General features: G+C 45.5%; 10 protein-coding genes across 18 annotated transcripts; all 10 read right to left on the reverse strand.

Annotated features, from left to right (window-relative positions):
* Positions 1 to 11,817: 11,817 nt before the first annotated feature.
* On the reverse strand, positions 11,818 to 19,628 carry CCR7 (C-C motif chemokine receptor 7). The gene is made up of 3 exons (XM_041426542.1): positions 19,548 to 19,628; positions 14,188 to 14,237; positions 11,818 to 12,882 (listed from the first exon to the last, which is right to left on the reverse strand). Exons 1-3 carry the CDS (start codon positions 19,555 to 19,557, stop codon positions 11,818 to 11,820), a joined length of 1,125 nt encoding a protein of 374 aa, XP_041282476.1. The 5' UTR covers positions 19,558 to 19,628.
* Positions 19,629 to 26,889: 7,261 nt separating this feature from the next.
* On the reverse strand, positions 26,890 to 42,591 carry SMARCE1 (SWI/SNF related, matrix associated, actin dependent regulator of chromatin, subfamily e, member 1). Of its 4 annotated transcripts, XM_041426606.1 has the most exons (12): positions 42,478 to 42,587; positions 41,691 to 41,741; positions 41,130 to 41,173; positions 39,625 to 39,713; positions 38,105 to 38,209; positions 35,777 to 35,857; positions 34,544 to 34,675; positions 32,802 to 32,973; positions 30,997 to 31,169; positions 29,900 to 30,001; positions 29,169 to 29,379; positions 26,890 to 28,415 (listed from the first exon to the last, which is right to left on the reverse strand). In XM_041426606.1, exons 4-12 carry the CDS (start codon positions 39,625 to 39,627, stop codon positions 28,204 to 28,206), a joined length of 1,191 nt encoding a protein of 396 aa, XP_041282540.1. In that variant the 5' UTR covers positions 39,628 to 39,713; positions 41,130 to 41,173; positions 41,691 to 41,741; positions 42,478 to 42,587; the 3' UTR covers positions 26,890 to 28,203. The 4 variants fall into 4 exon arrangements, with proteins under 4 accessions (XP_041282540.1, XP_041282539.1, XP_041282538.1 ...); XM_041426605.1 differs by lacking the exon at positions 39,625 to 39,713 and having other exon boundaries at positions 26,890 to 28,412; positions 42,478 to 42,591; XM_041426604.1 differs by lacking the exon at positions 39,625 to 39,713 and having other exon boundaries at positions 42,478 to 42,586.
* A 4,398-nt stretch (positions 42,592 to 46,989) lies between these two features.
* On the reverse strand, positions 46,990 to 52,190 carry KRT222 (keratin 222). 2 transcript variants are annotated; one of them, XM_041426613.1, is made up of 6 exons: positions 52,095 to 52,190; positions 50,324 to 50,452; positions 49,395 to 49,615; positions 48,788 to 48,864; positions 48,507 to 48,612; positions 46,990 to 47,203 (listed from the first exon to the last, which is right to left on the reverse strand). In XM_041426613.1, exons 1-6 carry the CDS (start codon positions 52,188 to 52,190, stop codon positions 46,990 to 46,992), a joined length of 843 nt encoding a protein of 280 aa, XP_041282547.1. The 2 variants fall into 2 exon arrangements, with proteins under 2 accessions (XP_041282547.1, XP_041282546.1); XM_041426612.1 differs by having other exon boundaries at positions 48,507 to 48,638; positions 48,787 to 48,864.
* A 1,997-nt stretch (positions 52,191 to 54,187) lies between these two features.
* Positions 54,188 to 57,523, reverse strand: LOC121347733 (keratin, type I cytoskeletal 12-like). 3 transcript variants are annotated; one of them, XM_041426603.1, is made up of 9 exons: positions 57,375 to 57,427; positions 56,879 to 57,266; positions 56,452 to 56,534; positions 56,086 to 56,242; positions 55,643 to 55,804; positions 55,420 to 55,545; positions 54,847 to 55,058; positions 54,494 to 54,576; positions 54,188 to 54,285 (listed from the first exon to the last, which is right to left on the reverse strand). In XM_041426603.1, exons 2-9 carry the CDS (start codon positions 57,062 to 57,064, stop codon positions 54,188 to 54,190), a joined length of 1,107 nt encoding a protein of 368 aa, XP_041282537.1. In that variant the 5' UTR covers positions 57,065 to 57,266; positions 57,375 to 57,427. The 3 variants fall into 3 exon arrangements, with proteins under 3 accessions (XP_041282537.1, XP_041282536.1, XP_041282535.1); XM_041426602.1 differs by having other exon boundaries at positions 56,879 to 57,523; XM_041426601.1 differs by having other exon boundaries at positions 54,841 to 55,058; positions 56,879 to 57,523.
* Positions 57,524 to 59,391: 1,868 nt separating this feature from the next.
* Positions 59,392 to 63,711, reverse strand: KRT20 (keratin 20). Of its 3 annotated transcripts, XM_041426609.1 has the most exons (8): positions 63,289 to 63,711; positions 62,371 to 62,453; positions 62,015 to 62,171; positions 61,329 to 61,490; positions 61,122 to 61,247; positions 60,731 to 60,951; positions 60,126 to 60,166; positions 59,392 to 59,489 (listed from the first exon to the last, which is right to left on the reverse strand). In XM_041426609.1, exons 1-8 carry the CDS (start codon positions 63,709 to 63,711, stop codon positions 59,392 to 59,394), a joined length of 1,311 nt encoding a protein of 436 aa, XP_041282543.1. The 3 variants fall into 3 exon arrangements, with proteins under 3 accessions (XP_041282543.1, XP_041282542.1, XP_041282544.1); XM_041426608.1 differs by lacking the exon at positions 60,126 to 60,166 and having other exon boundaries at positions 59,392 to 59,565; positions 60,739 to 60,951; XM_041426610.1 differs by lacking the exon at positions 60,126 to 60,166 and having other exon boundaries at positions 59,392 to 59,509; positions 60,737 to 60,951.
* Positions 63,712 to 74,009: 10,298 nt separating this feature from the next.
* On the reverse strand, positions 74,010 to 92,254 carry LOC121347642 (keratin, type I cytoskeletal 14-like). The gene is made up of 14 exons (XM_041426444.1): positions 91,664 to 92,254; positions 91,110 to 91,192; positions 90,160 to 90,316; positions 89,712 to 89,873; positions 89,459 to 89,584; positions 89,125 to 89,345; positions 83,548 to 83,962; positions 80,064 to 80,146; positions 78,567 to 78,723; positions 76,958 to 77,119; positions 76,744 to 76,869; positions 75,776 to 75,996; positions 75,082 to 75,107; positions 74,010 to 74,460 (listed from the first exon to the last, which is right to left on the reverse strand). The coding sequence occupies exons 1-14, from the start codon at positions 92,252 to 92,254 to the stop codon at positions 74,357 to 74,359; spliced, it is 2,634 nt and encodes an 877-aa protein (XP_041282378.1). The 3' UTR covers positions 74,010 to 74,356.
* Positions 92,255 to 96,360: 4,106 nt separating this feature from the next.
* On the reverse strand, positions 96,361 to 101,703 carry LOC121347678 (keratin, type I cytoskeletal 19). The gene is made up of 8 exons (XM_041426504.1): positions 101,211 to 101,703; positions 99,745 to 99,827; positions 98,742 to 98,898; positions 98,337 to 98,498; positions 98,078 to 98,203; positions 97,741 to 97,961; positions 97,075 to 97,103; positions 96,361 to 96,587 (listed from the first exon to the last, which is right to left on the reverse strand). The coding sequence occupies exons 1-8, from the start codon at positions 101,649 to 101,651 to the stop codon at positions 96,568 to 96,570; spliced, it is 1,239 nt and encodes a 412-aa protein (XP_041282438.1). The 5' UTR covers positions 101,652 to 101,703; the 3' UTR covers positions 96,361 to 96,567.
* Positions 101,704 to 101,984: 281 nt separating this feature from the next.
* Positions 101,985 to 114,441, reverse strand: LOC121347550 (keratin, type I cytoskeletal 13-like). Its single transcript, XM_041426263.1, has 8 exons — positions 113,995 to 114,441; positions 113,107 to 113,189; positions 112,797 to 112,953; positions 112,438 to 112,599; positions 112,149 to 112,274; positions 111,837 to 112,056; positions 110,790 to 110,849; positions 101,985 to 101,995 (listed from the first exon to the last, which is right to left on the reverse strand). Exons 1-8 carry the CDS (start codon positions 114,439 to 114,441, stop codon positions 101,985 to 101,987), a joined length of 1,266 nt encoding a protein of 421 aa, XP_041282197.1.
* A 5,158-nt stretch (positions 114,442 to 119,599) lies between these two features.
* On the reverse strand, positions 119,600 to 123,050 carry LOC121347682 (keratin, type I cytoskeletal 14-like). Its single transcript, XM_041426509.1, has 8 exons — positions 122,604 to 123,050; positions 121,733 to 121,815; positions 121,383 to 121,539; positions 121,025 to 121,186; positions 120,736 to 120,861; positions 120,417 to 120,643; positions 120,165 to 120,253; positions 119,600 to 119,747 (listed from the first exon to the last, which is right to left on the reverse strand). The coding sequence occupies exons 1-8, from the start codon at positions 123,048 to 123,050 to the stop codon at positions 119,728 to 119,730; spliced, it is 1,311 nt and encodes a 436-aa protein (XP_041282443.1). The 3' UTR covers positions 119,600 to 119,727.
* A 3,139-nt stretch (positions 123,051 to 126,189) lies between these two features.
* On the reverse strand, positions 126,190 to 131,783 carry LOC121347681 (keratin, type I cytoskeletal 17-like). The gene is made up of 8 exons (XM_041426508.1): positions 131,106 to 131,783; positions 130,260 to 130,342; positions 129,678 to 129,834; positions 128,903 to 129,064; positions 128,425 to 128,550; positions 127,979 to 128,205; positions 126,900 to 127,246; positions 126,190 to 126,426 (listed from the first exon to the last, which is right to left on the reverse strand). Exons 1-8 carry the CDS (start codon positions 131,781 to 131,783, stop codon positions 126,401 to 126,403), a joined length of 1,806 nt encoding a protein of 601 aa, XP_041282442.1. The 3' UTR covers positions 126,190 to 126,400.
* Between the last annotated feature and the right edge of the window lie 5,471 nt (positions 131,784 to 137,254).

Raw genomic sequence — 137,254 nt, forward strand, 5'->3', positions numbered from 1 at the left:
TGAGTGATCCTCACCTATCTCACCATCCTTACCCACTTTATCCACAATAATAATAACAACAGCCCCTAAAAACCTGATAGCAGGGACAGCTCACAGCAAAGAACCGGCGCCCTGAAACCCCTCCAGGGGACAAAAAAAGAGGTGCCTCTTTACCACAACATTGCTTTGGGGGACCCATTGCTTCTTCTCTTTGCAGCCCTTGCCCTGCTATTGTCCGAGCCTGCAGGAAAAGGAAGGAGCAGAGCCTCCCGCGGTTCCTTCCTGCTCTGGCAGCCCCCGGGACCACCACCACGCCAACTTTCACAGGACCACACTCCCTGCCCGGCAAAGGAGAGGAAGCTGCTAATGGACGCTAATGGAGCTGCGAGGATCCTCCCGGGAGGCAGAAGGGCTCGCTGGCACTTCCACGGCTGCTCTGGCATCCCTCGGGGTTACAGCTTCCACAGATTAGGGCACAGGAGGATTTGCAGCTCCAGGCAAACCACGGAGGCAGGTGGGTTGGGAAATCTGAGGCCGGTGCCACTGCTGAGGAGGATTTTGGGGATTTCACCTCTGCCTCAGCAGCATCCCATTTCCGCCAGGTAATGCCGGCATTCTCCTCCGAGGAGCTCTGAGGTGAAGGAAATACTGCCGGGGCTGGATCCTGAGCACAGGGATGAGCCTGACCCAGTGCCAGGAGGGGCACACCAGCCTCTTTCATTTTTATTTTTGCCATTAGGAGCTTTCAGGACTTTTCTCACGACAAAAAAACACGCCGTGGGAAAACAGAACAAGCCAAAAAAGAATTGACAAGAACAAGACGGTTTTGCCCCTGGTTTTTGTTGCTTTCCTGAGTGTTTGTGGGTTAGCACTTGTGCTCCCTCTGCCTCTCCCGGGGGATCACCCGCGGTGTCAGGGCACGGGGAAGGGATCAGCTCCCAGACTCTCCCGCTGCAGTGCCCTTCCCCTGCTCCGCGGGTCATGCTCTATTTATCGGCTCATTTCCATACCCGAGTGCTGCAGTGCTGCTTCCTCCAGCCCTGCGAATTCCAGTGCCACGGGCTGTGCCAGCAAATCGGGACCAGGAACGAGCTCGTGACATTGGGAGCAGCTGCCCAGCTCTGCTCACAGCCCGAGCATCACCTTGGGCTCGCTTCTCTCCCTCTGTGCCACACACTGGGAGCTTGGCTCCCATCTCCAAAGGGCCCTGAGACCCTCAGGAGGTGCCAGAGTGATAAAAAATGTGATTCCCCTGCCTGGTTTCCAGCTGGGCTTTGCCACTGTGTTGTTCAAGGTTTGGAGGAATGGGAATTGTGCTGGGTGGCTCTGACAGGGACACCGGGATTCACCTGGTGGGAGGCTGTGCTGGAAGGAGAAGATGCCAGCTGCAGCCAGGAATGGTTTTTGTGGATTTCCTGGGCATCACCTGCTCCCTGTGGCAGTGATGAGAAGGGAAGTGGGAACAGCATCTGCTTGAGAGGCACGAGCACATCTGAGCACCAAACTGAGCTTTTAGGCCCTTAATGAAAACACTGAAGGGCACCAGCTGCTCCCCTTGGCCCTGACTGACACGGCACACAGCTTTGAGACAGATTCAGAAACTTTCCTGGGAGATGATGCAGGGCAGAAAAAACACACAAGGTTAATTGAGTCTCCATCCTGGTGGCATCTGCAGCTCCTGCATCCTGCTGCAGTTCCACTCCTGCAGTACTGCCCCACAGTGACACCCGTGTTCATAAAATCACAGCTGGAATCACACTCATGGAATAGTCTGGGAACCTCAACACCCATCCTGTCCATGGGCAGGGACTCCTTCCACCATCCCAGGGTGCTCCAAGCCCTGTCCAACCTGGCCTTGGGCACCTCCAGGGATGGGGCAGCCGCAGCAGCTCTGGGCACCTGTGCCAGGGATGGCTCTGCTGGTGGCTCGGAGGGGTCCGGTGGGCCCGGTTCTCCCGGTGGCTGTATTGGCTCAGGGGGGTCTCCGGTTCTCCCGGTGGGTCCGGTGGCTGTGGTGGCTAAGGGGGGTCTCCAGTGGGCCCGGTTCTCCCGGTGGGTCTGGTGGCTGTATTGGCTCAGGGGGGTCTCCGGTGGATCTGGGTCTCCCGGTGGATCCGGTGGCTCAGGGGGGGTCTCTGCTGGGTCGGGTTCTCCCGGTGGATGCGGTGGATGTGGTGTCTCGGGGGGTCTCCGCTGGGTCCGGTTTTCCCGGTGGATCCGGTGGCTCAGGGGGGTCTCCGGTGGATCTGGGTCTTCCGGTGGATCCGGTGGCTCAGGGGGGTCTCTGCTGGGTCCGGTTCTCCCGGTGGATGCGGTGGCTCGGGGGTCTCCAGCTCTCCCGGTGCATCCAGTGGCTGTGGTGGCTCGGGGGGTCTCCGCAGGGTCCGGTTCTCCCGGTGGATCTGGTGACTCGGGGGTCTCCGGCTCTCCCGGTGTATCCGGTGGATGTGGTGTCTTGGGGGGTCTCCGCAGGGTCCGGTTCTCCCGGTGGATCTGGTGACTCGGGGGTCTCCGGCTCTCCCGGTGGCTGTGGTGTCTCGGGGTGGGGGGGGTCCCCGGCTCTCCCGGTGCATCCGGCGGTCTCCGGTTCCCCCCAGCGGCGGCGAGAGCCGCGCGGGGCTCGGGGCCGCCAGGGGGCGCTGCAGGGGCGGGCGGGGGCGCGCGGGGGACGCGGGAGTGCGCGCGCACAGGTGAGGGGGGGACAGGGGGGGACAGGAGAGAGGGAAAGGGGCCAGGTGAGGACAGGAGAGCGCGGGGGGAACGGCTGGGGACAGGTAGGGACAGGCGAGGACACGAGGGGACAGCTGGGGACAGGTGAGAGAGGGAAGGACAGGTGGGGACGGGAGGGGCAGATGGGGACAGGTGAGCAGGGGGCGTGGCAGGAGGGGATAGGTGAGCACAGCAGGGAGGCAGGTGAGGGTTCCCGTGCTGTGCCGGGCAGGGGAGACACACGGACACATTTCAGGGGAAAAAAAAAAAAAAAAAGAAATGTTTTGTAAGGGGGTGTTGGAACTTTTCCTTGAAAACAGATTTGCTGTCACCGAGTGTTTATTTCCATAAGCTCTGAGGGGGTGGGCTCTGGCCCCCGCAGATAAAAGCCGGTGGCATAGGTGGGGCGAGCGGGGTTGTTTTTGTTCCTTTGTCTTGTGCAGAAGCCACAAAAAAGGGCTTTTTTTTTTTTCTTTTTCTTTTTTTTTTTTTTGCTATGCAAACAAGGGGGAAAAGGCAAAACGCGGGTGGATAAACGTGTGCGGAGCCAGGGAGGTTTCAGTTTGCAGGGAGTGGGTTTGAGGGGAAATGGGGGGTTCAGTTGTTCCTCACACATGCAGGAGGGGCACAGAGGGGCTGGGAGAGTGTCTGAGGGGTTTGGGCACCCCCTTTAAACTGAGCCTGAAATTGGCATGTTTCTGCACTAAAAACTGTTAATTTTCATGTGCATCTTTGCTGACAAAGACAGAACCAGGGAATATCCTGAGTTGGAAGGGACCCTCAAGGATCATCCACTCCAGATCTTGTCCCAGCACAGGACACCCCAGCAATCCCACCGTGCTGAGAGGGTTCTACAAACACTCCTGGAGCTGTGCAAACCTTGGGGCTGTGACCATGCCCTGGGGGGTCTGTTCAGTGCCTGAGCACCCTCTGGGATAAGAACCTTTCCCAAAATCCAACCTAAACCCCCCTGGCACAGTTCCAGCTGTTCCCTCTGGTCACCAGAGCAGAGATCAGAGCTGCCCACCAGAAGGATGCTGAAGAGCCCAGTGCCCTCAGCTTCCCTTCCCTTCCCTTCCCTTCCCTTCCCTTCCCTTCCCTTCCCCATCGGATACTCAAGGTCTTGTCTCAAATTTCTCCATAACCAGGTGGGATTTGAAGATTATTCCTTGAATTTCTGATTTCACAATGGGTGCTGTTATAACCAAATGGCTTCTATTCATGCTCCTCCCATATACAACTGTTATTATGAAATATGTGAAATATGCAGTCCTTTTACTTGGGAACCTTCCCTTCCCTTCCCTTCCCTTCCCTTCCCTTCCCCATCCTCACAGCCCCCTTGGATGCTCTCAAATAACTCGAGATCTTTATTTTTCACCCAGGAATGACTCCAGAACAGTTTGTGTGCACGGTGGGGTTTTAGGGTGGCAGAACCTCCCAGCAGAGGGACCATTTGCTGTCAGAGTTTCTGTCCCACCCTCTGCCAGCTGTAGCTTCACCTCGGTGCAAAATTCACACCTCTGCAACGTTCCTTGTCACCTGAACAACGGTGAGAAGCCTTCGAGCCACTGATGGCAGAGGTGACAGTGTTTTTTCTCAGTTCAGCTGCAAACTCAGAAGCTGAAGCCACCAGTTCTGTGTGGTGAGACACTGAAAAGCACAACGAGGCCTCGTGGGGAGGAGGGTGTCTGGGTAAAGCTTGCTGGAAAAAAGCATCTTCTGCTGCCTGACAAATCCCATTTTCCAGGCTGGGATTTTTCCAGAGCAGCTGCACTGGAGTTTCCCCACAGGGTCCCACGTGGTAGGAGGTGGCTGGAAAAGGCCATTTATGCTTTTCAGGGCTGTCTAGGAAATTTGGGTACAAAGCCAGCGGAAGGTGAGCAGTGGGAGATGTCATTTTTTGGGAGGATGTAGGAAACAGGACGGAGTTCAGCACTGAGAATGGATTATTGAAGTCCCATGGAAGAGGCATGGGCTGATCCAGAGGGAGAAGTCCAGAGAATCAAAGCCATTTAAAATCACTTCTAACAGATTTAAATGAAACCAAAGGAGAGCAACTCCACTTTTTAGCCTGATTGCTGGCAGGGATTCCATGTGATATCAGTGACACAATCTGAACCCACTCCTTTACTTCAGGGTAGGTTTTCCCGAGTTTTTCAGGAGTCCTGGCTCGGAGGGCAGGAGGTGTGTGTGGATCACTTCCCAGCCGTTCCCACATGGTGTCAGCAGCTCTCCAGGAGAGCTCCTGGTCCCTGTGGGGAGCTCAGGGGTTTGGAGCCCTCTCCAGGGACAGGGAACCCGTGACCCAAGGCAAGAGGAGAGTGGCTCTGGGGGAAGGACGTGGAGGAGACCACGTCTCTGCTGTCCCCTGTCCCAGCTTTCTGTCTCTGCTGGCTCCCAGGATGGCTGCAGCCACAGGGGGATGGTGACCATGGACTCATCCTGGATGTGCTGTGGGTCACTCACAGCCTGCCTGGGCTGTCCTGTCATTCCTGATGTTGTCACTCAGGCCCTGAGGAGGTCAGCAGCGCTTTGGGAGGTTCTTTCTGTGCTGGGCTTTTCCTATAATCTCTGTTTTTTTGTTTCAGATGTCAGGGAGAAGACAGAAGCGTTTCCATCCCATGGTGTGTTTCAGGCCGTGTGCCATGACCTCCCCCATGGCTGCAGGAGGAAATTCCCTGGGTGGGAAGGCTCTTTCTGCACTGGTGATTGTAGAGGGGGCTCCTTTCCCTGCTGGAGCTCATCCTTGCTGGGTGTGGGACTTGTGCCTGGAGTTCCCTGGGAGGAGCAGCTTTTGTGCACAGCTGATGTCTCACTAGAGCATCACCTCCATGCCCTGGCCTGGGCAGCTGGGACAGGACCTGAGACACTGTGGGGCTGCTCCTGATGCCTCAGGTTTTAGTTTTTATGTTTTTCAGGTTCTGTGCTGCTTTAGTGTGTGGGTTTGGGCTTCATATTATGGGATGGTGAGCTCTGTGCACAGAGTAGGGAGACAGAACAATTCCATCTCCAGCTGGGGACCAAGTGATCCAAATCTCAGGCCCAAGAGCCTGAGACAACGTGGGCTGGAGAGAGAAAAACAAGAAGGATGGGACTGCATGGAGCTGTAATTGGATAATTGACTCCACTATGCAAATGGAGCAGAATTATAAAAGTGAGAGACCCCGTGACCAGTGGGGCATTTTGTGACCATTTTGGGTCATTTTGGGTTCATTTTGTGACCAGTTTGCGTTCACCTGGGGTGCAGCCCTGGCTGGGCTCTTGTGCTGCCCAAGGTGGATCTGTTGAGGCCTCCCAATAAATCCCTGCTTCATTCTTTAGCTCTGTCCAGTCTCTGTTCCAGGTCAGCCTTCCCAAGGCACCACTCCCCATCCTGAGGTCCTTCCAACCCGAACCACTCCGTGATTCCATGATGACCTTCCCCGGCCCAGCAGCCACAGCCTGGGCAGTGCCTGGACCAGGCAGCCCAGAGGAGGAGGCAGGAGGCTCTGGCAGCTTTCCAGGGCTTGTTTGTGCTGTTGGGGAGACCTTTTCTGTCCGTTGTTCTGTGCTGCTCCAAAACAGCCTCCGGCTGCCGGGGCTGCGCAGGCGGTGCTGGCGCGGGAGGGGAGGGCGTGGGGGCCTGCCAGGAGCTGCTGGCAACACAGCTGGATGAGTCTTGTGCAGATCTGGTGCCTTTCCAGGTCTGCGAGCCTCCGGAGCCCGGTGGAAGCCACGTCTGTGGGGGCCCAGCTCTGATGTGCTCCCCTCTGCACGCAGTCCAGGGGTGACGTTTGAGCAGGAGCTTTGTCCCCAGCTGTGTCCCCCTGGCGAGGCAGAGCCAGGAGCTGCAAAAGTGTGAAACTCTTCAAAGGGACTCATGCAACACAGCCCAGGAGCTGAGCCTGGGTTAGTCATCCATCAAGGGCTTTGTTTTTTTCCTCTCCCACTCCCCGCCCTGGCACGGGGGTTGAAGCTCTTTCTGGCTGCTTGGTGTGGCCAAAACTTAGAAGAAACACGTTATCTCCCAGGGAATCAGTCAACTCTGCCCTGAAAACAGGAGTTTCTCTCTGTGCAGCCCCAAGAGCTGGGTTTTGCCCCAGTGGGGTTGGATTCTGCTGAAACCAGGGCTGCTGGGACACGTGTGTGTGCTCACTGAGCTCCACGTGGAGCTGGGACGTTCCCTGAGAGGAGACAAAGCCGTGGGTAAAACCTGCAGGGCCCAGGAACTGCAGCTGCTGGGAGAATTTCTGATTTTGGTACACAGCAGCACGCACAGGCTCCAAATCCTGGAAGGCCTTTTTGTCTATTTCTCTGGAAATTGCTTGGCCTTTTCCTCTCCTGCAGGATGATTCTGGACATCAGTGTTGTCCTTCAGTCACAGAAATTTCCCAGCAAAGCCCCTGATCACTTGACAATAATTTTTGTGCCAGCACTCAGCAGCACAGAAAGGAAAGTAGCTTGTTTTTTGGTGTTTTTTAAGACAATTGATTTTAAAACAAAGCAGCAGGAAGGGAAGTTTCAGTTCCTGCACATGAGGAGCTTCAGGGGCTCAGCAGTGACAAATGCCTGGGCTGGCTCTGCAGCTGCCCTGCACGTGGAGCCAGAAGGCTCCTTATCTGTTCAGACCTGAATAAGGTTTGTACAACAAGCTGGGGCAGTGGCAGGTGCTGATTGAACATCAGCACTTGAGTCTCTGCTGGTTTAGTATCAATACTCAGCTCTGCAGAACTGGGGTCTTAGTGAAAGTGAAAAAGATTACTTTCATTTTGGGCAGGTCAGTGGCTGCCACAGCTGGGCTTGAAAGCTGCAGATTTCTGCTAAGTCTGAATTTGTGTGAAATTGTGCTTATTTCAGCCAGAGGCTGTGAGGGCTCCCACGTGTGGGATGAGCACAGAGCCAGGGATATTCTGCCTGGTTTTAGGGCTTGGGGAAGGGGCAGGATGGGCTGGGCTCTGTGAGGAGGAGGGCTGGGGACACGACCCTCACTGGATTGTGCTGCTGTCATTGAGTGCAGCAGGATGCTGCTTATCTGGTTGTTTTTCCTTATATCTCTACTGCATGTTGTCTCCTTCTTGGTGCCAACAGTTTGCTCAGAGCTGATCCTGCCACCTTCTAATCCATAAAAAGTCCTGGTCAGACTCTTTGATTCACTTGCTTTGAGGTCATGAAGCTGCTTGGGGTGACACCAGCAAAGCGCAGGTGACATCTCAGCTGCCTCAGTTTCCCCAGATCCCTCTTACAGTGGCCCAGGGATGGATAAAACCCCACTGTGGGATGGATAAAATCCTCTCCACACCTCCCCACTGTGCCCCTGGGGGAGGTGGCCCCAGGCCAGGCAGCTCTGCCAACGAGGACAGTTGGCTGTACTCCCCTGAGATGTGACACCTCCACCCCCAGAACAGGAGTTTGGGGCTTATTTTCCCTACAAAAGAAGCCTTGAGGAGGAAGCCATGGCCTGCTCTCAGCTATTCTGACTGGTGCAGTGTGCCCCCACCCTTCCCCATCACCCACGGGCATTATTTTTAGGGTTTGTTTACCTCACTGGGCTCCAGCTCATTCTTTTTTAGGGTGACAAGGACTTCCCTCACGCAGCTGCCCAGGTGGCACGCGAGAAACCACAGCCCTGCCTGGAGAACTTTCCCCTTCTCTAATGAGGGCCAGGGTTTTTATTGGCTTTTTAAAGAAGATTTGGAGCTGTGGAAGGAAATAGGCACCTCTTGCTGGTGAAAGGTACTAAAATAGGTTAAATCCATCCAAGCAATACACTCTTCTTTTTTGGTAACACGTTCTGTGTGACTTGGCTGCAGTATTTGTGGCCCAAGTTGTGATTTTGTGTTGTTGCTTGGTGGGTTGAGTTTTACTGGTTTGAGTTAGGGCTTCAAGGTAGAGTCTGCTTTCTTAATCAAGAAAGTTCCTGAACATGAAGAGTTTGGCTCACAGTCACCTCAGAGGAGCAGGGGAATGGTTAGAATGCTGTGGACCTCTGCAGATCCCCAGTTGTTGCTCCAAAACCGCTCAACCTTGTGCACAAAGGAGCTCTTGGGCAGCTGAGCACCTCTGTGGTGAGACCCAGTGTTTATTTAAGGATCCCTGGGTTTGAGGTTCTGCATCTAAAGCTGTGTTGTGCTGCTGTTGAGATGCTTCTTGAGACTCCGGGCCAGATGTTGAAACTCACCTTGTCCTTTCTGTTTTGGGAGAAAACGTGAGACTTTCAGCACTCAGTGAAAACAGAAATGAGCCTTAGCCCTGGCACTCGGTGTCAGGCTTCTGTCTCCTCATGTTCTTTGAGCTTCTTCCTCTTTGATTCCATGGTTACAATTACAAGGCACTTTTTGTGAAGGATATGGGTCCCCCCTCGCTCCCCCCTGTGTGCTTTGAGGCACAAATTAACCGGGGAGGCCAGGCAGGAGCACTGTGGTCATTCCTTTACTTGCAATTCCTACTCTCACCCTGGATGCGGCTGGGGGTTATAGTGCCCAGAGCTGCTGCCTCTCCCCTGAGCAATTCCCACAGGAATGTGGTGGTTTATTACTGTATTTTAATTAAATGTGAACAATAAAATGCTACAGCTCAAAGAATTTTCACTTAAAGGTTGGTGAGTGGCCATTAGGTACATGCAGCTGTGGAGCAGCATCAAGACACATGGGTTAATAGTGAAAATAAAATCTCCTTAATGTGCTGCTGACTTGTTTCTTTTATAATCCATCTGCTGACTTGTTTCTTTTATAATCCATCAGCAGATGAAGTAAACCAACATTTTTCTGTTTCGTTTATTTTCCATGATCTCTTTCCTGCAGGGCAGCACTGGTATGAAGCTGAGCTGATCAAACAACTCCTTACAGGACAGGAGGATTGACAAGGACTGGACAAGGATGGAGAAAATGCAATGGAAAACCAGAACTATTTTGTTTAAATCGTTATAATTTATTTTTCTCAAGTAGCAAAATACAGTCAGTTTTCAGATATCAGTGGGGAACCTCAGGTTGGGATCTTAGGCCGACGTTAACATGACTCATCTAAATGAGATGCAAATTTGTTCTGTCTGTTAAATTTAACCAGGGAAAGCCAGGCACTCTGACATCACCCCTGCCTCACTGAGGCACAGCTGCACTGTCCCAGAGGGTGCCTCTGCATCTCATTTCTGATGTGTGTGATCCCATTTGGAATTCATCTGCTCTGTAAGGACCTGAAGACTTCTTCATTTGCAGGAGGGGAATGGCTTTTGTCTACAGGACACAAGTGCAGCTCCATGTGCTGGTGGAGTAGTTTCCTGGCTGGAATAAGGTGAATAAAGGTTCTGCATGAAAAGGCTCCATGGAAGCAGAGTGTTCTCAGGGTACATTCATGAACAGATTGAACTTTGTCTGTGTAAAGCAGCTTTACATATTGAATATACATTAACAATATATTGTTACTGATGAGGGGAACTGCAAATACCCTGTGCTGGGGGTGTCCCTGGCTCTGGCCAAGATCATGACAGCTGTGTCTTGCCCAAATAAGGATGAGAAAGAAACCAAGGGCAAATAGCTGTTCAGTGTCTGTTGTCACCCCCTGTTTCATGTGACAGAGAGGCAGCACTTCTGTACAGTTACCTGGGCACTGTAAATGAAAATTTGTTCAACAGTTGAGCACAGATAGGTAACAAAAAGAAGAATCCTCTCTTCCCAAATCCCAGCCCCTGACAAAAAACCCATATACCAGAGGTAAATGGTTTATAGAGAATTTATTTAGATTTGGTGGCAGCCAGGTAAATACCTGGCAGTGCTGTCTCAGACCCAGCCAGTGAATTCTGTCTTGGAAGTTTAACCCTCAACTCTCTAAAGAAATGCTCTCCAACCCACGAACCTGAGAGTTCTCTGTGTCACTCCTGATGGATCCATGTGTTGAAAAAAAGGATAAAGGTCTGTTTAGTGAGTGTTTTGCTGCTCGTGGCTCTGTGTGTTCAGGGGAACATGGACACATCTCCCCTGTCAGCTCTGGGAGAAGCTCCAGGCTGAGACCTCTCTCCACTGGCTCTGGGAAACCTGGGTGCTGTGGGATCTGAGCACAGGACAAGGACAGGAACAGGAGCACAGGACAAGGACAGGGACAGCTGCACAGGCCATGCAGCAGCTCCTCCCAGCTGGTGTTCAGCTGTCCCACGTCAGCGGTTCCCAGAGCGTTCATCTGTCATCAGGAATCTTCGCTCTTCCTGTAAAAGCACCCACTGGAATTACAGTCTGGGCTCCTCCAAGGTCTGATTTTCCATGACAATAGTCTGCTGTTCAGCTGCTGTGCCTGGCAGAGGTGGGACAGTGCTCAGATCAAACCTCAGTGAGCCGTGTCTTTGTTGGTGCCGACAGCACCGATGCAAAACACGCCCCAGTAGCTTATGAGTGAAATACAGATCTGACTTCAAAGGCAGCTGAAGTCCTGCTAGAAGGGCTGGGAAGAGAGGAGAAAACCCACATTCATATTTATCTCAAGGTCAGCAGGTGATAGCCCAGAAACAGGATACAGGCAGAAGTAGAATTTGTACTTTTCCTGACAGAGCTACAATGTTATAAAAAGTAATTGAAATTACGGCTAGAATTTGTATGGATTTTGCATTAGCTGTGGTCGTGTCTCACATTTCATGGGGGAAGGCAGAGCAGTTGTGTGCTCAGATACTCCACAGCTGGGGTTGTGTGTTGGATCCAGCCCGAGGCTGCGGGTGCGGGTTGGCCTCGGAGTGACTCAGTGCAAGGGCATTTCTGTGGGGTTGCAGAGCTGTTGTCTTGTTAAAAGCAACGTCCAAAGCAAGGGTGATGCTCCCGGACAGTTCTGCTGCAACAACGTCTGTTTTCTCTTGGTACTTGTCGTTTTTAGGGTAAATGTTCTGTTTTGAGCGTTTCTCATTTTGACAGGGAAAGACTAAGCTGAAGGTGAAATGACAGGAGGAATTGTAGATTCACCACCTCTCCCTTGCTTTGCTGTTAGTGACAGCTCTGTTGTAAAGTCTCTCCACCCATGGGATATTGGCCAGCAGCCCTTGCTGCTTGAAATAGGAGGAGGCTTCTGGATTTCCCCCTCGACTCCTCTGCAGTGTAGCAGTTCTTGCCAGGAGATCAGACTAGAGAAAATGTCCAAAACCATTTCAGCTCCACCGAGGCGTGCCTGGAGCTCGGCTCACGGGGAGAAGGTGGTGGTTGTCTCTGTCTCCATGGCGAAGGAGGTCCTCTTGTTGTCACGGCATGAGGTGAGCTGCCAGAGGCGCTCCTGGCTCAGGCAGCCCAGCTCCTTCAGCAGCTTGAAGAGGTCGGTGCGGAATTTGACGCCGATGAAGGCGTAGAGGAATGGGTTGAGGCAGCATCGGAAGCAGGCCAGGGTGTAGGTCACGTCATCTGCCACGTCCAGCTTCTTGCTCTCCTCACATGAGCTGGTCTGGTTGAAGACTGAGATGGTCTTGGCCAGCATGACTCCGTTGTAGGGCAGCTGGAAGACGACAAAGACGATGACCACGGCGATGATGACCTTGATGGCTTTGTTCTTCTCAAAGTTGCGGGCCTGGAGTAACGTTTTGATGATGATGAGGTAGCAGAAAGACATGACCAGCAGGGGAATTAAGAAGCCAAACACCATTTGGGACACTTTGATGCCTGTGTTGAAGGTCTGTAAGTCATTAGCAATGATGGAACACCGGGGATTGCTCTCTGAGTTGTTCACACCACTGTGAACCAGCTCAGGGATGGAGAGGATGAAGGCCAGGAGCCAGATGAGGCCGCAGGTCACCTTGCTGATGAATATCATGCGGGGACGCAGGCGATGGGCTGAGGCTGCCTGGACGATGGCGAAGTACCTGTCGATGCTGATGGACAGGAGGAGCAGCATCCCGCTGAAGAAACTCATTTTGCAGATGCAGTAGACAGCTTTGCAGGCCAAGCTCCCAAAAAGCCAGTGCGTGGCCGCGCTCGTGGCCCAGAAGGGAAGGGTCAGCAGGAAGAGGATGTCTGCCACAGCCAGGTTCAGCAAGTAGATGTCTGTCATGGTCTTCAGCCTCTTGAAGTAGATGTAGGTGAGCACGACCAGCCCGTTCCCCAGCAGCCCCATGAGGCAGATGATGCTGTACATGGCCGGGAGGAAGGCAGCACGGAAGTTTCGGACCTCCTCCTTCTCACACAGGGACTCGAACATGCTGTAGTCAATGGTGCTGTTGGAGTCGTAGTAATCAGTGACATTGTCCCCGGCACAGAACTAGAGCAGGAAAGAGAAGAAGAGGGTGTTGGGACAAGGACGGTGTTGCCTGTGTGGCTGTGCAAGGAAAGGAGCCTGGAGAGAAGTCCCAGGGAGTTCCCAAGTTCTGTCTCATGCCAACATCACAAACAGAGCTGACACAACCTCGTGGCTGAAAGTGTTTCCTATAAATATGTGAGGTTTGGGGCTTTTCTGGGGGGCTCCAAGTGGGAATTCCACCAGAAACGTTTTGTGCTCAGCCAAAGTAACATTTGCAAGCCCTCAGATGTGTGGCAGCTTTCCAGAGTGACCCACCTCCAGCTGTGTGTCCACAGCCAGCTGTCAGATAAAATGTGAGAAATAAAACATCCTTGAGCTAAATGAAAAACCAGCGAAGGTGCTGGTGAGACCGTGAGGAAGTGCAGTGAGTGAAGCAGGAAGCTGTTTCCGTGTCGGGCCGGCATCTCATTCAGGCCCCTGATTTCAGTTCTGATTATTCTTGTTTCATCTTCCTACACTGCCAAAACCCGCGGGGCAGACAGAGCCTGCGGTACCTGTGCCCTGCTTTTTGTCACTTATTAATCTCCAGAACCTTCTCCCCATCTCACAGACATGAAAGGTTTCCCCTGGATACCCCCACCCTTTATCAGAGAGCATCTCGGTGCTCTCCATCTCAGCAGGTTTGGCTTTCACCACATCCTGCTGGGTTGCCAGCAGTGAAAGGGAAAAGCAGGGGCTGCTTGGCTCTGTCCCAGGTGGCCCCACGGGCTGGGGGTGGCCACTGCAGCCGAGGGACCTCGGGCACCAGGACCAGCCCCTGGTTTGGGAGCAGGTCATGGCACAGCTCCGTGCTTGGGGTCCTCCTTGCTGGGCCAGGGCACTCTGAGCACCAGGCAGGGGAAGATGCTGAACTCTTCCTCCTCGGGTGCATCCCTCTCCAGCCCTGGGCTTGGTCAGAGCCCAGCACCTTGACCAGGAATTTGCAGGGAGCAGGAACTGGCTGCTCCCTGCCATCAAGGTGGTGTGCTCCTGTCTGTCCTGGGAATGCTCATTTTGGGACTAAGAGCCGACTCACACAGCCCAGGCCATCTGAAAATCACTCTGTTTTTCACCACTTTTCTCTGCTTGGTTTTGTTTCTCTTGTTTGTTTTTTCTGTAGCTGGGCTCTGCTCTCACCTCCCACCTCCCACAGCTGAATCCTGGGGTGAGCAGCTGAGTCCCAACACATTTCTGGGACTGTGGGTGGCTGCCCTGAGTTTTTGAGATCTCCCTTTAGCCACAACACAAAGCAGCTGGATTTCAACAACGTTGTCAAAAACATCTTACCTGAAAAACGAACGGCAGGCTGAAAACAAGGGTGACCTTTAGCTGCTTGCCTAGGGAAGAAGGAGATGTAGAGTTAGTGGCTGAGTGGGGGTTTCCACATGGTTTTTACTTTGAAAAAGTAGTGGGTAATGCTGTCCATGGCACTGTGAACCCTGCAGAAGCCTCACCACTGAGGAAACCAGAACCTGGGAAAGATGCCAGGGAGATAACCCAGGGTCATGAGCGTTACTGTCAGAGCACTGCTGGAGTCTCAGCAGTCCGGCCCCTCTGGCTTCACGGATCCATGGAACACCTTGGGTTGGGAGGGGGTCTCTAAAAGTCATTCAGTCCAACCCCTGCAGTGAGCAGGGATGTCTTTGCTGCCCAGGACCCCGTGCAGTGAAGGCTGAGAGCTGAGGACTCTAAACTCAGGCACTGTGCGCTCATTTTGATTTTATTTTGATTTATCCATTACTTTTCCCTGCAGGCAGCCAGCAGCTTTTTCTCTGGTGTCTGAGCAGGGAGGGTGCAGCTCAATCCGTGTGAAAATCCCCAGCTGTGAGGGCCATAAATCTGGCCCAGCTGTGCCCGTGTGGTGCCTGGGCTGTGGAGAGGCGAACTCAGCTCCCCGTGGGACAGACAGAACTGGAGCTGGCTGAAATTTATTGCTTGTGTCTAAATGTCAAGAGTTGGCTTCTGCTGCCTCGGGATGTGAAAATATAGGATGCTGACAGCTGGGAGGAAAAGCTGAATTTAGAGCCAGGTATGATGAGAGAGCAATCTCAGCAGAGCAGCTCTTCCTGCTGTGGTTAGCAGGGCAGGGGCCAGGGAAAGCTTTCTCCTCACTGGTTTTACAGCTCGTACCAGCATCTACCTCAGGCAGTTGCCACTGAAAGTTGTTCAGCTGGAAGGTGGCAGTGAGACAGCCCCGAGCTCCACTCTGGTGTGAGGAGGAGATGTGTCCCTCCCTGAGGGGTGCCTTGGCCAGGATGTCCCTGGGTGGTCCCTGCAGCCCCTCACTCCCTGTGGGTTTTCTGCTCTGGGGGTGCTCAGCAAGGGGATACTTTTGGTGTTCAGCTGCCTGCTCCTCCTAGAACTCTGTCTGGTTGTTCATGAATGTGCTTAGTGTCTGCTGGACTCAGCTCTGCTTGGTCTCAGTTTTGTGCCAGGCTCCTGCTCGTGTTGTGCTGCTCCAGGATGATGAACTTCCACTACAGCAACTGCACCAAGTCCCTGTGTTAAGTCACGTGCAACAGCTTCACTAATATCAGAGAGAGTCACCTGTGAGTGGGGATGTTTTTAGTACCTGAGGGTGATGTGTGGGTCAGAGAGATCCTCAGCCTGGGAAATTCATAGTGCTCATCCCCAGGCCTGTGTGAGTGCCTCCCCTGAGGTCTCCTAGAAGCTCTGTCTCACCTTCCCCCCTTATTTTCATCTTTGATCTCATGCAGCTGTGTGCTCAGTTGTGTTCTTCCTCCCTTTACCTTCTCCAAACCCTCCTGGGGGTGTCTGAGGGGTTCCCCTGGGACCCCTTAGTGCAGGTGACTCGGGAATGGAGGAGTGCAAGGCAGGGACTGAGGGTGAAGTGAAGCTTCTGGCTGTTCTGTTCAACCAGTGACTTTCCCTCTGATCAGTCCCAGACTGCAGGAAGAGGTTTGGTGTCTGCTGTGGTGTCACCTCTTCAAACTGCTGCCCCTCATTTTGTATAAGATACAGGAAATACACTAAAAGCCCCAAAGTCTGGGACCCACTAGGTGGCTTTAAGCAAGCTGTAACTCCCTTCCTGCCTGGGATACAGAGTCCCTAACTCTGCAAACACCACAGCAGCCTTCATCCTTCTGCTGCACCTTCTAAGTATCCTGGTTTCCCTGGGACTCCTGGAGCTGGTGCTCCTGGCTGCCTGGGGATGGGTGATGAGTACCTGTGCTGGAAACTCAGCCCCACCAGGAAAATACCCCCGTGGCTGCTGGATAAGAGGCAGAGAAGAACCACCCTCATTCCATGGAGGAAAAGCACCCATGTAAACCAGACTCCACCAGCCCTCTGTGGCTTGGATTGCAAGCTCCAGGTCCAGCCCTGATTTCACCTGACCAGCCCCAGCCCCAGCCCTGGTGAGGGCTCCTTTGCTCTGTTCTGTTTTCTTATCACCCTGTGACGGTCTAGAAAAACAGGACTGAGAACGTGACTCAACCAACTCCTGAAACAGTTCAGCCCATATCATTCCTTTGAAGATCATCAGAGGTTTCTTTTTTCTCCCCCTTCTCAGTTGCATTTTCAACTGTCTTAAATGTCAAATGACTTTTCAATATGAAGAAAGCCCGTGCTGTTTCTGCCCCTCTTCTGTGCCCCCACCTCAGATTACACATTTGCAAAAGCACAACCAGAGAGGCCCTGCTGCCTCCTGCTCCCTCTGTGCCAGTTTGAGCACGTTTGTGTCACTGGTTTCAGTCAGACTGGACAGGACTTGCATGTCCCCAACTTGCCTTGTGGTCAGGGGCAGTGGGCAGAAGCAATTATAATGACACGAGCCTTGCTCTGCTGTTTATCAGGCAGTTTAGGTACATTTCTTTACTTTTTCTTTCCTTTTTACACCTCCTGGCAGTTGGCTGCTGTGGGTATTTCCTTAAAGTTTTTAAAAGTTTTGTTCCTCAAAATATTGAGGGAAAAAAAAAAGAAACCAAAAAAAACCCTCTCAAAAGTCCCTGCAGCCAGTTGAACTAGAAACCTCATTTATAAAAGTACATCAAAACCCCACCACAGCAAATGAATCAGCCTGGCCCTACAGCCCCGTGGCAGCCCCGGTGTGTCTCAGCCTGGGAGGTGCTGGTTTGAGGCTATTCCTGTCCTGGAGGACCTGGAAACAGCTGGAAAGGGGAATTCCTCCATGAGAGTGGAGGAAGGAAGGGGTCTGTTCATGACAGAGCATGGGAACCCCTCAGTTTTACAATCTTCCTCCACAGAGTAAGCCCAAGGTGGGATTCATCCCTTGACAGATGTTGAGCTGTTCAGGATCCCTCAATAGCAAAGAGAAAGAAACTGATGGTTTTAAGCCCCAGTTTGGGTACCTGGGGTGGGCACAGCTCAGGCCCTGCTGTGGCAGAAGGGGGGTGACTTTGGACGGGCAGATCCCTCCCCGTTCGTCTGGATCTCCCTCAGCACCAGCTGCTAAATGTGAGCAAGGTAAGAGCAGCTGCAGGGGCAGAGAATCCCATCAGGTGCACCCAAAAAGGCCTCTGACAGTGCAAGAATTTGGTGTTAGGACATCTGCCTGGAAGAGGAGAGAGACACAGCCCTGAGGGTGATTAATCACATCACACAAATGGCCAGGGCAGCTCCTGAGGGTCTGGCTGCTGCTAAAGCAGAGGGATGCAGGAGAGCAAAGCAGGAACTGGGAATGCTCCAGGGATGAGATGCAGGAGAGCAAAGCAGGAGCTGGGAATGCTCTAGGGATGAGATGCAGGAGAGCAAAGCAGGAGCTGGGAATGCTCTAGGGATGAGATGCAGGAGAGCAAAGCAGGAGCTGGGAATGCTTTAGGGATTGAGATGCAAAAGAGCAAAGCAGGAGCTGGGAATGCTTTAGGGATGAGATGCAGGAGAGCAAAGCAGGAGCTGGGAATGCTTTAGGGATGAGATGCAGGAGAGCAAAGCAGGAGCTGGGAATGCTTTAGGGATGAGATGCAGGAGAGCAAAGCAGGAGCTGGGAATGCTTTAGGGAGCACTGGCAAAGCTGAGCAAACCTGCTCTGGCCAAACCCTCGTGGTGGATTAATGTTTTTTGGGCACCTGGGATTGCAAAGCCAAAGTTCTGGCCTCAGCACACGTGCAGGCAGTGATTAACGTGCTCTCTGTATGTTATACATGTACCAGCTCCCTGTGCCCCTTCTCCAGCAGCACAGGAGGCTTTTGGGGGAAGAACCAGATATTTCTGAGAAAAGTTAATCATACTTAAGTGATCTAATGACTATTGGCAGTTACCAGCCTGCTCTGCCCCCTTCCCCTCCTCATAACTGGCAGAGGAAAGACACTCTCATCTCAGGAGTGAGTGGAGCCAGTGAAACCCAGTCATGCTCTTATTTCGTGTGTTCACTGATCTATCACAGAAGAAAGTTAATAATTATCGACCTTCACTCCTTTCAGGAAACTGTGAATCAAAAGACGAGATAAGCAGAGAGAAGCAAATAAAAAATTTCCTGCAGAAGTGAGGCAGGTGTGTTTTAAAGAAAGCACCACGGTGGTGTGTCTTCCAGGAAAATGAAAGATTCCTCTGAAATAAAATAGTAGAACAAAAAAAAAAAAACCCAAAAAACCCCCAAAAAAAAAAAAAACAAAAAAAACCCAAAAAAAAAAAAACAAAAAAAACCCAAAAAAAAAAAAACAAAAAAAACCCAAAAAAAAAAAAACAAAAAAAACCCAAAAAAAAAAAAACAAAAAAAACCAAAAACAAAAAAAAAAAAAAACAAGGCAGGAACATTATCATAATCTGTCAGGTCCTCATTAACTCCTTCTTTTCCCTGTCCTGATTAACCTTTCCCAGGAGCTAAGTTCAGCTGCCCCCAGACACTGAACCCCGTGGAATAAGCAGCCCACAAAGCACCCAGAGGCCAAAAGTTTAAACAAGAGGAATGATGTGTGATGGGCAGGTCCACTTTGGTGTTTGTTTGGATGCAGGGATTCCAAAATCCAGGAATTTCCTAAGCCATTGATTGCCAGAGGCTCTGAGGAGAAAGAAAACTCCCTGAACTCATTCACTGCCCCTGCCTGGAGGGTCCTGCAGGACCTGCCCCCTCTTTTCCCTGCATCCCCATCTCTGGAGCTTCCTGCATCCCTGGAGCATCCTCAGAGCTTCCTTTATTCCCTAGAACTTCTTTCATCCATCTCTCTGACCATCTCCAGAGCCTCCTGCATCCCCAATTCATCCTGCTTCCTCCAGTGTTCCTGCAGATGTTTAAAATAGAAATGACTTGCAAAAGACTGGATGGACTACGTGGAGCATCTCAGCTCTTCTTCTCCCATTTCCTCAATTGATTCACTGAATTAAAATGTTGCTAGGGAGAGTGTTCTCTCTCTCTCTCTTTTTAAAATTAAGAACACAGAAGAAAAGGTGTGAATTATGCAAGATTCCATTTGCTTCAGAACAAAAAGGCCCCTTAAAATTGCCTCCCAACCTCTTTTTGGTGTTTGTTTCTGAAGTGATTTGAGGTTTTCGAGCTTCTAAAACAGAACTGTGTTTTTTTTTTTTTAATAGTAAAAATGAGGAAGATGAAAGTCTTTAATGTTGTTTGAATACCCTAATAGAAGTGCTCCACTCCTGTGTCACAGGACAGGGACTGGGCATCATTAATAAAGCTGAAGACACAGCCCAAGCTGAGCCCAGGTACTCACCCCCATCCATGGTGTTGTTCCAGCAGGATCCGGTCACAGAGGTAACGAGAGCATCACCCACTCCAGCTCTGCCTCCCCAGCTCCTGCCAGGGACCCTCCTCGGGGAACTCTGCTTTTATACTTCCTGCACCCCTGTGAGGAGCTCACAGGCACCCTGTCGTGACTGGCATTCAGTAGACCCTCCTCCTCCTCCTCCTCCTCCTTCTCATGTGTTCAGAGCTGTGCTGAGCTCTCGGGGTGCTCAGGTGCTGCCTCGGGGTGTTCTGCACACCCAGAGCTGTCACTGACACTTGGGGAAGTGAAGAGGGCTCTGATTTTGGACTGACACGTGAGGAATGGTCTGTGGTGAAGGAAACAGGGGAAGGAGGCTCTTTCTTACCTCCCCACTCCAGCAAATCCTGCTTCACCTGTGGAGCCCTCAGTGCCGGAGGAAACAGAGCATCCCATCCCATCCCATCCCATCCCATCCCATCCCATCCCATCCCATCCCATCCCCCAGATCTGTTTTGGGAAAGGTGTTCAGGAGGAAAATCTCAGTGCACAGGACTGCCCATGACCCACAGCCCATTGTCCTTCTCCCTCTCTACGCTGTCAGCAGCTCGGTGACTTCCCCCCTTTCTCTTTCTGGGTATTTTTGTCTTCTCCAAAAGGCTCTGCACTTTGTCAGTGTCATGCCTTCCCCCAAGGCAAAGCAGTGGCTTTTGTTTGGTGGATGTCAGGGCTCTGCTCTTGGAACAGACCTCTCAGATAGAGGGGTTGTTTCTCAGACAGAAATGTCTCCAGCTCGTCACAATCTCTCTTTTTTCCTGAGCCAGGCTCCTCTAGAAGTGATGCCTTTGGCATCTTATCCTCTCTGTCTTATGCTGTGTCAGTGCTGTTACTGCAGCCAGGTGGAAAAATAGGGCACCACAGGATGGAATCCCAGCTCAAATTAAATATACCTGAAGCTGGGGGTAGTTTTGAGGTTCCTGTGAGTTGTCTTAGGTCCTTTATGAAGACTCAGATCCAGTTTCAGACCCTCCCTCAATACGGTCCCAGCCTGACTCCAAATCCTTCCCGGTGCTGGTGTGGTTCTGAGCCCCTTCTGGGGTGCTCAGGGAACAGCTGGGGGTACTCAGGATCAGGATTTTGGGGTTTTTGGGGGCAAGGGAGCTGTGACAGTTTTCCTCTGCTCACACAGGTGACCCTCCCTCGCCTCGGCGCCCTCGAGAGCGCGGCACCGACTCCTCCGCACCTCGCCCGGCGCTTTATCTCAGCCAGCAGGTGCTGTTCACATCTCTGCAGCTATTTATTGCTCTGTTTGCCTTTGCTCATCAGGTATCCAGGCAGGTACTCTGCCTCGAGAGCTTTATCTCGTAACCACTTCCGCCAAGGAGGACCCGAGATGAAAGACTTCCCTTGGGTAGCGGCAGAATACGCGGAATTGAGGGGTGTAGCAGAGACTTCACACGAGGCCACAGCTCTGCCCGGCGAGCTGGGGATGTGCAGGGGGGCCCTCGGGGTGCTCTGTGCTCCCCCTGCTCCGGGGAGAGGCACCGGGCAGAGTTCTGGTGGATCCATCCCCATGTCTGAAGCCAAAGGTGAGAGAGGGGAGGCATGCAGGTGGTTTGCAGCTTGTTTTCTGCACGTGGTCCCAAGATTCAGCTTCAAAGTTTTGGTACGTGCCAAATTCTGTGGTGTTAGAGTCCGTTCAAGCAAACTGTTTTTCTTAAAAAGAATATTTAAAATGGGAATATTTAAAAGGGGAATATTTAAAATAAACAATTTGTCTGTGTATGACACCGAACTTCTTGTGCAGTCACGTTTTATACCCAGGGAGTTCTCAGAACATTTATTAAATCTTTGCTTAATTTGATTGTGTATATTTGCAGCTTATTGCCTGAGTGATTCCATCTGTTTGACACGTTGCCTGAACTTGGGTGCCCCATGAGCTGCTCTTCACAAAACTGTGATCCAAACTCAGACAGTGCCAGGCCTGAGCTGTGCCCATGGAAGCCGGTGCTACTAGAACCTGTTTGTTATTCCAAAGTTAATTAACTGCATAAAAATAATCAAATTACCAGATATTCCAGTCTCTGGGTGCCTTTGTTCCCTTCCAGCACCCAGGAGAGTGGAAGTCAGTGATTTAAACCTGCTGCCCTGGCTGCAGCAGGAGCTGGGTGGCAGCTTTCAACCATTAACTTTTCAAAGAAAATGCAGCTCCTGATAAATTCCACAGGAAGTTGCTCAGGGAGATTTTGGTTCAGTTCTCATTGGTTCCACTTGAACTGAAATATTGAGCTGAACTGAACTGAACTGAACTGTGTAATCCTGGATTGTCCTGATGTTAAATTGAAACTCACTCAGCAATGGAACATCACAAGGAAGTTAGCTCTGAGTTTGCCATCCCTGGCCTGTGTGTAAAACTGGAATTCCTGTGGGATGTCCAGGAATTCCACACAGTCTCACAGACATCCTGAAGTGGGAAAGATCCTAGAGCTCCAGGAGAGGGTTCCCAGGCACCACATCCAGGCTGGGGGACCTTGGAAATCAGAACTCAGGGCTTTGCCTAAGGAGATGGAATTCTGTCTGAGAAAAGCACAACGTGGGATGTTCTTACGTCCTGGATTCAAAACTTGTTCATATTTTCCACCGGTTTTGCTTTAGCTGATTTGAGATGGAAGCACCAGCTCTGTCCCCCTGTTCCCCCCTTTGGCTGCCATGAGCCATGGGAAGGTTTGTCCCCGTGGCTGGAGGAAGCCAGGGGTGCCCAGACAGAAGCGTTGGTGAGTTCAGGGTGGCCCTTTCCCAGCTGTTCTTCCCAGTCACATCCCAGCAGTGACATCAGGGAGGGACCCTGACGTCTGTCCTGCTGCTCCCTCTGCCTGGCAGTGCCAGCCTGAGGTGCCTGGGATCTCCCAGCTCTGGCCTTGCCCCTGCCCAGACCCCTCCTCTGACGTCTGGGGACATCCAGGGGGGTTTGTGGTGGAAGTCAGCAGGGTCACTCCAGGGGGGTGCTGACGTTATTGTTCCTCAGGCAAATGTAAAATAGCAGAAGTGAAATCATGAGTAAATTCCTGTCCTTAAGAGTGGCACCAAGCTGGGATTCCTCACCCAGCAGAGTTCTTTGAGCAGGTGTAGGGGGTGCCCTGAGAAATGTCTCATGATTGTGATCTCACCACCAGGTTATTAACAGATCCTTATCTCCCAGAGGGAGGAAGCAATCTGTGCAGTGCCAGGCTCTGATTGGGATGCACAGCTGCCCATGGTGTCAGCCACAGCAAAGAAAGACACACCCTGTGTCACCAGGAATTCACCTGCTTTGTGCCCACATCATGCCCTGGGTGATGGCCTGGCTCTCCAGTTCTTTTTTTGAGGAAAAAGAAAAGATTTACCAAATTGGCATCTGCCCTTCACTAAGCAGGTGGACATCAGCGAGAATTTCTTCATGGGCAGGGTGGTCAGGCTTTGAAGGGGCTGCCCAGGGAGGTGCTGGAGCTCCAATCCCTGGAAGGGTTCAGGGAACACTTGGATGTGGCATTCAGTGCTCTGGTCTGGTTGGTGAGGTGGGGATCAGTCACAGGTTGGACTTGGTGGCCTTGGAGTTCTTTTCCAACCTAAATGACTCCATGATTCTATTCCATGAAAGCAGCACCAACTGTGTCTAGAGATGGTTTGTGCAAAGTGCTGGGCAACTCCCAGAGGATATCAAACACTAGTGAGCAGTGAATCATTTAGAGACATAACAAGATATGGTTTAAGGAGATAAAGGGATATTGATTAAAGAGATAAAGCATTATGACCCTTAAAAATAATTGAGAGTTGAAGTGTCCCTGACCATCCAGCAAACATCACTCCTGTGAGCTGTGTTCCCTTGTTCAAAAGGTGGAAGGTTTAACACCAATCTGCTGCTGCCTTTGGATGAAAACTGGATGTAGAAACTGGAAATAATCCCATCTGTGTTTGCTCCAAGAAGAGCTCATCCATCCCTCTCTGTTACAGATCTGGCATTTCTCATCCCTGGGGTTAAAAAGATTGTAATAAACCCATGATAATATGATTTTTCACTTGGTTTCTGTTGTTGTTACTGTCACTCTTTCTGGTTTGGCTTTCCCCACCCTGAAACTGGTGCCAGAACTAAAATGGCTTTTTCTTGACTTTTTAACAGAGTCGGGTGATAAAAGCAGATTTCAACTGGTTGTTGACAGAAATTACTGACTTCTGGAGTCACAAGTGAAGCTTTACGTGATGATTTACAACAAAATAAGACACCAGCCCGATACGCGCAAAACCACTTCAAAAAACCCCTCGAAGACTGTGGAAAAAAAGTCAAAGTGAAAGAAGGGAACTGAGAGCACAAACAGCAAGACAGACCCGAAGCAGGATCTGGGCTTTCAGACTCAAGTGCCTGATCCCACTTGGTCATCAGGTCCTGCTGGCAGAGGTTTGCCAGTCGCTGTCAGTAGCACTCTGCATGCACACGGGATTTCAAACCCAGAGATCCAAGCCCTGGGTTCAAAGCTTTGGGCAGGTGCTGCAAATCCTCAGAGGCACGAAAAGTCTTGGCTGTAACAGTCCAGGATGAAACTGGAACTTGCTGGGTGGCTGCCTGGGAGAACACGTGGAATTCCAGCCGCTCTGAGTAGCTGGCATGATTAACCCCCACTGCTGCAGTGCAGCACCTGCAGTTCACATCCAGGAGCCTGGAGAGCTCAAAGCTGCAGGTGAGTGACCTGTGAGCATCTCACCCTGATTTGGCAAACTGGTACAAATGCCTCACACTGTGAGCTGGCACAACTGCATCTCACTCTGAGCTGGTGCAACCAGCAGCTCTCAGGGGGAGGGGAGTTGAACCCTCTTATTTTGTTGTAAATCATCATGTGAAGCTTCACTTGGCACTCCAGAAGTCAGTGATTTCTGTCAAGCCCTGAGCATGAGCTGCCACGCCTGCTGCTGCTGCTGGCACTGACAATCCTGCACAGGAAAAGCACTGCTCACATTTACAGCCAAGGCTAGGGCTGTGTGTCCTTCGGGCAGGTGGATGGGGACTCCTGGTGGCAGTGCCTGCTGCAGCTCACACACCTCTGCCGGCACACAATCTGCCCCAATTCCATCTCCAGTCAGCCATGAGGGGTGTTCATCCCCAGTATTCCAGCACTTGGGAGGGTTGTCAGCTAAAGGGATGAAGGGGGGTCACACAGGAGGCAAGGACACCACAGCACCATTTTGAGGTGGGGGAGTTTGGATTGGTGGCTGGCCAAATGTGCTTTGAGTAGCTCTTGATAAATTGAGGAAAAAAAATTTCCAAAATAACTTTTTAAAAGAACTGAACAGCAAAGCCTGCCTGGCTGGAGGTTCAGGGCAAAACCTGGGGCAGGACAAGGAAAAATAAACCATCACTGGCTCCTTGGGACAGGGCAGGCACAGAGGCTGCACTTGGAGCTGCTGGGAAATGGAAAAGCACATCGAGGCCAGAACAAGGGTCTGACCCTGTTCCCCGTGTGCTGCCCACCCACACCTCCCCTTCTCAGGACCCTCCTCACCCCCAGTTTATCAGCACACAGGTGGGCTTCCCCATCAGAGGCTCTGGACCTGCTCCCCCAAGCCTCCCAAGGTCAGGGGTCAGGGCTTCTGCTCCTGCCCTGAGTTGTGTTGCTCAGCACAAGGCTCTGAACAGGCTCTGATTTCCTGACACACACGAGCTGCCCCAGCCACCCCTTTGTGCCAAGGTTTGGATTTGCTTTGATATTTTATTCCTGTAAAGCTCCTTTAATCTGTTTTATTTCTTTCTGTCACCAGCATAATCCTTTTGTGAGCAGCGTCTGCAGCTCGTTTGGCTCCAGGCAGAGCAACTTGGCAAGACTTGTCCAGGTTATACACAGGTGATTTCTTAAATTTTTTTTAAAAACCCCCAACCTTGTTTGTTTCTCTGTCAGTCTTTTTTTCTTCTCTGAAAGTTCAGCTACTGCACAAACATGAGACTTCTTTCTTTCTGGGAAGCCAAGCTCAGTCCTGTGTGTAGGTGAGGGGTTTGGAAGGGATTTGGGTGCATGAAGCTCTCGGAGGCCTGGGCTCTGGGTTCACTTTACCTGGTGAATCATTTCTGAACAACCTCACAAGATGCCTGGTTCATATTTTAACATCTAAATCCCTTTCAAAACTTACCCTTTGGGCCTGCTTTTTGCTACGTACCCATTACTGAGTACCAGCTTTGTAGGTTAGAAGGTTTTTGGGGTGCTAAAATCTAACAATTACATAAATGCAAAAAAAAAAAAAACCCAAACCTAACAAACCCCCAAACCAACAAAAAACTTTGAGATCAGTTCTTTTTTTAACCCTGGCTTTTTAATAACTTTTACTGAGTGTGTTTTTGTGGTGAGATAAAAGCATATTTTTGACAACAACCCAACACAGACCAGAACCTTTGCCTGCAGAGCAAACCAGAAGCAGCACCATGGTGATGTCAGAGGTCACAATGCCTGAGTCAGACTCAAAACCCCCTGGTTTTTCTTGAAGAGGAAAACAAACTAAAGAAAACAACTCCCTCGCACGTTGCAAGGCTGGGATTTGCCTTTTTGCTTCAATCCCCCGGGGGTGTGAGGGGCTCACCAGCTCTCAGCACCCCATGGGGGATGGCTGCACCTCAGACCCCCAGCCTGCACCCACCACCTGCCAGACAGGGAACAGCAGGGCCAGCAGCAAAGCATGAGGGCTCTTCCTCACGGGAGGAAGGGTTCCTGGCCCTGCTGGGGACCTGCAGGGTCTGTCAAGAACATCCCACTGAGGATCTGTAGGACACAGGGCTCACCAGAAGCTCCAGGTTGCTCTGAGGAAGGGCTGCTGCAGGTTTCTCCTGAGGCCTGTCCCTCTCCTTGATGCTCCTGACCCTTTCAGGCACCTCTGCCAGGCACCGTGGGGCTGGTCAGTGCTCCAACGCTGCCCATGGGCATTCCTTCACGTTCTCATGTGCTTGGACAAGTTATTTCACTCGTGAAGACAACACCCACTCCTTCACGTACACACCCTGAGCTGCACACACCCGTCTTTGCCAATAATTAGTTATTTACATACACCTTGAGAATTTGGAGCAGATGAAAAGCATCCCCGGCCTACAGAACCCAGGGCTGCTGCAGATAAAAGCTGTTGCACAACAAGGGTTTGCAGCACCTCAGGTGTGGAACACCACCTGGGCCCCACAGGGCTGGGGGAGGGAGGGGGGCTCCAGTCCAGCCAGCAGCTGGTACTTTGTCAGAAATAAAAACCTGTGTGCTTATTTTCCTCTGCCTTGAGATGGAGAACAGCTGATGAAAGATCTGAACCAAACACTGGCACTACCTTAAAAGACAAGAACAGACCACTGTGAGTTTAAAAAAAACCAAACATGTTGGATTTTATTATTTTTAGACCATTAAAAAAAAAAGGATTTAAAAAACACCATCTGATAGACCCAATGCTCTGCAAATACACATCAGTTCATTGAAACATTATGTGTTCCCTCAGTTGTTAAGTCAAGAAGTGGCCCGTGGCTGTTGCCACAATTCAGTGTATTTATTTGTGGGGTTTTGCTTATATAGGGCAAATTATGGCCTTTTCAGTACATTTGTAGAGTCTCCAGAGGTTCTGAAAGCTCATTACAAGCAAAATTACTATTTTTTACCACTTGTGCCATATCAGTGACTGTCTGCTCAGAGAACATGTGCGTGTCTAAACGCTCTCCTGCTCTGTTCTGTGCCAGGTCTCTGGCTGAGACCACACCAGGGTCTCTTGGTAGCAAATAAAAGGAGTTAACTGGGAAAGAAAAGCAAAGGCTTGTTGAAAAGAATCCTGCACCACAGAAAAAAAAAAAAATCCCTCATGATGTGTCATTTCCTGCAAGACTACACTGAGCCCTTTGGAACTGGATCTCCTGACATGCCACACACAGACCATGAGCAAGTTTCCACCACAGCAGAGCAGCTACTCTAGAAAAACAAGTTACACCAAAAACCCCCAAAACCCCAGACTTTCAGCCTCACTCTGGAGCTGCTCCTGAGGACTGGGAGCTTTCTTTAAAAGCATGGACTGGGGAGGCTGCAGCAGAAATTGCCCTTGTTGACATGCAGTGCAGTAGTTGTGGGACACAGGGGACTTTGGAGTTGTTAGGTAAGGAGAGGCTCCAGGGGACACCCTGGGCAGGCATCAGATTTTGCTCCATAGTAAGAACAGGTGTGAATGCTTCAGCCACATTCCAGCCTCTCCAGAAAGCCAGTGCCACTGCCAGGAGCAGGTCCCTTGTGCAGTCAGGCCAGGACAGGTGAGACACCTGTGCCACAAGGAGCAGGAAGGGCCTCTGGGGAAAAGTGCCACTGTGTCCATGGCACCAGAAGAAAGGGAGAAGGCCTGATTTCTCATATAGAAACCAAAACCAATGGTGTCTTTCTAAGGAAGAAATACAAGTGATATAAGCACCTCTCCACACTGTGTTTAGACACATGAGGCTCCTTTTCTGCCTCCTGCAGGACACCCTGTACCTCTACAGGCCCCTTCACATTGCTACACTGATAACCTGGCGTGTCACTAAACCCCGGCATCCTTTGGAGACAAGTGACAGAGGCAGGGAAGGTACAACAGCCGCAGAGCACGCTCTGAAATCAAACAGTACTTCATTACAGAGACACAGGAGCTGAGTCAGTGATTATTACTCTTTCTTCTCGCCCTCCTCGGCGATGGGGTCTGCGGGCGGCTCCTCCACGGTCGCGCTGTTGCTCTCTGAGCCGGTGTTGCTGTCGCTGGTTCCCTCCTCAGCTGTGCTGTCCACTCCTTCCTGCCCACTCTCCTTGTCCTCTGGGGTGGAGGTTCCTTCTTCACCGTTCTGCTGGTTCTCTGTGCTCTCTTCTGGGTGAGGCTCTTCTGGAAAAATGTATTCTGAGTGTCATTTACATGCCAATATTTATTTAGATTGTATTTACATGCCAATATTGTATTTAGATTGCAATTAGGACTTAGGAAGAAAAAGAAGCTGTAATAAACCCGAGTATTCCATAGCAGTCACTTCTGTCACTTAGAACATGCAGGGACAGGCACAGCTCAGGGATCTCTCAGTGCTGAGGACATATATGGTCCTGCCACAGCATCCTGATGTCAGCCACAGCTGCCTGACCTCAGAATTCCAGCCATTAGAAAGCCATGCTCCTTGTTAAAGCAGAAGCACTGGAATTCAAACTCCTTGGCCCCTCTTTCCTTATGCTCCTGCTGTTGCAGCAGTGACTCACTGATGTTCTAGTCACTGGGACTCCTGAATCCAGCAGCATTTCTTACTGCCACTGTCCAGAGCACAAAGCAGCTAGAAAATTTGCCTGAGTGCTGCATAGGAAGCATTGCTGTTGCATCATCCTGGCTGGACACTGACACTGGGACAAGGAAACACCCCCAGTTGCTCCCAGTTAACCAAAGTCTAACTTCAGGTTTACTGTTTCTTCCTCTGGGTACATCACACACAAAGCATGACATGGGGCTCTGTGGGATCTTATCCTCTCCTCTTTTAAAAATGAGTAATTTAATGAGAAGCAAATGCCTGTGTTCACCAAGATGCAGTGAACTGTTCTCCTCAGAGACCCTTTAATGCTGATCCTTGGAGGATTCTGCAGATGTTCAGGCAGTTACCTGTCTCCATTGGAGTGCTCTCCTCTTCCTTCTTCTCCTCCCCTTTGCTGGCTGCCTGCTCCTCCTCAGCTGCCAGGCTGTTCTGACTGCGCTCAGCTTGCTCAGCTGCTTCCTTTTCCCTTTCCTCCTGTCTCTTGCGAGCCTGCTCCTCAGCTTGAGCAATTTCAGCTGCAATTTTTTCCATATCCACTTCCACCTTCAAACTGCATAACTAGCAATTAAAAACAAAACAAAGGAAAACTTTAGCTCTTTTACTACCTCAGTTACCCTGAGAAACAAATCATCAGTAAACCCCAATGACAAGTTCATTATTTCTACACACAGCACAGTCCTTCTGATCTTACAAAGTTTATCTAAGTAACTAGGGAGGGAAATACAGGCATATAAAGAAAAAAAAGGGGAGAGGGAATAAATAAACAACGTAAAACTTGTTATTTGAGTGCAGCCAAGGAGAGCAGTGTGCCCTCCACAGTGGCTTCAGGCCACCTTCCTCCAGCTGCTCTGAGTGAATTCACCCAGCCCAGCCTGGAGGCACTTCTAAACTGTACTGGCCCAATGTGCCCCTAAAGGTCACTGAAGGAGCAGGAAATCATCCTGTGCTTTTTACCACCCACGCCAGGGCAGTGCCCCAGCAGCTGGGCAATCACTCAGAAATGAACAGAGAACTAAAGCACTTGTACCACTGTGGAACCAGCAGCTTCCTCAGAGTAAGTGAGAAAAATGAGTTGTACCCTTTTAAGCTCGTTGTTGAAAGATTCTGTGCTTTCCAAAAACTTCCTCTTCTTTTCCTGGTGACGCTCCTCAATTTGCAGCAGCTCAGCTTCGAGCTTACGCTGGAAGTGAAACAAACAGCAAGAACCTCACTGTGCAGTCACCTAAAAACTGGGCAAAGGTACAGCTAAGCATACAAATTTTCATATGGGTTTATTTTTAAATATTGGTCTAATACGTAAACATCCTTCTGCCTGCCTCTGATACCCACTAGCTCAAAAATTCACACAGAAAAGTAGGAACAGTACATGGGTCTGTGCAGCAGTTCAAGTATATTGTAAATGAAACATTGTGTATCTGAGGTGAAGCTTCCAGCATCAAATCTGCACATTTTCTGTCCTATTCTGCACCCCCAGGTCTGTGTATACATATCCCACAGGCCTGTATACACACAGCTCACAGGTACAGACACACTCTCCACATCAATTATGGTCTCTAACACAGAAAGACCACAATTCACAGGAAAGAAGGACAACCATCCCCTCCACCCTCCAGATCTTCTGTAGTTAAAAAAACAACCCCAACAAATCTCTAACTAATTCTGGTGTTGCTTCACCCACACACACACTGACTGTGCTGAAAGGGTTCTTTTGGTAACATGAGTGTGTGGAAAACACAGGCATGTGGCCAAAGCTGGGTGAAACATGCAGGTGTGACATCACCATATATTTTGTATAAATTTAACTTTCAGTGAAAAATGTTAGAAGAGGGACAATTTGCTTCAAAAAAAGAATATTACAAACAAGATGAGTCGTCAGGTACCCAAAATCACAACACTGCCAGTACTTATTAACCAGCAGACTTTAAAAACTGCATACAGGGGGTTGTGTATAATAATGAAGAACTACGGAACTAACACTTAGGGCAAAACACAAAGAACAAAACAGCACAGAAGGTGAAGTCTCACATTCTGCAGCTCCCAGGGATTAGCTCCTGGAGCACACAGAACATTGACACCCAGCAAGAACAGTCATGTAGGTGATCAAATGATCCAAAGACTTTGGAGTCCAGCCCAACCCCACCGCGTTTTAGCTGCATCCTCATCCTTTCTTTTTACCTGATGAACCATTAAGGACTGAACCTGGCGTTTCAGGACTTGCATTCTGGCTGTGGTGACCACGGAGCGGACGTCGGGCACCACGCTCTCGCTCAGGATCTCGCTGATGAGCCGGTGGTTCCTCTGGAACCGAGCCGTGGCCGTGTGCTTCATGGAGAACCCATCGTCGTAATCTGGAACGGGAGTTCGAGGGGTGACTGCTCTGATCCCACAAAATGAGAGCTGAGTCTAATCACTCTGTACCCACATCACCACTCACAAAAACTACAATATCAGCCCTAACACCTGTAGCTGTCACAAAGTTCACAGTAACACACACAGAGCATCAGGGAATTACAAAAGGAGACAAAGTGTGGCCAGGGCAGCATTTACCTGGCACAGCTCTGACAGCTGATTGCACATGCATTTCCCACAGCTGAAATTGGGACTGACCTAGTTATTCACTCTGTTGCTTTCCACACTTCCACAGTAAGAGGGACTATTAATACACCAAATAAAAGACCCATTCCTGATTAATCATGTTTCCAGAACAAAATGCCAGCAGGATAGTGACTCCTCTATAAATAACCTTTGTAGCACAGATCAAAACCACTTATTTTTTTAAAACGCTGAGAACTGAAAGCATGAAGCAGTGAAACACATTTACTCACCACTGAAAATTCAGTCATGTATTAAGAGAATTTGATTATTTATTAGCAACTGCATTTCTCTAAAGAGAACACAGTTAAACAACAAGTATGAATTATCTCCCAGAACAGAGCCACGTAGAAAAGTCCAGAGGTCTAATGTGTTTTACATTAAGTATTTCTACTGGAGATAGGAATATGATGGAATAGGAATAGATGACTATCCCAACTATTCACAGAAATCTTAAGAAGCTGAAGATCACACCAGGAGATACTACCAAAGAAGAGAACTAGTTAAATGAAAGTTTATTTCCAAGTGTTATATTGTATCTCATTTAAACAAAACAAAAAAAGAGGTAATGGCTGGTTCTGCCTGAGTCTACTTTGCTCAGGGTAGCACAGAACAGAATCTTAACTCCCCAGGTTCCAGCTATTCCGGCACAAAACGTATTTACATAAATGTTGCAATTACCTCACACTGGGGAAAGTGCAGTTTGCTATGAGATTTATCTCAGGGGTGTGCTTTCACAAGGGGGAAGGAAAAAAAGGGTGTAACTGAGCACATTTTTCCCCCTCAGGTTTCAACAAGTATTTGGTGATGAATTTAAAAGCAGCCATGAGGTGTGTGAGGCTGACTTTTCCCACTGGGTGGGGTGCATTTCCTTGCAGTCAAATAAACTTTCAGAATTTTCTCATCAACTTGTCAGCAGCAAGGGCACCTCACTTGCCAAACAATCTCAAATGACAGTTGTTGAACACATTCAAAGTTCAGGTGCTCTTAATCACACCAGAACTCTGCCTGTCAGATTTATGTGCTTCTGGTAATAAAGCACAACATTCCACCCAAGCCAGATTAAATCAGGCATCTAAGCCTTTTCTAAAGCATGTGCCAAAGCCATTATGGAGCAGTAAGCAGACTGATTTGGTTTGAACTATTAAGCATTACTTCACACTTAATTAAGAAGGGCTGGAATAACTTTTGCCACAGGTGCCACCTTACTTTTGGGAACAAAGTCAGCTGTATGGAATGAAAAGCGGTACTGAAAACTGGCACTAAAGCACCAAAGCAGAAACGAAGGCACGTGAAGCGCTGCGGAAGGAGCACACGGGTGGTTTTCTGTATCTCCACAGCCTGTCCTGCCACGAGTGTCCCACTGGGAGTGCACACAAGCTCCTTACCATCGGGATCCTCCGCGGGCTGGATGCTCATGTAGGGCTCCCCCTTCTCCATGCGCGACTGCCGCTGCCGGCTCTCCTCTTCCAGCGCCGCCTCGGCGCGGCTCTTGGCGTTGATGTAGGCCAGGTAGGCAGGGGAGTTGTGGTAGGCTTTCATGGACTCGTTGTACTCGATCTGAAAGGTGACCAACACGGTTTGATTGCACCACTGGGTGATTCCCACCTGGCCACAGCTGCGCTCTGCGTAACGCACAGTGCGGTTACACAGGTAAAGCTGAATCTGAATCGTCTGGCTGAGATACAAATGATCAGATTCTCTCAGTCTTTCTTTTTTACAAATGAGAACTTCTACAGTAATTTGTGTTTTAAAAACACAGCTGGTTCTTAGGTCCTTTTGGTATTATGATAGCTTTGTTTTCTGAGATTTCAAATTCAAATACCTCAGAACATTTAACCTCCAGTTCTGGTAGGATAAAATTAACAAACACAAAATATTAGTAATTCTCTGGAGTTCTAACTGAATCTGTGATTCTGATTTCTTCTCTTTCCTTACGCCAGTATGTCATGAACCACTTTCCAAAATCATTTAAGATTTGTCCATTCTTTGACCCATCCCTGCTCTGGGATGGCACAGAAAGCTGCAGCCAGACTCCTGTCTCCTCCTGGCAGCAGGACAGCAGCACTATTTTTACTTTCTTTGAAATACTTTTTCTCTTTGAATTGCTTTCTTTAATCTCATTTTTAAGATTTTGTACAGCGATTTGAGGTATTTCCAATGAAAAAAAGGATATAATCTACAATATTTTAAAGGTATTTAAAATGCTTGTTTATGATGAGGACCAGGATCCTTCTGCCTTAGCTTGACATAATCTATAATATCGTTAAAGGTATTTAAAATGCTTGTTTATGATGAGGACCAGGATCCTTCTGCCTTAGCACAACAGAAACCAGCTGGCCCCTGCCCCAAGGAGCTTACAATCTAAACATCATTACCAAGGTAAAAATAGAACTCCTGGATTTTTTTTTCTCAGCTAAGAGCACTGAGTTTTGCAGTACTTCTCTATTGCCTTGGAATGAAACCAGCTGAGATTTGAGCAGGTAGCCAGAGCCTCAGGTGCCTGCCAGGTGTAAGCACAACACATCAGCAGGACAATTCTCCCTTTGTACCTGAGAATCACAAGAACAGTCTTGTACAGGTGCTCAACACTTACCAACCTAGACACGAGGCAGCTGTCATCTCTTGTCATTAAGATCAATAAAACCAAAACAAAAGCACAAGAAAACCCTACAAGTGGTAGCATTTTCTATTAAGAAACAAAACATTAATGCCACAGTGTGGAGTTCCACCAGGAAAACCAAACCCCACGTGACTGGAAGTCTCTTAGGAACATGTTCATGACAACGGCAGTAGTTGCAGAGCACCAGTTTTGAAAGAGGATTTTGGTGTTGAGACAATCTTTTCAATACTGATGTTGTACAATCAAATCCATTCATTACACAGTTAAAATCGACACTCAATTATTAATACTTCATTTTGAATTAGGTCTAAAAACTGACCAGTCACAGTTGATGCACAGTTATTTAAAAAATCTAAGAGACGTGTCAGGACAAACTTCCATTTAAGTTACATACAGGGCTCTCGTGAATGCCTCAAACACCCCTGCATGGGGAAGATGAATTTTTCTTCTCAGACCAGTTCCTAGAAGAATCAGCTGTAATAAACATCCCAGATTTCTTCCATTTACCTTTTCAGCTTCATATTCATTCAAATACTCTTGCTTCTCTTCATCAGTGAGATCTCGCCACATTCCTCCAATAATCTTGCCAATTTCCCATAACTTCAAATCAGGATTGGACGCCTTCACTTGGTCCCAGACCTTAACAGAAACAGCTGGAGCTTTACTAATGATATCTAAATACTTCCAAATTAAACATTTTATATTGTCATCTCAGTGTTCTTTCTGGAATCACCATGAAAAACAGGATAAAGTTAGGAATGAGTCTGGCTAAACTATCTGGATTATTTTCTGGGGCAGGAAGTCAGTAGGAAGCCAGCTACTGAAACAGGCAATTGCTGAGTGGCTTTGGTCTCATGGGAATATTGCCTTTAACCCTCTCAATTCTCTTCTTAAATGAACATCGCTGCATCTCGGGGAAAAAAATGCTACTGAGTAAACACATCCAGCAGTAGATTATGACAAAGAGACTGAGCTTTTCAGATCAGAATGTAACATTTCACAATATTTCAGTCTTGCTGATCAATCTGAGTTCCAACAAGTTCTGACTCCACCAAAAAGGTTTCTAACTTTATAGGGAAAAAAAAAGGAGAGCTGCCAGTGTAATTTCTTGCTGCGCCACTTGACTTTTTTTTTTTGTGTGTGTTGATGTTTTTTGGCCTAAGACAGACATGCTGGTAAAGATACTTTACCAGAAGTGGAAGAAATTCCTTCTGGCTCACCTGCTTCAGCCAGGTTGCCATGCCCTCCCCATGCCCCATCAGATTCCAGACTCCACAAGAGTCTCTCTCTCCTACTTTCTGTCAAACAGTTCTCAGAATAGCGAAGCAAACGTTGCCACGGGCTAGGGTGGTGAAGGAGAACATGCAAAGTCCACTCATTGCTACTCTTCAGTCCAGCTACAGCACTGCACCAAGCCCAGAAAACGCAAGGAATACTTCCTTTATATAAAAAAGTTCTGTCAGTAAGTCACAGGAACTTCTGAATGTGGCGGGGTGGATCCTTGTCAGCAGACAGTGGTAGGAATTAGCATTTTAGCAATTTTCCCCCCAGAAATTGGCAACTGTGTGACCAGACTACTGCTGCCTTTGTTCTGCAGGGCAGACTCTGTACTTTACATCCCCTTAAGAGAGCGCAGGCTGTTAGGAGTCAACGTTTAGAAGCTGAAACTAAGATCATAGCAATTAATTGTTAGCACAAACGAACACTGACTTTATTACTGATGGACACTGTAATACCCACCTTCCGGCTGTACCTCATGTAGGGCATCAGGGGCTTGTCTGGGGGTTTGGGGGGCTTTGGAATGGTAATACCAGAGGAAGCCTATAAAAGAATGGGATAAATCCATTCGTTAATGGGATCGCTGAACAGTTTCTACACGCACTAGCTTTGGAAAACACTTGTGCATTCACACACCCCCACCAAGAGAAGCAAGCAACATCACCAGAAAAATTACCCAGTCTGTAAGTGAACAAGCACTAGCTAGAGCTGGTCCTCACAGGAATAATTTCCAATTAAGTTTGTCCTTTTCTCTGAAAGTTTACAGAGCAGTAACTAGATAAATCCTCAAAAGGGCTCCATGTTTTTAAAACTGAACTACACAGCTTAGGAACTGACATGGAAACACTAATCCCAGCAGGCTGTTTTTTCTCACTTCTGATGACTAATTTACTTTATCTGTTTTGACAAATTTAATGTGGCTACTGTACAGGTGAAAAAAGATATGAAGAAAGTTTAAAAACAATAAGTTAGAGACACTATCAAATAATTTTACTAATTATTTTTCTGTAAAATTTGTCAGTGGTAATTTGGAGCCAATTAACAGACTCTTTATGAAAACAACTCTATGCAGCTAAAAGGTAAATATGTGCTCTACTTGTAGCCAAGCTCTAATGAATTGTCCCAATTAGCCTGGAACATGCTCCTGTGCTCTGTCTTCCTTCAGCTTTATGCTGCCAGACACAGTGCTGGCACCACACAAAAGGCTACTGAGCTTGAATGCTGCTGCTGGAAAGCTGCTGGGTCTCCTTGCATCCCTTGAACCCACAGAACATCTGACAGGGCTTGCTCCTAAAGCAGTACAATGACATCACAGCCCCTGTCAACTGCAGGGTCTGAAACCCTCCAGCACTTCCACATGCCAGGAGTTCTATTAAGTGGGAGTATTTACATGAAAATACAAAGCAGGTTCAAGATCTTTCAGGGCTGTGGCCTGTAGATCAATATTTGGTGTAGCCCAGAAGGCTCATGTTCAATACTGCTTTCCTCCTGATAGGATTATTTTTTTTTGTTTGTTGAATTTATGGAGCTCTATGAACAATGCATACAGAACTGTGTATAAATAATGTGCATGAGGTATATGCATTACCAAAATGTATACATAGATACACATACAGATGGGTTGGAAAAACATTAACGGAAACTGTTTAATGCTTTTAAATTAAGAGGGGTTTAAAGACACCATCCATATACTGGGATATGCATGGCAGAGCAGGCTGTGTATGCTTGTGACATACAGAAACAATGAAGTTCTCAGACAAAACCTGACTTAGTCTTGTAGAAGGAAAGCATCCATTTGGACAGTCAATTCCAGCCTTTAGGAAGATCCTTTCTGTAAATGCTTTAAAAAAATTGGATGAACTTCATATATTAAGTTTGAAAGAAGGTTCATGAGAGGTATAAAAAGACTACACTTCTTTAAAAGCACCACGTATTTGGTCCTTGAGAAATCTTTGTATCACCTTCCAAACTGATCAGAAGTTTTGAGGTACAAAGTTCTACATGGAAAAATCTTGAAGTTGTGAGATATTTAAGAAAATATCAGGGATTTAGTCTGTTTCTGTTGTGTTATCAAAGTGTTACATTTCCACTGTCTATTTTTGTTTCCTAACTGCACACAATGCTAGGACTTGATTCATGTTTGAAAGAAGCTGTCACCTCCCTCATCACTTGTCTCCATCTCACTTTGTTTACTCCATGAAAAATGAATGTAACATCCATTTCCCACACACTGACACATATACGAGCTGAGAAGATTCTACTTTATTATCAACATCACACTTTTGTTGAAAAAATAATGACTGAACTTGGGACTGTGCAGCTATTTACCAGACTAAGATTAGAAAGAAAAATAAAGGGCTGTACCTCTTGTATGGCTCAACAGGATGACGCAACGACTATCAATGATCTCCAGCTTGCAAAATGTTCTTCCTTATTTTTGTACCAATGAACCTCAGCAAAAAGAGCAGTTCCCTCCCTCCAAAAATTCATACCCAGCTACAGAAGCTTTTCCTATGCATGCAGTGGTCACTGAAGACCAAAGTCTGTCTTTTTGGATGTCTGCATCATATACCATTACCAGTTTTCCCTGCTGAGTAAAAACCCATTTTCCTGCAAAAGGTTTCAGAGTGAAGGGGAAGGGGGGGAAGGTGAGGAATAAGAATCAGAAGTTGTTTTTTGGTTTTTTTATAAAGAAGTGGCAGCAGCCAAGACTCCGAAGAACCTAACCCTAAAGCCATTTCTGGTCAGCTCCTGGTGTTTGCTGGAGGATGTAATAGTTGATTCTCCTACCGTGACCCGGCTGTTGGTGCCCGGGTTCCCTCCCAGCCTGTAGTTGTTGTAGGCCAGATGGCTGTATGGATTGTATCCCACAAACCCTGGGGTGCTGGGCATTTGCTGATGGAAACAAATGAGACAAAAACACGAATGAGAAATGAGCTCAAACGAGGAGAACACAGAAATGAAAATGAACTGCAATATGGCATGCAAAAGCAACCAGAATTCAAACAAGCAATGAGGTGTAGCAGTTGGTGTCTTCCCAACACACACAACTTACTCCAGTATAAACCTAGTAAGGAAATAGGACTTTTAAGCAAATGTGTCACTACAAATTTCTGCCTGAAACTGGTGATTTTATTTCTATTAACTGTGTAACTCATTTGAACAGGTACTCTGTAAATTCAGGTCATGGCTAATAAAGTTTCCCATCATAAGCCACCAAGGAATTCAGAAGACTCTTGTTTCCTGAAAGGGTGAAAGTTGGGCAGCACCCAGTGATGGGGCAGATATCCCCAGTACCCACGTTTATTACACCAATGAAAATCCCTGCCTGCTTTTCTTCCCAGAATTCTACCTTCCCAACAAATAGAGCAGGGGAGGAAATCTCTCAAAGCACCATTTGTGCTCCACTGCCAGTGGCTGAAGACAATTCCCAGAGACATCCCTCTGTTACAAGGCAGGCTGTAGACTGACAGAGCTGAGGAACTCTACATCTGCAGTAAGACCTGTAAGTTAAAAACTTTAAACTAGTTTGAACAGATCACCAAATCCAAGATAATTCAGAAGTTAATCAATGCATCTTCATTCATTCATGAAAGTGGATTGATTTGTTCTCAGCTCATTCACACAGAAAAAAAATAAAAATCTTGTTTCTTTGCATTCCCTTCTCACTTAGCAATGGACATTCAAGTTTCATCAAGTTACCTGTATTCCCCTCCTCAAATAAATTTATTTTTTCCATTATCCCCCCCTTTCCCAGTCAGATTTCGTTGGAAAAAAAGATCAACTATGGTAGTTGTGATTAGTTAATGGTAGTTGTGATTAAGTTCTGACTGCGGTGGTTCTATGATTCCATAAGGATTCACAAGAGCCTGGTGTATTTCCAGACATTTAAATCTCATTCCCATAGTGTCCCACTCTCCAGCAGCCCTAATAAACATTCCAAGAAGTCTTTCACAGGGACTTGCTGACTGGATCTGCTCCAGATTACAGTTATAAAAATGTGACAAGTAAATTCAGGACTCTAGGAACCAAAATATGACACGTACAAACACCGAACAGAAGTGTTTTAGGAGCTGACTAAAGTAACTAGGAAGGTTTCAGGTCAATGCAGACACACTGCAGGAGTTTATTTCTAAACACACAAGTGCAGAGGAAAATTATCCTTTAACAGTCAGTCTTCAACAGAGACTTTATTGCCAAGCTTTTTAACTCAGTCACAGCAGCTGATGTGCTCATCTGTATGCCTGGGCTCATGACATACACATTCACTACTTCACAAGGCACTGTTTTAGTACAGTTTTTTGTATTACCATAACAACAGGCTTTGATTATGTTGAACTACACCTCTTCAATAAAACCAGGTGACAATTGTAATCTCCGTCTGCTTAATTCTTTATTTCTGCAAGACAGGATTTAAATGTTACCAGGAACTACCTTGCATCACATGGAGAATTTTTATTTCAGGTACAGTACTGCAGATGTGAGAACTAGTGGGATTTTGTTGACTGCAGCACCTGGAACTGGCTGTGGAAGAACAAGCAAGGTTATTTGGCTACTTTGTGACTTGCATTAACAGAGCACAGACCATCACGTGAAGGACTGAATAAAATATAATACAAAATAAAAGATGCTTGTAAAACAGGCAATGCATGTCACTGGTTGCAGTCCTGGCATGTGCTTCATGTATCCTGAAGGACTGTACCACACCAACATGAACCATTAAACATCTGTATCCATGCTAAATTCCAAAGGAATCACATGTGTATGCACAGCTCTCGATGCAGGAATCCAGTGGTCAGAGTGGATCCATCGTGTTCCTTCTAACAGCTCTATTTCACTGTGTGCAAAATGAAAACTCTGAGCAAACTATGCAAATCAAGTTTTATTTACGTAAACTTATAAAAACATAACTTGTATGTATGTATTATATAAATTTTCAAGCCTCTTCCTGTAAAGTATGGCACAAAAAACTTGAAGGATCACATTCCTTCCAACTCCCATCCTGCAGAGATCAAGGACACACTACTGGGTAACAGCTTTCCAATTCACTTTGGTTAAAAAAAAAAAATAAATAAATCACTATAGCATCTTTTCTCAATCTTCTGTACAAAGGATTTGTCCTAAAACTCAAACTATCTGAAATGTGACCAAAGATGTGCATTTACTTTCAAACAGTTCCTGCCCACAGCACACTGGTACTGCAGCACCTTTGCACATCCAGGAATGTCACTGGGCAGGATTCAAAGCTCCTGTTCATGTTTTCCTCAGTGTCAGGGCATGCCACTTTACTAGAAAGTAAAATATTTCCCATGCCCTAGACTCCAAAATACCAGTGATTTCAAGGAATGCAAGACTGGCATCAGGAGCATTTCATTATTCTGACCTAATATAACAGGATGTTTCACAATCCTGCATTCCACTCAAATGCAAATAAAAAAAGCAGCTCAGTACAACTGAAACGTGGAAAAATGCACTGTCTGCCCATGATTTGGGCACAGGCTGAGCAGGACATTTTACAATTAAATGTATCAGTTGATTCTTAACTATTCCAGTACTGCTGCAACCCACTGTGAGTCATTTGAGACAAGTGACTGCTCACAGAAAATTCAGTGTCTGTGAGATCCAGCCTTAAGGGCAAAATAAGTTTATTCAGCTTCTCTTTCCCAAACTTCCCAAGAAAGAATTATATTAATTTAAACAGTTCATATCACATTAATATTGTGTTTCCCATATGGGAAGGTGATGCAATTCCACAATTATTTTTCTGGGAAGTTACTAAAGGCCTGGTGTTAATGAGAAAAATCACTATACTTACGGTTGCAGGAGCTGGGGTGGGAGGTGGGGCATAGGATGGCCTTTCTGTTAAGATATAAATGCAAGCATAGTTTTTTTTTTTTTTTGGAAAATCTGGATGAATTCTTAAGGCATCTGCTATGGCCAACATTTTTAAATGATTTTACAAAAACGAACAAATTCTACTCTGAAAGACTTTGCGTTTTGCCATCAAACAGCAAAAAGCAACATTAAAAAAGAAAAGAAAGAAAAATTGAAATCCCCCCCATTACTCTAGTCCCAGGCTTTTATTCAAGCACAAGACTGAAGAATATGAAATTCATTTATATGCACACCAATTATATGGAAGGAAAGCAAAAATGCAGTCCAACAGGATTCAGAAGCTGTGATATCTGGATTTCCTACAAAAACAATATGCCAGGAATCAGCCACAGCAGGATTTAAGGCCAAGAGTTTAGTCACTACACTTGCTAATTTCTTTTAATGCCAGGAATAATGGCATCATCTCACACACAGGTTCTGTGGAACCAGATCTGTAAAACATCAAAGTTAAAGAAAGAAAAATATTGTTTAAAAAACTTACTTGACATTTTGATAGTCAAATTTTCAGCCACCTGACATTATATTTGTACTTCTGCAAGACAAAAGAAGATCATGCTAGTAAGTGTTGTGCCTTTTCCCCCACCAGATTGTTGACACCTCGATGGTTATTGATACCAGTGATTATCAAAATTTGTCAATTTTGGAATACAGACAAAAGCATTTTCAGAAACCAAGGTATTATCTCTTTGAAAAACTAATGAACTTTCCAAGGAATCTGGCCTTAAATAGCTGTGCAAGAGCACACAGCTTTAGGTCACCTTCATGTTAAAGGGTCTGAATAAATATATTTTGTGCTGTAAGGAAATAAAAAGAAGATATCCCATTATTTCACACGCACTGTTTCAGAAATCTGACATTAATACATAAATGACCAAATGATATATTTCCTTTACAGGGTACATAAAACAACCACCGAGCCCCGCAGCTGCGGTCTGACAGGCAATGCTCAACCTTTTAGCACCGAACCCGGCAGCGCTTCATACACCGCGGTAACAAAGTGGTTTTTCGGCGTTTCTCTTCCTATCGCGCCACGGCAGCTGCAACCTCCTTCAGAATCCCTACTAACGAGCTCCGGGCTCGCACACGGGGCTGGCTCGGGGAGATCGAGCAGAGCCTGAGCGGGCCCAAGGCGGCTACCGGGGGAGTCCCTCGGCCCCACCGCTCCCTCCCCGGGCCCAAGGGCGCTCCCAAGCCCCGCAGCACTGCCGGAGAGGGGCCAGGGCCGCCCCCAGCCCCCCGGTCAGCCCCGCCGGGCCCCCCGGACTCACCCGCTCGGCGCGGCCGCGCTCCCTTTGTTCCCACGGGCCGGGGCGGCTGCGACGGCGCCTGCGCACTCCGCTCCGCACTTTCGACACGCCGGTCCCGGCCCGCCCGTGACTCCCCACTCACTATGGGGGGAGCCTGTTCGGCTGCTCCGCGCCCCACCGAGGGGCCAGGGCAGTCCCCGCACCCTCCGGGACGGCTGCGGCACCAGGGGCCGTGGCGAATCTGCGGGATGCAACCCGAGCGCCGCGCGAGGGGCGGCCCCGCCCGCCATTAGCGGCATGGAGGCGCTTCTTCACGGGGTGTCAGCGGGGCTCCCGAGGCGCCCCAGACCCACAATGCCCAACACTCTGCTCATCCCCTTTCCCCGCGCCGGGAACCCCGGTCACGGTGCCCCGCGTGCTGGCTGCCGCTGGCGAATCTGCGGCGCAGAACGGGCGCGCAGGGAGAGCCTGTAGATGCTTCGTGCCCGCTGCGCTTTAGCGCCTTTCCCCCCTCACGGGCTGCGCGCGGCCCCTGAAGCGCCCCGGTCCCCGGGCTGCTGTGAGGCCACGGAGAACGCTGCGGGGTCGTGTCCGAGCCCGAATAATATCCCATAAAAGCATAAAAGAGTCAGGTGAACCGTCCGTCAGTGCCGCGCGGTGCTGGTCTGTGCAGTGTGGTGCCGAAAGGGCTATTTGGGATGGCGGCGGTTGAGTGGAGCAGGATGAGCTCTGAGGGCAGCGGGAAGGTGCCGGTGTGTGGGAGAATGTCAGAGGAAGGGGATGGCGTTAGAGACGGCTGTGAAGGCAGCGAGATGGACCCCGGATAATAAATATGATAATATATGATAATTGTCGACTAAATCAGCCTGACCAACTCAAAAGACTCTGCTGCTGAATCAGAGAGGATTATAAATTACCCAGTAGTCTGGGAGCAGTGAAATTGTCCACAATTCCTTGCAGAAATCAGCAAAGTTATCACACATCGGTAAACCCCTCACAAATATCAAACAAGGTGAAGCGTGTGGCTTTGAGGGTGTGAGCGATTTCCAAACCTCAGCATTCAGCTTTAGAGCCTTTTACACTGCAAATTATCAAGGTGGCTAAATTAAATATGGAAACTTCGGCAGTGAAAGTTTGATGTTGAATGTTTGACTCTGAAATGGAATGTTTGGCATTGCAATGCTCTCACGTGGCCAATAAGTTGTATTTCTAGACATTCATGAGGGAGAATTTGGTTGAATCTTAGAAGGAAAGCCAAGGGGGATGGTACCTGCCTAACCCAAAAGGATGGTAGAAGAGGAAAAGAAGAAAAACTAACTGAACATGGGTTGCTGCAAGTTGGGTCCATTTTTCTTAAGGCCTGCAGTTCCACTGGCTCAGTTTGTTTTCATGCTTAAATACACTTATTTTCATGAACAAATAAAGACACAAGAGCTCTGCCCTCATCTGCTTATATTCTGCTGACTGTACCCACAATGGACATTTGTTGCCATGCAGCAGGATAATTTGTGACTTCAATTTGATATTAAAGCAAGAGTTGAAAAGATTCCTCAGCCAGCAAAATACATCCCACTAGTTCACCAGCTTCACTGGGGCAGGAAAAGGCAAAGAAAAGGTGAGAAAATACCTGTAAGAGGTGAAAAATAACTTGTTTTCACCCCTGCTTTTGACTAGGTTTCCCCCTAATTTCATACATTCACTTCTAGTTTATCAATAATATAGTGTTGTTGATAGTGTAAATTGCATTTAGGTTTAAATTAAAACTTGCAGTTTTGAAATATTTATTGTTTTTAAATTTAATTTTAAATTTTAAATTTTAATATTTCAAATGTATTTATTTTTAAAATTGAATTGTTTATTGCGGTGTTCAAGTACATTTATGGAAACTCACATTCCACACTAATAGCTCTAAATCATTATATGTTTTCAAAGCCATCAGTGTATTTCCTACTTTGTTTTGTTCCCCTTTTTTTTCTTACTGTGCTCTTTGCCTCACTTCCACCTTGTGATAGTGAAAGGTTTTGCCAGCGTACACTTTTTAATATCCTGTACAATATATAAGTAGTTTTACTGATTTAATGGAATTGTTTATACTGCACCATGCTCACCAGGGGGGTTGTAAAAACTAATTCTTACCCAACTGTTTTAATTACCAGCAGTTTTATAAGCTCTGGAATGAGGACAGACATTCACTGGGAAGTAGATTGAGACAATAAAACTTGTTTTTACATCAGCCGTTTGCAGGTGCTGGTTGGCAGAGGCTCAGCTGGTCTGGATTTAATTAGAACCACAGAAATGAGGAATTCTCTGCCACAGTATTAACCTTCAGTGTTAATTTTTTTTTTTTAAATTCAGCTTTAAAGTGACCTAAAAGTGAGGGTGAGGTGTTATTATTTTGATGCCCATGTGGCGTTCACGCTGACTCTTGTGGAAGTTTGTTACTTTGTGAACAAAAGAGAATTCTTTACATTTTGAGAGATGGAATTTGTGAATAATGCAAAAATAGATACTTATTGAAAGAGGTGAAAATCTTAGTTAAAACCAGAATGCCCACTTGAACCAGGCCTAGAGTAAGAGAAGCTGCTGAAGTCAGTATCAGGAAGTCACATGTGAAGAAAACAGCCAGGGTGACTGGATTTACCAGGAAAAAAGAGTAAGTTTTGTAGCAGGAGGACTCACATGCTATGGGGAAGATTCTGAGGGAATTTGTGTCTTTCTAATTGCAGAGAGGATCTTGGAGAACACTTGTTACAGTGCTACAGATTTTCCTATCTGCCACTTTTATTTTGCATTTTTCTTTTACTCATTTCAGCTTAAGGAGAAGACACTGACACACACAAAATATGCATAGACAAACTCCATTTTAATACTTTTTTTATTGTAGTACTATAATTTACTTTGGTAAATTCGTATCCCTGTTTAAAGTGCCTTAAAGCAATTAAAACTTAGTTTAAATTCAAGTATTGTAAAATGTACAGAGTCTAAGCACAAAAAAAAGCTGCATAGTGAAAATACAGGAGCAGGCTGATACATTCAGGATGCCAAGTACTCAAGTGGTAACAACATCAGCTCATGATTGGGGTTAAGGATAATTAGCGAGTTTGATACAGTACAGACAGGACGGGGCAATACTGATGCATTGTTCTTACCATGAACAAAGGATGGAAGCATAAATTCACTCTGAAGGAATCTGCAGTATCACTTTTGTACACATGCCATAAGCAATAAGGCAGATACTGACACTGAAATCAATCCTTTACACGCTGCTGTAATCCAGCAAATCCTGGGTGTGGATTCTCCAGACTCTGAGCAATCCCACCATTCCAGTGGGAACTGTGACATCCATCCTCTTCAGAATCCTCAGAAACATTCTCAGCTTCATACCATCTTGTTTGAGTGTTTGTTTGAAATTTGTCCTGTAAGGTTTTAAAGAAGGATGGCTGTTCCGCTGTGTACCGCCGCAGGGTTTCTCTTGGGGTTTGTGTTTGCCCACAGCTACTTTGGGTAGCAGTGGGGGGTACTTAAGGGGTCTGGTTGAATTGTACATTGAATTTGTAGCCCTTATATTGCCCAGTCAATTTGAAGTAGTAACAGTTGTACCCTGATATAACAGTGACTTGTCACATGGACTAGATCAACAGCATCACTTACCTGTAGTGTTTGTCAGAAGAGGAATTTGTTGAAGATATTTTAATGCACATTGTTATTATAAACAAAATTAATGGAATACCAGCATTCAAATGGTTGTTTGACTCCTCCCATTTGAACAATTAGAGAGTAATTTTATTTGCCTTGGCTAAGAGATTTGTAGTACAGGTGTGTGTGGACACATAAGAAAATGATTGATTTTTCAGGGGGAATTACTGCTTCAAAATCAGTTGAACAATATGGCTAAAATGTTACTGGATTGTAACAACACTTTTAAAATGGATGTATAAGGATGTAGAGGAAAGACATTTTTGCTCATTTGTTGCCTGAAAAAAAGGAATTAAAAAATACTAGCCACTTTTAAAAGAAAACTCTTTGTTAATAGTTCATGTATTTTAAGAGTATTTTTGTATGTAATTTTTGCTGTTAGAAAGTATTATTTTAAAATATATTTCTAGAAGTATGACAGCTGTGGTATAAATTATTGCAAGGATTCACCAGTCATTATATGAATGGAATATTGAATAATTAAGAGAAGCAAATAGGCATTTCTCAGTTTTGGAAAGAGAAAACAAGTTCTCTTTTACAAAGGCAGAATATGTCAAACTATAAAGTTCTAGTTTAATTTTTGTAATATTTGGTGAAATTCTACAAAACAACAACAATGAGAATATGAAAGGGCTGCACCCAGAGTATAAAACCAGTAGAAGTTGGGTTTCTTGGAATCACAACCCCCTTGCTGTTCACCCTGTCTTTTAAAGGACTTAAATGGTTGTATTGTATCGATCCAAGTGCGTGGTAAGATGCTGTGGTTGTAGCAGACAGCAGCCGTGGGAGTCCATCTACAGTTTATTTCCGGATGCACTTTGAGGGAATTGGCTGAGGTTAAGGTTTGATGGATGGGATGCTGCAGGATCTCCTCATCACCAGCCTGACTTCGATGTCTGGGAGGGTTTTCTGTTTTGTGTGCAAACACCCCTCCTCTGTGGCTGCCAGGTGGAGATCAAAACGCAAGGAAACGGACTTTTTCCTTAAGCGAGGGTTGTCCTTAAAGAAAGAACCTTCCCATTCCTTAATAACTTCATCCACTTTTTCTGTCCTGAAACAATAAAGAAAATGTATTTATGATTTTTTAGGCTATATTAGTTACCTATCTTCAGAACTGCTTCTGAAACAGAGAGAGAAATGGCATCATAAAGAGTTATTTTATATGGTACTGAGACAGCAGTGGTGTCTTTTTTTTTCCAGGTTCATTCTCTAGAGAAGCTAAATAAAGGGTGAGGGTTCATTATGTTCTTGTTTTTGTACTTTTAGGTAGACATGGCTACAAAACCACTACTCCAAATACTTTAGGCAGTTTGTTTCCAAGGAGAAAGTTTGGAATCCAAGCTCAAAAATTTTGCAAGAAACCTCAGTACTGTAGTGGGCAGGACAGAATTCCTGCATCTGAAAACCTTCAGAATAGGGAAGAGAAAATCTAGTTTAGACTCAAACCTCAGAATGTGGAGCTATATTACATTAAAGAGAAAAAATGGCAGAAATAAAACAGGGAGAATTGAAAAGCCAGCTGATCCAGGAATATTGAGGCACCCAAATCCTGTCGATTCAATTCTCTATGTGCGTGTCAGAGTTCAGATCTGAAAGTCGGGCTCTGGGGCCTCACCCAGTTGAGTACACTGCACCCAGCAGAGGAGCTCTGTGCAGCTCTGAGGGTGTGATGAACAAAGCTCATGCACAAAAATAAATGTCACCTATGGGGTGGGGCTGGTGGATCTTATGATTACATTAACTTTTTCAGCAGCTGGTTCAGTGCTAGGAATGGCCCACTACAATATGTTTAAAGGTAACATTAAATTAGTCTACAAAAAAGCTTAAAGAGCAGGAGGGGAAAAAATTAGGCAATCCAATACTGTTAAAGTAATTTCAGGTGAATAAGACATCCTAACAGACTTTCACTTGGGAGCCAGGCTCTCCCTCCCCTGTTTGGGGAAACGTAGGAGTTTCCAAGGAGCAAGTTGGAGCAGCTGAGCCTGAATTTATGTGCATAAATATGCCCCAGAGGGACTTCCCAAATGTGGTCTGGGCTCTTTGCTTTCAGCCTTAGCGAGATGAATTATTCATAGTTTCATTCTTAACAGAAATAGAAATTACAAATCAGAAGCACCAGCGTGATATTGTTTGCTTATGAAGCCAATGCTAATAAAAAGAACTTTTAAATGTAATGTATTGTTAAACACTGCCATTCAGTGCACCTTCAGGAGCTCTCACTGTGATTCTGAAGCTGCTGGGCTATGTGGGCACGATACAACAGATAACAAATAACGGAAAATTCAAAGCTACTGAAACGTAAGCTCCACCCTTTCCTTCCAATTGTTATTTTGTGAAATTCCTGTTTATCTTACTGTACAGTGCCATGAGCTTCAGCACTTTCCTTCATGATATTTCCATCTAGGATTGCTTGTTTTGTCATCAGTTCCACCTTCTTTGGTTTGTGCTTCTTTACATCCTCTGTAAAAGAATATGCAGGTATACAGTGAGCATGCAGAAGGGCAGGGGCAGTACACAGGACCTGGAGGTATTTCCCATGCATTGGAAAAGGTTCTTTTTTAATATTCAGGAGTTTGTCAGTAGTTGTGAACAGTTAGGGCCAAAATCCCTTAAGGAGAAGGTGCCTGAAACTCACCTGAAGGCAGCATAAAGGTGATCTTGCTAGTGCTGGGTTTTTTGTCATCCTTCTGGGCAGGTATTGAGCAACGGAACCTAAAAAAGAAAAAAAAAAAAATTACAGGCATCTAGCAGTATTGAATTACTTTAATTCCTAACTTGTCATATAAAGAGCTGTGAAAGGCTTAATAGTGTGAGAATCATGAGAAGTTCTGTTTGATCGTGGTAACTATTTGTTGGGATTCCGTGTTCTGAGCCCAGAACTGGAAGAAGTTTCTGGCAATATCTGTGCAGATTCCTGCAGGGGTCTGTCCTGGTGTGAGACTTGGACTCCCTGCCCAGCACTTCATGTGTGTGGACTGGCCCCGTGTGCTGTGACACCTGCAGGGCCACCGGGCCCCAGTGAGCCACAGTGAGGCTGCAGTGACTGAGCTGCTCTCTGCCATGTGTGTGAGGCACTGAGCACCAGAAACTCCACTCAGTGAAGCTACCTTATAATGAAACCTTTGCTAAGGTTTTATACTCTAAGTTTTTAATGTTTAGTTCATGTCTTTACAATTCTGATTATTTGAGACCTTCAGAAGTGGAAGACAAATGTGAGATCTTTTTCTCTAAGCAGCGAGTACCTGCTCTCTTCTTGCTCCAGCAGACTGCGATATGTCGCTATCTCCTCCTCCAGCTTCATCCTCGTGTTCAGGAGAATTTCGTGCTCTCGAAGCTGTTTCTCAATTCCTCTTCTCACTTCCAACAGCTCTTTCTCCAAGCTTTCAATTTCACCTTCCAAATTTTGTAGCTGCATGTGGTACTGCTGCTCCGTGGCCCGCAGTGAACGTTCCAGACCCTTTTCCTGTGAAATTTAAGTCATATTTTAAGGTTTGGAAAGTTTGTGTGGAAGGATGTTACAGACATACATGGTTTCATTAACAAACTGTGTATTTTTACATCAGTTCTTGTAAGATTATTCTTCAAGAACAGGAGTAAAACTTTCAAAGTAATACTTTGGCTGAGAAATTTTCTAGTAAAATCTGTGGTAATTTAAAATTAGATGAAATTGTAGCCACGTCTTGCACAGCAATCCACTGCCTTGAGTTTACAGATCTCTGATTTTACAGTTAAACAATGTCCAGCTCAGTGCTGTGTAAAGTGTCTGTGTGCTCTAGGAGCTTTTCTGTAGTACTGAATTGAGCAGATGACTGACATTTTATCCCAAATGAATTGATAAATCTGGTCCACACATTAAAAAAAGGTCATAAACATGCTGTGAATTGGTAAGGCAGAATGACCAGGAGCTTGGTGGGGGAGTATCATGCAAATATGTGCTTGGGAGGTGTGAAAACAGGACACCACGTGTGTCTGGAGTGGTACATCCTGCTCCAGAACATGTGCTGGGTCAGTGTGTGAGCGAGGGCTCTGTGAGGGGCTGGAGCCACCCAAATGAGGAATTTCTGCAGTATGGTGGCTGTGACTGCCACAGAAATTGACTGTGAGATAGTTTACATCAAGGACAAGACTTCTTTTTTTCTGTGAGATTTCAAGTTTCATTTCTGACTCTTACCACAGCATGGAGAGACTCGATTTCGACCTGCATGTGGTGCCACTGCCGTCGGGCTTCGCACAGCTCTGCTCTGGCTGCCTTTAGTGCTTCTGCATCTTTGTCCATTCTTTTACTTGTACCTTCTTCTAACTACAGGGGACATACAAAAGATAACAATGTTAAAAATATTCAGACAATGGTAATAAATTGGCACATAAAATAGTCTGGTTGGAATTTTTGTTAGAGTTGTATAAATGTGTGAAAGCTCACGGTGAGGGGTTAATATTTTCTGTACTGTGTAGAGGGAAAGCCTTTATCCCACTGTGTTAGATGGGAAGTGGTTGGCCACATCTCTATCCCTGGCACCTTTGTCCTTGAGGAATTCTCATATAAATTCCCAATTGTATTGAGATCTTACTCACCACTGGAGTAAAGGGGCTTAGAGGAGGTGCAGATGGTTCAAGCTTCCAAGTTTGAATAAAGTGCTTTGATTTTAATGCATTTTTGATTTCAGGGTTTTGGGTTTTTTTCCTTTTATCCTGTTAAAGGTAGTTTTTTAAAACCACTCCTGATTATCTGTGGGGTCATTTTAGATTTAGACTTATCTTTGATTTTGATAGTATGTTCCTGCATGTAACTTCCAGAATCATTGCTTGGCATACAGAAGTTCTTTTTCTTTTTTGGTTCTGAGTTTCCCTGCAAGTGGTGAAGATGCCCTAAGCCCTTGAAACAGCACTTGCTCTTTTGCATATTTTACTGCTTTATGCAGGTTCTTATGATGACATTGACTCTTAAGAAAAAAATCTCTTTAATTCAGGTCTTATGAACTAAGGAAAATAAGAGTTTTGTTCCCCTGTACATACTGACTTATTTCAACTTTACCAGAGGATAATTTTTGTGATAATTCTACATTTGTCTCATCCACAAGTGACCCCCGCAATGTTCTTTGCTTCCCCGTTCTTGCCTGAGTACTGCAGAATCTGTGTGACAGGATCAAACCAATGTGCATTGGCTGCTTTGTGCCAACACAAAGATAAACTTGGCTTCCCTGTCGGGTGTGCAGCTGCCGTGTGTCTGGCACTGCTGGTGGATCAGCCAGGCTGCAGCAGCCTCTGGCCTGTCCTTAAAACAAACCTCTGGGATTCCTGCAATACCTGACTGCAAGGTGGTAGAATACCTGATTGCCCCCTGAATTTCTTTACATTTGGTGGCTCAAAATTGTTTTGCCATTTGATTTCAGCTGGGTTTAGAGCTGTTTGTATGTAAATCCCTAACAGCGGCGTAGTGTGTTGGTAACATTTAATCAAGCTGTATGAGTGAACAACTGATATTTGCTGAAGAGCAAAACATAGTTTTTACTGTGAGCAATAGAAAATAGTTCCTGCAGAGGTACAGTGTACTTTACTAGAGAGCTAAAAATGGCAAAGATTGCTGCATATAAAAGGATTCTCTTCAGGATTCTTTTTTCCTCTGAGATAACTACATGGAGCTAGAGGTTACCCTGCTACAGCCTATGTCATCATCCTTAAATCCCAGCAATAGCCCGGCTGCAGGGACAGAAAAGCATCCTGATGAATTACACAGCATTCGTTCAGTGTGAATCCATACCCTTGACAAAATCTATTTCCGATTCTTCTAGTTCACATCTTACTGCGGTAAAATCCACGTCCCTTCCCCGAAAATCTGCTGCATTGAAAGGAATTACTGTACCTCATAGAGGCTGCGGGAGGAACTGTACGGCCAGGGAATGGCTCCGTACTCTGCAAGGTGTGTGGCTGTGAGGAGGCATTACCTGCGTCCTTGCTGAGCTGACGGTCTTTATCTGATTTCGGGTGATGAGCGATTCATACTTTGCCCTGATCTCTCGGCGGAGCCGAGCCGGCTCCATCCTCCTCCTCCTCCTCCTCCCATCCTCCCCGGCTCCCGGCTCCGCTGCCGGCGGCGCGGGGCTGCGGCCGCGGGGCCGTTAAAGCGGCAGCGGCCCATTTTGGGGAGCGCGGGGGGCTCAGAGCCTGTCAGCCCGTCCTGGCAGCAGGTTCATGCAGCAAAGGATAGCGCTAAAATAGCTATTTCTAAATCAGCGCTGAAATGAATATATCAATGTCTTAATGGCTTTTGTTACGCTGTAACTGTGGGGTTTTATAACCTCAGAAATGTGAGGGTAAGAGAGAGAAAGCAAAGGATAAAGTTGCAGCTGCCCAGCATGAAGTGCTCTGGCAAGAGGACATGGAAAGACAGAGCCTCCCAGCAGCATAGCTGGGTTGCTGGCAGTGTCACTGGCAGGTGCCTCCACCATTGTTAGGATGTGACAGAATTTCCATCCCTGAAGGTGTTTGAGACTCAGTGAGATGCAGCCTCGGGTGTCTCACCTGACCCACTATTGAGGATTGTCCCGTTTCAGAAACGAGCTGGGCTCCTGGGCATCCTCTTTTATGGGCAGAAGCACAACAAGGAGGGAGAGGAACCAGCACTTCTGGTGGTGAGTAGTGCTGGTGCAACTTGTGGTAAGAGCTTTGGCTGTTCTTCTGCAGAGGGCAAATTCTGGTGAATGTACACTTCAGACACATCACTGCTGTCAGGAAAAGGGTCTGGGTTGTCTCTGATGGTGTTTCAGAACCTGTGCCAGGTGTTGGTGTGCTCAATACACACGACACACAATGTATGTGGGGTTCTTCCCCCTTTCCTGACAGCTCCCAGGCAAGTCCAGCACAGGTTGTTTGGTGTGCTGTGCTTCTTCATTTCCTGCTCACTGTGTGATCCCAAGGATCTTGTCTGCTAAGAATGGCTCTTACCTATTTAATTTTACCTCTTGCTTATTTATTTTTTTTCTTTCAGTAGTGCAAAATACCAGATATGCAGTAAAAAAATTTGGCATTTCAATAGAAATTTAAAATTTAGCAAAGAGAGAAACACATTTTCAGCTCTAAATGAGAATATACATCAATGGAATGATAAAACAGGCAGTAAACTTTCACAAGACACACATCTTTTTAGAAGTCAAAGTATTGTACCACTTAGAAGTCTCCTGGTGTAAAAAGGCTTCCCTGCTCTTGGCTGTGTCTGTTGGCACATGTGAAAGGATCCTGTGTTTGGATTTTCTTTTCCTTAGCTGACTGTCTTCCAGTTGACCTGGACTGAGATGGAAAGGTTTTGTTGTCCACTCTCTTTTCTACAAGTGTCTCAATTATCCTTGTTCTGTGTAGTTCTAAACCCAAAATATTGTCAGTGTTTGCCATTGATGGGATGAGAACAGTTACATAAGAAAACAATTAGGAATCCATCAGACAAACACAAGGTATTGCACTTGGGATGGTATGAGCTACTGCTTTCTTTTTCTATCTTTTTTTTTCAGGTGTAAAAGGAACACCTGGCTATGAGATTCCTGAAGGCAAAAGGTGTAAGCAGTTGTATCTTTCCTAGGACTTACGGAACTTTGAATTCTAGCTGCTTTCAATGTTCATATTTTATTGCTGGCTCACCACACTGCTGGAGGGGGTCGTGGAGAATAAAGGGAGACTAATACCTTAAAGCTTGTTGAGTCCTTTTTATTAGGGATGAAAACTGGAAAATGAGATTAGAACAGCAAAATTATTTTATCTATTGATTACTTAAGATATCTGATTAAATCTGTGCTTCATATTTCTGGTTATTGAACAGAGATTTGATGATATTTTTAAAGAACACTGTGGAAATCATACAGGTAATGCTGACAGAGTGAAGCAGGAAATGTATTGTATGTCTGCAAGGAATGAAAGTGCCAACTTTGTCTTATCTAAAAGATTCTGAGTACAAAGCCAAATGTTTTATCACTTCATACAAAAGAATAAAATTATTTTTCCATTTTGGCTTGGAGCAAATGGATCCTTTGCCACATCAAATTGTGCCTCATATCTTCTCTTCAACTTCCTTAACGTGGGATGCAACAACTTTTCCATCTACCACTTCTTCGACAATTGTCTTGATCTTTCTAGTTTTGGTTGGATCTAAACATCATGAACAAAACAAAAAATATTTATCAATGTGTTAAAAATGATAAACCAAAGCAGCACATGACCAGGTACCCCCTTTTCCTTTCCAATTGGCTTCTGATTTTAATGAACTCTATGATGTAGTTAAACAGGTTAACATGTATTATTTGATTTGTAAGAATGGCTTTAGAAAAAAAATTTTATTCAATCAAGTTCTTCCTACCTTGAGAAGAGTCCAGTGATTGTGTTTGAGATTTGGACCCTGTCAGGGATGAGCTTTCAAGTGTAACTGCTTGTCCAGCACCCCTAAAAGGGAATCAGAGACATGCACTATTGCAGGATGTTCGATAGGCTCAGGATAAATTCCCTTTTCATGATGACATTGATAGGTTATTTAAACAGTGAGCAGAATGGCTCACTCTCCTCAGTCACAGTGATATTTCAGATCACTGTATATGCCTTACCATCGCTTGGAAAATGTTCCACTTATTTCACCTCTTTTTTTCCTGGAAAGGATTTTGCTACAGAAAATAAACCCAAGGACATATTTTGTGTCAACCAGTTCCTTACACAAACTCTCCATCCAGCAGGCGCCGGTAGGTTTCAATCTCCATTTCCAGACGAGTCTTGATGTCTAGGAGCTGTTGGTACTCCGCGTTCTGGCGCTCCATGTCAGCCCTGACCTGGAAAAGCTGGGACTCCAGGTTCCCGATCTGCATTTGGATTTGTGACAGCTGGGCGCAGTAACCACCTTCTGTTTCTGCTAAAGTGTCTTCCAGGGATTTTTTCTGTGTAAGGATATTAAATAATCTCTGGTTAAGGGAAAAATCTCTTAACAAAACCAAGTGAAGTAGTTTAAGAGAGTGAGCACAGCTGCATTACTCAGAAGGTTTTATTTTCTTTCTGAAAGAACCGGTTTGAAAACCATCCCTTGTCATTTCCCTAAATGTGGTGTAAAAACTCATCTGCTTTGTGGCATGCTCTTTGCAATCCAGTTAGATATATTCCTGCTATTTAGGAACTAAAAGAATATAGGATTGAATCGGGAAGAAATGCAAATCCTCAATTCTATGGAATAGGATTAGGTCTAAAAAGACTTTTGAAGTTGCCGAATTGGCTCTGAGCAGTCAGCAGCTTCCCAGAACGTACCATGGCGAGCTGAGACTGCAGCTCTATTTCCAAGCTCTGGAGAGTCCTTTTTAAATCTGTGATCTCGCTCTTTCCTGACTGGAGCTGCTCAGTATGGGTGGAGATTTCCCTTTTCAGCTCCCCGCTCTGAAATGACAAGGGAGAATGGGGTGTCATTTACTGTTCCAAGTATTGAACTAATTTTCCCATGCATTTTGCTGGGTTTGTTCTCTCTGGTTCTTACTTTTTCATTGAACCACGCTTCGGCCTCTTTACGGTTTTGCTCGGCAATGACTTCATACTGTCCCCTCATATCATTCAGAAGCTTGGTCAGGTCAGTCCCTGGAGCAGCGTCCATTTCCACACTGACTTGGCCAAATTCACTGCTTTGGATGCCCTGAAGCTCCTGGAGAGATTGAAAATAAATAGAGGGTTCTGTTAATGAAAGACAAAATAGTTATACCAAAATATATGTGATATAAATTCTGTTTCAATGTGATATAAATTCTGTTCCAACAAGGATATGTGGATTGTTTGTCACTCTCTTTCACTTAGCAAACTCAAAAAATAACAGCAAACAAAACCTATAATGAAACCCAGGAACTCTCACTGGCTTAAATAAGGGAGTAATTTGATGTTTCACAATTTCATGTGTCTTGTTATGAATTCACAAAGGAAAAAAATTACCTCTTCATGATTCTTCTTGAGATAAGCCAGTTCTTCATTCAGGCTTTCAATCTGCATCTCCAGATCTGCCCTGGTCATGGTCAGCTCATCCAGGACTCTGCGCAGACCATTGATGTCAGCCTCCACACTCTGCCGAAGAGCCACTTCATTCTCATATCTATGCATAAAGGCATTAAATATTATTTTTTACATGGCCAGTGAGGTCAAATGCAAGCTATTAATGCTTGTTTTATTTTAGCTTTAATTTGAAAACTTAATACACAAAATTATTATAATACTGTTTACAGGTATTCTACAAGGAAAGAGATTTTTAGTACTAAAGTATTTTTTCCTTAAGGAGTTTTTATAACATTAAGATATCCTTACTTCAGTCTGAAGTCATCAGCAGCCAGTCTGGCATTATCAACCTGCAGAATGATCCTCGCGTTGTCGATGGTTGCATTGATGATCTAGAGTACAAGCAGCATTCAGAGAATGATGTTACAGCCCAAAGATGTCATGGCTTTGTAATGGCTTTAAACTTTGTGTTCTGCAGGGGTTTGTAGAACTGCATTCCATCACTGCCTTCTCCTTTATTCAGATTAGACAAATCACTGTGTGACACAGCTACAGAACTGCTTTAATGTACAGGAAAAATTCACCACGTCACCAGTGCAAAGTGACAGAGGTCACTGCAAGTGTCAGTACCAAAGGATAAATGTGCTCTTTGTTTCTCAAAGAAATTTGTTATTTTCATTAATACTATTAAGTGAGTTACAAATGTAAAGATACATTAAATACATTGCTTTGCTACCTTGTTTCGAAGATCTTCAATGAAGGGGTAGAATTTACTGTAGTCATTTCCAGATCCAGGGGTGCCAGTGCCAGGGCCATTTTTCTCATACCATTCACGGATTTTGCGCTCCAGCTCGGTGTTGGCATCCTCCAGAGATCTCACTTTGTCCAGATACGCAGCCAGACGGTCATTGAGGTTCTGCATAGTCTCTTTTTTTGAGCCAGAAAGAATGCCACCATCCCCAGCACCAGCAGGGCCAAACCCACCTCCAAAACCAGTCCCTAAGCCACCACCAAAGCCACTTCCAAAAGCAGCACCTGAACTGCTGCCAAAACCACTTCCCAAACCTCCCCCAAACCCACTGCCTAAGCCACTTCCATAGCCACCACCCAAACCACCTCCAAAGCTTCCACCAAAGCCACTGCTTAAGCTGCTCCCAAGTCCTGCACCTGAGCTGCCCCCAAAGCCCCCACCAAAGCCAGAGCTTGAACCCAGCAGAGAAGCTGCACCAAACCCTCCACCAGACCCCCCACCAAAGCCAAGCCCGCTGCCACCAAAGCCTCCTCCACCACTGGAGCTGGACATCCTCAGAGATCCCCCTCCAAATCCGCTCCGAGAGGAGAACTGCCGGGACCCGCCGCTTGTGCGCACGGAAAGGGCCATGGTGCTCGAGCTGCCTGGATCTGCCCCGTGGAGGATACAGCAGAGAGCAGGGCAGAGCAGGGCCAGGGGCAGCTTTATAGAGACAGCAGTGGGTGTTTCAGGAGGAGTCCCCACCTCCTGGGGAGAGCTTTCACTCTCTCTCCCTCCTGTTTGGAGGGGATGTCAGTTTAGTATGTTCTGACCAACCGAAATGATATGTGCCAAACAAAATTGCCAATGGGAGTGGAAATCTGGTGCCCTCCAGGTATTTGTATGAGGGGAAATGGGTGGAGTGAAGCTGAGACATCATGATTGTGTTCTGCCATGTGCAATGGTGCATAAAAAGTTCCTCTTGCATTGAAATCCCTCTTAAATAATTGTTTTGTCGTTGCAGATGCAGTGCTTCCTGCATTTGGGGCTGTTCTTACAGGAGTTTGCTAAGTCAGCAGAGTGATCCCTTTGATCCCTGCTTCTCAGCTTGTGTGGCAGGGATATCTTTCTTTTCACAATGCCCTTCAGCCAGGAGCCTTTGCTGGATTAGTGCTCCTGGATGCTTGATAAGAAGTAAGAAAAGTGACCATCAGGTGTCCAAGGGCACATGGATGTTCAGTGAGCTGCAGGGTGATCATTAATATGAAAATATAAATATACCAAATAGGATTTGGAATTGGGTTTATGCCCTAACGCTTTCATCCCTGAAATACCTCAGAGTGATGTGCTTATAGTCTATAGCATATAAGAATTTTTACTTGGGAGCTGGGAACTGACCATTCTATCTGCTGAATAGTTTGCTGTTATCTCAAAATAAGAAATCTGATTTCTGTATTTGGTGCTCTTCATAATACAGATCTAAAGATGAAATGCAGTGCTTCTGGGTGCAGGTTTGGGCATGGGAACCCTCCCAAGCCAGTATATTTTTCTTTTGAAGTCATTTTGATAAATGGAAAATCATTTTTCCTTTGTCCTGGCTTAATTATATCATTGGATTTGTCAACTGAAATGTGTTAATTTTTGATTTATCCGCACTCAGGAGCATGGGGTGCTTTTGGAGCAGAAAAGAGCGGAAGATCAAAGGTGTCAGTAAAGCATTTGTGTGGAAATGAGCTGATAGCCTGGTCTCAGTGACTCGGGGCAGTGAAAGCAGAGGATTAGTTCTTTGGCAGCTGTTTATGTGCACTACATAGCTCTGGACAGGTGAGGTTTCATAGGGAAGAGCTTTGTGTGTTTATGTTCTCAAGAGGAAAATGTAAACTCCTGGGACTGAGAATCCAGGTGTGGCACAGGGGCCTCCCTATGGGACACGGAACATTATTGGCACAGAAAGGTTTGAGAGAGTGGGAGATAATTTCAAATATATTTTTATCCATAAAATATCTTGGCTTGCCATAGTCCCTGGTGACATAATCATTCACAGAATGTGAAAAATATCAAATAGGCTTCTTCAATTTATTTTTTCATGTTAATATATTATGAAAAGCAAATTGGTACTTCTTGTTATCTGAAAATCAGGTTTTAATGAAGTGAAACTATGAGTGGGAGTTCACATTCAGAAAAGGTGTGCTGAACTGATGCCTTAACGCATTTTAAAAAACTAAGACTTCCATTTTTATCTGTGTTGGAAGCAATTATACATTCATACCAGGCTGATTTGATTTTTTTCCATCAGGGTACTCAGTCACTATAAGTAAACCTAAAGTCTTCTATGTTGTGACTTACAGATTTTTATTAACTCTCCCCCACAAAAACAACAATGACAACAACAGATCTGAGATTTTGTCATTTTTTAATCTTTCTGGGGTTTAGGGTGAAGTAGATCAGATTCTTTATAAACCTTTTCATTTTGGCATCAGCTCCAGGGAACTCAGAGGCATCTTTTCTGCTGGTGCCATTTACATCTTCTCTTCAAACTCTCTGACTTCAGAGGAGACAATCTTGCCATCAACCACTTCCTCAACTATTGTCTTGATCTTCTTAAACTTACTTGATTCTGTTGAGGAAATTGAAAAGAGAAGTAAGTTAATACAAGGTAATATTGCTGCAGTAGTAGAAGTTGATGAGGAAATATCAAAAAGCATCTTCATAAAGATAAAATTTTGCAGTGTGTAGGGTGTGGCTTCTCTTTTGGATATTGAGTATTTTGCCCTGTTATTAAACTGTAGTGGATACTGGACTCAATAACTCTCTAGCACTCTTGATAGTTTTGGTTCAGTTTAGTACAGATTTGTAGACCTAAAACCTTGGAATAGACTTATACCAAACTGGAGCTTTTTGCTATGAAATTGGATATGTTACTTGGAAGTCTCAGTCTCCCTGTGCAGCTAGCAGGGAGAAGCAGATGCTTCTGCAGTTCTCCAGAGGGGAATTCAGTAACTCTCTCTTGTTCTCTTGGCTCTCTGAGGACTCACAGAATCACAGAATGGGTAAGGTGAGTCTGTGATTTTATAGTGGGCACCTGAATTGTATATATAAACCCAGGTTTGTATAGTCCTCATAGGGTAAGCAAACAGTTGATTGCTTTCTTGATGTGAGATTCCACTGGCTGATTATTTGCTCTGAAAGCTACTTCATTCCATAACATTTCAACATGCCACCATCAAAACAGAAAGAAGTTGGTGGGACATACCTTTTTCAGTCTCTACTGCTATTGGCATATCTTCTAAATACCTGTTCAAATTGTAAATTAGAAAATGTAAATATATGGCAACTCATGTATTGAACATCCTTGTGCATTTCCAATGTGTTTGATCAGGACAGCTAATCCCCTTTCATCAAGACATTGAATCAGAAGATAACTCAGTAAAACGAGTTCTCTCAGTTGAAGTGAAACTTGCTAAGCATAAGCTGTAGGTACAGTTAATCTGCAGACTCATCTCTGCAATGCCAGGACTTCAGGTCACACAGGTACACCCCATCTAGTTCCTGAGCCAGAACAGCTGAACAGGTAGAATCTGGGGGGAATTTCCTCTTTCTGCTTAACCCACACAGACAAGTTGATCAAAAACTGTTCCTGGCACGTGAACATCTACCCAACTCCCCAGCTCACAGAGTGGCTGTAGGGAGAGCCACCTCAAAATTCCACAGCAGCTTCAGCAGCCCAGCCTGAACGGCAGCCTGCTCTGATTCTGTGTCTGAGAACTGGACAATGTGCTTCCCCACCCCAAAGCAGTTGGAGAGAGGCAGATTTGACAAAACACCCAAACCAAGATGCAAAGCCATGTGTGTGCTCACCCGGTTTCCTCTCCCTCCAGCAGCCGGCGGTACGTGGCGATCTCCATCTCCAAGCGAGTCTTGACATCCAGCAGGATGCTGTACTCACTGTTCTGAGCCTCCATGTCAGCTCGGAGCTGCCTCAGCTGAGCCTCCAGGCTGGAAATTGCTCCCTGTATCTGGTCAAGCTGGTAACTGTACCGTGCTTCCGTTTCAGCCAGAGAGCCTTCCAGGCTCTGTTTCTATAGTGCATCAGAAGAACAGTGACATATTATTCAGAGGATAAATTTTTCAATATAATTTTGATTGTAAAGCCCCTCATTCCTCTATTTATCTTTTTGTCCTCTATTGATTACACCTCTGTGTAACTCTCTGCTATCCACAGTCCTTATTTTGCTTTTTTGTTATTTACCATGGTCAGCAGGGACTGTAATTCCAGCTCGAGGTTCTGGAAGACCTGTCTCCGTTCCGTGATCTCTTTCCTTTGCACCTCCAGCTGCTCAACATTGAGGGCAACTTCCTGGTTCAGTTCTGCTGTCTGGAATGGAGAATGGAGGGACTGTGAGCTGCAGCCAGGCATGAACGAGATTTTTGCTGGTGTTTAAGCTGTTGACTTTACCTGCTTTTCAAAATGTTCTTTGGCTTCTTGGCGGTTCTTTTCTGCCATTTCTTCATATTGCTTTCTCATGTTTTCCATGATAGCTGCGAGATCAATGCCGGGAGCAGCATCCACCGCCACGTTCACAGAGCCGCCCGCCTCTTTGCGCAGCCTGTCACAGTCCTGCAGCAACGGGACTGTGTTAGCACCAGCTGCAGGAGCTGTCACTCCTGGGCATGGGACACAAACTCAACATCTACACACACAGGACTAATCCTCAATAGTACCTTGGGGCAGGACAACTTAACAACTTAATCACCTTGTAAACACTGTTTAGTGCACCTCATCTTAGAAAAGTTCACTTACTTGATAGCAATAAATGTTGTGTCATAGATAAATGTATCATAAAAACTATTTCCTCAAAACTCGATCTGTGGAATTGTGGAATGAGGGCAGAAGTCATGGCTCCCATTTGTGTACTTTTTGGGATAGCAATTCCTGAACCATAAATTTTTCTTAGAGAAAACCTTTACTCCTTCATTCCTGGAATGGAGGAGTGTTCAGCCTTTGATCCCTGACAACTTGAATGTCCTTTGGGGTCACACATGGTTATGCTGCTTCCATGAAGGATAGAAATGCTTCCTGGTGAGGTTGTTTGTGTTTGCCACTCAAAGCCCCTCTCCCTGGCAGTAGTCAGCTGCTCTCACCTCCTCGTGGTTCTTCCTAAGGAAAACAAGTTCCTCGGTTATATTCTCAATCTGGGACTCCAGGTCAGCTTTGGTCAGGGTCAGGTCGTCACGGACACGGAGCAGTCCGGTGATGTCGCTCTCCACACTCTGCCTGAGCAGGTGTTCATTCTCAAACCTGTACAATGCAGTGCCTTTTGTCATCATTGGAATGCAACAGTTTGGAGTAAATGTTAGAATCAGTAACTACCACAGCCATTGTGAAATTTTCATTAAAGTTGGAAAATGTTCACTTCTTGGCACCAATTCCAGTAAGTGGAAGATTTCCTAAATAGGAGGAGCATGAAAGAGAATTGATATGAAATCATGGAACTTACTTCAGCCTAAAGTCATCAGCAGCCAGCTTGGCATTGTCGATCTGCAGGACGAGTCTGGAATTTTCCATCTGGGCAGCAGCAATCTAAAGGGAATGGTGGACAAGCAATGAAACTTTGCACAGAAATTCACACTTGATCCTTTCCTGGGAATGAATACTGTAAGTGGGCTTCATCCTCCTTCACTTCAGCTGTCTGTTGGTCAGCTGGCTTTATGCTAAGTTCCATCTGAAGTGCATGAAAGGAATTAGGGATGTCCAAAAGACAAATTGTCCTGCCATAAAATAAGTACATCAAATAGTTAAGATGAACTGTTCTCTGAAGGGATCTGCTTTTAAATGTTGGGAAGTAGAACTGATTAAAAATAAAAAGACAGAAGGAAGTTCTGGAAACACGATTTGACAAACCTGTCCATTCATTGTTGGGAGTATTTCATTGTTTCCAGTGGTAATTTACTGTTTTAAGTAGTGGTCTTTAATTTTTTTCTGAGTGCTTGCCCTTCTTTTCTAATAAACCACTTTGAAATAGATTGTTGCTAAACTATATTTAAATACCTAGATTATCATTAGTACTTTCTCTAATTAAAGCCACCTAAGGCAAATGTCATAGAACTAGTTAATTTTGAGTCACAGATTTTCAAGGTATGAGATTACTCACAACTGCATGTATGTATCTGGTATTACAAATGATTGAAAATCTGTCACATGTATGTATCTGGTATTACAAATGATCGAAAATCTGTCACTAATATTACAAATGATCAAAAATCTGTCACTAATTATGTAGCTAATCAAAAATAAACTTTTTCTTCCCAGCTAGGCCAATTACAATTTAGAAAAGTTCATTTTCTACAACAACTTATTCTCTATCTCACTGATAATTGCAATTCCTATATTTATGGAGGGCTCTATGGTCTCTTACCTTATTTCGGAGTTCATCAATTGTTTTGAAGTAGGAGCTGTAGTCCTGCCCTACACTTATGGTGTTCTTTTCATACCATTCCCTGATCTGCTTCTCAATCAGGGAGTTTGACTTCTCCAGTGAGCGCACCCTCTCCAGGTAGGCAGCCAAGCGATCGTTCAGGTTTTGCATCGTTGATTTTTCGTTGCCAGCGAGCAGCACATCGCTCCCAGTGATGCTGAGCTGGAGGCTCCCTCCGAGGCCTTGGCCAGAGCTGGTGCTGGTTGATATGCGGGTGCCATAGCCCCCGGCCCCCCCATAGACACTGGGTGCCTGGATCTTCTGGATGGACATTTTCCTGGAGGTCAGGCTACTGACACTGGGTGCAGAGGGCTGGACACGGCTGCTCGTACTCCACTGGGTGCTGCGGGTGGAGAATGCCATTTGTGCTCTTTGCCTTCTGGACTGGAGCAGGTAAATCAGCACAGATAGAGAGCCAGTGAGGAGCTGAGTGTGCACTGTGCACCTTTATACAGGTCCAAGAGGAAGCACAGTGGCTGGAAACCCCACCTATGTTGACGCAGAGTGTCGCTGGTATCAGCACAAAGAGCACACAGGATATTGCCCCCCCCCTCCCCATAATTTGAAGGGGTTCTCATCTGTTCGTCTGTGTTTGAGGAACACTCCCTGGGTAGTTTGCTTGCTTTGTTATTTTGTATAACAGATAAAAAATGATCTGTTGAATCATTTATAACCACGTACCTGCAGCCAACTCTCTCTGTAGCCCTTTGGAACAAATGATTAGGTTCTTGGCCCCCTGTGCAGTGCATGAATATAAAATGAGAGTTGCCTATATGTGACAAGAGACTTAAAATATTTATATTTCTGTTGAGTAAGCAATAACTTGGGCCTCAGGACAGTCTAGAACCGTGTATAAATTATTAGAAAGGAGGCAGCTGTACTACCATGTGAATTCATTTCATAGTAAGCACAAACCAACATCTGCACTGCCAATGAAGAGGCTGTTGCCATCAGCTTGGATTGAATATGCATTCATCTGGTATTAGAAAACCCTTGCAAGTGGAATTTGAACTTTCAGTACAGCTGAGATTGATTGGGAAGGGTATTTCTTTGACCTTAAGTAAGGTAGGAGGAATGAGAATATTGGAAACCTTCACAGCCAGCATGAGAGAGGCTGAGGTCCATAGAGTGGCAGGAAGTGTTGAGTTCCAGCTTCCAGCAGAATGAGCCTCCAGCCCTCCAGTGCGGCTGAAGTTGAAGTAAAACAAGTTTCCCTCCTGCCTCATCAGAGACCACCAGCTAACAAGTGCCATACTGGGGAGGTCTGTCTTCAGGAAGGACACCAGCTGCCTTTCCATGGCATGAAGAGACTCAACCATCCTACTGCTGATCGTGTGGAGGAGGCTCCTGGGCTGACTGCTGTACACTTGATACAGAAAGTGCATGGAGAATTTGGAAAGCAAGGGAAGAACCTGATTGCTGAGGAGTTGTTAGTGCTGCAGGAGAGTGGGTGGCAGGCGTGTGTTGGGACAGTGTGGAGGTGCAGCTCCTGGGGCATTGCACTGACACTGCTTATGTGTGTTACTGATGTTGTCAGGTAGAACAATGAACACACATGGCTTGTGTTAGTGAGAGCAGCTGCTGTATGTACTGATCTCCCAGCTTGGGGCAAGGAAATTGGTGAGACATGGAGCTTTGGAGGCACTGAACTTAGTGTTAGAGGCACCTTCAGCTTTCTGAGAACACCCAACCCAGAATAGCTGGGTATCAGGGAATACCCAATATATTAGGGAATCAGTACTGCCAAGTTTTTAAGTTACTGTGCTAGGGATTAGTCTAAGTGGTCTTGGCTCAAGGCAGAGTTAAACTCTTGTACTTGGCTGTTCTGGAAACACAGCTTCCAAACTAAAGCAATCAGTGTGCAGGGCAGGATTTTTCGTTCTAAGAGGATGCTGTGAAGTGTCTTTGGACCTTGAACTTCTTTGGGTGTAACTTGTAATAAAGAAGCCTTTATGAGATGTGAAACCAAGGTACACTGGCAATGTACACAAAGTACATTTACTGTGTCACTGCAGAGACTCAGGTTGGGTTGTCTTTTGTCCATTGAAATTATTCAGGCTGAGTAAGGATTGCTCATTTTGGTAGAGCAGAGTCTACACCTTTAGACTGTAAGAGGAGTACAGAAGAGATCCTGCTGGTCTTACATCCCTTGGCTCTGTATCTCACTGCCTAGATCTCTGCAGGATTGTGTGGCAGTCTGTTTAAGAGCAAACTTTCTGCTTTGTCTTCTCAGTATTAAAATTAGTTTCCATGTTACCTGGACATCATTTGGAGGTTCTATTTTTTTTTAAATTTAGTGAGCAAATGACAAAAGAAGTCAGTGATCTGAATGAAGATGAGCATCAGGCTTAGGTCAGACATTTGCCTTGTGTTATGGCTCTGCTGCTTTTGTTCAGGGTAAATCTCCAGCAATTATTTTCCTCTAGACTATTCAGCAGAATCATCCAAGATGATGATCACAAGAGGAAGCAAGGAGCAATGGCATCATGCAAACCCGATGTGAAAAGATAAAAGGCTGAATTTTCTTAGTGTCCTTTTTATTCTCATCCCTCATTTGTTTACTGACAATTTCTCTGCTCTTACCATTTTATACATTCTTCTATCCTCCCCAAAAAGCTAGAATACTTGCTAGCATCGGGATGGATTCACATCAGAGGTGGGGTTTACTCCTGGTGTTGGTTCATTACACTTTTTTCCATGTAACATATCTTGACTGGTTGTATCAATTAGTGGAAACTGCCAGAGGGAGCCCTGAAGCTGCAGCCATGGCAGTGAGGGGAGGGCAAGGCCCCAGCCAGGCTGGAGGGTGAGGGGCTCCTCAGGGCATCAGCTGGGAGTGGCCTCAGCGTCCTCCACCCCTGGACTATGCCCAGGAATTATCTGCAAGATCATGGGCTGCCTCATTTTTATTTATTTATTTTTTTATTGCTTGTAAGAGTAAGTTACCTAAATAGATGTTGGGCAATCTAAAAATCCATTGTCCAGTACTGCAGTTTTGGTCAGCATTGAGGAAGTGCTGTAACAGTTTGCTGGTGCTTAGCTCAGCAGAGCAGTTTCAGCTCCAGACTCAGCTGTGGGAGCTGTAGAGGACAGTCTGTGGGTTCACAGGTAGCACTTCCCTTCAGTGACATGCTTGGTCAGAGTAGATTGCCTATAGACATAATAAAACATTTATAGCGACACTAATGATTTGTTTGATTTCATGAAGAAATGTCACCTGTGTGACAGAAGTTTAATGTGCATTGGAGGGCCATGGAGATAAGTTCTGCAGGGCTCTGATAATGTGGATGCCATTCCATCTGACTCACCTGTGCTAACCAGCCCTGGGCAACCAGTCTGGAGAGTTCAAGGAAAAAAGACACACCCAGCTGTGGGTCTGCGTTTTTGCTGCCTTTAGGTGGAACACATGCTTTTCTTTTGGCTGACATAGAGACTTTGAATTATTTGAAATAAAGCAAGGTCTTCTAGTTCAGTCTGTAGAGATGATCCATTGTAGGAGTGAAATCCAACACCCTTTTGTTGGTCTCTGTGTTTGGGTTTAGTATCATGAGAGTTTGATTCTGAAAGATCTACACTACAGTCCTGAAAGGACATTGCTGTGCAAAGTGCATTCAAGAGAGAAGCATTCCATTTTCAGTGTTCCAGCCTTATTCCAGTATTCAGTATTTCTGGGTCTGAGATATTCCCCTCCTTCTTTTCTTAACTACCTTTGCATCTCCTCTTACTGCTAATGCCCACGAAGCCTGCTCTCTCCAAAGAGCAAAGCAAGGTATTTTGTGCTTTGCTGAATGGGATCAGAGGAGAGAAAGTTCTGGATGATGTCACCAACTCAGCTGGATTCACCTAAGCCCTGATCATTTGCAGCTCAAGATCTTACACTGTCTGCCTCACGTATTTTTTCCCCCTCATTTCCCTCTCCTTTTTATCTTTTGTCCAATGAAAATATCTCAATCATCAAACCACTGCATCTTATTTCTTTCTGCTTGGAGCTTTGACCAGAGGGGTAAGTTAAAACATTACATATTTATGGTGCTTAGAGAGGTGTTCCAGCTCCTGGAGTGCTGCGTGAGGCAGTGTGTGGGTTCCATCCCTCCCCAGCCACAGGTGGAAAATGAAAGTCAGGAGCTGCCTTTCCTGTCTCAGCTGCTCTCCTCGAACTGAATCAGATCTCAGTGCCAACAAAAACAGCTCCAGGCCACACAAACGAACCTTCTCTTTTTTCTTCCCCAAAAGTGCCATTAAGATCAGCTCTAACACAGGACTGCTGGCAGATCTCTCTCCCTTGGAAAAACCCTGTGCAGCTGAAGTGTCAAGGGAAGGAGAAAACCAGTGAACTGGAGAGAATTTCAGCCTACTGACTCTCTCAGTTCCAGAATGCTGGAGTGGTTCAGTACCCATGAAAAATATTGCATATTTCTGTGATTCAGGAGGCAAATACAATTTTCATGGCTCTGTGCAAATAGATACACACTGACTACACTGTAAAAGATATGTACAACCACACTGTTCATATCTGTGCAGACTTTTTGCTAGCTTTAAAAGAAATTCTTGTGGTTCTGGGAATCTCATTTGATTGCATGTGTTCATATCTGTGTAGACTTTTTGCTAGCTTTAAAAGAAATTCTTGTGGTTCTGGGAATCTCATTTGTGTCACACCGCAAATCAAGAAAAAACTCAATTTTTTCCCCAGGGTAAAATTGCACTCATAATGCCAGGAGGTGCCTGGGCAGGGGCACAGCTGCAGCTTCTTGTTTGGGGACTGCTCTGGAATATCATCCTTTCAGCGCATCCCAGCAATCCCACGGCATCCCCACTCTCAGGGTTTGTACAAGCTATGGCCTGCTTGGAACCCAAAATACCCTCCCAGCATCAAGATCTGTGTCAGGAAAGCAGATACCAAAAAAGCAAAATAAAGGAAACAGGCCGAAAATCCATCTCCATACTCCCCTGGAGGAAGTCTGGCACTGTTAGTAATGTTCATTGCACAAATACTGCAGCAGAAATTTCCAGGTGGTTTTCAGGTGATGCCCTACGTGTCTGTTATTGTTCTGGTTTTTGTCTTTAGCAAAAAAAAAAAACAATGAATGACCAAAGACTAACATTTATAATTTGTAGCAAAATTTGGTTTTATGTATAAACAAGACACGATTTGCATTTGGATAGAGATTTAAATGAATTAAAGCTAAAAATTAAAAAGCACAATGCTGCAACATCTGGTCCCTTGTTGAAGACCTCTCTAAGTTTGCACAATTTGTACTTTTTTTGTCTTTTTTTTGTTTCCTAAACAGTATTTTTCCTTCTTTTATAAACCAGAAATACTAAACTACAGATAAATTTTCCTACTTTGAGCTAATGCTGCAGATAGGGTTGACAAAGCTGTACAGCGCAATCTTAGCTCACTGTACAGGCACAGCCATGACCAAGGCACAAAGATCTACAAGTTATTTTCAATAAAGCTGTACAAAAGAATACATTTTACAGTCCGTAGAACCCTTGGTGTTCCCCAGCCTCAGGAGCCCGGAGGAGCGGCAGGGCAGGGACAGGCAGCGGGCTCCGTGCGGATCTGCCTGGTTGTCACTAGAGGCCACCACCGGCCTTCGGAACGGAGCTGCTCCGGCCCGCCCCGTGCTGAGCGCCGCGGGAGGGTCCGTGCGGAGCTGGAACGAGAGAATAAAACTTACGGATTACATAAGAAAATGTCTCATGTTATCCACTTTCCTGGCCCGATATCCACAGGAGATTTAGTTGTATCGCTCTTGTGGCCGAGCGTTTAGAGGAATATTTTTCTTCGGAGCCAGCAGCCATAATTCAGTGCTGTTTGTATGGAGTGGGTTTGGAAGCAATGGCAGGAAGAATGGACTATCTTTCTAAATTCTGACATGTGAGTCTTTGAGGACAGGGAGTGTTCATTATCCTTTTGAATTACACCCTTTTATATGACTGATGCTTGAGTATCTCAATTTTTAAGCAGTGATAGGCTGTAGACATTAAAGAGAAGATTTATTTCGTTGTGTTTTTCAGGTTTTTGTTCTCTACAGTAACAGAGGATACATTCTCAGAATGTCTTGAAACCGTCTCTTCTGAGATTAACCTGTAAGCAGAGCCTGGGTGCTGGAATGGCTTTCAAAAATTACTCATTTTTCTCATTAATAGGACATAAGAATATGTTCTCTTTCCTGCACGGGTAACTTTATGATCACAATTTCTGTCTGCTTGCAGCAGCGTTACAGATTTCCTGCTTTGAAATTGTTCTGGCAAGAGTCACTCCCAGTTTTTTGTCTGATGCATTTGATCTTTTATTTTCTCATAGATTGTTTCGGGGCTGCAGAGCTGAGCCAAAGCTGGTACTTCTCTAAAGGTAGCACACCTTTAACTTCTGTTCTAAGGAAGACCTGTAGTTTGTAGCTACTTCATCATGTTTGTTTCTCCATTTCCCTGCCTGCGCCAGCTAATTATGCCTCTTAATTGAAACACATTTTTCCAAATTATATTCTTCATTTTTGTTGCTTTCTATAGAGTCTAATTACAGCCTGTCACATCGACTCTTTTGGACTTGTCCTTAGGACATTGGAAAGCCAAAAAATTTGCCCCTGAAGTCTATATAGTTATTGAAAGTGTCTTTACCACAGCTGGTGTTATGATTTTATGCCTTTAAGCTTCTGATGCATATTCAGACATTCAAAAAGCAAATTAACATGTCCAGAAGAAGCAGCCCTGCACCTGCCTCACCATTAGGTCATGTCTCACACTGGGAGCTCCTGCCATAGGGACACTCCAAACTGTCCAACATTGGCACTTCTATTTCATGGAATATTTTTGCAGACAATTGGTTTGTGCCAGTCCTAGGCCAGAGGCTCAAGTAGGTCATTTCCATATAGTCACACAACTAAGAATATCATAAAAGTAGAGCTTGGAAAAATAAAATTTTTTACAGAGGGAGGAATGGTGAGGAAACAACAGATGGTAAAACTTAAGTTGGGATTTCATCAAGCCAAACATTCAGGTAGAGTCAATAATTAAGATGCTTTTGTGGTATAATGCAGGACATGGGGGGACAGGGGATGCAGCCTCTCCAACATTATTCTTTCCTTACTTCCCTGTTTATAGATTCATCCTTTTTCTAAATGATTCATACACAGGAACAGGCATCTCCTAGCAAAACTTTAGAAACCTTTATAGGTCAGGGTGTGGACATTGTGAAATGTTTTACCGGCTCTTCTACCTATTCTCTCTGCTTCAATAATCCATAGAACCTGTGGGTTTAGCAGTGCTACAAAGGCAAGATTTCTTTTCTTCTCTTTCTGAAATGACTTTGTTAATTTTGCATCTGCAATAACCAGGAAGGCAGAAAGCAAAAATTTTCATTGTGCAGATGTGGCTGTTGATAAATAAGGCTGAACCCCAGCAGTGTGGGGCCAGCTCCCCAGAAGAATGTGTGATTAATAGCACAAACCATGACTGCATTACCTCATCGCACACTTCTTCCAGGGGATCAACACTTCACCTACCAAAGCTGCCTATTGTAATACACCTTAATAAGTTTTAACATTTCTACAAGTGAAATGAGCTGTGACTCATGCCCAGGCTGGAGTGCAGTCAAGGCTCTTGGAAATCATGCTGAGGATTATTCCGTGCAGGACTGCCTTAAATGGCAGGTGAAACTGCAAGGAGCCAGCTGTGAACGCTGATGGTTTCAGCCTCCTTTTATAGGCTGAGTTCCTGTATCCTGTTGGTTTGCAGAAGTATTGTTGCATCATTCACTTCGACTGAGAAATGCTGTTCTGTCCTGCTCATGTTTCTTTGCTATCCTTTTCCATTTATGGGAAGTAGAATTTATTCACTTGGTGGGTGTTGTTTTTAATAATACTTCTTATTTTTCTGATTGCAGTTTCTTCGTGGCTGGGCCTGTCACTTTCTTGGTGTAGAAATGGCACTTCTTTGTGTATGGAATACTGAAGGAGAACAAATATGAGCTGGCAGAGTTCAATCAGTGTCAATACAATGAATTAACAAAGTCATTTTTCAAGCCATACATCATCACAGTCCTGAATATTTTCTTCCCTTCAAGCCACTGCTCTGAAATCAGAAGCAGCATTACCTGTGCTCTTAAAGTCTCCCAAATACTACAAAGCTGCCAGAGCTGCCAGCACAGGGTTCTGTACAGGACTCATTTCAGTCAGGCTGTTGGCACAGGTGCATTGAAGAACACCATCAGAGTCTGTGCAGGGTCCTGACCAGCCATAAACACTTGGAATGAATGAAGGGCATTATCTCTTCAGAGCCATCAGACACTGACAGGATTGCTGTGAGTGGGGAATGGCTCTTCAGGAAGTTGTATTATCTAATAGCTGGGTTAAGTAGAAGCTGTGAAATGATGGATTCTAATTTAGTGGCTCTCAGTGACTTTCTTTGCAGCCTTGAGCGAGTTGTGTCATCTCTTTTTCCAATTTCTCAGGCAATAAAATGGGAATGATAATACTGGCCCCATTCATTATCTCCCTGACTTCATCTCTCAGCGTGGTGTGAGAATGTGATGTTAACAGTGTATGCAAGTGGTAAATATTAGCATCATTATTTATTATTTAGGGTGCAGACCCACCCTAAATACATTTAGGAATGCATAGCTTATCTACCAGAGCACAAATTCAGAGGTAATGAGTAACCACCAGATACAGGGCAACGTCTGGTGACACAGTGTCACAAGCTGTTCAGCAGAAAGGAGATCTGCAGTTCTACAGAGCATCCTGAAGCTGTCAAAGATTCTCCACAAATAAGCAATTTCTTCCAGAAACAAACAGAATGTGGTGTAACACCTATTTGTATGTTTAAAGACTCATAGCTTTACTCCACTTAGTAAAAGACACTTGAATGGCTGTGTTGGAGCCATCAGTGCACGATGGTGTCAGTAATGGGGTGAGCTGTGAGGATGGTGCTGTGAGCTGTACTGCTCTGACCTGCACAGAGAGCAGCAGCACAGGTGTAAGAGAAGGTTAAAATCATCAGAGTGGTGGAGTGGTATGGGAATTCTGCTGCCTCTCAGCAGAGAACAGGAATTCTGCTGCCTCTTAGCAGGAATTCTGCTGCCTTTTCTCCAGCACCTCTTGGACCACAGCTGAGTGTGACACAGGGCACAGGGAGCATATCTCACCTCTGCATGAGGGGACACCAGGGCAGAGTAAAGCCAGAGCATCGCTTAGGAATGTGAAATAAAGACAGGCGTGTTCCATAAGGCACTTCAATTATTTGTTTTTCCTTCTTCTTTCTTTCTTTCTTGTAGTTCAGCACAATAACCCAGCACAAAGCACATCCTTTCCTTTGATGTAGAAATAAGGGGCTACTTAGAAGTTTTTATAATTATTTGTGTCACAGCGATGTGACCCTGCTATGTAAATCTGATAAATGAGCATATCTTTAAATAACACAGAAAATTGTTCAAGACCTGGGCACATTTTGTCCAGATGCTGCAAACACCAGGTCTGGCTTGTTAGATCTGGTAAGCCATAAGGAAGGACACTCTTAATTAGCCAGGAGTTACTAATCCTGTATTACAAGTTTTACCCAGTTTAAAGAAACCATTAGGTAATCCATCCAATGCTTTTGGGATCTCTTTGTGCAACAAGGGTGGAGAGTTGGGGTGCGGGGGGCAAAGGGGGATCAGGATCTGGTTGGAACATGCCAGTAGCAGAACATTGTACCACAGAAGTGACTTTGTTCAGTTTAATCTGCGTTTCCTTTGAGATTTCCCCTTTGTGAGCCCTGTTTCAAAGCAAGGCACGTAACAGGAGCCCTTTAGTGACAGTGCGTGGTGTGCGGGGATGACGGGACATGATGACAATGTCACTCATGAATGCGAGACTGCCCTGGACACGCAGACTTTGGAATGCAAATCCCTGACACGCTCATTATGTTCCATTTGGTCTCTCTTCCTTCTGCCTTACACTCTTCCTCATCTAAACATCCTAATGGTATTTCTCTTTTGCTTGCCCAGATTTTATCTTTGCATAGCTCTATTGCTGTCAGGGTCTGCTGCTGACTCGGGCATTGGGCTGAGCTGAGAAAGGGAGGAAGCCTGAGCTTGGCTGAAGCTGACAGTTCTCTCTGGTGTTTGCATGCACTGTAAACACCAGTCTGGCCTGACTGCAGAACCTTTTGACAGAGACAGTGAACATTAATTTGAGACCAAATAACTGAAATGGTTTTTTGAATTACCTGGGACATCAAGAAAGGATGAGTGTCTGGAAAAGTACTTACAGACTCTGAGGGAAAGTGTGTAAAGACAGTGCTAGAAAATTTCTCTCAAACTGAAGAATAAAGAAATGTTTCTGGGGGACTATTTTTAGTAAAGTGGCTTTGCAACACTCCTACTCATAATGCTGTTCCAAATGGTGACTGATAAGTTGTGTATAGGGAAGTTGAATAGCTTTGCTCATGTAAATGTTACCTGTAACTTGTGTCTCCTCTTTTCTTTTTTGTGTTCTTCTTGTATTGTCCTTCCTGAAACAATGAGGCTTTGGCTGTCCTGAGCCATGTCAGTGGCACTGCCACAGTGGACTGAGCATATGTAAAGGAAAGCAAAATCAGATATTCCAAGGACCGGAACAAATAATGCACAAACATTTATTGGCTGCAGTGAGGTATATGATGAGAGGCATATAAGACCAGGAAAAAAGTTGAGAGATTATTCCCCTTAAATTATAGCTAATTTGCAGAGCGATAACTGAATCCCAGATGGATGTTCCTGCCCTGGGGAGACGTGCACAATACATCTGCCACTAGCTCAGCCAGTCACTTTAATTCAACAGCTTTTTTCCAGCATTTTGGTGACTAAAAGCTCTTTAAACTACCAATGTCAGCTATACCCAGCTCTGTGGCACTTTGCAGATCATTTGAGAAGCGCGTTCACTACAGGATCCCTGTTTGACACACGGGAGCCAGCCCATGGCACACTGCTCCAGAGGGGCTGTGGGAGCTGCTGCTGGGAAAGCTGCTGGTTTGGCAGAGCTTTCCTTCAGGCTTGTGGGGGGAGCTCGTTGATGGTGGAGGACACCACCTCCCCGTTGACGCTGTCGTGGACAATCGCTTTGAGCTTTCGGTTGCTCAGCCCAGAGTGTTCTGAAAGAAAGGAAAGTTTAATTAGCCAAGGAGCAATGCTGAGACAAGGTGATGCAGGGAAAGCCTCATTTACAGTCATTTACCCACTGCCTCCTTTTTTCTACATGTTTTCCTTAAAGTCAATATTTATTGCTCTGTGTGAAATGTGCTGCCAGAAAGTCACCCTGGGTCTGGTCCAGGTCAGGGCAAATGAATAACACAGGGAGAGCCCAGCCAATGCAAATCCAGCAGATTATCCTGGATGTCTGCAGGTCATGCCCATGCCAGCATACAAGTTTCCAGACATGCAGATTTTTCGGTTTGCTCTCAAGCCCTAACGCTGTTTTAGTCACCCAGTGGAGTCTCCTTGCCTCCTCATGTCCCAGGAAAGCTTTAGTCTGGAGCTGAGCTGTGGCCACTGTGTGACTGACAGGGCTGGGGCTCAGGCAGCCCAGTGGGCTCTGCAGTGAGCCCTTCACAGCAGCCAGGAGCTGCTGAAACGCTTCTCAAAGGTCTGTGTGAGCCTGCTATGCTCACCTTCCACAGTTCACTCAGGTGAGGTTGAAATTGCCCTGAGTGAAATTTGATTGGAAATGACAGTAATTAAGAGTCACTACAGAGAACAAAGTAAGGAATTTTTACCTTCAGTTTCAGATTTTCTTGCTGTCCTGTGAAGATAATGAAATAGAAAATAATGTTACACTAATTTAATAAAGTTATTTGTCCCCTTTTCACTGTTTCTAAGGAGACCTCATCCCACTATAATTTTTTTTTTAAAAGAAGGAAAAAGAATGATGCTTTTATACCATGTGAGCTTTCCCTTTTGTAGATATTCTGACTGGAAACATCCCTGGGCACATTCATATTGCTCCCAGGGACAGGTGCATTGGTTGTGTGTATTTGGAGTTGCTCAGGTTGATCCCAATTTGGTTTCTGACAAATACCCTCACACTTGGGGCCACTCTGTCCTGCCTGCCTGAGAGTTGCAGTTCTAAAGGCTGCTGATCTTCCTTTTTTGACTTCATAAAAATCAGATGAGAGAATAAAAATGAGGCCAGCATTCTCCTATGCTGAGATGGCCATACTGTGGGAGTGGAGAATTTTATTCTTTTTTAATAAAAAGTAATATTAATTTAGTTAATCCAAATTACATGGGTACCAGTGTCTCTGTACTCTGAGTGGCTCCAGCTTTTTATTATGATCCATCACATTAAAATACCAACCCTTGATGTAGTATGGGACTTGCAAGCTTTGATTAAGCATAAACAAACAAACAAATAAATAATCCAAATATGAGAACTCTTCATCTGTTCCAGTCAGGGCAGCTCTGCCTTACCCGTCAGCATTCCCTTCCAGCAGCAGGCGGTATGTGGAAATTTCCTTTTCCAGGCGTGTTTTGATCCCAAGAAGAACCTTATATTGGTTATTTTGCTGCTTCATGTCATGACGAACCTGGCTCAGCTCCTCCTCACACCTGGAGATGATCTGCTGCATGTTTTGGAGTGCAGCAGCGTAATAATTCCGAGTGTCAGCCAAGGTGTCTTCCAGCATGTGTTTCTGATGGGGCAGATAATACCAAGACCATGATTATTATTTATTGTGGTAGATACAACACAGAAATACCAGCAAATTTGGTCTCTAGCTAGAAGATTGCAAAATTAAGGCTGTGGTAATTTAAACACTTATGCATTTGCATAACTATTCTTGTGAAGGCAGCAGAACCACAGAGCTGTGCCGTGTGTGCATGAAAGGCAAAACTGAGTCATTTATCCCTGCCATATCCGTTCTGCTCAAAGCTCTGCTCCTGGCACTGCTGTCTGTCCTGTCCGTTCTGCATGAACTGTCCAGAATTGCTCCAAAGTCTCCAGGTCTCTGGGATGTGAGCTTTAACTGGTATAAGAGCTATGTAATATTTGTGAAAGCTCCCCACCAATATTTTTCACAGTTTGTGTAATTCATGCTTGATAACAGGGCTTGTAAATATGAACTTTGCATTCTTTGTGTCGCTGTCTGTCTTCTGGACACATTTTCTTTCTAGACTTGGAGTCAGCTATCCCTTCTTCTTCTTCTCCTCATATTTTGTTGAAAGAAGAGACATACATTTTTCACTTCCTGGTGATGGTTGCTGAATCTATTTTGCATATTTTGGCAAAGTTGAACATGATCTGAATTCCACTTTCCCTCATACTTTAACAACTGCAACAAAGTTATGCTAGGCTGTGGATTTAAATGGAGAATTGGTCCATGACAACTTCTGAGAACATATGGAGTGAGTGAGCAGCCCAAGATGTCTGCAGCAGATACCTTACTAATCTGTGCCTGCAGCTCGATGTCCAGGGACTGCAAAGTTCTCCTTAGCTCCTTGATCTCGTTCTCGTTGCGCTGGATCTGCTCGGGGTTCGGGGTTGCTGCCAGGGACATTGCTGCACTCTGGAGCAGAGGCAAGAGAAAAGCTCAGACTCTGGTCAGGCAGCTGCAGCCACAGGGGGCTTGGAAATGAGCAGGGACTGGCTGTTACCTGTTCTTTGTACCAGTTGTCCAGGCTTTGACGGTTCTTTTCAATTATGGCCTCATAATCTTCTCTTATTTCTGCCAGAATCTTGCCTAAGTCTGCAGGAGGGGCCGCGTTTACTTTTATATTGACTTTGAAGTCTTGTGAGGAGCGATTGGCTTCCATGTCCTGTTCATGTGTCAGAGGGAACAAGCAAACTTGTTTATGGAAGTAGAAAGTTTTCAGAGAGCCACAGAATCCCAGAGAGGTTTTGGGGGGTAATTGTTATATATACATTAACATTATTTAAAAAATTTGTATATTGATAATACTGTGATGTGACTTAAACCAATGACATAGCTGCTTCTGAGGCAGAATGCAATAAAGACATGCAAGAAGATCTTTTCATGGAATGTTTCTGAAAGAAATGGACTCAGTGAAGAAGCACTGACATTTTTTATTTATTTATCTCTTAGAAACCTAAATCCTTGATGAAAATCTAACAGTAATTTCATCTTTCTTACCCTTTATGTTAATATTTATGGAACTATAACTAAGTTTACAGGAGAGTAATGTAAAAGTTCTATGTAATTGTTAAAGGAATAATTGGATTAAAGCATATAATTACTGTGTAAACAACATAATTACAGGACCAGTTGGGCAGGTAGGGTAACATTCCTTTCTGTGTAGCACAACCTTCTGTGCCTGGTACCATTTTCAAAGCACCCAGGCAAAGGAGCCTTTTGGGGTATGACATCATGGAATGCAGATCAGCTGGACACAGGGATGGCTCTGCTGGTCCCCTGTGTCCAAGAACTCTCCTGGGCTGGAAGGGGGTCAGCCAAAGGCAGCTGCACCTACCACTGTGCACCCCCTGTGTTTTATTCTCTGCTTTAAAAACCCACAGACACTGAGCAGGATGTTTGGTCCGGAGTTGGGTAATAACTGCAAACAACACCAGATCAAGCGAAACCAGCATGTTTCAAGCAGTGGAATTATAAATGTGGGAATAACAGAGAGCACTGAGTATAGCTTTGCAGAATTCAGAGTAGTGTGGCTTTTGAGAATTATCTAATTACTGTGCTTAGGATTATGCAAGAATGAGTAATTTTGCCTGACTTCACCAACCATTCTTTTTAATTTTGATCCTTCAAGAATTTGAGATGTGTTTTGCTCAGGTCAGCCTGTTCTGGGTTACCCTGCTTGAGTTTAGGGGGGTGGAAAAGGGGGCCTAAAGAGATCCCTTCCACCCTTCAACCCTTCCATGCTTATGTGAGTATGGGAAATGATATATTCAGAACTGAGGAAAAAGTCTGTGATGACTAAAACCCGGCAGCACTCTGTGTATTTATATCTAAGTCTTTCTGAGAACATTTCTGTCCAATATGTCAGTTATTATTAGCTGTGTATGACAGATGGGTGGGAGAGACTCCAGCAATCTGTTCTCTCTGAAACCCCAGTGTAATTGGTAAAGCAGACACAGGCTTTTTGCTTCACCTGACTCTCATTGGTGCCTCAAAAACAGGATTAGGTCCTGAATCATCAATCCCACTTACAGATTGTGGGTCTTACTCAGTTAATTACATGGTAGTAAAGATTTGTGCAATAAGATTTTACCAAGTGGAACTTTTTCTACCTCCTCATGGTCTTTCCTCCTGAGGATGTGCTCTTCTCTCAAGCCTTCAATTTCCATTTCCAGATCTGTGGTGATAATGGTCATGCCGTCGAGCTCCTTCCGCAGGTTCTCCACATCCAGCTGCACTCCCTGCCTGCGACACTTCTCGGCCTCGTATCTTTATGAGGAAAGAGAAGACACAACGTGCATGTTGAGAACTGCCCCATTCAGGCTCTTCTACAAGGCTTAGTCTATGTAGGGAACTAGAGAGGACAAACAAAGAAACCAATTCTGTTTCTAAATATGTTATTTAAATATTTTTGGATAGTCTTAACAATAAAATGAGTTTTATTAGTTTGGCATTTCACTTTCCTCTCTCTCTCGTAACTTCTCTATGGTAGGAAATAAAATTTCTTTTTTTCACTTCCCTTTTTGCATGTTAACATTCACCCAGTTGTGGAAGCTTTGAGAATGCAATTCTCTGAAAACACTATCAGCAAGCACTGATTGCTTTAGTTTTTTCAAAATGGTAACTTTTGAGTCCTCCAGAAAAACAAGAAAAATGTGATGGAAGCCAGTTACTGACATTCCTCTAATCTCTTGCAGCATCTGTAGTGAGCCAAAGGAAGGGAGATGCTCTTGTGTCTTCCCTTGGGCATGGGAAGCAATTTCACACCTCAGCATCTCTCCCTTACTCTGTGTTTTGTGGGCTCTATTGGTGCTTCTCCATTCACCCAATAAACTCAGTCTGAGTCCCGTCCCTCAAAGCAGTTCCACTGGTTCCTTTTGTGACACCACTGACTGATAATGAAAGGCTGGCAGTGCTCAGGGTATCTGAGTTTGTCATAATACTATCAAAAGCTGAAAATTTTTTTATAGCTGATCACCAACTGCTCAAAATAAGACAAAAATTCCTGATTCCTAAGAAGTCTTACTTACAGAAGTGTCAGATCCTTTCCTTTGGAAAGACCTGCCTGAAAGTGTTCTGTACAAACATTTTGTCTTTTCAGTTGATCTGAGAAGTCTCTTTCAATGTACTGAAAATCAGACTGCTGGGAGCCAGTGATGCACCAGCTCAGTCACTGTGCTCAACTCATGGGACTCCAAAGCAGAAGCCACACAAGGACAGGTGTTCCCTGCAGAGCTGGACAGAAGAGGTGATAAATCCAGGAAATAGATTTGGGCTGGACTGGGAAGTGCAGTACTTAGAGGGGATAATTTGTAATCCCAGATGACAGTTTTAAGTGCCTTTTGTCACAAGTATTAAGTGCCTGCTGTCAAACCTGCTCGTCAGGACCTGCACTAAGTATCATAAACAGGGTGACTCAAGGTTCTTCAGCAATCATTTGTGGGTTTTACATGCTTTTGGGTTTTTTTTCCTCTGTTCTACATTGTTTTTATTCTTCCAGTATCAACAGAAAACCTCAGTAAAATCGCTTCCCTATTGGATTAGCAAGAAAAAGTAATGTTTAGTTAATCCTCTTTCAAATCTAATGAGGAAACCAAAGAAGAGCTTACTTGAGCCTGAAGTCTTCAGTTGCCATGTTAGCGTTATCAATTTGTAAAAGGATGCTGGCATTGGTGATCTTGCTATCCTCAATCTGGAAAACAGAGAATCCAACAGGAGAGTTGGTGTTGCCATGGGATGACAGTAAATAATCTGTGCTGGTTTAGCCTCTTTGCTGCTCAAAGGAAGCATCTAAATAGTGGAATTCCCATGCTAAGAAGACCATAAGAATAAAAGCATTTCAGTTTCCTATGCTCCTAGGTGTTTTACAATTTTTGTCTGTAATCTTACTTTTCTCTTTTTCTTACTTTTTTTGAGGGTATGAACCAGGAAGCATCATCTTATTCCTGACCATAGATGATATTAATTTCATGACATAAATTTCATGGTCCCTTACAGAGTAAGAGTCACTGCCTTCCTCTGGTTTTGAGACCGGATTCTGATTCTGTTCAGCGTGGCTAACAAAGCTGCCTTGGGCATCTTTAGGGCAAATTTCAGTAAGAACCATTAAGCTCTGTCTGAGCACAATCAAAATACTGGAGTTAATGTTATGCCAAAAAGCAGCCTGTGTATGAACACCCTGCTGAGCTGGTGATGGTGGCAGCAACTCACTGGGAGGACCCTCAACTCACCACAGGCTGGAGCTGCATGCACAATACCACTGGCATCTGATTGTTGTGGTCCATTCAGTTATTCACCTATAGCTGCTCTGAATCGACCAGCAGCATGCAGTGATTGATTCAGGTGTCTGATTTTGCTTTTGGATTTGAAAATTGCTCTAAAAGGTGCAGGCTGAAGCACGATCTCATTTATTTGGTGCACACAGCACTCGCTGGAAAGGCTCATGTGTCCCTGATAACACAGAATAGCTTTTAACTATAGATCTGAATGTGAAAAGTTCAGTATTCCGTGCCAAATCTTTGAAAGAACTCCAGCAGGAACTCACACATAATTATCAGCAAATCATAAATGCAGGACACTGTGTCCTTTTCTAACACAGAAGAAAGAGAAGTGTGGTTGCCATCCCACCAGCTACCTTCCCTCAGCATCCACAGAGCAAACCAAGGGGCACTGTGGCCCTACAGAAGTCATTTACAGAGCTCTCAACACCTTGGAGTAAATTTCCCACACCTCAATGAATCACAAAGAAACAAGGAAATGACAAAATTCTCCTCAAGTGTCAAAGGTTCACCTCGGTAGTGAAGAAGAAGGTGCTGTGGAATGTTTAACTAATCTGCTAACAGACTGTGCATTCCTGTGCAATTATCTGCACCTCGGATACTGCCCTGGGACACCATCAAGGCCAGCTCAAGAACTATAACAATGCCCTGAACGCGTGGCTGCCTGGAATTTGGTGACAAAGAAGAGGCAATTTTTGAATTGTAGAATAAACAAGGCAACGAGAAAAGAACATGAGTTCTTCAGCTTTGTGCCGTGTACAGAACTGCTGTGGGACTCTGTGCAATCTGAGCACTGCTCAGTGCTTTGCCCACTGCTGTGTGGATCTCACATGTGCCAGTCACCTCTTAACAGTCACATGGAATTCCTTACTGCATCCATCATGAACGTGGCTGTGTCTCCAGTACCAGTCTGCAAACTGTCAGCTTCATTAAGAATTCCCACTTAATGTTATTGTATAGGAAATACACTCCAATTCCTTCTCAAAACAGGGATTTTTCCAAGAAGGCTTCCTGCACTGACTTTACCTCTCCGTTCTCATGTCCTTTGTCCCGTCTCCTGGAATGCTCTCTAGATCACTTTGCTTATTTAGCAGCACAAGGTGTTTGAGTGAGACAGTTACCTGAAGAACAGGTGATATTTCATTGTGTATCTGGGCTAGGATGGAGTCAGGCTGGAGCAAGGCTTTTCCCAAAACTTGTTGCTCCATCAGGCATTCATCCTGAATTCAGGTATCCAGGAGAGTGTGGTTAAAAATGTAGAACCCAAATGATTATATGCCTCCAAGTTCAGACAGGCAGCATATCATAGACATTCTGGATTATTGGATATAGGACCCTAAATTTAGTCTGAATTTTATTTTAGGTGCTAAATTAGTTTCACCCTTTAAATTAACATTTAATTAATTTAATTATGATTAATAATTAGATGCTATATTTTCACTCATTTTACAGGCATACATGCTGGTAATTGCAATGTTTTATAGAGAAAGTAAAAATCCCGTGTTCAATCACTGAATTGTCACCTGTAAATGATCCTTTCCTGGCCTTTCATTCCACATCCAGGACAGCCACCAGCCTCCAGGTGTCTGTGGCCAGGGACAGCTGTTTAAGGGATGAGTGTTAAAAATAAGCTGTTTGGGTACAACCTACTCAAAAGTGAGGGCATCATAGTTTTATGCTTACTGTCTTCCTAAATCTTTCTGATTTACTAATTCCAAATCAACCTGAACACATATATGTTCTCGATGAACAAGTTTTTATTTCTCTTTCTGTTAAAAAGGAAAGTGCCCAAGTGCCAAGTCTGGGGATGGTGACCTTTCTTTATCCTTAAAACAGAAATGGGTGATGACAGTTCTGGCTCTCCATACACAGGCTGTGGTCCGAGCACCTCACCTACTGCCTGGAGGCAACACTTTTAGCTGTGAGCGTGGAGTTTGATTAAGTCCTTGGCCCCAGTCAGCAAAGATGTGAATTAATACAATTTCCAAACCTTTTTAAAGAGAATTTCTCAGGATCTTGAGAATGCCAAGTAATTGTATTATAAAAAGTTGAGAGCAAACGACAACGTTGCTTTTGGAAGAGCTTTGGGTTTTGCCCCATATGGGTATGTAAAGTTAATTACACTGATTAGTCACACAGATGGTTACAGTGCTAAGGATGTTCATTATGAATACAGATTAATATTATGCTTAAATTTGAAGACACGTGAGTTTGGGAGATTGAAAGAGTTACTGTTGAACATTAATATTAACTACTGGCAGGAACCAGAAATTCTCCTTTTAATTATAGTGAAAACATCCACAAGGAATTTGTCACTGCTATTTTCTTAATTACAATGAAGTATTTTTCCATCTGATTACATAAGCTCATTGGTCCCAAAACTCCTGTAGTTTCATTGTCTGCTACCGCAGGAATCAAAGAGCTGGAATGCCCCAGTCTGTCTGGAGACAGCAGCAGAGAGGGGCAGGCTCTGCACTCCTCCTGCTTTGTAATTTGCTCAAGACTTGTGCAGTCAAAAAGACCAAGTTCTGCCAGCTGCAGTTACTCAAAACCCAGTTTCAGTACAGAAAGGAACACTTGGCAGCACACTTGGATCCCTTTATTCTGCCAGTCTCTGCAGAATCCCCCTCGCCCCCTTCCAGCCTTTCTTGTGCCCACAAAGAATGTTTATGCCCAGGTCCTGGAACTACCTTCCTGAGGATTTCTAACATTTCAAAGGTTTTATTTAACTTCTTTAAAGGAAAGCCATCAGCATAAAGGAGAACCCCGATTCCTTAGAAGAGCACAGAATGACACAGTCCCAGCTCTGACTTACCTGTCTTTGCATGTCAGTGACGTTTTGCTCGTACTGGTTGAAGTCATGCCTCTTTCCATGAGACTTTGTCCTGTGCCACTCTAGGATGCAGCTCTCCAGCTGAGCGTTGGCTGCTTCTAAGGCACGGACCTTGTCCAGGTAGGCAGCCAAGCGCTCATTCAGGTTCTGCATAGTCTGTTTCTCATTCCCACCCAGGAAGATGCTTTCCCCATAGTGCTCGCTGAAGCCTCCCCAGGCTGCCCCTCCTGCAGCCAGCCAGAAGGGTCTGGCAGAGGAGAAGGAGGGATGTGTGCTGCTGGCACCACCATCTGCACTTGATGCTCTGTAAGAAGTTCCTTGCTGGGCCAAACCACACCCTGAACTACCCCTGAGGGACCCAGAAAAAAACTGGAAAGGGCCTTGGCTGGTGCTCATGCTTAGCTCTGTGTGAATCGAAGCCCAGGTTTGGCTGCCTAGCACTGAGCAGCCTCTTCGCCTTCCCTGAGCAGCTTTATGCCTTTTCCTGTGGGAGTTTCCCTTCGATGAATGACTACAGCAACAAGATTGTGTCATCACGAAACGTGCTTCCTCTTGGTCAATTCTGAAGCATTTATGAGCCTGCACGCTGTTGTTGTTTGGAATCAGCTACATACCGGGTTGCTTTCCTTTCGCTTGTTTGGGTTTTTTTTTTTCTTTTTCTTTTCATATGATAATAGTGAGGTGTGGCCAAAATTCGTAGGTGTGGAGCAGGATCAGCTCTGCCTCAGACTTCTCTCTAACCCGGTAGTTAGTATGTTATGTTTTCCTGCTCATGAAGAGAATAAATGGGAAGCCAGGGCAGGGATGGGGCTATGCAGATACTTTCTGTGGTAATTCTCAGGCTGTAGAATTACAGCAGCCCGTGGATCCTCAGACCTGTGGATTCTCAAGTGCAGTGTGTCCTACCAGCTGTCAAACGGCTTAGAGACCAAACAGCTTCAGCCTTGGGAGATGTGAGGCTTTCATGAATTCATCCAGCTTCTAAACCAAAAAAATCCTCCAGTCCAGAGTCAGTAATGTCCAGCTGTTCCCTTCAGCTGCCATTTCCAGGGGAAATACATGAGAATTAGGTACTTTTATACTGATTTTCACATGATTTGAGGTGCAGTCCTGTTTCAGTGGTCTTGTCTCAATAGGCAGCAGTGCAAAGATTTCTTGCTGTTCCCAGCATTAATACTATTAAGATATTTATCTTAGCTATAAAACATATTTACACTATGAGTTTGTAACAGCACTCAAAAGATTCAAATGATTATTTAAAACTACCAGCCCTAAAAATTGACCTGGCAATCATGCAGGAATAGTCTTTCTCAAAAGTCTCAGTAACTTTCTGCCAAACTGTATCATCCAACAGGGAAAGGTGCATTGTGGCTCTTGCAGATTCTCCTATTCCTCATGCTGGTAAGGGGTGTAGATGGGGGAGTGGTCCCGTGGCAACGGCTGGGTGTAGTGGGTTTGCTTTGTCTTGTTCTAGTCCATGACGGAGGGATGAGATCGAGGAGGAAGATTTGGGAAGAGGCATGAAGTGGGTGGGCACAGGCTGTCCCAGAAATGCTGCAGCTGGTTTCCTTACCTAGGTGAAGGCCAAACCCCTTCTGCCCTGGCCCTGCTGCTCATCCTGGCGAGGTCAGGGAGACTGCATGAAGCAGAGTTCAGCTGTCCTGGGACAAACAGGAAGGGATGTGTTTTGCCCTGTTTGTTTCATTTGGAAGGCCTCAGCAATAAGGAATTGTTGCAGCTTCCCTGGTACCTCCCGGCCTCGTTCCTGACTGAGCAGGATTCGGGCTCCTCCTTGTGGCTCGGGCTTGGCTCTGCTCAGCACCTGATCCTTTCCGTTTCCCCAGCTCCCTTTATACTTTACCCTCTTTCTTCCTCAGACTCAGTCAATCTCCTCATTTTCTGTAGAAATCCTGTCATTTCTAACTATTTTGGGAAAGAAATCACTGAAAATTGGATTTTCCAGTGAGCACAAGGTTTGGCTCTCCCCAAATATTGTGGTTATAGCCATTATCCATAGCTGCAGTCTGGGGTCAGCCCTGCTGCAGGGGAGGGGGATGAGCTTGAAGCATCAGACAAAAACTGAGGCCCTAACTTGAAAAAAACCCCAAATTATAAAAGCACTGATGACATCCTGCAGATCTCACCAGAGATCAATTTCAGATTGAATTTTCAGTTTAGCAAGCTGGTGTCTGTGACCTATCACACCAATATGGAATTACACAGGGATGTACAGAATAGAATGTGAAATAAAATGAATCCTCTGTTTCACCTGAAATTACTCCATGGCATTCCCACCCTGCCTGGCAATGAGGCTGGCAATGTGGGAGATCACAGGGCCTCACTCTGAGAATATAATGGAATTAGCACATCATGAAAACCAGAATAGTATATTCTCTTGCAATTAATCCAAAGTACAGGTGATCTGGGACATGGGAAGTGCTTCCCCTGAGGCTCAGCCTTTCCAAACTGGAAAAGATGCCACACAGTTTTGATCCACACATGTTGAGGATCGATGAAAAAGACCAAACAACTTACTTCAAAATCTGGTATGACTCTTTGTCAGGCTGCAGTGCTGAATTTGGGTTTAGTCACCTCTTTAATCCAGAACAGAGAATGGAAGTGACGCCCAGAGTAAGGAAATAAACTGTTGTCAGCAGATGGCACCCTTGGATGGGGACTGCTCTGCTCCCTGGGAGATGGGTGCTGCTCTGCAGTCCCGCCTTGCTTCATCTGGGAATTGTGGGTGTTGTACTGAATTAGAACGTGGGGAGCAAACTGAGCTGAATTTCGAGGCTGCAGTTTAAATACAGGCAGATTATTTTGACAGGTACGTTGTACAGGTCAATGTCCTGCAACAATCACTGATTGATTCAGCTCCTCCATCTGGAATACAAATGGATGGAGAGCTGCCTGTGGATGAAAGAATTCCCTCTCCTGCTGTTTGAGTGATACAAGCAATAGTCACCTAGGTTTCGGATCAGGAAAAAATATCATTTATGCAGTTCAGTTTTCCTCTATAGTGGATTGTGATGTTGCTTTGCTGTAGTTTGCCAGAACCTCTTCTGAACTCCTTCCAGTGGGAATGCCAAGGGGATGTGCATCTCTTACCAGCAGCACCCATGATCTCATGGCCAAACAGTGTATATTTCCTTTTCTTAAATGTCAGAAAATAGAAGACACACAAATAGTGTCTCTAAGGAACTCGGAAGGAAAATAAAATATGTAATTCTAGAAATGATATAGTTTTTGCAGGTACTATTATGTGGATTGAATGTCCAATGATGGGTCTAAGGATGCCTTTTTCAAACATGTTATGTGAGTAAAGTACAGTGCTTAGGTAACTGCTTTGTGTGCTTCTGGGATTCACTAGGCTCTTAAAATTTTATCAGCATCTCTTCAGTTCCATTTGTGGGGGATTTGCAGCTGGGAGAAGGTGATGGGGCTGAAACCACAGGCACAGCAGTGACATGGGCCAGGGATGTTCTTCCTGATGGATGAAAACCAAAACAGTTGCAGCAAACTCTGAGCAATTTGTTTCACCTGGACTGTGCCTGCTGCTCTTAGGAGCTGAGGGAATTTGCTTGGTGCTGCAGGCAGTGTAGGAACACAAATTTATGCAGTTTTTTCAGAGATGCATTTTATTTGTGCATGAATTGTAACCCTGTTGTGCCCTTGGAATTGAGAACAAAGATCCTAAGGATTTTTTATGCTATCTTCTGTTTTTCACTGATACCAGCTCCAGATGGCTGGCAGACTCTAATGGCACTTTATCTGTCCATTCATCACCATTTTTATTATTATTTTTAAGGTTATTATTGTTATTGCTGTTGTTATTCCCAGAGTATCCCCTGGTTGGGTTCCAGCAGCCCATGCTGGGAGGGCCTGTGGGCTGTGTGTGGCACAGTGGCTTCAAAAAACACCATTAGACTGGATTTATTTGCAGAAGCAGAACAGAAACTTTATTGTTAGGACACAATAGAGCACCAGCAGAAAACAGGCTTTGGCATCTCTGACCCAGCGAGCCAATGCTCGTGTACAAAGGCAGAGCAAATCTAAGGAAAGACATTCTTGGATACATTCTCGTGATTTGGGGAAGTGAAAGGCTATTTATCTCAGCATTAGTGTGGAGGCTGCACTGGGTCCACGTGGAGATTTGGTATTTCTTTATGGGTATCTCCTGTCACGGGTAGAAACGGGTTTTCCATCATCGTCCGTGCCAGAGCGACCTCTTGTAGCGCTCCCAAATGCTGTTGTAGGAGGAATAAAAAAATCAAATAAAGAACAATAAAACCACTAAGGCACTGCCAAGACCCTGAGGAGCTGAACCATGAGGTTGTGTTTGTTTGTTTCCTCACAAGATCTTTCACATATCAAAGGCAGAACTGCCTTTACATCTTATCTACTTTCCCTCCTGGTCCTCATCCAGAAAACCTTAGGAGTGCACATCAGATATGGATTTGGAAGCATGTTGTATGTTATGTGAATCAGCAGAGGAATGAATCTTTGGGACATCTGGGTATTTTAGAATCCCATGAGCAGTTCATGCACTCATTTTGGAAATCTACTGCATTCAAAAATGCACACAAAATAAAGTATTATATTTTTGTCTCTACATGATTCAGAACATGCTCATTGTGGGGAGAATGGAATCTGTGGTAGTAAGAAGAAATCCAAGGCTAAAAGGTTTATTTAATCCTATTTTGCCTGTTCATTTTAGCCCCTCATTAAATAAAAATGTTTCTTACCGTCCTTGGGGTTCAGTCCTGACAACCTGTAGGAAAAAAATATTTGATTAATGACCATTCCTGACATTGTCCCCTGAAACCATTGAACCATTTAGGAATTTGTGTGGACAGCCAGGATTTCACACAGCTGCTCTCAGTGGCTGGTTCTGAGGTGTGTTGTTACTAGAGGTGCTTTCAGCTTTGAAATCCACCCCTATGTACTTGAAAGGGAATGGGAACAGTGGTCAGACCAGTTCCTTGTCCTGAGGTGTCTCCTTATACTGCTCCTCTCCTCAAAATGCCTCTTCTAGATACTATATAAGCTGATTCCTCCTTAGAAATCAAAAGTAATTCCATGTATAGATCAGATATGAGAAGTGGGCATGAAAATGCAGATTTTACTGAAGTAAGCTGGAGTCTGTTCCAGGCTCTTTTCTTGCTGGGGATACTGGTGCATGAGGATGAGTATTTATTTTCACCTCTGTGCACAAATAGAAAAAAACAGGAGCTAAAGAAATACTGGGAGCAGGTTTTTATAGGTTGCCTCAGGCTGAAGGCTCTAATTCCAGTGCAACCAGAGGATTAAGTGAAACATGCATATGAGGGCTGCTGCCTTTTCTAATTCATCACAGTCAAAATAGTGGCATTTATATTTTCCAATCCTCCACACCACCATGTGCAGATTTAGCTGGAGTTATGGCAGTACCAGGGACTTTGCCAGTGCTCCAAAGGCTGCGTGTGCAGGGAGCGTGACTGAGCAGCCCGGAGTCATCCTGGCAGCCACAGAGCGCTGTTACCCTTATCTGCTCATCAGGACAGGGACAGGGTGACATACTGTGCATCCTGGCCCTCCAGCAGCTGGCGGTACGTGGCGATCTCCTGCTCCAGGCGACTCTTGATGTCCATGAGCATTTTGTACTCCTGGTTCTGGCGCTCCATGTCGCAGCGCAGCTCGCTCAGCTGCTCCTCCACGCTGGTGATGAGGGCCTGGATCTGAGCCAGCTGCGCGCAGTACCGGCCTTCCGTGTCCCGCAGGTTGGCCTCCAGCCCAGCTTTCTAAAGTGCAGGAATGTCAGAACAGGTTAGAAGGAAGTTTGTCCCACGGAGGGGGAGTCAAGGAGAGGTGAGACAGCGAGGGAGGAAGGGGACAGTGTGAGGCAGTGCTGTACCATGCTGAGCTGCGACTGGAGCTCGATCTCCAGGCTCTGCAGGTTGCGGCGCAGTTCCGTGATCTCTGACTTGCTGGTCTGTATCTGCTGGGTGTGGGTGGCAACTTCACGGTTCAGCTCCTCAGTCTGGAAGGAAAAACAACTGTAAAATCACATACAAATGTATAAAAGATCAATCATTTTGAGGGAGATAGGGACCAACCAGGGCGGTAATGCTGAGGCACCGCTGTGCTGTTCATTGGTGTGACCATACCTGAGTGAAGAACCAGGCCTCAGCATCTTTACGGTTCTTCTCAGCCAGAGCTTCATACTGTTCCCTCATCTCAGCAAGAACTCTGGTCAGGTCAATGCCAGGAGCTGCATCCATTTCCACATTGACTGTTCCACTCAGCTGGTTCGAGTACTCTTTCATTTCCTGCATGGACAGCAAACAGAGGACACGAAAAGATCAGGCTCTTTCCTCTCACACTGCTCCTGCCCCCAGCAATGCCTGCTGTGGTACACAGTACCTGTGCTGTCAAGTATCACAGATGGAACTCACATAAAACATTTATCACATTTTCTTTCTCATTGCAACAGCTTCTCTACCCCTGTGTACTCACACAGGACACACCTATTTACATGTAACTTACATGTATGTTTCATTTACAAGACATGCATTCCAAAGGGGAGTGATCTCCCTGCACTGCCAGGATTCTCACCTCTTCATGGTTCTTCTTCAGATAAGCCAGCTCCTCCTTCAGGTTCTCAATCTGCATCTCCAGGTCGGCTCTGGACAGGGTCAGCTCATCCAGGACGCGGCGCAGGCCGTTGATGTCGGACTCCACGCTCTGGCGCAGGAACAGCTCGTTCTCATACCTGCAGTTCACAAAAGAAACAAGCATTGGAACACGTCTGAGTTTGTATACAGTAGAGCTATAAAATGATAACATATAGGAGGAACAGTGGACTGTAGATGAAAACATACAGATTTAGAGGTGTAAAAGCAATAAAGCTGGTTTTTTTCCAACATCCAACTATGGTATAAGGAAGCACAGACAGTGCTGTTCCTGAGGAGGACATGACATTTCACCTTGCACAACCTGATTATCAGCACCAGTAGAAACATTGTCACACAGAACAGGAGTTTTGCAGTGTCCTCCCAGATTTGTGTAGGAAAGCACAGGTGGGGCAGGGCTGCTGAGGACACAGGGGGGAAAATAAAAACCTGCAGGTGCATTGCTGCAGGGAAGGCAGCTGCACATGGACCCTTATCATCTGATGTGCTGCTGAGCCTGGGAGCTGGAAAAGCCCCACCTTACTCTAAATTTCAGACTCCAGCAGAGAAATGCTGAAGCCCCACAGCAATCTCTTCCTGCCACTCAGTTCCATCTAAGTGAAAATCTCACCTATTCCTGCCTTCTTTCCCCTGATTCAGACTACTAAAAATATTTGAGTATCACAAAGAAATGAAGACATGGGCTGTAATTGATCATGCAAACAGCTCAGTGATCTGAATGCTGTGTTCTGTCAGGCTTATATTCTGAATTGGTCCTCTCTCAATGGATTCTGCTTGTCAGGATGGTTTGTGTCTGAAGTTACTAAAGAAAAAACTGCTTTGAGAGAGTGAAGACAAGTAGAGTGAAGACAAATGAGCTCCAGGTGAACTTACTTCAGTCTAAAGTCATCAGCAGCCAGCCTGGCATTGTCAATCTCCAAAATGACCCGGGAATTGTCAATGGTAGCAGCAAGGATCTGGCAATTAGAAACATGGAGAAAAATTCCTGTGAATAATAGTAAAATATCTGATCCACATTTCATGAGCAAATCAGAGGGCTGTGATATTCTGTGCAACATGGATTGGAACCATAATAGGGACATGTGTTTGTACAACACCTGATCTTATCTGTAGCCAGGTGAATTATCTTTCCAGCCTTTGAGGCCTACTTGTCACATTCTTTACTATTTGATTCCTGAATAAATATATTGATAATTCTAAACACATTTTGCTAACTTTTACAGCTCAACAAACATCACATTGTCAGGATAAGATACTTGGTATTTAAATTGAGAAGAGACTACTCTGTTCTGCTAGAATGCTCAGGACATCAATGAATTTGGGATGAGGAATTCACTACTTCTTCTGTAATTATTTTAAAGACATGGAACATGCAGTTCCATAATTCTCTCGCCTTCTTATAACTCCTCTACACATGAATGTCATACCTTGTCTCGGAGATCTTCGATTATCTTGTAATAATTGCTGTAGTCACGGGCGGGGCTGGTGGGAGCTTGTTTCTGGTACCAGTCTCGGATTTTCACTTCTAAATCCGAATTGGCCTCTTCCAGGGCTCGTACTTTGTCCAGGTACGAAGCCAGCCGGTCATTCAGGTTCTGCATGGTTATCTTCTCATTGCCAGAGAGGAGGCCATCGCCGCCACCAAAGCCACCACCAAGGTCAAATCCTCCACCAAAGCCAGCGCCGCCTCCAAAGCCAGAGCCCCCTCCAAAGCCAGAGCCCCCTCCAAAGCAGGAGCCCCCTCCAAAACCGGAGCCTCCTCCAAAGCCGGAGCCCCCTCCAAAGCCACAGACTGCCCCCCCTCCAAAGCCTCCTCCATAGCCACCTCCAATGCCACAGCCTCCTCCTGAAGAGGAGACGTACCTGGCCGAGGAGATGGAGACGCCGCGGCCGCCGGAGCCGCCGTGGATGCTCGGGGCCCGGCAGGTGCCTCCGGTGCGCACCGAGGACAGGCGAGAGCTGCTGCCCCCAAAGCCACCCCCGTAGGTGGAGGAAGAGCTCATGTAGGAAGTGGCCATGGCTGAAGCAAGAGAATGAGCAAAGGTCACTTATGCACCCTGGGAAGAGAAGACAGCCTGTTCCTTCACTGTCCTGGTGCCTCTTTTATATGCTCATGAGCGGGTGTTGGAGACAAACCCCACTGCAGCCCTCCCTCCAAAATTCTCCTCCCTAGAGGTGAGGCCAACTGTGATGACATTCCTGACAAGCAGTGCTGGCAGCACATCGCAGGGGCTTGGGGTTTCTTTTTTTAATTAAACAAAAGGCATGAATCAGATGATGTTTTTTCTTCAGGCTATAGTTCTGAAACTTGGAGTTTACTTCTCTGACATTTAAGAATGGAAAAACAAAGTGAGTTCAGCCCCACCCGCTTGCCTATTTGCAATGCTTGCCATGGCTACCTTCAGAAAATCAACTTTTTCTAAAAATGAGGCTTAAGTAAAATTCTCCTTTCATTGAAAAATGTACAATCGTCTCTTCATCTCACCGTTATTCCTTCTTTTTTATCTGCATTTTTTTCCCTTTAAAATTTTGGGGTTGAATTAGAAATGTTCTTATTCTTGATTTTTTTTTTTCTTGGAACTAATATTCAGATTTTGGAGTCTGAATTTTTGTTACAAAAGCATTTATTCATGGCACTATGTGAGGAACAGTCAGCATCCATCGGTGTGCAAGGGAGAGTGGAAACAGTAAATTTATTAATAATTGTGAAATAGTCCACAAAGGTAACACAGATTGAAACAACTCAGTTAAAAGAGTAAATGTGGGAGGACTAAGTTCCTGTTACTTTGGAAAATATAAAGAGAATGGGTTTAAGATAACACTGTTCTGATAGCAATACATGTGTTTAATGCCAGTGTGTACGAGGAAATGGAGTAGTATTTGAAAGTAAGGCTTGAGAAACACTCAAGGCACCTTAATCTTTCATTTAAAGCAAGCGTCCGAAACAGAAATACACTACTGAGCTAATAAATTGCCAGTGAAATTCAGGAACTCGGTCATGCAGCCCTGCTCGCCCTGCAGGGAAGGCAGATTTGGGCAGCGTGCGAGGAAGCAGGGGCTGCCCGTGTGCCTGCTGGGGACGGGCTGTGGGGAGTGTGCAGTTTGCAGAGCACCTCATTCTCTGCACAACACAGGGACCTCAAATAAAGCTGAAAGAAGAAAACTGATACGTTTGCTAAAAACATCGTATGAAGAGCATTGTTTTTAGCATTCTTTGGCAGTACAGAAACTGAGCTTAGAACTCAGGATGGGGATTTCAGATAAGCCAAGGTTCTCAGGAGTTGTTGGAGTAAACAGAGGGGGTTTCTGAGATTTCCAGCTGAAATGTTAATGCAGGCACAGGGAATGCACAGCATTTTCACTCAGGAGGGAAGAAATGGCTGAGTCCAGCCGTGATGTGCCCCTGCAGGCTGGCTCTGGGGCATGGGCACTCACTGCAGGCTGAGTGGAGCACACGGGTGGGTGTCACCGCTCTGGAAACATGTTTCAAACTGAACCTGGCCCTTTGCCACAGCCCTTCAGTTTTGCTGCTGGGCAGATGAATGGTCTGTGTGCCTTGCCAGATCCCTGTGTCTCCAAGGGTTGGTGGCTCATGAAACAAGTTCAGACAAGCCCTCCTGAAGATAAAAAGTTGTCTTAAAGACTCCCGTAATCAATGCCCCAAAGCGTGTGCACTGCCAGGGGCTGTTCAACCAAGAGAGCCCACAATAAGCAAATCATATTCCATTAAAAAAACCCAAGCAACAAAACACCACAGAATTTAGTAGGAAACTTTGGGGAGTTTTCATTGAGTCTTCTTTCACTCAGGTGTGAAAACTCCTTTGGAAGGTCAATGGTGAAACACACTTTGCTGCTTTCTAACATGCCCCAGGCTGGATTAGTATCAGATGAACACTTACAAAAAACACTTACAGGTAGCAGATAAAAGCTGTTCCTTTCTGTTGAATATTTATCATTGGGAGACAAAATAAATCAAGCAGCCAATACAGATCATGCCCCATAACATAATTTAGACAATGATTTCTACAGCATTTTCTCCTTACAGGCTGTACAGGGAAAGAGAAGCCAATCACTTACTGAAATTAAAAAAAATTAAAAAATAAAGAAAGGCTCTTTCAAGGTTATGCCTTTATTCTGGTCTCACTACCTTTGCTCAGAGGTTCTTTATCCAATGACACATGGACTCATCCTTTGCACAGCCTCAGAATTGTACCTGTGGTACCTGAACTCCTTGGTTTGTCATCTTCCACAGAGCTTTCCTGGAAGACATTCCCTGACATGTCTGTGCTGCACAAACTCTTTTGTTACCTCTGCTGTGAGATTAACGGAGCTGACACACTCCAGCCCCTCCTCTCAGGACAGCAAGTTCCAGTCAAGCAGCAGCTTGTTTGTCATCTCAGTGATCACTCTATGAGTGATAAAACCATCACTCAGAGGAGACATGACATGCCTTTAGAAAACACTTTTTTTCCCTGAACCAGATGCTAAAATTATAGTGGCTGAGTGATTTATATCAAACATTTTACCAGAAATCCTTCACTGCCTTGCAGATAGAAAAAAAAAATTATAAATAAAATTATAAAATAAAATTAGAACTAAGCTATAAAAGCAAGAATTCAGGATTTTTATAGTTTGTATTCTTGGAGCATGAGAATTTCTTGTCAGACTTGCACATTTGCAGCTGGACAATACCAGAAATCTGCAACAGTGAGCTCCCACCCTGACTGGTTTTGTCACAAGAAATTGCTCTCAGGGAATAGGATTTGTTAAGATTAAAAAACAAACATGGAGCTGTTTGTTCTTTCATGCAGGGAGATTTCCAGGTCTCGGTGTTGTAGGGAATAAGTTTGGTACAAAGCATGTGTTAATGTGTCTGTTCTGAATGCATGACATCTTCTTCTCCTGGCTCTTCCAGAAGTGAACCCTACAAAAATGGGTGAACTCCTGAAGGATCCCCTGTGCCTCTTGGGCCACTGCTCTCTTTGATTTTGCCCATCTTTCCCCCTGTGCCCCCCATGTTGTCCCTTTCTCTGTGTCTTTTTGACTGTTCTCCTCTCCTGTCACAGTTTTCCCCTGTCAAAGTGAAGCCACTGCTTAATGCCACCATACTTCATTCCAGAGGCTGAGCAGGGATTGGTGGTGTCAGTAGTGACAGCTGATGTTGACAGGTCACCTGAGTCACTGCTGAACCAAACCCAAGCACAGCACCTTAGGATTGAAGAGGATTGCCCCACCTTGAGAGAGGAGGTCCAGAGCTTGGGGTGCTCCGAGCCATGCCACTCCATTAATCTGCTGTGAACAAGGGATCATGGACATTTCCCAGGGCCAAGGAGAGAAGCACTGAAGGATTTTATCATGTCTTCCTGAAACACAGACTGCAAACTCTGGGGAGAGCAGTGTTGGGATACTTTCAGCCTGGGCATATCCCTGTTTTCATCCCCCCCCCAGCTGTGGAGCAAACTGTGCCTCAGTTTGGTAACAGCAGGAGCTGGGAAGGTGCTGGCTGGGCTGGAGTCATGGTTTGCTTTTAGCACAATCCCTGAAGTTTCCTTGCCTGTCAGTTTGGTAGCAAATAAAATCAGTGATTTCTGGGTGTTGGAACTAAAAGTGATTCCACTCGGAATTTCAGCTAGGATAATATCCTTGCAATGGCATGGGAGGTAAGTGGGCTAAAATTGGTGCTAATGGTTTGTAAGCTCTGTGTGAAAGGAGAATGGAAGTGAAGAATTCTCCCAACTGAAGCTCACCTCCGTGTGCTCCTGCAGGAATTATCTACGAGCCAGTTTTTTACTTTATATTTTACCCTATGAATCATCTCCCAGCTCCTGCTGCTCTCCAGAACCACTTCCCATCCCACTGCCCCTGCTCAGCATCGTAGTGAGAAACCCAGGTCACTCCTGTGTCCCCCTCTGAGGAGCTGGGGATGCCAGTGCCTCTGTATTCCAAGCAAGAGGAGCCAGCAAGAATCAGGATGGAGCCCAAGCTCCCCACACTGTGAGCACTCTCAGAGAGGCTGGCTTGCTAATTCCTGTCTGAGTAAAGCCAAACTTCAGTGAATTATCGCAGTAACTCCAAAGAAGCAAAGATTGCAAGAATATCATCTTTATTTGAGTAGATGCAGCAATTCAACATATGCAAAACCTAGAAATAATTGCAAAGCTGACCCAATTCACATTTTAATCATCACTAAGTGAATGAATCTGCCTAAACTTTGTGTAGCCAAGAACCTTCTGTGCTTCAACATCATTTCCAGCAGTTCAGAGTGATTTCTTCATCTCAATACATGTGTTGTCTGCTTTTTCTCAGTTTGCAGATGACCTTTGAAGGACCTTCAGTGCTTGTCTCTTTTATCTGCAGTAACATGGAGAGAAAGAACAGCAATTATTTAAGCCCAGCTCACACAGACCACTCTGTGATGGGTGCTGAGCTTGGCTGGGTCCTCATCTCTCATTCCCTTCTCTCAGAACTTTTCCTCTCCATCACCTGGATTTGACTCATCCCTTTTATGACACTGCTGACCTCTAACAGCTCAAGGCAGGTTTTACTGGCATGTTCCTGCAATTCCCCCGAGCTGGCCAAGCTTCAATTCCCGTGTCCTTTCATGTGGGGAAATGATGAAGTGTTTTGTGCTTTACTTAGCCTTTACTCTAGCAGAGTCTGAGATGTTTTTCTAACATATTTTAATTGCTGAAATTTGTTCCATTCTAACCAGAGACATAATTTGTTACTTTTTTTTTCTGTTGCAAATTGTGCAGACCCCAGTCTCTAGAACAGACACAACTATCAGCTATGTGTTTTTAGAAAATAAAATTTCTTCTGAAAGAGAAAGGATTCTTACCGGCAGTTCCCGAAAGGGAGCCAAACATCCTGTGGAACAAAGAGAACAATTGAAAGGAGAGTTAATACATCAAATGCTGCATGAGATGAGGATGGATGAAGGGAAATTGCCTATCAATCAGGTACACTGTGTACAGTCAGGGAAGGATGCCCATGTCCCTGTGCTCCTTCTCAGCAAAAACCTTCCAACCCCTGCCTCATTTTTTTCCTCCTTGAGGCTGTGCGAGATGAGATTGAGCTGTGCTGCCATGTGGGAGTCACTCAGTGACTGCCTTCACTGATCTTCCCAGTATTTCCTCCCACACTGATTCCTGTTGGGTGAAAGTTCTCTACCTGGTAACAGGGAGTTTATGGGAAATTGGTATTACTTTTTATATTCTGTAAAACATTATTAACTGTACTTTTCCTGACTGTGATGCAGCTGATCACTTCAACTGTTAGTTGCAGTTAATCTACTGTGCTGCTTGTCAGTTCCCCTTCCTGTTTAGAAACTCTTTGTGGTCTCACTTCATGTAAACAGCAACTGTAACATTTCTAGAATGTTAATCCAGAAAAATTAGTTTGTTAAAAGCTGTAGAACTCCAGGAGTACTGTGTTAACCAAGGTGCTGTGGCAAATGAGCACCATGACATGCTCAGACCTATGAGGCCGAGCAAAAGGCTCTTACTGGGACTCCTGCCCTTCCAGGAGCTGTCGGTACGTAGAGATCTCTTGCTCCAGCCTGGTCTTGATATCCATGAGGATCTTGTATTCGGTGTTCTGGCGCTCCATGTCAGCCCGGAGCTCTGCCAGCTGTGCCTCGATGCTGCCAACCAGCGCCTGGATCTGCGCCAGCTGCGCCCCGTAACGCGCTTCTGTGTCGGCCAAGGTGCCTTCCAGCGCCGCTTTCTGTCAGGGCAAACCACACACAGGGAAGGTTGCTGCCAGTGCAGGACTCTGTGTAGGGAGGGAAATATGGGCCCTTTTCAGTGGGGGGGTGTCAGGCAGTGCCAATGCTGACGTACCATGCTGAGCTGGGACTGCAGCTCGATCTCCAGCCCTTGCAGGGTGCGTCTCAGGTCGGTGACCTCGGACTTGCTGCTCTGCAGTTGTTCGGTGTTAACGGCGACCTCACGGTTCAGCTCTTCAGTCTGAGACAGGGAAAACACTATGTGAGAAATGTGGGGGGTGTATGGCTGTCACAGCATTTTTCTGTGTGTTTTAATAGTTGTTTTTTTCGTGGATATTTTTGGTTAGTGTTTGTACGATATGGAGGGGTTTTACCTTGCTGTGGAACCAGGCCTCAGCATCCTTCCTGTTCTTCTCAGCCATCTGTTCATACTGGTCCCTCATGTCTGCCAGGATCTTGGACAGGTCAATGCCTGGAGCAGAGTCCAGCTCAACGCTGACTTGACCAGCTACTTGCCCTCTCAGGGCACTCAGCTCCTGTGGGGAAAGGCAGAGGAGACAAAAGAGGGTACAATTGTAAACTGAAAACATTATGAACTTTCTATCCTTTCTTCAAGGGCTAAGGCTGACTGACTCCCCTGAGATACTGGCAGGAGGGATCCCAATCTACACAGAAATCTTTCCCTCCCTGTTGGAGAGCTCAAGGCAATCCTGAGGGACTCCACATCTCCACAGGCTGTTCTTCTAGTGCCACTTTCAAACATGTTTCTTGGGGTTTACCTCCTCATGATTTTTCTTTAGGTAGGCCAGCTCCTCCTTTAATCCTTCAATCTGCAGCTCCAGGTCGGCTCTGGACAGGGTCAGCTCATCCAGGACGCGGCGCAGGCCGTTGATGTCGGCCTCCACGCTCATGCGCAGACCTTGCTCAGTCTCAAACCTTAAAAAAACAAAACAAACCCATTCAGGTTCAGTGATCACCCAGCCCACAAGAAGCACAGTATGAATGTATCTGGGTTTGTAGGATTTATGGTCTAGCAAATGTCATCAAGCATTAAACCTTTCTCCACATATCCCACAGTATGCAAAATTTTCACTGGTGTTCTTAGCAAGGACTTGAAGGGTTGAACTGCATGCACAGGATCAAACCAATATTCATACAGGGATTTTAGGGGCATTCCATTCCTCTTTCACTGCCCTTTAGCTCAACAAGGATTTTTGCCTACTCATGAGATCTTTTCTTTCTCAGAAATTACTCACTTGGTTTTGAAGTCATCAGCAGCCAGCCTGGCATTGTCAATCTGCAGCACAATCCTGGCGTTATCAATGGTGGCATCAAGGATCTGCAAACAACAAGACTCATTACTGAGGCTGAAACAACTGTTATCAGCTTCTCTGCTGTACAGATAAGAGTGAAGAGTCTATTTCACCTGTAGCTACAGCAAATAGAGGTGTAGGGAAGGATCAATGATCTACAGCAAACAAGGGAAGGATCAATGATCTACAGCAAACACACAGATTTGTCACATGCTTCTGCCAGGATTCTGTTTTGGACACATCCTTGTGTCTGGTGTATGAAGTGACTTTAGGTAGAAGTTCCACAGTGAGACAAAACTATGTGCTGGCTGAGGGAGAGGACTTTGAGAGACCATTTTTGATCACATTTTTATTTCCTAGAATACCCAGGATAGTGTTTATTGATTATTTTAATGCATGAAAGCCTCTGAAGGAAATTTTATTTAAAGGAATCTCTGATCAGTTTTATTCTTTCTCAGAAATTACTCACTTGGTTTTGAAGTCATCAGCAGCCAGCCTGGCATTGTCAATCTGCAGCACAATCCTGGCGTTATCAATGGTGGCATCAAGGATCTGCAAACAATGAGAGCTCATTACTGAAGCTGAAACAACTGTTATCAGCTTCCCTGCTGTACAGATAAGAGTGAAGAGTCTATTTCACCTGTAGCTACAGCAAATAGAGCTGTAGGGAAGGATCAATGATCTACAGCAAACAAGGGAAGGATCAATGATCTACAGCAAACACACAGATTTGTCACATGCTTCTGCCAGGATTCTGTTTTGGACACATCCTCGTGTCTGGTGTATGAAGTGGCTTTAGGTAGAAGTTCCACAGTGAGACAAAACTATGTGCTGGCTGAGGGAGAGGACTTTGAGAGACCATTTTTGATCACATTTTTATTTCCTAGAATACCCAGGATAGCGTTTATTGATTATTTTAATGCATCATTTCCTCTGAAGGAAATTTTATTTAAAGGAATCTCTGATCAGTTTTACCTGGAAAGCATGTCTTCTATGCCTGCCACTTCTAAAACTCAAAAGGTCATCCACAGACCAGCTGTATGGTTTCCCATCCCTAACTAAGGGGAGCAAAAGAAAAGAGGGAAAAGAATACTAACAGGAGGAAATTCCATTGCCAGTTCTGCCATCAGCAGAGCTCAGATTCTAAATCAGGAGCGAATGTGGATGGGTTGCAGCAAGGAGAAGCAACCTGCGTGGGAGCGGTCATGAACTCCAGGCTGAACTCAGAAAACTAAACCTCAAGTTTTCTTTCTTTTATTTACATAGTTAATCAGCTACTCCCTGTGTTATGCAGGGTGTGTATCACCTCAGCAATCTGTTATCAGGTACCCATGGGCTCTTGGGGCAAATCCTGCATTTATATATGGGATTGATTACTTCATGTCTGCTGTTTCCTTTTTTCCTATGCCAAATGTTTCAGTTCGCTTAATTCCAAGGTTAAGGATGGGAAATGTGAAAAAGAAATTACTCTAAACCCGTTTTTATTTTCATTGTTAAAGCAGTGTGTCTGGGCCTCTGAGGGTTTTCAAGCCCTATGGCAGGTGAGAGGTTGCAGAGACAGGCAGGTTGCTGTCACTGCTTGGCTCTCATTACATATCAGTTTATCTGTGGTCATGCATACATTAAGTGTTCATATGTGTGTGCATGACCAGCATGTATATAAACATGCTTTGTTAAAAGCAAACACTATCAGTCTTCAATACTCAGGCATCCCCCACTGACTGGTTTGTACCTCCTCTTGGCTAGCATTTAAAAAAGTGGATAATTCCATATTGACATTGATTTTAACCCCCCCACCCATTCCTTGTATTTAATCTCATCTCCCTCCTATGACCTGCAATGCTTTCTAAGGGCTCCCTAAGGATATTTTTGGGTTTTCATGCTTCCTTTGTAAGTGGAAATCTAAGATTACTTTTGATAAATCTTAACACCTACCTTGTCTCGAAGGTCCTCAATAGTCTTGAAATAAGCACTGTAGTCCCGAGCTGGGCTTGGTCCTTGTTTCTGGTACCAGTTTCGGATTTTGCTTTCAAGGTCAGAGTTTGCCTCTTCGAGCGCACGCACTTTCTCCAGGTAGGAGGCCAGGCGATCGTTCAGGCTTTGCATGGTCGCCTTTTCATTTCCCGACAGGAGCCCATCGCCGCCCAGGCCACCCCCATAGCTAAAGCTGCTGCTGAAGCTGCCCCCACCATAGCCCCCCCCCAGGCCGCTTCCCAGGCCGGAGGAGACGAACCTGGCAGAGGACACGGACACACCTCTGCCACCAGATCCCCCGTGGATGCTGGGGGCCCTGAAGCTGCCCCCGAAGCGGAGGGAGGAGGCGCCGGGCCCCCCCACCACAGAGGAACTGCTTTGCCTGAAGCTGTAACTGGCCATGGCGAGGAAGAGCAAGGACCCGACCGAAGCTGCACCTCAGCGATTCGTGATCCCCAGGTAGGAGAGTGCCCTGCTCCCCCACCGCTCCGCTTTTATGCCGGTGACAATGGGAGTTGTCTCCAGAATGTGTTATCTGAGACCCATGGAATTTATCAGCCCTAAGCCTTCTGCCAACACGGCGGTTCCTCTATTGGCCAGTGGCTGTGGAGTGGGCTGTTTCCTCCCCCGGTACCTCCGCACAGGCGATCCCCTCCCCCGGACCTCTGCGGCTAGAAGCAAAAGGTGGGATTTGGAGGAGGCGTCTCCCTCCCGAGGGGAGCGTTTCTAAACCTGTTAGAGTTTACCTAGGTGGAAACAAAGGGGTTAGGAGCGCACCCGCTGCGGTCAGCGCCGCGGTCAGAGCGGAGTCACACAAAGCCTTGTTTTAACAAGGTGATTCAGCCTGATAACAGAGCTTGTAAGGAGCCCAGATGGTGAGCAATGTGTGTGGACCTTCACGTTCCACCCCTCTGTTTCCCTCATTCCCCTTGAGGAAAGTTCTTTCAGAAAAGAAGTTTTCACTCTATCTTTACTGTCGGTTCCATTTGGGCTAGCAGAGAACATGCTGTGTCTGAAAGCGGTTTTCTACAGACACAAGAATCCTCCTGAAGCAGCCGTGGCTGTACCTGTAGCAGAGAAAAGCAGTGACATCCCTGAGTATCTGGGGAGTGAGCAGAAACAAGTGTCTGATTACACACTGAGTCCTTTGATTGCTACTGAAAGAGAGAAGCAAAGAGAAGAAACAGAATCACTTAGTCTTCTGGTCTTTGAGAGTCATGAAAATGTTATTTCAAAAATTTTCAGGTCCTCTATTATCCAAGATGGATTTTCAAAAACTTTTGTTACTGTGAGCTCTTCCCTGAGCATCCCTAACACACTTGGGGATACTCAGAGCTTTCCTTCCATTCTCTTTCTTTCTCATTCCCTCCAAATTTTGTGGAACTCCTCAGAAGTGTTTTGGAGGAAGGAAGTTCTGGCCTGGGAGCACTTTCAGCTCTTGGGAGCAGCCAGGCCTTTTTATACCCATGAAAAATGCTCCAGGTGTTTCAGGCTGCACAATGAGCTGCACTCCCTGTGTGCAGAGGTGTCAAACTGCGGGGCAAATTCAGGGAGGGAAAGAGCAAACAGCAAATGGGAGGCCAGCCAAGGCACCTGTATCACCAGGTAATGAGGAGGCCGTGTCAGAAGGAGGAATTCTGCAGTGACTCAGGTGTGGAATACATCACTGGATACACACAGAATATGTACCACACTTCAGTCCCAGGACACCACAGCGGAGCTTTTTCCTCTGTGTACAGATTTTGCCTTCCACAGCTCTCCATCCTGCACTGTGCAGCCTTTCCTCAGAGGCCCAGGGATGCTCCTGCTGCCAGAGACACGCCAGTTCCTTCTGGAGACCTGAATGTCCTGTTCAGCCTGGGGTGGGACAAACCTGCCCAGCCAGTAACTGCTCCAAGGGCTGTGAACAGATGAAATAGTGGTGTCAGGAGGTAACTGAGAGAAATGGGAACGGTTATTTTTTTGTTAAATATTAAAGTCCATAATTAGAGCTTAAAGAGCACCAGTGCATGTGCTTTTCTTCACTGAACAGAAAAGCAAGAAGCTGAAAGGAGATTAAATACCAGCGTGTTCTTTTTGAGATCTATCTCCTGGTGCAAGGAGAGATGAGCATCTGTCCCTCCAGGTATTCCTTCAGTATTCCCTGAACTCCCATGCAGGACCTCAGTGCAGTGTATTTTTGGGTTTTGTAAGATGAAAAGCTCATCTGTGATGCTGCATAATATTTTATGATCCAGCTCACGAAAATTGGCATCTGGAAGGCTTCTGAATGCCCTCTGCAATATCTTGAGTAAAGTAAAAAGTAAAAGCAGCAATCCCCATATATTGCACTGTCAGAATATTGATCAGGTACTGCAGGCAGGTTGGGTTTGCATGAGCTTACAGGGAAGAATCTCCCTGAGAATGAACTGCAATTCTTAGTGGCAGTTTGGAAGTACAGCTGAAGGGTCAGTAAGAACAAAGGCTTGGGACACACAGTCAAATGGATTAATCTGATTTATAACACCAAATACAGCATAAGCCTCTAGTACTAAATCAGTCCCTCACACAGCATTTTTGCTAAAACTTAATTATAAATCTTTTAACTTTCTGTTTCACCTTAATGGTTGCATGTGTTTGTTTTGGTAAGCATTCTCGTAAGGTGAGAATGTGTATTTAAATGCTTGGAAAAGCCTTCAGTATAGTAAGCTGAAGAAGGTGCTGTTAGCATTCAGTATTGATCTCTTTTTCTGCCAGTACTCTAAACCTAATTTAAGGTAGGGTCAGCTTTTTCCCAATAAGGAATGGTCAGCACAGGGAATTTCCCTTATCTGCACCTTATCAGAGGGGAAGGGAGACACATATTTTCAAGCAGAGTCATCCAGACACACCCAAGCTCCTGGCTAAGAACTGGTTATGCTTTACCTTTATCTTCTCTGCCTTGCCACTCACTGCTGCTTTATAAAACCATTCATATTGTTTCAGGGTAGCTTTATTAATTGTCCTGTAAACCCTTTTTTTCTTGCCCTTGAGGACACTGGTATATCCTTCTCTCTTTTCATATCCTGCTGAATTTACTTCCAGGGAGAGCTAATGCAATTACACTTTAATGAACTTACTGAACATTTTAACCAACTTTGTTGGTGCCTGCAGTTTCATGGATGCATCTATGAATGAATGAGCAAAGCCAGTTTGTTATTTTGGATTTATCTTTTCCATTTTTAACTGTTTGTCCCTTCTGGTAATTCTTCCTTTCTGCCTTTGCTTTCATCAATGAAAATGTGCTGCTTTTTCACATGCACATTTTGAGTCTCCATTCTCCATCTCTTCTCTTGCTCATATGAACTTTTTCCACCCTCCACACCAGTCATGTCACAGGCCCTCTTAAGATCACAACTTGGGATGATTTTCTCCCCTTTTGAAGACTAGAGGCATGAAGTATTTGCAGCTTTTTAATTCAAGCACAAAATTTTTCTATTTTTTCTTTTAAACTTCCTTGTGGGAAGAGCCAGTGACAACAAGCTCTGATCTGCAGCTGGTACCAAGGTAACTGCAGTTATGGTTTGCCCAAGATACAATTCTCAGCTGTCTGGCTTTTACAGCCCATCATAAATCATTTTGTTTTGTTTTGTTTTATTTTAATCCTCAAAACCTGGCATTGCCATATATTCCCTGAATGTGCCAATAGATTGTAAGACAAGAATGCTGCTGTGCTGAAGAGGCAGGTCCCAGCACATGCACACACAGCTGTGAGTGGCTGGAGAAGAGGGTTGGGAAGAGCAGAGCAACACTGGGAATTTGCTCAAAATTACTATTTTTGTGAAGTAAGGGATTGTGGTGAAGGGAATGCATAGTTTCTGCACTGAAAGAGGTGAGAAACAAGATTGTTTAAGGGTTCTGTGTTAACAGATTGTGAGAGTAAGACACAGGACAAGACATTTCTGTCCAGGGCTCTGCTTTGTTCATGGCAGGACAGAAATGACAGATCAATGATTTGAGCTGACCTGGAATGATTCCTGCCCAAGCTGCTGCAGTGCTATTGGGGCACAGAATTTAATTTCTCAATGATTGCCATTTATAGAACATTTGAACAGATTGGTATGAGGAAAATAAATAAAAGATCCTCCTGGAGAGCTCAAGCACTTTAACTGGGAGCAGTGTAAATACTTTGCAAATCCTTGAAACTGGTTGTGATGTGGAAATGTTTCATGATTGTCCCTGTTTCCCTAGAAACATAACTAACTTTAAACTCCTGACTCCTCCATCATCCCAGAACTCTAATGATAAAGCAAATCATGGAGTAAAGTACCCGAGACAGGAAAATAAACCAAATTTTCTTATCGTGTGATTAAAGATTGTGTGGGAAGGAAGGCTCAGTTGGGGCACCAAGCCCTAGGGAGTGCAAGTCAACTCACTGGATGTATTTCACACTTCCTTTAACCTGTTATCTGGCTGGTAAATCTCAGCAAGGTATGATTGGGCTGGAAACTATTTTTTGAGAGTCAAACATCCAACTGACAGGAGGATGCGTTCCAACAGTCAGGTTTCTGCAGGCAGCAGCAAAGGCAGTGCAGGGGCCTCTGCCAAAGCCCAGGGGACTGAAGCTGTCCCAGGCTGGGGAGCTGTGGCTCTTGGACACTTGCCATGGCCTCTGCACGCTGCACTGAGGGAGGAGGCCTGGGGCTATCCACAGGGATCTTCCCATACTCCACATGGAAAATTCCTGCTCAAAAATAAATCCTAGACTTGGGAGGGACACGGAGGAGATGGGGCTCATAGCCCAGAGCTGAGCTGTTTGATTCTGTTCCCATCAGTAAAGCATTTGTGTGTCTGTTATTTATGTCTAAGTGCTCATATATTTACATGCATATACTTGTATTTATAGACTTCTATATTATTATTTCTCTTGTTAATTTTGTAAGAATATATTCTGATCATAGGGGTAAGCCACAGCTTCCAGTAAGGGCAGAGATTTGACTGTGCAAGCCTTAAACATTAGTTTAAACATTAGTTCTGGATCTAATTAGAAAACAAGGAGCTCTCTTAGTACCTTCCTGGTGGATCCTTATATTTGGGCTTTCCTGATCCTACTGGTGGTTTCATACTCAGTTTTTCTTGACAGGAATTCTCAGAGCCTGAAGATCTCTGGTTGGGCTCAGTGAGAAAACCCATCTGTTGCTCTATGAGGGCAAGTCCTGCAGCCTCTGGTTTGTGGAGCTGCTCCCAGGGAGGTGGTTTTAACATTTGGTCCTCACGGCAACTCTCAGCCCATGGGAACCCCACCGGAGCCCTGCTTCTGCCTGCCCTGGCTGGTCACACAGCTTTAAGGGAATAAAAGGGGATTTCTCACTACTTTGGACAGTTTATGCCACTTTCATAAAGAACTGTGTTACTCATGTTTGTGTGTGCCAAAAGCCCCTTCCAGGGCAGTCCTGGCTGTTACCTTAACTAAGAGCCGTGGTTTTCCACCGGAGTCTGACACCCCTATTCAGCTTTAAATCTTCCTTTTATTAAAAACACCAGAGTCTGACACCCATATTCAGCTTTAAATCTTCCTTTTATTAAAAACTGAGGTTTGTGCCAACTGTCTGTGTTTTGGGCAGCCCCCCCACCAGCAAAACAAGTGACTGAAGTGCTTTCTGAGTGCTTTTTCATGCCTTCCTAATGGATTCAGCTTTAATAACTGATAAAGATCTGGTGACATGATTTCTAACAGCATTTTCGACAGGAAGGAGTTATTGGATTTTATTTAAAATCTTTGTGTGTGTGTGTGTGAGCGCTGTGAACTTTTGGGTGCAGCTGTGATTTTCGATAGTCTGACATCAGGCTGTGGGAAAGCACTGAACTAAGATTGGGAATGTTGTCCAAATGTTGATTGCTGAGGCTGTGGTAGCTTTGATCCCAGCCCTGCATGGGTTGGGAGCGCAGGTGTGTGCAGGGAAAGGTGTTCCCTGGAGCCAGCGTGGGCTCCCAAACTGCGCTATTAGGAGTAATTGCAGCATGCAGAAACCTCTCTTTAGGCTGTGAAAAATGCGTATTTTATGATTGGCTTTTCGCAAATATTAAAATGAATATTATATGTGTTGTGTTACAAAGTTATGCGTATTAATTTTCTTAAGTAGTGTGTTAAATATAGTTTTAGGTTATAAGAATGTTAAAATAGAAACTGTGCTATGTAAGATACTTTTTTTTTTTAAAGAAAGGATTTGCACCAAGACAGCAGCCACAGGACACCTAAATCTTTCAGAGAAAGAGAATTTATTGCCCTGTTATCAGAATAAACTAACTGCTTCCCGCCTCTCTCAGCTCTGAAGACGCTGTCAGCATTCAGAGGAAGAAGTTGACACTGACCAGACAGAATCCTTTGTTTGAATGGAATTTATGAATCCTGTATGAATTGTGTGAATATGCAAGAGGCTGTTGCTTTTAAGGGTTAATCTCTGTTAATGTGGGTCCTTTTTCGGGCTTATTTTGCCCAGAAAGAGGTACCTGGATTGTCCCTTACTCTTTGTTTTTATTATCTCATATTGTCCTAATCCAAATTGTCCAAATTTTAATTACTCTAATTATATTGCTATTTTTATAATTATTTTATTACTTTTAAACTTTAAAAAATTTAAAAACAAGTGATTGGCATTTTTCACAAGGCACTGCTAAAGCAGCTCTGAGAGTCAGCTCCGGTGCGCCTGAGACTACGTGGTCACTGTCACTTGTCCTTTATCATGGGATCACGGAATGCTTTGGGTGGGAAGGGACCTCAAAGCTCATCCAGTCCCACCCTCTGCCACAGGCAGGGACACCTTCCACTAGAACAGGTTGATCCAGGCCATGAACACCTCCAGGGATACAGCAGCCACAATGTGGAAACACTTAAAGAAATTCCGAGGTTTGTTGGGATTAGCACTCCAAAGTGTTATATATGATGTGCAGCCTAACAGAAATTGTTACAGAGAGAAAGGATTTTCCTGCATGAATTCTCATACTTACTTAACTTGGCTGCTGCTATTTTTCATGGTTATGGTGGGCTGGTGAATGTCAGAAATATCACAGGAGCAGCTTCCTTTCCTCTTGCTGTTTGTTACAGGCACAGTGAGTCAGAGTTTCTTTTCTCATTCCTTGAGTCTGTGGTGGGCCAAGAGGGAAATATGCCTTGTCACCTACGTGGTTCCATTTCTTTGTAACCAGAGCCTGGCAGGACCGTGCACAAAGGCAGCAGGAGTAGCAGTGGGCTGCTGTACCTGTCCATACCTGACAGGTGCCCTTGCAAATGGAAGCATTGCTGTGGGTCTAAATCCTGCAGGTGTGTCAGAATCCTGATCCAGAGTGACGCCCCTTGGAGAACCCATTCCACTCAGTTCTGGTTCTTGTCTTGAATTTCTCTCCAAACGGCTATTTCACCCTCTTATCTTCATGAAACCTCCTGAAAATGTAGGATTATCCATCTGGAGATGATTAATTTCCAGAACTGAGTCACCAACTGTGGGATTTGGGGCCTTGGGAAGCGGGACCAGCACAGAGCGCCCCCTGCAGGCCCGGCTGTTAAGCACAGCCATCGAATCCAAGGCATGAAATAAAAATAAAAACAAAAATAAAAACGTTCCCTTTTTGCCCATTAATGAATCTGTTCTTTCCTTGGATGAACCACGTCCCGGGCCTGAGGCTTTAATTTAGTTTTGAGAGTGTTTTGAGCAGTTTGTATCACAAATCCTACTTGTTATTTCCTTAATTGCCATCAGAGGATGCCAGGGAGCTGACCCAAATGGACGGACACACTGTCACCCACAGATAAATCCTGTCCCTGGTACGGAGCTGTGGGACACGCCACTGGAGCAGGATAAGGCTCAACCACAGCATTCCCTCATGCTGCCACTGCAAACGTGTCCCACCTAAAAGAGAGCAAAAGGGAAGCAGGAGACTCGGGAATGATCCCAACAGGCAGCCTAGAGCACAAATGGCTCCTTTCTGGGATTGCAGACATTCTTCCTAGTTAAACTGTGCCTAAAGAAGGTATTTGATCTCAAAGTCCATTATAGCTGGCTAGTGCTGAGGGGGTTTGGGATAGTCAACACTGGTTGATAAGAGAGGGAAGTAAACGGGATCATAAGGCAGAAGAATCTCTGTTACTTGCACAGAGTAGAAGAGTCCTGTTGTGACTCCAAGGAGAGGCAGATCTGCTTTGACTTTGCAAACCTTTGTTTCCCATGGAAATAATTTCTCTGACTCATCCCTTTCCTGCTGTGCTGAGAATTCAGCCTGGATTGTAACATGGAACAGTTTGATGTATTTTAAAATAATACCTTGTTATCCAAAGTGGTGATGTTTTACCTGTCCTGACTCTTTGCAAACCAAAGTGTAAGTGTAAAGCTCTGTGACAGGATAAGAAATGTGGGTGATTTAGGAGTGTTCAGGGAACAATGAAGCCTCTGAGACCCACCCAGGGTCTGGGGCAGGGCGGCAGTAGAGTCACTCCCCTGCTATGTGGCTGACCCTGTTCAGCAGCTTCCTTACCCTGCAAACCAAACACTGGAATGCAATTTCTCATTTTGAAATGACTGAGATATTTCACCCGTTTTCTTCCTCTGTTGAGCCCAAAAAAGTTAAGTGTGGTACACAAAATGGGGTATGTTTAGTAACAAAGCTTGAACCTTGCCTGCCCTGTGCCATTCTCCACCCAGAGTTCCACACAGCATGGATCTGGGAATGACCCTATGGAATACAGGAACACACTCCTCCAAGTGGGACTTCGAGATAAAAGACTTGAGCTCAGATTTTCCAACATGTCAGGAGGAATAATCTCAACAACTGAATGTTGGGTTCGTAGAACTTTCGTACTCCTCACTCATTTCCTGATCTAACCCTTTGCTTTAATTGAACAAGATTAGACAGAGCTCCTACCCAGAAGCTGGGAAATAGGACTGATTTCTTGTTCAATGACTCTAAGGAAAGTGGTTTTGATTTGACAAAATTTTCATAAAATTTTGGGGTTGATTAATCCTGATTTTTCATTTCAGCTGCTGAATTGACAAATCAACTACTTGCATACCCCTTGCAACATATTCTATGAAAAAGGGGTTCCCCCATGCCTTTCACGAAACCTCCTGAAAATGTTGGATTATCCATCTGGAGATGATTATGGTTCCCCATAGGTGTCACCCTTGAGTTTAATGTGGATGTGTTTATTCATCTCCAGGATTTTATCCAGTCATCATATGATTTAGAATTCACGCATTTCTTTGGAGCCATATTACATAATTCACACAACCTTAATTTCTTTGTGTACCTGACTTGTTACACCTAAATGTAAATAGAATATTAATAACCAAATAGACTGCTGGACACACAGAGTTTTCTTTGCATTGCAGAAAGATAAATCTTTATTAGAGGGATTGTTGTTCACTAGAGAACCAAGTACACTGCAGAGACCTGTGTGTGAGCACAGTGATCACAGTGCTGGACAGTATGAAAAGGGAGGAGTAGATAGTTTTAGGAAAAGCCCAGTAATTATTAATTTTGATTTCATGAATAGCATTTGGAGAGCAGTCTGTGCATGGGGTAGGTCACAGCTCTGTGGACTGGGTGCTCCCACGGCACTGACTGGATCAGGGAAGCCCAACACGTCGGTGGTATCTTAACACACTCTTGACTGCCCTGTGAAAAGAAAGAAGAAACCATTGCTCTAATAGGGAAACCAAGAGTTTCTTTGCAGCACTGACATTTCAGACTCACCCACTATTTAAATATACATTTGTTAGCAAAAGCATGGGAAAGGAGCTTAGCCTGTCTCTGGAATTGGAGCCAAACCACTTTGAAATTAAGAGCTTTGATTGTGAATGGTTTAATCCCTGCTGCAATTGCAGATGTGAAAGCCATAGCACAAGGTTGGTATTAACAGGAAAAGGGGTGAAATGCAAAATGAGAAAGCCATAAGTTTGGATGCTCTTTGAAAGATGTTTCTTACCTGTCTTTTCACTAGATTGACCATGACAGTAAGAGCTAGAAGAGTAAGAGTGGGAGGATGTACCTCCTCCTCCTTGGAGAGCTCCTTGAGATGATCTGTAAAAGGAAAGGAGTTTTAATGAAGGGAGCAATAAATACATACTGACATCATGTGCAGTGCATGTTACAGCTCAGCTTCTCCTGGATCTTGCAAATACATTTTTATATATATTTTTTCATTTCATTCAATTCAGCTGTATTTTCCTGGAGAATTGTGAAAGCAGAGACAGCAAGAGACTGTTGCAGTATAATTCTTGTACTCACAGTCCAGCTGTGCTTGTTCATCAGCTGACAGAAGGAACTTCATTACAATTTGGTTTGGCACGGTGATTCCCCTCATGGAATTCACTCCGTGCAAACAGGTCAAGAGGAACTGATTAACTCAAAACCTGGCAGTAACAATCTGCTCTGTGTTTCCCTTGATGTTAGATCTGCTTATGTGGTTTTTGATAGACACATTTCAATGCAGATGTCGTAAAAAAAATGTGGCTGAACTTAGATTTCAGCTACAGACAATTAAAATATTCTGCTCTATCTTCCGTGAGTGCCAAGAGAGAAAACCTTGTGATAAAACTTGTGCCCTTATTTGCAAACAGAGAACATACACAAGATCCTGCTGCCCCTCCTGCAGCAGTGACCGGTACTGCTGGATCTCCTGCTCCAGGCGCATCTTGATGCCCAGGAGCATCTTGTACTCCTGGCTCTGACCCTCCATCTCACAGCGGATGCTGGCCAGCTCCTCCTCCACGGAGTTGATCTGCATCTGGATTTGTTGGAGCATGCGGCCATAGCGAGACTCGGTTTCCGACAGGGAGTTTTCCAGAGAGTTTTTCTGGAAAGGCAAACACAGGAGTTGAGCAGCAGAGTTCTGCATCTCCCTGCCCGTGCCAAGGAGGGAAGGGCTCCCAGATGCTGCCCACGTACCGTGCTGAGCTGTGCCTGCAGCTCGATCTCCAGGTTCTGCATCTCACGCCTCAGCTCGGAGAGCTGGTGGCTGCTGGTCTGGATGTCCTGGCTGCTGGAAGTGACCTGCTGATTGACTTCTTGGATCTGCAGAGTCAAACCCCAGAGACGCTTTCTGAGCCACGAGGGAGCAGATGTGCTGAATGAGAGCTCACATCTCCAGGGAGCCCCTCTGTTTCAGCCAGTCCCAGTACCAGGGTGTCTGGGCTGTGCCACCAAAGGAGACTCCACTCTGGGCATTGCTACATACCTTGACCTCATACCACTGCTCCACCTCCCTGCGGTTCTTCTCAATGATCTGCTCATATTCATCTCTCAGGTCATTGAGGATCTTTGTCAAGTCTTGTCCAGGGGCAGCGTTGACCTCCACGCTCACATCGCCACCAGTCTGGGACTGGAGCTGCCTCATTTCCTGCAGGGAATCCAGAGAGAGATACAAGAGCACACACAGGTCATTGTTTTGCTGAGGACTGTGGGCAAAGCGCTACCAAGATACAAAGGAACGACAATCCCATGGGATAATTTGAAATGGACTGGATATGTGATGGTGGGAGCCATGAAGAATCAGGGGATTGTGTCTTTGGCTGTGCTATTATCATTGGATCGTACCTCCTCATGGTTTCTCTTGAGAGCCATCAGCTCATCCTTCAAGGACTCCAGCTCAGATTCCAGTGAAGACCGAGTGGTAGTGAGACCTTCCAGGATGTTTCTCAGGCCATTGATGTCAGCCTCCACGGTCTGACGGATGACCAGCTCATTCTCATATCTGTACCAAAGGAAAGCAAAGCATTGCACACTCACTTCATTACGATGTGTAGGCTTGATCACACCACTTTAGACAGGGCTTCATCCATCTGCATTCATGAGTCTCATAAAATTTGTGACATAAGAGAGGCAGGGTTCACAGGGAGGTACTCACTTCATTCTGAAGTCGTCGGCAGTCATCTTGCTGTTATCAATGTCCAGAATCATCCTGTTGTTGTCCACAGTGGCAGAAATAATCTGCAAAAGGGGGAGTTGGAGAGGAGTCTTTCTGTGTTCTAGATTTCCAGGACAAGCAGAAAGAAGACACAAAGCTTTGGTAGAGTGTTACTGCTTGTTTTATGGAGTAGTGCCGGGGCCACAGAAAGTTCCTGAATTGCCGTAGCACAGGGACTGGTGTGTGCAAGGTTTTGGCTTTCCAAAGATTTTGATGAAAGGGTATATAGATGGGGGAAAGAGCAGAAGAACATTTATTTTGGGAGATGTCCAAGCCCCATAGGGTTCTGCACTCTGGATGTAGGAGGCAGTGTGGGCTTTGCCCAATGCTGTAAGTCATCTCATTGTGAAAAAAGTTAATTGTAATGGAAGACCTCAGTCCTTCCACCTGGTGTCTGTAGGAGTGTGAAAGGCCAAAGGGATCTCAGATCCTGCCATCCAGGTGCTTTGGCTTTGCACTCCATCCAGCTGATCTGGCTGGGAGCAGAGGGAAGCACTGCAAACCACACATGGTTGGTTTGGAGCCACCTGCACAACGTGGGATGCACGGTGCGTGAGCCAGCGTGTCTGTGGCTGCTGGAGCTGCTGGTGCCTGGGGCTGTGCCCTGCTGCCCGTGGGCTGCTGTGAGGGTTTGCTCAGCCAGGGGATGGGAGGTGCAGCTCAGCAGGTTGTGATACCACCAGCACAGCCATGCCACCTGTGGTGGTAGAGCCCAGTGCTGGGGACAGAGGGAGGAGGAAGAAGCAGAGAGGAAGGAGGAAGGCCTTAGAGGAGAGAGGAGCCTGTGGGAGATGGGAGATGGAGCCACGTGTGCCGGGATGATCCTACCTGATTTTGGAGTTGTTCAATGGTCTGGTAGTAGGAGCTGTAGTCCTTGGAGACGCTGGGAGCTTGTTTCCTGTACCACTCGCGGATGTGGTGCTCAAGCTGAGCGTTCTCTTCCTCCAGCCTTCGCACCTTGTCCAGGTAAGAGGCCAGGCGGTCGTTGAGGTTCTGCATGGTGAGCTTCTCATTGCCGCTGAGCAGCAGGTCCCCCCCAGGGCCGCAGCTCCCCGCAAAGCCCCCGCCAAAGCCCCCGGCCAGGCTGCCCATGCTCAGGCCGCCCCCGTAGCCCCCGCAGGCTGCCCCGCCGTAGCTGCCCCCGCCGATGACGGAGGAGGCGTAGCGCCGGCAGGACACGGAGGAGCTGCGGCCGCTGCCGCCGCCGCAGGCGCCTCCACCTCCTCCTCCGCTCCTGTACGAGGTGCTGGATGTTCTCTTGATGCTGCAGCTCATGGTGAAGGGATCAGACACTCAGCCCCAGATGCAAAGCTCTGCACAGCGAGATAGAGGAAATCAAAGTGCAGCCGGCTGTCCTTGCTGGTGGCTATTTATACCTGCCCAGGTGGGTGTCACCTGCCAGGCAGTCCAGCTTCCCATGGGGTTTGCCAGCCACAGTGCTCATGCCGAAAGTGATGTGCTAAGGGGAATTTCTTTTGGGGCTTGGGACAGCCCTCCCCCCAGGTACTGGGTTTGCATGCTGATTCACACCAAGCCTGCACTGCAATTTCGGGTGGGTGGCTGTGAGTTAGATTTTGTTGGAGATAGTTTGTTGCTGGCTACTTAGTAAGTGAGACTCATTTTAATAGTTGTTCTTTGTTCTTTGGAATAATTTTCTTTTGTCCTGAAAACAGGTGGTGAAAGCACCACCTAATCACTCTGCTTTGATTTCAGATTTGGAGAAGTATGAACTTAAGCACCCTTCACATTAAGCTGGTTCAAATTTGCCTCGGAACTGCCACTTCTGGAAACAGAATCTCTTAAGAGTTTAGGTTTTAGGTCAGAACCTAGAGTTTAGGTTTAGAATTTCTCTTCCCTAGAAAAGAAAACTCACTGTGGGCACTGTCTCTCAAAGTACTTTGTCGTAAATCACAGTAGAATGAGTTTAACAGCAATGATGTTATTTCTGTTCTCACCAAACTCTGGTGGTATCACTTATGGGAAATCCTCCTGTCTCATGAGCATGCAGTAGTGCCCTTTTAAAGTTGTGAGTTTTTAAACATTTTTGTGCAAATTTCCAATCACTCAGAGGTTATCTTAAACTGAAATATGTACGTGAAATCTATATGGCTTCACTGGCTGTATCCTGGGAGAGGAAAGAGGATTTGGCTTGGCCAGATGAAGGTTGAGATTGTTATCAGCTGGCTCTTGAGGAAGGAGGTACCAGGGCTGTTTGAAATACAGAACAATCCTGTTGTCCATGTAGGTGAGGACACGGTCTGGATTTGAGTGTGTTTGGGCTGGAAACTAAGGGGAAATTTTTAACTATAGGAGGCAGAAGGGTCTTGAAGAGTTTCCATTGCAGGAGCTGTGGATGGAAGAGAGAGTTTCAAGTTTGATCTCAGTCAATTGATGTTGTGGATTTTATCCTTGTATAACAGAGGTAGCTGTGATGACCCTCTAGATCCCCCTTACCTTCAGTCTTTTGTTCCTTGGTGCTGCACCACTGCACCATTTTGGTAAAGGGGCAGATTGTGATAAGCCCTTCTTTGGAAAGGAAATTTTTCCTTTAAATAACTTTTGGAAAATGGGAATTTTAAGCCTGAAAGACAAGGGGCCTCATTATGTGAGGGTTAAACTTTGATGGAAATCCATCTCTACTTGGAAGTTATAATTTACCCACTTTTTTATTTTTGTTGTTGGTTTCTCCATTTATGCTGTTACTTACACACACCCTGCAGTTGTGGCTCAAGCAGGATTTTTTTTTTCTTAGCCACAGTGATTATGAGATCCATAAAGTTACTAATGTGTGTTATGGCTGACTGAAGGATCATGGAAAACCATTCACCCTCTTTCTTGACACACCACCACCCCCATATCACAGATCCTTTGATCTGCATAATTATGATTGTTGTTTTATTGGTAGCTCTCTAATTATCCGCACGTCAGAACCAGGTGCTTTGCATATGTTATTGAGACTGAGTCATCTTTATTAAAAAATAAAAATTATTTTCTCATAGGGTGTGATTCCTTAGTCATATTTTCCTCATTAGATTGTTGAAATGCACTTTTATTCTCCCCTATGAGAAGTTTATTGCTGATTGGTGTTAGTGCCAGAGGTGTTGATTTTATTTTTCCTTCTCAGCATTGTTGCATCACAACACCCGGCCCAACAATTTCTGACATTTCCCAATGCTGTAATTTCATACTATCACCAGGTGCCTTTTCTCTGTCTCTCTGTTCCTCTTTTCTTTTTGGAATAGGTGGTCTGACCATCCTTACTGCCATGACTGCATCCCAAGCATTTCACCTCTAGACTGTTCTATAACTTGGGAGTCTTTCCTTGTCTCCATGTGCATTTCTGCCCACTGTCCTGTGGACATGGCTCTTGGCCTGAGTTGGCTGTGTGAGTGAGTTTGGACCTGCTGATTTACTTCACAAGCCAAGACTGTTCAGGAGCCATTACCTTTCACCATGACAGAAGCAGGTCAGACATGTTTTGCTGTAAAAGGTGTTGAGGCTCCTCAGCCATTCAAAGGCACTGTAAGAGCTTTGAAATCACATTTTCCCCTGGCAGACCTTTTGCTCATAGTGCACCCCATGGACCTCTGCAAGTCAGAAGTTTATTTGAAGTAGGGATGCTGTGAACCCTTTCCAGTGCTGTTTACTCACTGGTGAAGTTGGATGCTCCAGATTGGCAGAAGAACAAAAAGCAGCCTGTGGTTTCCACAGAGGCTGTGGTGCCATTACTGGATGCATGTCTTCAGTGACACTAGAGGGAGAGGACAATCCTAGATACAATTACTGGTAATTAATTGCTTTACAGTAAATGAGTCAAATGTGGTCTTGGTAAGAAGAGTGCTACTCCCAAGAGTTTCATCAGGAACTCCATTTGTGCATTCCTCATCCATTGTCCTGCAGCATCACTCAACCTGTGCATTTGTTCAGTTCATTCAGGGCTGTAGGATTTCCACAACCCCTCATTCTGGGCTCATCTTCCTCTTATGTCACTCCATGGGGTGGGCTCATAAACTTTTTTATGTAGAGACCTACAGAAAATCCTATTAAGTGTGAGCCATTTTAATTCCACAGCTGATCTAAATCATTACTCATAGTCCTTCCTACCACTGAAAAAGGACAAATTTAGAGATACTTCCCAAGGGAAATTAAGCTCATCCAGCAGAGTGATCCTTTCCTATTCTCTTCCCCTCTACCTGCATCCATGCACTCCTGTTATCAATGATGGCAACTAATTGAATTCTAGATTTCTCCCTACCAAAGCCTTTTTTTCCTATCCTGTAGATATTTTCAGAACACTAAACAAGTGTTAAGAACATGGATGAGTGAAGTGAGCACTGGGAGCAGGCAGTGGTGTCAGGATACCTGATCACAGAAATAGCACAAGTTTTCTGGAGCACCTGCCAGCCTTAGGTGGAGGCTGTGGGTCTTGCTGTGCCTGTGGCACACCTGTGGTGTGTGTTGTCCCCAGGACAGGCCTTGGCCCATCCCTGGGTGGGGGTTAATGACCTGTGGACCAGCAGCAATGTGTGGAGGGCATTGTGCTGCCAGCAGCAGGACTCCACAGTGAGCTGATCCTGAGGACTCTCCCCAGTGCCACACACTGCACCAAGACCTCACACTCCCAAACCGGCTCAGAAATGGGGACAGACACTGCAGCTCTGGAGTTCCCAGGAGCTCTCTGAGTGAGGACTGTATTTTTATCATTTCAATGCTTCTCTGTGCTTCTGGAACATCAGAAGGAAGCAAAATAACATTTTAGTTCTTTAGTTATAGACATTCTCTGTAGTTTAAGGTTCCATAATCCAGCTTTAAAAGATGTTTCCTTCAGCTGCTTTGGCTACAGTAAACACAGCTGAGACCTGAGTGAGCTCTGGCAGCCTCTAGAGACAAAAGTCATGTTTGCACTTGCTTTACATCACTTTCTATACAGTTAAAACCTGATACGAGCTTTTTATTCATTGTAGACAGGCTTTTATTCACAGAAATTCCTGATGCTGGACTGATAAGTCAGTTTTTCAACAGGAGTAGAAAGTGTGTTCTTTCTGGACAAACTGCAGGCTGCAGTCAGGGTGCTGTGCTGGCACAGCCAAGGCATGTGGTCACTGACAGAAGACCTAAACAAAATCAAACTCTTCTAAGTTGGTTGTGATGAGAAAGTGTTTAATTGCATTACCCTAACAGATAAATCCTTCAGCCTGAAATGAAATGGGAAATATGAGAAACCAGGTTTAATCAGTGGGGAAGGGAGGAACACGCATCTGTAAGTGATACATGGTTGATTTTGTGTATCTGGTGCACAACAGTCAGAGACTGAAAGGAGCTTCACTGTGATCTTCAGAAAGCAAAATACATCTGAAGGAGCTGTCCTAATTTATTATTCCTGTCTCAACTCTAATTTTGTTTCATATTTTATGTTCTTCAGCAGTAAAATGTAGAAAATACCTTCAGTGAAAGGAATGTGTATCTGATTTCTGTTAAGGCAGAGTATTAGCCAGCTGTGTGTACTAACAGAAATTGGGTTCTTGGTATTATATCTGTATTTAAATTGAAATTTCTGTCATAAAACACTGGAATGTTTTTTGGTACATGACACTGAAAGGAACAGATCCATTGTCTTGCTGTCTGTTTCTCCCAACAGAAGTCAGCAATACGTCATTCTCTGTGCAACAGAAGTGTAGAAATACTTGTGAGGAAGCCCCTTCATGCTGGAAGAACCTCACCTGAGTCACACCTTCCTTCCCACAGTACTCTGTGATGAGATTAATGGACTCAGATAACTCACAGTAGTACCTTTGCCACAGTTTAGTAAATTAACAGTTAATCTCCTGATAGTTGCCCATCATTTGTGTTTTCTTTCTCCTTTCGCTCACATAATTCATTCTCTTTAGTTCAAGTGGCTAGGCAAGGGGCCAGAAAGCAATCCCTTAGTGACCATTAAGAAACAAATGGTACATGGTTTTTAACATCTCAGGAAGGAGAAAAATTGTGTCAAGAACTGACAACAAGATTTCTATTTTCAACCTTATACCTCTTGCTTGTGAAGAGAGAGTTCTGCCAGCCTCACCCGGCAGTTCCCCTCAGCAGAGGCTGGCTGTTGTCTCACCTCACACAGCCATGGTCACAATTCCTGATATTTCCTTTCACTCAGTGGTTCTATCCCAGCACTGTGTCCATTTTCCTAGTGCAGAATGGACTGATGTGAGCTCATGTACCCAGTGCAACTCCACAGCCCGTATTTAGTGGATGATCTGGATAAGCACCCGCACGAGGTTGGTTGAATTTAATTTCTCAGACATGTTGTGATTTGAATTGCAGACATAAAGGTTTATTAGAGCAGAGTTACCAGCAGAGTGTGAGCCCTTTAACAAAGAATGAGTTGCCAAAGACAAGTTGAGTAAGCCAAGCATTGCAGGGTGGAGGAGGGGGTGCTGGGGCAGGTGGCCAGGCTCGTCTTCCAAACCCTTCCGCTGCCTCGGCCGTGCTGCAGAAGCTCTCGGGTGTCTCTCGCTGCCCATGGTCGGTGCGTCGCAGCTGGACGGTGCCAGGGTCCCTCCTGCTGCTCTAGCACACTCTTGACTGACCTGTGTGAGCACAGAGCAAATCACTGCCTTGAGGGGAAGTCTGAGCATTCCTGCTGAGTGGAATTCTTACACCTGACGGTGTTAGAGCAGAGGAGCAGAGGCTCAATGCCCAGCAGCACCCTGGGTGCTTTCTCAGAACTGTATTTTTTTATTATTCCAAGAAGCAAAGAAGTATTTCCCATCCCATAAAGTTTATAAACTGTATTTTATATTTAGGCAGAGGGAATCGCAGTACTTGCTGTATTTTAACCCCTGATTCTGCTGCAACAGAGTAATGAGGATTCTCACTCCCAGGCTAATGGACCTCAGAATATTTCCCAGCACAAACTACAAACCTTTTTTCTGACCAAATACATTGCAACCATTGGGACAGATGTAACCCACTAATAATAACATGCTTACAAAATGTTGACTTACCTGACATTTCTCCACACTGGGAATGAGAGTAGGAAGCAGAATATGACTGGGAGGATTTTCCACCCCCTTGGAAAGCTCCTTGGGAGGTACTGTAAAAAAAACAAAAACAAAACAACAGAGAATTCATCAAAACCTACTAACATTAGATATTCAGTTGAAAGATATATTGGTGTAGCTTCAGGGACTAAAAGCCTCTTGGTAAATAAGTACATGATTTCTTTTTACTCCCTTGCTATGATATGAAATACCTACACAAGATCCTGCTGCCCCTCCTGCAGCAGTGACCGGTACTGCTGGATCTCCTGCTCCAGACGGGTTTTTATACCCAGGAGCATCTTGTACTCCTGGCTCTGACCCTCCATCTCACAGCGGATGCTGGCCAGCTCCTCCTCCACGGAGTTGATCTGCATCTGGATTTGTTGCAGCAGGAAGCTGTAGCGAGACTCGGTTTCCGACAGGGAGTTTTCCAGAGAGTTTTTCTGGAAAGGCAAACACAGGAGTTGAGCAGCAGAGTTCTGCATCTCCCTGCCCGTGCCAAGGAGGGAAGGGCTCCCAGATGCTGCCCACGTACCGTGCTGAGCTGTGCCTGCAGCTCGATCTCCAGGTTCTGCATCTCACGCCTCAGCTCGGAGAGCTGGTGGCTGCTGGTCTGGATGTCCTGGCTGCTGGAAGTGACCTGCTGATTGACTTCTTGGATCTGCAGAGTCAAACCCCAGAGACGCTTTCTGAGCCACGAGGGAGCAGATGTGCTGAATGAGAGCTCACATCTCCAGGGAGCCCCTCTGTTTCAGCCAGTCCCAGTACCAGGGTGTCTGGGCTGTGCCACCAAAGGAGACTCCACTCTGGGCATTGCTACATACCTTGACCTCATACCACTGCTCCACCTCCCTGCGGTTCTTCTCAATGATCTGCTCATATTCATCTCTCAGGTCATTGAGGATCTTTGTCAAGTCTTGTCCAGGGGCAGCGTTGACCTCCACGCTCACATCGCCACCAGTCTGGGACTGGAGCTGCCTCATTTCCTGCAGGGAATCCAGAGAGAGATACAAGAGCACACACAGGTCATTGTTTTGCTGAGGACTGTGGGCAAAGCGCTACCAAGATACAAAGGAACGACAATCCCATGGGATAATTTGAAATGGACTGGATATGTGATGGTGGGAGCCATGAAGAATCAGGGATTGTGTCTTTGGCTGTGCTATTATCATTGGATCGTACCTCCTCATGGTTTCTCTTGAGAGCCATCAGCTCATCCTTCAAGGACTCCAGCTCAGATTCCAGTGAAGATCTAACCAGAGTCAGGTCATCCATGAGATTTCTCAGGCCATTGATGTCAGCCTCCACGGTCTGACGGATGACCAGCTCATTCTCATACCTGTGTCACACACACAGAGACAGAGAAATGGGAAAATGAGATGCTGCAGTCAATAGCACACATCTTTCTAAGATCAGTATTCCAGTAAAACAGGATGACTCAGTAATACCACCCAGGGCAGTCCTCCCTTGCCTTCCTAGATGGTGATGAGAGGGATTTTACAGACATGCAAGGTTCACAGGGTGCTACTCACTTCATTCTGAAGTCATCGGCAGTCATCTTGCTGTTATCGATGTCAAGAAGCATTCTGTTATTGTCCACAGTGGCAGATATAATCTGCAAAAGGGGAAAGTGGAGAGCAGTCTTTCTGTGTTCCAGATTTTCAAGACAAGCAAAAAGAAGGCTCTAAGCTTTGGTAGGGTGTTACTGGGGGTCTTAGAATTGTTACTCGCAGTAGTGCAGGGGCCATATGGAATGGTAACGATCCAGATTTACTTTTCAGGGAAGCTTCTGCTATCACAGACCATCCTGCCAAATCCATGCTCTTCCTTTTCTCAAGTTAGGGACAGCTCTCATGAGTCCCAAAGAGTGTTTGCAGCCCTTTCTATAAAAAGTGCTTCTTCACAGTGTCTGTTTAATCTGGTTTTTTGGTACTGTGTGACCTGATTGTAATGGAAGACCTCAGTCGTTCTACCTGGTGTCTGTAGGAGTGTGAAAGGCTAAAGGGAGCTCCAATCCTACTTTGGCTTTGCACTCCATCCAGCTGATCTGGCTGGGAGCAGAGGGAAGCACTGCAAACCACACATGGTTGGTTTGGAGCCACCTGCACAACGTGGGATGCACGGTGCGTGAGCCAGCGTGTCTGTGGCTGCTGGAGCTGCTGGTGCCTGGGGCTGTGCCCTGCTGCCCGTGGGCTGCTGTGAGGGTTTGCTCAGCCAGGGGATGGGAGGTGCAGCTCAGCAGGTTGTGATACCACCAGCACAGCCATGCCACCTGTGGTGGTAGAGCCCAGTGCTGGGGACAGAGGGAGGAGGAAGAAGCAGAGAGGAAGGAGGAAGGCCTTAGAGGAGAGAGGAGCCTGTGGGAGATGGGAGATGGAGCCACGTGTGCCGGGATGATCCTACCTGATTTTGGAGTTGTTCAATGGTCTGGTAGTAGGAGCTGTAGTCCTTGGAGACGCTGGGAGCTTGTTTCCTGTACCACTCGCGGATGTGGTGCTCAAGCTGAGCGTTCTCTTCCTCCAGCCTTCGCACCTTGTCCAGGTAAGAGGCCAGGCGGTCGTTGAGGTTCTGCATGGTGAGCTTCTCATTGCCGCTGAGCAGCAGGTCCCCCCCAGGGCCGCAGCTCCCCGCAAAGCCCCCGCCAAAGCCCCCGGCCAGGCTGCCCATGCTCAGGCCGCCCCCGTAGCCCCCGCAGGCTGCCCCGCCGTAGCTGCCCCCGCCGATGACGGAGGAGGCGTAGCGCCGGCAGGACACGGAGGAGCTGCGGCCGCTGCCGCCGCCGCAGGCGCCTCCACCTCCTCCTCCGCTCCTGTACGAGGTGCTGGATGTTCTCTTGATGCTGCAGCTCATGGTGAAGGGATCAGACACTCAGCCCCAGATGCAAAGCTCTGCACAGCGAGATAGAGGAAATCAAAGTGCAGCCGGCTGTCCTTGCTGGTGGCTATTTATACCTGCCCAGGTGGGTGTCACCTGCCAGGCAGTCCAGCTTCCCATGGGGTTTGCCAGCCACAGTGCTCATGCCAAAAATGATGTGCTAAGGGGAATTTTGTCTGAGGTAAGTAAAAGGCATTACCATTCAGTGCAAATATGTCTCAGTTGATTCACACCTAGCTGCACTATAATTTTATGTGGGTGGCTCCTTGTTGGATACTTTGTTGTACAATGTCTTATGTCTGAGTTTCTGTTAATCTGGCAATATCGCGCTGGTAACGGCAGCTAATGAAGCTTCTGCTTCATTGTCTGTGTCCATAATTCTTTATGCTTTGAAACTCAGTAGCTCAGCTTTAGTCTTCCACCTGAGATCACAGACATGATTCGTAATACCAGCTGGCTCCAAGGGACTCTTCATTCGTTGATTGATTTTAAATTACATCACCTTTATACAGATCTACTTTTATGCACTGAAAATAAAATTTTGAAGACTGCATTCCCATCTTTGTTACAGAAGAAGACTTGACTTGAAATTTTTCACTCTGTGTTGAATAAAGTCCTGCTGGCATTCAGCTTTCTCTGAACATGCAGCATGTGGATCACAGTCTTTTTTCTTTTTGAAGAAAACTCTGTGTAACAGCCACGAAATAACTGTGCAAGGGAAAAAATATTGAATACTTTCTATCAAAGAGCTTCTAATTTTATTGTAACAGTTTTAAATGGACTCAGAGGAAATTGAGAGGAGAAGTATTTTACTTTGCATATTTTTATCACTGTGTTTAAATAGTAATTTCTCAGAATACATCCTTGAATTACATGATAAAATGAAAAAATAAGTTTGATTAAAACAGCCAAAGATTAGATCTGAAAAAACATCATCATTACCTGAGCTCATTACAGTGAAGGGTGTTTTGCAACCACGACAGAATACCTTGCACCACCCAACAGAGAGTCAGAAATACTTGTGTATTTTTTTCCACTGCCCGTGCAATAGGGAAGGGCAGTGAGCTGCTTTTCCCATCTTTACTAATCAAGGTCCTGTGAAACTGAGAAAAGCCTCAAACAGAAGAGGCACTGGGCTGTGCAGAGGAAGCACAAGGAGCTGGTGGGTCCTGCTGTGAATTGCCACCTCAAAATCAGCTTATCCACAGAGAGGGAGGATGGATTCAGCCTAGAGGTGTTTCAGGAAGAGGTTCCATATTACAGAAGAAGAAATAAGCCTGCTCCTCTCTCCGGCTGCAGTTGTGCAGGTTTGTTCTCCCTTGGTAGCTCTGTTACCCTGAGGGGCCCTGCCCTGGTGGCAGCGGGGCTGTCCTGGGCTGGCACTGCCTCCATTGGACACAGGGGAGCTTCTGGCAGCTTCTCGCCAGATTTCTTCTCAGAAACCCCCCTGTATCCCCTGCTACCCAAACATTGCCACATAAACCCAATACTGTGCCTTGTGGATGTAAAATAATCTTGGAAATCCTTCTGTCCCCCCACCTGGGTCTCTCAGTAGTTGCTGTCTTCATTCTTTTTAACCCCTTCTGGACTTCACTGTCTGGTGTGTAGCACTTAGTGCCTCCTGGGCAGCAAAGTAATTAGGAGTGAGGGAAATAAATACTCTTCCAAGGTTAGTTTAAAGCATAGACTGTTTGGAACAGTTTCCTAAGAAGATTGTGATCTGCCCCTACTGCTCAGAAATTGTGTTTTAACTCTAAATTTTGATCAGCTACTGGAGTGTATCATCAACCTCTCTGCCTGGAGGTGTATCTTGGCATGACATCAGTGGAGGTCTCTGTCCCTCTCCCTGCACCTGTAGGAGGTGACAGTGCAATTCCCTCCCTTAGAGGGCTCTGGAATACACACAATTCTTAATCCTCAGACCGTCTATCATGAACACCATAGCTCTTTCTGGATGCTGTGTGTAGTTCAAGTTTCTAAACCAAAGAAAGAGAAATTAGCATTACTAGAATCTCACTGTTCCTGTTGTGTGTACTTGGCAGCATTTATGCAGCACAAACTCTGTTTAACAAGCCTGAAAAGGCTTGTTCCTGCCAGCAAAATGCCAGCACACTTTGGCTTGGTGTAAGCCAAGTGTTTCTGTTTCTCTGAATGGTTTCCAAGTGCTGAGATGGCAGTGTGATGTGTATTTCTGGAAATCAATTTTGTATCTGTTCTCTCAATCCATACTTACGTGCATCTGTTGTGTTACTCAGCAGTGCTGCTGCTCTTCTGTGGAACTCACATTTTGTTTCAATCTCAACTCAACTTTGAGGCCCCTCCCTTTTATGCAGCCCTGCAGCTGCAGCTCAGCCTGCAAGGTTCTGTGCAGGTGAGATGTACCCTCCCCTTGGGCAGCCTCACTGGAATTTTGGCCCCTCACTTCCTGGGGTACAATGGTAGCTGTATACAGAAGTGAACATTCCAGGCCCTTCTACATGTACTGAATTCCTCAGAGGTTGAAGGCAATTGCTGTCAATATCAACATTTTATGGAAATGAACTTTGTAAAGTTCCTGTAAATTATATTTCCCTTTCACTTCTTATCATTTCAAAACAAGATCCCTTATCTGTGCATTTCCAGGTTAAACCTAGGAGTACCCATCAAGGTTTTGTGAATTGAAACATTGGTTTCATTTTACAACCACAGCTCTGTAATCATTAATGTTCCTTTGTGGACCCTCACATGCTGCCAGCACCATTAGAGTCATTCAGCGCTGAGGTTCTGCAGTCCCTTTAAGGTTGATATTCATCTGCTGGGTTTCAGAACTCAGCTCTCAGGAATATCTGACATATTATTAAAAGAACAAAGGCACAGCCCAAGAAGATTCTGATCTGCCCCTACTGCTCAGAAATTGTGTTTTAACTCTAAATTTTGTTATCCACTACTGGAGTGTATCATCAGCCTCTCTACCTGGAGGTGTGTCTTGGCATGACTTTGTGTTTTCTAAGTGTTTACACCTACAAAAGGAAAGAAAAACCCCATACAGGATTCTGGTTGCATCAGACAGAAATGAATTTTATTAGAGACATTTTCCTGATTCAGAGCAACCTGAGTACCAAACAGGTTGGAGCTGTAAAGCAGCAGTTTAAGTGCCAATGACCAAAGCTGCAGAGCTTTGTGGGCAGAAGCAGCACAGAGCATGCAGGGCAGGGGGAGAGGTGGCATCTGCACCTCCCAGGAACTGTTCAGAGCATCAACTTTCCTTGGGAGTGTGGGGAATGCAGCGGATTTGGGCCAGTTTCTTTTTGAAAGGTCTTGCACTGGAGGATCCTTGATGTAAATTCTTAGTCAAAAGATTTTCTTCCATATCCTGTTTAGAGAAAAAACAAGCACAAACTTCATCAATCCTGGCACTGAATGTCCAAGATACCAGCATCCCCCAGACATTAGGATTATGTGGAAGTGGCCATAAGCATTCCAAAAGCAAAAAGGAAAACTCCAGCATGGCTCAAAGGCTGCAGGATTTATGAGATTCTGCAAAGAATGAGACTGATGGAAAAAAACACCTGAGGTTAAACTACAAGATCAGCTGATATCACCTGCAAAATGGAATAGAAATGCACTGTATGCTCTGGAAGTGGAGTTGATCCTTTGCACACAAAGAGGAAAGAATTGTTAGTAATGGTAAATCTAATACTTCCCAGAAAGTTTAGTTTATCCTCAGTACTGTTTAGTTTATCCTCAGTACTCAGTAGCCTCTGGAAGAGTATGTTGGTATAAATTAGTGAATAAATTAGTCAGGATGTGACTGAGGGAACACTATGCCCATACCAGAATTCTCACCTTGGCTTTCGCCACCACTCCTGCAGGCCTGGGACTGGGAAGATGAAGAGTAGGAGTGGGAACTGCTGATGCCTCCTGAGGTTCTTCCTCCTCCTCCTCCAATGCATCCACCACCGCTTCCTCCTCCCATTCCTCCACTTCCCCCTCCCATTCCTCCACTTCCTCCTCCCATTCCTCCTCCACAGCTTCCTCCTCCCATTCCTCCTCCCATTCCGCTGCCACCACCTCCATAGCCACCACTCATGCCACCACCTCCTCCTCTTCCTCCTCCAGAATAACCACCACCTCCAATTCTACCACCTCCCATGCCTCCTCCCGTGCCTCCTCCCATTCCTCCTGCTGGGATTCTGCAAAGAGAAAGAAAGAAGGGGAAAAAATGTTAATCAACAGTACTTTGCCATTCAAAAGCCACTGAGCTACAGCTGCTGCCCAGGAGCCAGCACCTCTCTGGGCTGTACTCCTGGTTAGAACCCAGCACTGCACAGCAAAACAACTGAGGCAGTGCCAAAAATTATCCCCCCTTTCAACTTCAACTTGAATGCAAGAGCTTTTGCTTTTCCCACATTCTGCCTAGGGATTCCTTGCAATATTTAGCACATACGTCAGTGTATGGCTCAAAATCAGAATGAAGAGACTGAAACTTTAGCTGCTGTTTCAGGCACCATTTCCAAGAATAAGCTGGCACACTGCATAAGTGAGGCTGAAGTAGGTTGAACTTTTAGAAACTTTTATAAAGGTTTGGAAAACTATGGTTGGCTTGGGTTTGTTTTTTTGTTTTTTTTTTTTTTTTTGCTTACGGTCTTTTCCTGCCTTTCCTGTTCCTGGCTTTCCTGGAACTCTCTTACATGGGTTTCCTTGTCCAGCCCCAAATTGGTAGTTCAGAATTTCTGCATTAATTTTTCTTCACTTGAATTACATTCTGAACAGAATGAAATATTTCACACCTGGGAGGCCATTGGCCAAGGCAGCTGCATCAGCCTCATTTCAGTACAAAACCTGCTTTGCAAATCTCCACTGTTACATTTCCTGCCTGAGCAGCAGCTGGGTGTCCCACAGTGCTGTGCTCTGTCAGTACGTACACAAGGTCCTGCTGCCCCTCCTCCAGGAGTGCCCGGTACTGCTGGATCTCCTGCTCCAGGCGGGTTTTTATGCCCAGGAGCATCTTGTACTCCTCGTTCTGGCTCTCCATCTCACAGCGGATGCTGGCCAGCTCCTCCTCCAAGGGCCCGATCATGCCCTGGATCTGCTGCAGCTGCATGTTATAACGGCGTTCCGTGTCATCCAGGTTGGATTGCAGAGAGTCAATCTGCAAAGGGAAAACAAAATGCAGTGTTTATGAGAATGTGGTGGTTTTAATTTATTTTTGTGGGAAAACCAGGAGATCTTCACAAATCCTCAGAAAAAAGTGTATAATTGAAGGTAAGTAATCCAATATCCCATTCTCCTTGGATGGATTACTTGCTGGCTGTAGCTCTTCTTCTCACATACAGACTGTGTCATGGGTGAAGCAAATGCCTTTCCTTACCATGCTGATCTGTGACTGCAGCTCAATTTCCAGACTCTGATATTCACGCCTCAGCTCAGAGATCTGCTGGTTGCTTGATTGTATCTCCTGGCCACTGGAGTGGACTTGTTGATTAACTTCTTCCATCTGAAAAAGTAACATCCAAAATTCAGGCATTTTTTATAATTAGAGAAAATTGTGGGGTTATCATAAAAGCATCAGGAAATCAATTAATAATAATAAAGATTCCATGCAGACTGTTTATTTCCCTCAAACCCTCTGCCAATACCCTGGTAATTCACTGGCTGCTGGAGCACAGAGGCTCTACTTGTTTCACCACAAAACTGATATTCCAGGACTGACATGTTGTAAGAAACTACCTAAAGTAATATAAAGTTATTGTCCCTTAAATAACACATGATAAATTGCCTTTCACCACATGTAAATAGGTCCAGTACTTTGTGAAGGATTTAATCACCAAAGCCTGCCTGTGCTTTACCTTGGTTTCATACCAGCTTTCCACCTCCTTCCGGTTGTTCTCAATGAGCCTCTCGTACTCGCAGCGCATTTCATTCAATTTTTCCATTAAGTTAATGCCAGGAGTAGCATTGACCTCCACATTGACATCTCCACCAGACTGGCCTTGCAGTCCTCTCATTTCCTGAAAAAAATCACAAAAACCCCATGAAGTTCTCAAAGGGTGAAGGTAAGGAGGAATGGCATCAGTTCAAATAAAGGGAAGGAAAAGGACATGGATCTTCACACAGCTCCTGACTCCAGCAAAAGGGCCCTGCATGCCCTTGCCATGGAACAATTCTGATATTCCCAAGGCTCCACTGCTCATAGTCAGGCACTGCACAGTGACCCTGGCACTGCCTCCACAAGGCTGCAAGGAATTCTATGCAGTGTACTCTTTGTGGGAATCTTTTCTTCTCAGTGGGAAATCTCACTGAAGAGAGTAAAAATGCTTTCTTTTGACTCCTCCTAGATTTTGACTCCTCCTAGATCCTCTATTCAATTTTCCTTCCATGGGTTCAGCAAGCAAACTGTAGTTTATACTGAAAGCCATTCATCCCCCTGGTTTCATGTGTTCCTGGTGTCTCATGACACCAGCTGTGGGCAGCTATGGCCTCTGCACACTCCTCAACATCTAAGTGGGCTTGTGGCAAGTTGGATGATCAAAACCAGTGGCCAAAACCTGGTTGCTGTTGGTGGAAAAAGCAAGGGAAAATTATTTGAGTTCTCTTTAGTTATTGAAGTGTGAAGAAACTTACCTCTTCATGGTTCTTCTTCAGGAAGATCAGTTCCTCTTTCAGGGACTCAAACTGTGTCTCCAAGTCAGATCTGGACAGAGTCAGTTGATCCAAAAGTGGGCGTAATCCATTGATATCACTTGCCACACTCTGGTGGAGAGTATATTCAGTCTCATACCTAAATGACAGACAAGAAAGAGAATAAAAGTGCTGCCAGACCTCTTTGTTTGTTATCTCAGTTCCCATTTACATCTCTGGTCAATTCTTAGAAGAAAGGACTCCATTCTCTTTCTGTCTCCAATAGCTGTGTTTGATTTCAGTACAGTTTCTCTCTGTGAGATTTATAGCATGAGGATTATGCTTACAAATCTACATGCAAGGATGAAGAAACTTAGAATGGAGTGCCTTAAATGCGTCTCTTCAAGAACTTGTCCGGAGAGTAATAATAATGAGAACCCAAAGCAATCCTTCTCAAAATGCTTTTCCCCACAATTCTGTGATTGCAGCCCAAAGTCTCCAGCTTCTACAAAGATTAATTGGCAATGGAAACTCGTGGGGATAAAGGGAGGCAAAGTGGATGGAATCAGGAAGGGAGTGACTCACTTCAGTCTGAAGTCATCCACAGTCATTCTGGTGTTGTCCATGTCAAGAAGCATCCTGTTGAGGTCCACATTGGCACCAACAATCTGAAGGGGAGAGGGCAGGTGTTATTCAGTCAGTTGTCTTTTCAGTCTGATGACAGAGACAAGAAACACCTGTGCACAAACACCTTGCAGAAGGGGTTTATGGCAATGTCAAGCATTCAAGCCTGACTAGAGCTGCAGGAGCTATTGAGAGAGATGAGTTTATTGCTTCCAGGTGAAAGAAGGTGCCTTTACTGTTAAATATCCAATAAAAATACCTTGTTGGAAAGAATAACTAAATTAACTCCTCATATTCAATAAAGAAAAACCAGACAAACAAAAAACTCCAACCCAACCAACAAAAAACCTTGGGAAAGCAGAATCTCCATTACTTTTGAGAACAGCCATGTTCACACAAGAGATACATGACTGTTAAATGTCTGAGGGCTGGAATGAGACTAACTGCACATGCTGGCTCATCCTGTATATTCACAAAAACATCCAATTAATATGGCAATAATAGCACAACACAAGCAAGGATGAAGCCTGCAGTTCAAGACTGAAGAACGAGTGAGCAGCAGCAGCCCAGCACTGAAGGGAGCATGGCACAGGCCATGCGATGGGGCACTGGTGCTGATCTGCCTCTGCACCCAGCAATGCTTCCTGCACCAAATACACGTGTGGACAGCAGCTGGTCCCCACACCACTCTGCTTCCTAGCCAAAGCCCAGGAAGGGGAATATCACCCCAAACAGGGGCCTTGTGCTGCATGAGGAAAACGCCATTCCAATAGGAATCTGTTCCCATTTAGTCAAAGTACATCATACCTGGTTTTGCAGCTCTTCAATTGTCCTGTAATATTGGCTGTAATCCTTGTTCTGAGAGGGAGCTTGACTTTTGTACCACTCCCTGATCAGCTGCTCAAGTTGGGAATTTTCCTCCTCCAAGCGTCGCACTTTATCCATGTACGACGCCAGGCGATCGTTGAGGTTCTGCATGGTCAGCTTCTCGTTTGTGGAGAGCAAGCCAGAATCCTCCCCAAAGCCCATGCCACCAAAACTGCCTCCCCCATAGCTGCCACCACCACCAAAGCCACCACTACCCCCAAAGCCACTAAATCCACCTCCTCCATAACCACCTCCCATGCCCCCAAATCCACCCCCTCCTGATCCAAGTCCTCCTCCCATGCTTCCACAGCTCATTCCTCCTCCATAACTACCACCACTCATTCTCCCCCCATAGCTGCTGCGGCTGATCCTGCCACAGCTGCCACTGCTAAAGCCTCCCCCATAGCTGGTCCTGGAGCCTCCTCCACCAAAGCTTCTCCCAGAAAAGCCCCCGCTGCCTCCAGAAGAGGTGTATTTTCTTGAGGACACTGAGGAGTATCCACCAGACCTACCCCCTCCACCACCTCCACCACTGCATCTTCCACCACCACCACCTCCTCCTCCTCCTCCACTGCTAATTCTAATGGTACTGGTCGAAGATTTGGTGCCACAGCTCATGGTGACAGCAGGCAAGAGACAAACCGCAACCCCAAATTTAGCTGCACAGCCTGATAAGCTTCAGGACTGCAAATGTTCATCCCCAGCCCTCTCTATTTATACATTTGACACTGGGTGTCACCATCAGGGTGTTTCCTTCTCCCAGGGCATTTACCAAACTTCTTGTTTGTGCCAAGAATAATTTGCTGAACAGTATTTTTGTGCAGCTATCTCGGGCAATCCAGCCCACAGCTGGGCTTCTGACGCTTGGATGAATTTGAACATCTCACTTCTTTTGGGTGACATATTCTTTTCATTGAGTGGTTTCTGGAATAGGTACTTCCTCTGCTAAGGTTTTGTAGCTGCTATTGCTAAAGATTGTTTTGTTCATTGTTTGTTCTCTTTTGTTCTTTCCAACTTTGTGCATTTCAGATTTTCTACACAGCTTATGTTCCGTTTCTCACCATCCGTGCTAGTGCAAAGGTTTTATTAATAGGATTGTGTGACTTTTCTCTGAAGATTGAACTCGTGTATTCCTGCCAGCACTTAGAGAACATATTATTTAATATGAGCAGGCTATTTCAAACAATGCAGAGGGATTCTTGTTTAAAAATTAAAATCCCTCCTTTGTGAAGAAAGCGCTAGGGCAGCTCACAACCAGCTAAGTCCTAGAATTCAAAAAGAAAAATAATACTGAACTCTTTTCATCAAAGCACTGTTGATCTAAAATAGAATGAAGATCAAGGATGTGTTAATTGTATTATAAAGTCAATTGTATCCCAATTAGAAGTTGTTTTATTTCAGACAATGATTTAAAAATTAGTGTGTGGGAAGACTTTTTTATCATTAATATAAAGCAGCTCACTCTATTGTTAATGTGTCAAATATTGTAGGTGATAAAGTAATTATATCTACTGTTCTTAAAGCAAAGATCCTTGAGATTAAAATAGCATCCCAAGAGAAAAGCTGAAAGACTTTTTATACAAATCAGTAAAAATCAGACTGTTGAGACCACAAAAGAAATTACCCCACCCTTCTGTGTTGCCCTGATCCCCAGAAGCTGACCCTGGATGGAAGGGTTTCCATCCTCACTAGGTAGGTTGGATGCCAAAGCCAAGTGTCTGAAGGCAGATGTGCAAATAACAGCACAACCCCAGCATTTGTGTCTTGCTATAGATGGACCCAAAGTGTCCCCATTTTGCCCAGTAGAATGTGCAGAGTTTCCCAGTGACAGTTCTGTTTTTTCTGAAATGTCTTCATCTCCTGCCCTCCTCTCTGTGGGGTTATGGAGCCTTTAATGACTGTAGGGAGTTATGAAATGTAGCAATCTCCCCTAAACCTCAGGTGCAGGAGCAGAGGGCTCCTCCAAGGAACTGCCATTTGTGCTCTGCTCTCCTTCTCCCAGCCAGGACCTCTTGCAGATGACAATGCAGCACAGACCTTGATTTCCAAAGGCTGCCTTGGTGGGATGTTGATTGTAAATTCAGGATTATTTAACATTTCCTGACCACATCCTTTGTGCTGCCATGTCTGCACCAGCATTGCTCTATTGCTGCTTATGCAATTGCTTTCAAAACCTCCTGATTTTATCTTGCAATTTGATCTCTCAATGGCTGAAAGATGATGAAAGATTCCGAGCACTTTGGTGATGGAATAATTTCTCCTGATTCTCAGCTGTAGGCTGGTAGTGACACCTCAGCAGCATAAACAGTTTCTGGGCTTTAGCACAGTCTGTTATTGGTGCAGAAAGAGGGAGTTTGCTACAGGCAAAATGGTTTTTCTTTTTTTGTGCTGTTTTGCCTCTGGGTCTGGGTAATGCTGCTTTGCTCAGTGGGACCCTTTGTCACAAACTCTGCTGTGGTGAGTAAAATTGATTATCATTTTCAAATTCCCATCAGTGATTCCAGGGATATTCCGTAGACATGCTTTTCACAGCCAAGAAGAGCTGTGTGTTTGCTAGCAATAGTAAATGCAAAATGCCCTGGAATGATTAAAGAAAGAGTAAAAAAATTGCCAAAATAATATCTTAATCTGTTTATTTATCTTCTGACAATCCACTTTATTTCCTATTTTATTTACTGGTGTCTTTATCCATATGTAACTATTCACAGCAAGGATTTGTACATATGGAAGAGTTCTGATAAGGGCAAGTTTTATTTCAGGCTTGGAAAATACTTTAAAAAATAACAACAATGAAAGGAAAGAAAGGTTCAAACCACTAAGGGTGGACAACTTTCACTCACCTTGACATTTCATTTCAGCTTTGTGTAGTTACCACTCTTTGTATAGAAAGGAGGATCACAAATCACAGAATTTGCCTATAGATCTAAGGTAACTTTTAAGTCACATGCTCATAGTGTGCTCTTGTTTTGTCTTTAGCATTGCTGCTATTTCATTTGTGGTAGTAGTTCCACCTTGGTGTGGAACACCTTGGTTTACAGGAACCCTCCTGGCCATGAGGCTGGGCCATATCCCTGTGTATTCCTGGAGCTGAGGACTGCCCTTGGGATGTTGATGTTTGGTTTCTGTCACAGTCACTGTGTGTCTCTCTGAAGCAGGACACTGAAGTGCCTGAAAAATGCAGCTGAACTATGAATCCTTCATCCTCCTGTAGAGTTGCACACACTGAATTCCCTCCTGGCTGATTTTTAAAAATTTTTTGATTATTAAATATTTGACTGTGCAAATACTTGTAAAGCAGAGAAGATCTGTTCTGTGGACAGAATGAATTTTTCATTTCTGATCTCATCAGAAGTGCCTTTAAAGATTTTTGTTCTCTGATGCTTTTCACTAACATATTATATGGATGATGTAAATTTATGGAATTACCTAAAAAGGAACCATCAGGTTTAGGACCATCTCTCATCTGTTTCCCATGTGTGATGCACAGTTGAACCATTAATGTTTCTGTGTCGATGCAGCATCCATACCTTATATAACATTGCTGTTTCCCTTTGGGAGCAGAGGAAGGACCTTTGTTACTCCAGTCACCAGCAGTGCCTGGCCTGCAGAGTGCTGGAATGTTCCAGTGTGCAGCCTTTGCTCGGGCTCAGCCCAGCCGTGTTCCTTCACTCTCACTCTGTTATTGCTCTCCTTTTAATCAGGCCGCTGTGATCCTTATCAAAGTGACTTCCAGCCATCAGAGTGGTGGCAAACCCTGGGAACAGCCCACGCTGCAGAGCTGGGAGACTTCTACAGGCTGGAGCTGCTGCATTCCAAACAGACCTGGAGAAAATATGTTCTCCCTTTTGTGCTTGTGTGCTGAAAAATTGAAACATTTCCCCTTAATTCTGTGTCATTCTGCTGCCTCAGGCAACTACCAGATTTTCTTTTCATCTATTTAATGACCTCTTCCCATCATTCTTACCAGAAATTTTTATAAGAGAGGGTCTGTTTTCACCTCAAAGACTCCTCATTCCTGCTTCAGCTCAGAACGTTCTAGTAAAATCACTGTCGTTTCTGAAGAAATTCAAATTAGACCCAGCAAAGCAAACAAGAACTCCTAAGGCAGCAGTGGGCTTGCCTGTGAAGTTTAAAACCTCCAGCACTCTCCCATCGTGACCTTTTGTGCAGGATAACCTGGACCTTCCATGCAAGGAGGCTGATGGGAAGACCAGCTGTTCCTCAGATCCTAAAAATGCTCACGAGGGCTTTGCCATGTAGCTGTGAGAGCTGTGGGTCAGGGTGTGTGTGCCCCAGAGCTGGGGACACTTTGCAGGCTGTTAATTCCCTCCTGTCAATGTTTCTAGCATTTTCTGAGCCACAGTCAGAGTGGTCCCACTGCCATTTCCCCAGTCTCCTACAGGGTGAAGGCAATTAGATTGGAATAATTCCTTTTGTTGGTACCAAAACAGAACAGCTGGAGGGCACGGTCAGAGCCCCTGCCAAGGTTCCTGCCTCTCTCTGAGGTTCAGATACCTCAGTCCATTTGGGCTGTGCAGCCTCATGGCCCCTCAGAGCTGTGGCACCCACACCTGGCTGGCTCTGGTCAGTGCCATGCCCTGTGAGATGGCACATGGAGAGTGGCACTGCTGTGGCACCTTCTGCTACTGCAGCTCGTGTGAGTGGGGAAGGAGGACATCCATGGCATCTGCTGTCCTTGCAGCCTAGATACCTCAGTCCATTTGTGTAGCCTCAGTCCAGGTGTAGTCCACCTCAGTCCAGGTGCAGCCTCATGGCCCCTCAGAGCTGTGGCACCCACACCTGGCTGGCTCTGGTCAGTGCCATGCCCTGTGAGATGGCACATGGAGAGTGGCACTGCTGTGGCACCTTCTGCTACTGCAGCTCGTGTGAGTGGGGAAGGAGGACATCCATGGCATCTGCTGTCCTTGCAGCCTAGCAAGGGAGGAAGGTCCTGCTGGGCTGAGCTCTGCAGAGGATTTACACACTCGGGGACAGCCCAGGTGGGCTCTGCCTTCCCCCACAGCACAGTGACAAGATGTGCCTGCTGCACTCATGCTGCAGCCCATGAAGGTGGCCTGGGAAGCATTTGCCAATTAACAGGGCTGACAATGAATGCTCAACAAAAGAGACATCAGCACAATATACACACAGGCAATTTGGAAATGACATCTGTGCTTTCAAATGGACACATGGATTGCTTGGGAGCTCTGAAGGCAAACACACAGGAGTGTGTGCACGTTGCTTTTTGCCTAAGGTTGCTCTGAAGGTCTTGTTCCAACACGTACCACAATTACCTTCTCAGAGCACTAATAGGAATACCAGATAAGTATCCGAATTGCAACACTTTGTGCTCATAAAATTAAAGCTCATTATGCTGATTAATGACTAATGAGATGCATGCAAATAAAAAGTGCAAAGTTCTCCTCACCCCTCAGTATTGCTGCTGCCCTACTTTGAGCCTGCCCTAAGCTTTGACACCTGACACTACAATGTTTGTAGTTTTTACTCTGCTTTGCAGTGGTTTGAGTTTTCCAGCTCTGTTCCTCCATGTAAGCCTGCTTTCTCAGTAAGCAAGTGCCAGTGATAACCCAGGTGCAGATTTTGTAATCCAAAATATAAAAATGAAAGAATCCTTAAAACTGACTTTTTCTTCTGGGTTCTGGTAAGAAACCATCTCATTTTAGTCTGCTTTTTGTCTGTACTGAGTGCTAATGCCATGATTCAGTAGGGGGTTTTGTGAGTTTATCGGTGGTTTGCATTTATTTTGTCACATCCCATAGCATGCAATAAACCATATTATGAAGCTGATTTACCTTGTAGAAGATGCAAACTCATTAAATGTATAAACATTATAAAAACTTCTTGTTAAGAAAGCCAAAGATTTTAGATAAGGAAAAGCCAGTACAATCAATGCTGAGTGGCAAAAGTAGTGGTGTATTATTTAACCTTATGGCTCAGAAATTGTTACTTACATCAAAATAAGCATTTAAATCAGCAGCAGAAGTGCACTGAGTATTGCAACACGCTGCACCCTGGTACATGTCTGTGCTCAGCACTGGGTTCTCAGCCCCTGAACTGCCTCAGTGCCC

This window comes from Onychostruthus taczanowskii, unplaced genomic scaffold, assembly GCF_017590055.1.
Source record: "Onychostruthus taczanowskii isolate IOZ18803 unplaced genomic scaffold, ASM1759005v1 scaffold91, whole genome shotgun sequence".
Classification (NCBI taxonomy): domain Eukaryota; kingdom Metazoa; phylum Chordata; class Aves; order Passeriformes; family Passeridae; genus Onychostruthus; species Onychostruthus taczanowskii.

Excerpts from the sequence above, each read along its gene's own strand:
- LOC121347733 (XM_041426601.1), bottom strand. The coding sequence starts at position 57,523 with ATGGCCCTTTCCGTGCGCACAAGCGGCGGGTCCCGGCAGTTCTCCTCT. Across the intron at positions 56,243-56,451 it reads GCTGATGACTTCAGACTGAA|ATATGAGAATGAAGTGGCTC; the intron begins GTAAGGATATCT and ends CTTTATGCATAG. Across the intron at positions 54,286-54,493 it reads ATCACTGGACTCTTCTCAAG|ATCCAACCAAAACTAGAAAG; the intron begins GTAGGAAGAACT and ends CATGATGTTTAG.
- LOC121347550 (XM_041426263.1), bottom strand. The coding sequence starts at position 114,441 with ATGAGCTGCAGCATCAAGAGAACATCCAGCACCTCGTACAGGAGCGGA. Across the intron at positions 113,190-113,994 it reads TTGAACAACTCCAAAATCAG|ATTATTTCTGCCACTGTGGA; the intron begins GTAGGATCATCC and ends CCCCTTTTGCAG. Across the intron at positions 112,954-113,106 it reads GCCGACGACTTCAGAATGAA|ATATGAGAATGAGCTGGTCA; the intron begins GTGAGTACCTCC and ends CCTTTGGTACAG.
- LOC121347642 (XM_041426444.1), bottom strand. The coding sequence starts at position 92,254 with ATGGCCACTTCCTACATGAGCTCTTCCTCCACCTACGGGGGTGGCTTT. Across the intron at positions 89,874-90,159 it reads TGAAGAAGAACCATGAAGAG|GAAATGAAAGAGTACTCGAA; the intron begins GTGAGAATCCTG and ends CTGTCCATGCAG. Across the intron at positions 75,997-76,743 it reads TGCAGGCACAGATTAGTAAG|AAACACATGCTGGAAGACAC; the intron begins GTATCTGCTGCA and ends CTGCCCCATCAG.
- LOC121347681 (XM_041426508.1), bottom strand. The coding sequence starts at position 131,783 with ATGAGCTGTGGCACCAAATCTTCGACCAGTACCATTAGAATTAGCAGT. Across the intron at positions 128,551-128,902 it reads AAAGCTGGTATGAAACCAAG|ATGGAAGAAGTTAATCAACA; the intron begins GTAAAGCACAGG and ends TTACTTTTTCAG. Across the intron at positions 128,206-128,424 it reads TGCAGTCACAGATCAGCATG|ATTGACTCTCTGCAATCCAA; the intron begins GTAAGGAAAGGC and ends TTCCCTTTGCAG.
- LOC121347682 (XM_041426509.1), bottom strand. The coding sequence starts at position 123,050 with ATGAGCTGCAGCATCAAGAGAACATCCAGCACCTCGTACAGGAGCGGA. Across the intron at positions 120,862-121,024 it reads AGCAGTGGTATGAGGTCAAG|ATCCAAGAAGTCAATCAGCA; the intron begins GTATGTAGCAAT and ends TTGACTCTGCAG. Across the intron at positions 120,644-120,735 it reads TGCAGGCACAGCTCAGCACG|AAAAACTCTCTGGAAAACTC; the intron begins GTACGTGGGCAG and ends TTGCCTTTCCAG.
- LOC121347678 (XM_041426504.1), bottom strand. The coding sequence starts at position 101,651 with ATGGCCAGTTACAGCTTCAGGCAAAGCAGTTCCTCTGTGGTGGGGGGG. Across the intron at positions 97,962-98,077 it reads TGCAGTCCCAGCTCAGCATG|AAAGCGGCGCTGGAAGGCAC; the intron begins GTACGTCAGCAT and ends TTGCCCTGACAG. Across the intron at positions 96,588-97,074 it reads CTCCCTTTCGGGAACTGCCG|ATAAAAGAGACAAGCACTGA; the intron begins GTAAGAATCCTT and ends ATGTTACTGCAG.
- KRT20 (XM_041426608.1), bottom strand. The coding sequence starts at position 63,711 with ATGGCATTCTCCACCCGCAGCACCCAGTGGAGTACGAGCAGCCGTGTC. Across the intron at positions 62,454-63,288 it reads TTGATGAACTCCGAAATAAG|ATTGCTGCTGCCCAGATGGA; the intron begins GTAAGAGACCAT and ends CATTCCCTTTAG. Across the intron at positions 60,952-61,121 it reads TACAGTCCCTGCTGACCATG|AAACAGAGCCTGGAAGGCTC; the intron begins GTAAATAACAAA and ends GATGCACTATAG.
- SMARCE1 (XM_041426604.1), bottom strand. Across the intron at positions 31,170-32,801 it reads GCCCGCGGAGGATCCCGATG|ATTACGACGATGGGTTCTCC; the intron begins GTAAGGAGCTTG and ends CTCCCGTTCCAG. Across the intron at positions 28,416-29,168 it reads GAGCACTCCAATGGAGACAG|AAGAGCCTCACCCAGAAGAG; the intron begins GTAACTGCCTGA and ends ACATTTTTCCAG.
- CCR7 (XM_041426542.1), bottom strand. Across the intron at positions 12,883-14,187 it reads GCCTGCCGTTCGTTTTTCAG|TTCTGTGCCGGGGACAATGT; the intron begins GTAAGATGTTTT and ends TTCCTGCTCTAG.
- KRT222 (XM_041426612.1), bottom strand. The coding sequence starts at position 52,190 with ATGGAGCCGGCTCGGCTCCGCCGAGAGATCAGGGCAAAGTATGAATCG. Across the intron at positions 49,616-50,323 it reads TCGAGTCTCTCCATGCTGTG|GAAAAGGGTCTGGAACGTTC; the intron begins GTAAGAGTCAGA and ends TAAATTTCACAG. Across the intron at positions 48,639-48,786 it reads ACCTTTATGCTGCCTTCAGG|CTGTATACCTGCATATTCTT; the intron begins TGAGTTTCAGGC and ends TCTGCATGCTCA.